General features: G+C 35.7%; 6 protein-coding genes across 6 annotated transcripts; 2 read left to right on the top strand and 4 right to left on the bottom strand.

Moving 5' to 3' along the window:
• Nucleotides 1-7,009: 7,009 nt before the first annotated feature.
• LOC131854329 (ADP-ribosylation factor-like protein 8) lies at nt 7,010-12,961 on the bottom strand. The gene is made up of 5 exons (XM_059205436.1): nt 12,742-12,961; nt 11,646-11,726; nt 10,894-10,967; nt 10,142-10,303; nt 7,010-9,374 (listed from the first exon to the last, which is right to left on the bottom strand). Exons 1-5 carry the CDS (start codon nt 12,862-12,864, stop codon nt 9,251-9,253), a joined length of 564 nt encoding a protein of 187 aa, XP_059061419.1. The 5' UTR covers nt 12,865-12,961; the 3' UTR covers nt 7,010-9,250.
• Nucleotides 12,962-16,524: 3,563 nt separating this feature from the next.
• LOC131854321 (transcription factor cwo) lies at nt 16,525-60,829 on the top strand. Its single transcript, XM_059205421.1, has 9 exons — nt 16,525-16,921; nt 52,593-52,701; nt 54,252-54,435; nt 54,636-54,800; nt 55,104-55,301; nt 56,614-56,807; nt 57,586-57,726; nt 59,369-59,462; nt 60,059-60,829. The coding sequence occupies exons 1-9, from the start codon at nt 16,869-16,871 to the stop codon at nt 60,250-60,252; spliced, it is 1,332 nt and encodes a 443-aa protein (XP_059061404.1). The 5' UTR covers nt 16,525-16,868; the 3' UTR covers nt 60,253-60,829.
• A 5,981-nt stretch (nt 60,830-66,810) lies between these two features.
• On the bottom strand, nt 66,811-82,934 carry LOC131854318 (uncharacterized). Its single transcript, XM_059205415.1, has 12 exons — nt 82,896-82,934; nt 80,292-82,024; nt 77,664-79,962; nt 77,399-77,577; nt 76,691-76,844; nt 75,588-76,038; nt 75,408-75,511; nt 73,990-75,327; nt 72,132-72,166; nt 71,809-72,005; nt 68,162-68,284; nt 66,811-67,532 (listed from the first exon to the last, which is right to left on the bottom strand). The coding sequence occupies exons 1-12, from the start codon at nt 82,932-82,934 to the stop codon at nt 67,501-67,503; spliced, it is 6,684 nt and encodes a 2,227-aa protein (XP_059061398.1). The 3' UTR covers nt 66,811-67,500.
• A 2,713-nt stretch (nt 82,935-85,647) lies between these two features.
• Nucleotides 85,648-88,940, top strand: LOC131854358 (probable rRNA-processing protein EBP2 homolog). Its single transcript, XM_059205464.1, has 5 exons — nt 85,648-85,871; nt 85,948-86,168; nt 86,615-86,773; nt 87,970-88,117; nt 88,550-88,940. Exons 1-5 carry the CDS (start codon nt 85,818-85,820, stop codon nt 88,922-88,924), a joined length of 957 nt encoding a protein of 318 aa, XP_059061447.1. The 5' UTR covers nt 85,648-85,817; the 3' UTR covers nt 88,925-88,940.
• A 1,255-nt stretch (nt 88,941-90,195) lies between these two features.
• Nucleotides 90,196-98,814, bottom strand: LOC131854335 (signal recognition particle subunit SRP72). Its single transcript, XM_059205442.1, has 13 exons — nt 98,707-98,814; nt 98,208-98,442; nt 97,114-97,258; nt 95,819-96,009; nt 95,380-95,517; nt 94,467-94,599; nt 93,748-93,924; nt 92,786-92,944; nt 92,200-92,415; nt 91,813-91,910; nt 91,494-91,595; nt 91,066-91,170; nt 90,196-90,345 (listed from the first exon to the last, which is right to left on the bottom strand). Exons 1-13 carry the CDS (start codon nt 98,807-98,809, stop codon nt 90,201-90,203), a joined length of 1,947 nt encoding a protein of 648 aa, XP_059061425.1. The 5' UTR covers nt 98,810-98,814; the 3' UTR covers nt 90,196-90,200.
• Nucleotides 98,815-130,803: 31,989 nt separating this feature from the next.
• Nucleotides 130,804-135,589, bottom strand: LOC131854289 (odorant receptor Or2-like). Its single transcript, XM_059205387.1, has 5 exons — nt 134,814-135,589; nt 134,299-134,398; nt 133,152-133,256; nt 131,470-131,625; nt 130,804-130,854 (listed from the first exon to the last, which is right to left on the bottom strand). Exons 1-5 carry the CDS (start codon nt 135,587-135,589, stop codon nt 130,804-130,806), a joined length of 1,188 nt encoding a protein of 395 aa, XP_059061370.1.
• Between the last annotated feature and the right edge of the window lie 1,659 nt (nt 135,590-137,248).

Raw genomic sequence — 137,248 nt, 5'->3', positions numbered from 1 at the left:
ATAATAGTTTTTAGGAAGAAATCACTAGGAAATTGTTAATGAAACGGTAAGTAAATTTTCAAAACTTGGAATGAAAAATTGAAATTCATTTTTGATTTACCCCCTGTGGGTCATATAGACCCCACGTTGGGAAAAACTGCTATAAGGAGTCTGGGGTGCAGATATAAAATATTGTATACTGTATGCGCTGTAGCATTGTGCAGGTGACAGTTATTAATTTTAAATTTAACAATTGCTACATTTAAGTTAATAACTGTATTAACTTAAATGTAGCAATTGTTAAAGATTTAATATGTTACGAATGTGGTACAGCTGAAATACTAAGTCATAATTTGTAAATCGCGGCAACTTTAAAGAGTGAAAAACGAAACGTTAATGAAACTGTCACCCGCACCATGCTCCAGCGCACATGGCATAATTAATTTTAATTTATCGTTAATATAATAAGATTGATGCTGCTGTACCCTTGAACAAGTGGTCATAATTTGGACAATAAATAGGTAATAAATTTCCTAAACTTAAAAATGGTGCTGTTGATATTTTTATTAAATATAGGTAGTAAAATGAAACATATTTTGTATGATACGTTTACAATAATGTTGTATCATTATTGTATTTATTGATAAATATATGTTTACATTATTGTTACATTGTTTTATTTATATATATATATATTAAGATATGTTGTTAAACAAGGGATACTTACTACAAGGTATGTACAATAAGTATAGTAAAGTAACTTAATATGTATATGTCTACTTTAATTGATATATATAATCTTCATGATTGTTCTCAGAATTTGTCAATAAAACGAATAATTTTAATTTTTTAGGTAAATGATGAAAGAATGAAGACCCCTTCCCTATTTTTTTTTTATGGATGATAATGGAATGGCGAACCTGCCTGCGCTAACAGTTTACGCTAGCGGGGCACCAATGAAGGATGATATGATGAACGTGAGGTCAGGTCACTTAGCCCATCGACAAATCCACCAGGAATATATCAGGATGGTTGTCAGGGGGAACCACGGGTCAAGCTGACATGGTAGATTGCTAGTAATGGGGCATGACTCCACATCATCTCTATCTCCTAATCGATAGTCGCAATAGGGAAGGGGTAGCCTTCCCTATTGCTACTATCGATTAGAGAGTAGCAAGCTTGTTTTATACTACAACGTCGGCTAAGTATATACGGCCTATCTGATGGTAAAAGTTACCGTAGCCTATGGACGCCTGAAACACCAGGGGTGTCACCTTGTGTATCCTTCTTGTAAAACCATACAACAGATAGCAATCAGGTATACTGTTAGCATGTTTGCTATTCTCATTAAATAAACAAAACAAATCTTCCTTTAGTAATGGTTACCAACCCTGACTTCCGTGAAAACGTCGTGAGTTCGAATAAAGAAAAATATCTCCGTTTAAATTTCTGACTGACTCTCCGGCGATGGAAACACCAATAAAAACACTAAAACACTGTTGCTTCGCCCTCTGCTACGTTGATTGAAATATAGACAGCAAAATGTAAGCATGTGAATTGTTGCATTCCTCACGACGTCTAGGTTTAACAACACTATCCCATATGGAATAAGGGTCATGAAGGTAGATTATTATAAAGGGTCAAATAAGAACTCATGAATGTATAATTTCTTTTAGCTATACTGTTTTATTAGAAAAAGATAATAATTATATTACAGCCAAAAACGCATCATAAAAAAAATCATGGCGGCATCAACAAGTGATCAAATGCCTGATTTACATTCATTAGCTATTTGGTTTCCTATCAGATCTAGGCTATACAGGTGATATTGAACTGTTTCCCCATAAGGTAAAGTTGAAAATTGGATATTTTTTTAAATAACAATACTAACTGGATGCTCACGTGACTAAAAAAAAAGTATCTAAGTATTTATCAGTTACCCACAACAGAAGCTTAGCTTGAGACTTGACGGCGCTGTGTGAATTGTCCTGGATTATTATTATATTTTGTCACAAAATACCAGTTATATAAATGTATTTATTTCTATAACAACATCGTTGTGTGTTATCTACAGGCCTTTGCGGCTGCGCTAAAAAATATCTAAAAAATTAATCAGGTGAGTCTAGAAATACTAAACTTTAGTATCTATTAAACAACAATATTGTTTATATTCATAAATTGAGCTAAATAAGTAGGCAAACTATTTTATTACTTGTTTGTTCATCAACATTTTTATACTAATCAATATTTAGGTGTTTATTGCTAATGTCGTTGCATGGTAATCACTTCTTTTTAACTGGAGTGCATTCTGTAGCATATGCAATATCTTTCATTAGTTGGTGCTACGACTGGTTAAAATAAAAAAACGTAAAATGAAAGATACTCGATGTCTAATCTATTCAAATCTAGTACTTAATTGATATACCTACATATATTTATATAATTAGGTACAAACTTGAAATGAATGTAGCAATATCAATTTCTATTTCTATCCTGTAATTTAGATCCCGAAATGAAGACCATACAATATATTATATTAGGATGGACTATTGTACTTAAAATATCAGATCCCGAAAGGCCGCAAAACAACTCAATAAAAAAAAGATATTGTGTCATGTACACTGGTACGTATTTTGTAAAATTATTTACTACTTAAGTTTGGTGGATTCTTTTGTATAATATAATCGTTGTCAAGCATTTATTTTTTCATATAAAATTACAAACAACTGTAGACATTACATAATTTAATGAATATAACGTAATTAATGTAAATAGTCATGGTTTTAATCGGGACATCGTTTGTGATACCTGCATGTTACAAATCATATCTCCAACTTGACAAACACTATATTGTGTCAGATTTATATATTACTATATATGAATATATAATCTGATTTAACAATCGCAGCTCTATATTGATTATAAATAGTTTGTGATTATTTGCAATATTTTAATAGATATGCCTATCTACTCTGAAGACTAATTCCGATCCAATGACATTAAAAAAAAAACAAAATGGCGCGCGTTTCGCGCCTTTTTATACTTTTGAATTATACAATTAACATATTAATTCTATATTTAGTATGCAATAAAAGAAGTAACCTATTTATTTATTCTTTTTATTGGTTTAGTTTTAATTACTTCTCAAATAACAAAACAAAAATGTATTGGATAGAAATGGATATTTGACTAAACCTCCAGAGCAGATCTGCAATCCAAAATCTAACAACAAAACTAACGTAATTTGGACAATAAAAACACAAGTACAATATAACTAATATATTTCAAATATTATGTAATATATAAAGAAATATATACAACTAGAGTTACATATCAGATATTATATATTTATACCTATCTAAACTATTTCAAACAGAATTGAGAAATCAAGTATTTGTATTAAAAAGATATTTGGCTGTATTGTCAAATTGAGCAAGAGATCTCCTCCTAAGATAAGATCTGCTCCTAAGATGTGAACGGAAAGCATCTTCTATCATCAGAGTATACTCATATGATATATACTTACATATAACTACTTGTATACTCCGTTTATGTGGGGGAGAAGAGGTTGTTAGTAATGAACTGATGACCCCATAGCTAGCAATGCACGATATTAGGTTGACCTCCCCATCCAAACCGTCATGATAAAATCCTAGTGAATGTCACTCTGGGCTAACTGACCTGACCTCATGCTCATCATATAAGCCACGTGTAAGCGTAAACCGTTAGCGCATGCGATACACCAATCCATTCTCATCCATTTTAAAAAATCTGCATTTAAGGGTCATTTATTATGACCCTCATCCCTTACATCCTCCACCATGTATATACGCCACACACGATTTTGATGAATTATAAAATCAGATCTTGTTTGGTAATTTCGTAATGTGGGTATAATTTTACATCTTCCTAGTACTTTCATTGTTAATAAATGGCATATAATGTTAATTGATACTTGGTCAAGTATTAATTGGTCTTAGCTGTTCTTTCTTAGGAGTCGAAATATTGTTTTAAAAATATAAAAGAATTTCATATACTTATATATTAAAATTCAGACAGACTGTAATTTTGCGTGTATTGACAAAATAAGGTTAGTTTTGCTGTTGTTAAACAATTGTTCAATTAGAATATTTTTTCCTATATTATACAATAGAACAAATAATTATTAAACAAAAGTTTATGTAATGTCCATAACATATATTGACACATTTTTATTAAATATTTAAACATAATGTGCAATTGAAGCGCGTTTTATCAATTACGTACACAACTAGTGACTTTTCTATATTTGACAAATGTATATGCGTGAGCCTAATTGCAATTGAAAAAAAATTCATAGAAAAAAAATATTGACAGCAAATAATTTCAGCCAAATGACGTGACCAAAGATTTGATTATGTAGTACCGCTGCAACGGTTTCTTATATAAAATAAATACCCTAAACAATTAACACAGCGCCATCTAGTCCCACGGTAAGACAGGTTGTGTTGTGGATTAGACAACTGATACAAATACTAGATAATTTTCCACTGCTCAAAATAAGAAACCATTACAACAACATTACAAAATCATCATCCAGACCGAACACCACAACTTTCAAATACAATAACAAAACAATAGTTCTGAATTATTATTTCAATATTTGTTACCGCGATATTATTTATCTTTTTAATATACGAAGTTATCAAATACCTATTTTAGTAAAATAAAATGCGTTAGTTCCTAATCAATATATAATAAACAAGAAATTAATGTAATAAATCATCTTGTTGCATACAAAGAATATTTTTAAAATAATTATACAGAAATATCAGAAATTATAGTTTAATTGTTAAAACTTTGGTACAAATGCTGCTCACACTTGAAGCATTTAAGTTTTCGTCATTTATGAATTCACTCAATTACTTGCCGCCAAATGTAATATTAGAGCATTTAATTGATTTCTATATCAATAAAATGTACAAATTATACATAATTAAACAAAATATAATGCTAAATTAGTCTCACGCAATATATAATTAACTTAAATTTAGCTAACAATATGAGATATATTTATATTATCATTTAACGCTAATTTTATTAAGGAATCTAAACACGCTAACGTATTACACACAGTATACAAAAAATAGTGGACACCGAACGAAATATTTTGACTGTTGTGGATTCGGGGGAAAAATCTGATATGTCGTATTTTAGTTCGTTTAATCGCCACTATATTTTGTATATCTGCGTACAATTTGGAGTGTGGCAACATTTTTTCGTACGGCAAGTCATTCTTTATAAGTCGTATCATAATTATCTCTATCTACAAGCTTGTAATCAAATGTAGATTGCAATTATAATAATTATTGAACTTGTATACGTATAATTTCGCGTTGTCTTCTGTTTTAATTTAAATAGAAAGAGACAGTGAACTGTGACGTTATAAAAGTCAAATTTATTGTCTTTTGTTTCTTGGTGTTATACGCATTTGTTTCTAAACTTCTTGATTTCATTTGGTGGCAAGACGAAACGGAAAACGGCATCTTATTATATGACAGATTAATTAATAATATTAAATTATATTATGTCGCCTGCCGATGAACAAACACTGCTTGCGTTTGGTCACCAAATCCGACTCCATCGCTTAGAGAGCATAAGATTTCACGATCAAAATAGCTGCAGCCGTTTTCCTCTCTATAAAAATATAAGTACTTGTATAGACATCGAAATCCAAAATAAACTTATAAGCTTGGCACCGTTACATATTTAGAAAAAAATATACCACACCCATTGCTGTGCATTAACCGAAGCTAAATTTGTTTATAAAGGCAGACATGAGTACCTTGTTCACATAAAATTGTAACAAAGCCATATTATTATTCTTATTCTTTAACACATTACCTTAGGAAAGTTCTTATTTTGACTCCACATCTCAATGGAATTTTACAAGTGTCAAAATATAATATTTATACAAGCCGTTTGACCGTCTATATATCGCCTTTATTTTAAGTAATTATATGTGAACAAGTAACTCCACGCAGGTATAATTCAATTGGAACAACATGACTAAATATCGCGAAGTTAAGCGCACCTCAATTATGCTAAATACCAATAGATATGGCTATATGCGTTACTTCCAATGATAAAACACTATGAGCCATTACGTCGCGTTTCTACCGATACATTATGTGTTTTATTCATATATTATTTATATATATGTGTATATTATTACACAAAATTACATGTAGACTGTTACTTAATTCTATTTGACTTGCAATATATTTAGTCTTTTACAAAGCAGTTTTACATTGTTGCAGTTATTACTTCAGTATTAGTATATAGGTCATCACCTTTTAAAGTTATGGATGTATAGGAATAAAGTTGAAAAGTAATAAAAAAATGATGGTTAAACATTAAACTTTTATTTTGGAATAGTTTCTAAACGTATATAAAGTAACAAAAGTAATAAAAAAAACTTTACGATTTGAATAATTTTATATATATCTTATTGTTAAATAGTCATCAACTAGAATATACAATTTCAGTAATTTTCTAATGTGTATAAATTGACCTATTATTGGATAATATTTTAATTTATTCACAAGGAAATTACAAAGGAATAGTATCATACAGCCTAATAATTTGAACAGATTAGAGTATTTAACAATCACTTTTACTATACATAAATGATTAAACTACAAATTTGTCAGTGTCCAATGTGCCGTATTATCAATAAAAGAGGATTTTCTAACTAAAAAATTGGTTTAAATACTTCAAATTCGGATGATAAATTTCTTGTAGTATGAAGTAAAAAAGTATTGTGGTTTCGGACAGTGCGGTTTCAGAGAAGCTTCCTACCGCCTACACTTGAAATGTGGAATGAACTACCTGCCGAGGTTTTTTCTAAAGACTACAGCATAGGGTTTTTAAAGAAGGATATATTAAGGTTTATTAAGTGTCGGCAACGCGCACGTAATACCCCTATGACGTATATAATGGGCCGTGGGCTCGATATTTTAAAGAAGCACATGTCCGAAATTTCTATACAAATAAAAATTTAAATATTTTTTACTTTAAAATATAAAACAATATAGTGTAAGTAAAGTAAGATATATCCATACTATAAAGTGATAGAATGCACAAGTAAAATAAATAGAAATATCTCAAACTAATCCAAATCACTTCACAATTGGTCCATCCATAACAATGCAACGATCACTTTCACAGACGGCCACACCGTTTCTCCATAATTAATAAAATACAACAAATATATACATACACGTGGTCTCGGTACGTATCGTTTCTAGCATAGCGCGTATAATTTCAATTAACACAACTCTTTTGTACATACAAAAGAGTTAAGATCGCATTGTGAATGATATACATTAAATGTTACTAAAAACATGCTAAAATTCAGTAAAGCCCTATCTGAGATTAGCGTGCACAAACGCATAGATAATAAATCTAGAAACTATATTTTTGACTTTGGTAACATAAATACAACGTGTACATTCTTGCTATGATATAATGTTTAACGGAAACAGCTCGTTTATTTTATTATTTAATTTGTAACTTATTTTGATATAATCGAATGTACGAAAACGGCCCGGCAATTTTATTATATCGTATTAATATTATAAACTCGAAAGTTTGTGAGTATGGATGTTTGTTACTCTTTCACTCAAAAGCTACTGAACGTATTTTAAGCTTACAGCTATAATATAGCTTATGCATCAGAATAACATCTAGGCTATATTTTTTATTCAAATTAAACGCTGGTGAAAACGCGGGCACAGCTAGTGTATTATATAAATAGTAACGCAATAAGTCCATATACAATTGGTATTTATGATTACGCCTCATTCGCCACTTATATGACCACACATCAATCGTTTCAACAATTCCTGTACAAGACTTCAATCTATACATACACTGGTCTTTCAGTTAACAATAAAACATATAGTAACTTTTAATCTTTAGTACATATTATCTTTTTCTTTAGTATACATTGTTAACATTGTTTATCGGGTATTAACACAAATCTGACTAATATTATAAGTCTGTGACGCATGGATGGATGGATGTTTATTACTCTTTAAAGAAAAACAACTCAGTGGATCATAATGAAACTTAATAAGTTATATGCAGAATAACACATAGGCTATATATTTCACGCGTGTGAATCCGCGGGTACAGCTATATATATATATACTTTCACGGCTGTTGGATAGGCAGAAACATTGTTTATTGTTGGCGTAATGGTTAACGTACTCTTCATCCGCTGGATATACACATACTAATAACACGTATGATTTTATATTAAATTAAATATTTACCTCACTCAAAGTATCGAGTAGGTTGCACTAGCCGTGGTCATAAGCTTTGCTCAAATTTCGAGACAAAAAGACCCGAGAAACAATATCAATAATGAAAAATACCCCTTATTCATAAAAATATCGAACGTCTAAGCCTATTTCGCTAACAATTTTGTCTTTTTCATTGAAACTAGTTTCTTCATTTGAAGGAAAGAGACAAGTCATTTCAACAGCTAAAATGCTTTTGTTCTAACTTTTAAGATTAAGGCGATTAGTTATATAAATGTTAAACTTAAAACAATGTGTCAACCTCCCATAAATGTTAATTAAATCAGACACAAGTTACACCTGGAGTTCATTATGTAACACTGTTGCAATGGTTTCTTATTTCATACAGATTGAAAGTTTTTATTGAATGAAGCATCATTTAATAGTTACAGACAGAAACAAGGTCAAATGGCTCTGCAATCAACCTGGTCAAAATTAGAAACAATAGCAACAGTGTTACATAATCAAGCCCAAAGACGTCTATTCTGTTAATATACAGATAAAAGTATACGTATATTAAGAGAATAGACTATATTAAAGATAGAATATGTATTTTTCTTTCTTCGGTACTTGCGCGCGCTCGACCGACGGGACCTCAAGGACCCTAAATTATACGGCGCGACTGAGAAAGAGACGAAAACTTGTACTAGCGTCTACTTGAGCGATAACGAGGCCGAGTGAACGCGCAAGCTAGATTGTACTGTATTGCATTAGAACGAATTGCTTTATATTAAAAGTACTTTAAGGTGTGAATTTTCCGCACTATACTCTATTGTGTTAACTCCAATATTACAAAATTATAGATATACTATTTACAATATACATATATCTATAATTCCAAGTATGAGTATGCAGGACTACTGAAACGACCGACGCGTATACATATGCGGTCGCTGTGTTTACGAGCCAGCCCGTAGCCGGGGCGTTTAGCGTGCGCTGCCGGACTTACTGTGTTGGATAAGCCACTGTAAGGTGATATCTATGTTATCCTTTTCTTTGCACGAGATTGAGTAACAGCAGATCTCACGGTCTTGGATAGCTGATAGATTCCTGGAAACGCAAAATTATAACTATTACAACCCACTAAAGAATATGAGATCTCTTCTTAAGAAGAATAAAAATGGTTGTTATTATTAAATGAAGCCAAAAACTTTTGGCTTCATTTAAACCAAGATAAACTTTGTACAACGTCGTATCTGTTGGGTCTTATCTATTTCAGATAGATTAAAAGTTGCATTTCGATTTTAAGGATAAGATCTGCTAGTGAAAATAGAACTTTACAACACCTTAATACTCTTGAATGGTAACCACATGACATGTGATGTCTGTAGAGTTGTTTATGTACACAGCCAACATTTGCTACTATCTATCATGGCATTTTTGTGCCCTGTGTCACAACACAGGACACAAAACATCTGCAATTTCTTACTCATACAATTTGGGATCCCTATATATATATGTTTTTTCCATTATTCTTTCCCTTTCCTATCTCACTCACACAGACAACTTCATACAAGTAAAGTAAATACAAGTCTGACACTAGTCTGTTTTTTTTAGACTACTCTAATGCTGTTGGCCGCGCAGCTGGCATTTACAGATACACAGAGCGATAGGGGTGAGTGCAGATGGAATTGCAAACCCGCGGAAGGCCTTATAAGAGTGGCTAAAGGCCAATTCCTGGTGACAGATACGACTGTAGTCTGAGGGCACCGCTAAGGCTTTGAATCTCAGCTCAAGTCGTCGTAATTTCAATCCCCATTTGAATTGGACGAGGGATCGATCAGAGGGGGCTCTAATAATGTAATATGAATACTAACATTCTCTCAATGAGGCCGTGCTCGTCGAGTGCGTGCGGCAGGTCTCGCTTGTTGCCAAGCACCAGCACCGGGATCCCAGTCAGCTGCTGCTTCTCCAGAAGGCTGTGCAGCTCGTTGCGAGACGCCTCGATTTTATCCTGATCTGCCGCGTCTACCATGTACCTGGAAATAGAATACAGTTTGTTTCTTAATTTAATTATAAACTTATAAAAGCAACAGTGTAATAATACAAAATAAGAATTATTATATTGTTTAGAGTAAATGTTAATAAACAATATCCTAATCGCAAATTATTGGTCACACTAAGGGTTGACTTTTAGAGAATGCTACTAACAATAGTTCGCGTTATGTACTATATTTTATTTGGTCCATGAAGTTATTTAAAGAGACAAAGAATTTATATTTTTATCACAATGAAAAAATATAACCTAAGAAATGTTTTACAAAAAACAATAAATTCTAATACCTATAAAGCCATATATAAAAATGTTTATATTTTTAGAGATAAAGTAAAGATTTTGATTGTTTAATAAAATATTATTTCAGAACACAAGATACAATAAACTATGTAAGCCTTATCCTTTTAAGTTTACATAAACCTGTATTAGTATGAAACATAGACAGAAGAGTGGTTTGTATGAACGATAAATCAGGAATCAATGAACATAAGAGCAGACCTATTACAAAAAATAATCTGCAAATTAAGCAGACAAAGTTGTGGATAACATCTAGAAGGTAATATATGTACTTACACAATAGCATTGACTCCCCGGCAGTACCTCTCCCACATGGAGCGGAACCTTGGCTGACCACCAATATCCCAAACCTACAATATAAAAGCAGCTTAAATTTCTAGTATCATATTGTAGTTATTCCCACACTACTTATATGTTGATAGTGATAAAATTTACATCTTTAAATAGTATAAAATGAAGTCGCCTCCACTGTCTTTTCGCTTAGATCTTTTAAACTATGCAACGGATTTAAATGTAGTTAGTAGCAATAGATAGAGTGATTTAAGAGGATGGTTTATATGTATAATATATGTACATCTGTGCAAAGCCAGGGAGGTTAGGTAGTAAATTATAAGGAGCAGGGGATCAATTGAAGATTATTAACCCCATTACTAGCTTGGAACTATTCCTCCAATTGAAGATTCAGGGTAACATTCCTGAGCTTCCTGGCACAAGCATCTTTATGCTTAAAAGGAGTCTTCAACAACTGTAGAATGTAATTGTAAAATGGTGTTATCTAAATAAAGAATTTTGAATTTGAATTTTTTGAACATTCATGTGGACTGACTTCTTCCTCCAGCTGTGTGTATTTTACAGTATAGCTTACATCTTAATTTATAGTTGCAATATTATTTTAATTCAGAATCTTAGTCACAGCAATATGTAGCTGGATCTGCTTACTATATATAAAAATATCAGCCATAGTGAATCGGACTGTTTGCCATTTCAGTTACATTTAAAAAAAAAAGAAGTTTTACAATCTTCCTCACCTTGATTGTGACATTTCCCTTAGTTATTTTACGCATGTTGAAGCCAACAGTAGGAATCATATCTTCACTGAATTGACCAGACTGTAACAAACATTTTGTATGTCAATAATAAATACTATTTTTTTCCTACTGCCCAGTATACAGATTCAATTGAGAACTGGCAAGAAACTCAACTGAATTTCTTTTTTTTATATCCAGTTTACAGTTAATATTATACATAGCTATCAGGAAAAAGTTTCTAACAAGTATAGTTTTTGAGAAGTCGGAAATGCTAATATTTTTAAATTTCTTATATATTAATACCTTTATATTGTATATACATTATATTTATAAAGACTGACAAAAATATTGATAATTACAGAATTATAGATAATTAAATATAATTACAAAATGTTAGACAATGAACTCTACATTATCTTACTAATCCTAATATGTATTGTTAATTGTTCAATATAAAAAAGATACTTAACACTATATGACATATAGTATATGTGTCACTATGAGATAAGCACACTTGCAGACTTCAAATATATAAAAACACATAATTTTGTAATATATAACAAGTCTTATTGTACTTAGAAATAAAATAGTAGTTAAATTTGTAAGTGACTACTCAATACAGGATAAGCAGTTACCAATAAAAAGCCAAATATAAAATATAATCACTCAATTCATCATTCATTAACTGAAATCATAACATCATAAAACAATTGTTGAGTCATCATTTTCATCAGTAAGACCACCTACAATATTATTGATTGATACCTACTACTTTCAAATATTTTACATGTGACATAATGTTACTGACTATATGCAAGTAATTATTACTCACGACACTTTCCTATAGATATACAACAAAGTGCGTTATTTTATGTAAATGAAAGTTAAGTAATGCGGGCACAAAAACAAAATGCAGGCACAATACAGTTGTACGTGGTAAGCTCGAATTATTATTGATACATCGACGATATTCTATGACTATTAAATTGGTACGTAGTTCATGTGAACTCATTTCCGTCGGTGTACATCACATAACAATAAAACGCAACCAAACGATGCGGATACAAAGATAAATATTGTTTTTTAGAATACTAACAGCAATGACGTTAACAAAAGTTGTCTTTCCCGAATACTGCAATCCGACCAAAGTGAGTTCCATCTCCTCCTTCCAGAACAAGCTTTTGAACCAATCAAGGATACGATTGATCAAAGCTAACATTTTAATAGATTATTCACAGCAATTTAACACAGAAAATGTAAATTAATGTACGCCTCTCGGAAAAAGTGATGATAATTTGACAATTTATTTTGTTTGACATAATGGCACTAGTTTGGCACTTGCATATTGCGTCTTGTTGTTGCTTTGTATTATGTTCATTCATTCATTTTTATAATACATAATAGAATAATGAAACATTAATTGTGATAACTATAAATATTTTTACCAATTTAAAATTATTATTCAGAATGATTAATAATAGCTGTATTAAAAAAATAAATCATCATTAGTATTCTAAACATGGTGTATCTAAACGTAACTTTTTTTTTTAATTATGGAAGCAAAGATATTTCTGTATAAAGACTTATATCACCGAGTCTTCAATATTCGTCAAGGTTTTATAGTAAACACAAATTCAAATAATATAGGGACTTATAATTGTAAAAATATTCGTGAATTTTAAATATCTGATAAATTAATAAAAATTATGGAAAATATTATTTTACAGTCTTTTATAGCACAGGAACTTATTAGAACGTATCCCCGCGGGGTCTTCGTTATTCTAAGTGGCCGCCACATATTTTTGCCAATGGAATGGTTTGATAGACACGTGTAATTTGTAGCTGTAGCTTATTTCAGTTTGCTCAGTAAAGTTTGATAATTTTGTTCGGGTTCGATATATTACTGTACAATTAAGGACAGCGTATCACCCGAGGGACAACAAACAATTATTAGTAGGGTTTTCATTATTAGTTGGACAACACTAGTTAGTGGAACAATACAAACATAGACACTTAATATTACATTGAAGAGAGTCGGTTGGGAGGTATAATTTCAGGTTATTGTTAAACGGGATCTTACTGTACTGTACAGTTTTGTATTGTTACTATAGGTTCAAGAGAATCAAATATTTTTTCCAACGTACTTTTGCCCTTTTGCTCATAACTTTGTCCAGGCGATGTACGTTTATGTGTAACTTCTATATAGGTTTAAAATGGCTCTTTTGTGGAGGATGATGAAATGAAATATAACATTGGCTGAGCTATTGGCGTATTGAGATGATATGAATGGATAATAATTATATCGGGTCACTTATACTTTGTCTATAGTATGGTGAAGTCACTAGAGAGTAATGGCTATTTGCACTAATATTAAATTTTAGTCTTTGTGTTACACTCATTGTTGCTGGTAGCTTCTACCATTCTTTTTATAAACTTTGTATTTTTGATATCTGTTTTTATATGTCACTTTTGACTGTTGTTATTTGTCGCTGTGAGCTTTTTTGGGAAATATACACATTTATTACTACTATTCTGATTTTCAATAAAATAGTTGCTGTGTTCCCGTTCCAGTCACACTCATGTATATATATATCCATATATATAAAATTCTCATGTCACAATGTTACTATACTCCTCCGAAACGGCTTGACTGATATACAACATACATACACCCTTTTCACCTTTCTACCATTAACCCCTATTTATAGCTATTATATGCTATTTTATATATAAATAAAATAGCTATTATATTTTAATTTATATGGCAAAACAACGTTTGCTTAGTCCGCTAGTATATATATTACTGTAAAGTTGCATCAAAATCCGTTCAGAAGTTTGCGTGAAAGAGTAACAAACATCCATCCACTCACAGATCAATGGACTATATGTTCCTTTTTTCTGTGCATCAATCCATCTATCCATCCATACCCACAAACATTCGCATTTATAATATTAGTAAGATAACTACTGTAGTTAATTCCTGGTATGTACACCATGTTGGCCCAATTGACCTGACCTAATAGTATGAGGCTTATTCGCTGGCGGGGCACCAGTGGAGGATGCTTATCATCCTCCACTGGTGCCCCGCCAGCGTATACCAATGTGTGCTATTGGTACACGCGGGTGCTCTTTTTATACCTCGTAAACAAGCTTATGTTTGTTTGGCTTCTACGTGGTATAAAAAAGCAGTAGTTTTGTCTGGTCTTTCCTTGTCTTGATTTGTGTTTTTCTGATTGCTCTTATATGGTAGGCTTTCTGCGTCATAGAACAATAGATTAATTAAAGGGAACTAGATACAGGTATACTTATGAAAATAAGACATTTTCTTTTATTTTTATACTACGTAGGTGACAAACAAACATACGGCCCATCTGATGGTAAAAGGTTACCGCAGCCTATGAACGCCTGAAACACCAGGGGTGTCACGTGTGCGTTGCCGACCCTTAAGAAACCATAATATACCCTTCTTAAAAAACCCCATGCTGTAGTCTTTCGAGAATACCTCACGGGAGGAAGCTCCTCTGAAACTACATTGTACGAGACCACTTAGGTTCCAGTATAATGGTAATGAATTCAGTGTCGACGGCGAGCGGTGGTCTTTATCATCCATTAAAAAAAGTTAAGAGGTAAGATAAGAAGGTAAGTTAAGAAGTAAGGGGATCAACTGCCTTCCCCTGCCTCCTCTCTGGGTACGCCCATATGCATATCATATATCTAGTGAAAAATAAACGATTGTACACGTGGACTTCCACGTGTATTTTGTATTACGGATATTATAAGTCGTTCTAGTAGTATCGGTTATTCGACATTTCTATTTTGTCATTTCCTTAGATTAAGCCTTACATTTTAAACCTTAGGGATATTTGGCCTTTAAAATAAAGGTTTAAAATTTACGTAATTAATTGTTACGTAATTGGGCTGCAAAAGTGCGGCTGTTTTATTTGTGGAGGCTTTATGTATTGTAAATTTCTTAAAAATATTTCCAGTTCCATTTTTCCTGTACGAGTTTTATAAATATTGAAATACAGGAAAAATGGAAGTAGCATTATTTTTAAGTTTTATTTATTTAAGTGTCTTATCTTGAGTTTCAGAAATGTTGAAGATGAGTAGTACATATGTGTGGCATATTTTAATGTTAAAATAAAAAGTTCATGAATTTACAAACGGACCCCATTATGGTTATATTTACTTCCTTCTTCTGGCTCAGGCACCAAACCCAATACATCAGTAATGTTAGTACTATTTTTGTATTTGGATCACCACTATCTGTATCTTTTAAAAGACCAAGCCACATCAAGCAAATCAACGACAAATTTGGAGTCGTATCGTATCAACATTTAAAGAGCATAATGGAAGGTCGTGAAAAGTGGCAAGATCTCCACCGACTAGAGCGCTGCTCTTAAATTTGGAACGAATGACTGACTACCACAGTAAATTATATAAAAAAATACAATATTTAAATAATTGTATCGCTGAAGGATGGACGGAGGCACAAACTGGCTAATATTTAAATTTAAACAATAATAATTGTTCTATTACAAACAAAAAATCAAATCTTTCCTTTTCATTAGTGGATATTATTAAAATGTTTTCTGTCAATAAGTAACGTAAAGCCACATTACGTACACACGTAACGTGCTAACGAAAACAGTCGAGTATATGTTCGCAGGATAGAGGTGCGCGGGACGACCGTGTGACGTCACCTAAAGACATCACCTCGGTCACGTGCGAGCGAGCGTGGCCCGAGGCCGACTCGCGACCCGTCCGTTCGATTGATCCGATCGTACGTACCAATAATTTGGTACTTATTTATGCAGTCGTTATATCGACGGCCCAATTTGATTTCCATATTTATTTTTAATAGAAATTGATGAAATGTTTTCATATTGCGTAGTCCCGTGCCGTATTTTGACGCCGCCGCGCTGTCAAGTGTCACATGACTCGCCGGCCGGTCGCAGTACTGAGTGGCAGGTTCGTTCAGAACGGCCGCGAACCTCTCGCGCTGATAACGCTGTTGCTGTTAAGCGTTCCGTCCTACATGCAGTTAAACACGATAAGAATTTATAATCGCAGTGTAAAGTTAATAGAAATGGCTTGCCAGGACATAACCTAAGTTTATTGACTAATATCGTGTCCGCTCAAGGAGTGTTGATTAAATTGTGACAGAGTGATTGTGAGAGAGTGGTATACATTTTTTTTTGTTTACATTGACTTAAAGTGAATATGGAAACTAGACATTATTGGGAGGAGAACGGCCAATCCATCAAGTATGATAAGTAAGTCTTGAAACGTGTTTACTCGCTTTAAAATGTAGGCACATTTTACGCATTAACAAAACATACTTTGTAGTTTGCACGAAACATCAAACAAGAATGTTTATTATGAAACTATTGGTATTTACGAGTATACAACTGGATTTTTAATCATTAGTGCATGGTTTAAACGTGTACTAAACTATTGAGAGAAACTTGTGTTTACACATGAGTCAGTATATATAGGTACCTAAATATATGATAAGCAGGGTCATCTTGGATCTAATAGAGGTCCTTGGCTTTAACAAATGGTTCCAATGATATTGGCTGAAACTATTTTATCTTTTTGATTTTATTAATACGCTAAAATGAACAGTTCAGGTCCTATCGATGGTCAATTCTGCTGGATACTAGTGGATACCTCCGTGTCCAATAGACAAGAGCTGAAATTTTAAATAACCTTTTTAATTATTTTTAGTAGGTATCTAGATACCTACTATAATAATTTGTGAAAAACGAGGTACCTACTACATGCCGACTTATTTTATTGATTTATTTCACTAGAGTTTCTTGGAAAATTGGTGGGTACGTTTTATTCCTATCTTTTCCAGGAATACGTGAATTAATCTACCAACAGATGTTGCTACAGAATATAATAATTTCAAATTTTACCACGAAATATTTAAGTAGGTTTTCTCATTTATATTTTACTATTAATTATATGGCTTTGGAATAATACTGATGCTGATATATATTGAACCATTATTTGGAATAATAATGGATGTACTGATTACCTGCCTATCCAGGACTTAACATTCGTCATTATTAAGTTTGTGGTCCTGTCCGACCTCAAAGCAGGCTAGGTTTTTTTTTTTTGAAAAATTAGGCCACAGTTAAACTACAATTTGCAGATTTAATCCCAAAGCAGAAGAGGAACACCATACCCACCATAGCCCACTCATGCATAAGCGAAATATCTCCTTTGAAAAGTATACACTATATCCTAAGAAGATAAAAACCGTCGCTCATAATGAATATCCTTCAATTCTTATCCCTGACGGGTTTAGGTAGCGAACTTTGAAAAAGGGCGAGAGCCTCTATATAAAAGCAGTGCACTGCCGCAATACTTTGCAATAGCCAAAAACCTTTATTTTTGGGACTACACAAATGCTATTGGCCGCACCTAGTCTTTACAGCTTCAACGGACGATAGAGGGCGAGTGCAGGTGTCACTCCAAACCCGCGGAAAGTTTTATGGAGCGGCTGAAGGCCAACTCCCGCTTGACGGATACGACTTCAGTCTGAGGGCACCGCTACGGGTTCGAACCTCGGCTCAAGCCGTTGTAGTTTCGATCTCTGTTTGAATTAGACGGGGGATCGATCGAAGGGGAATCAATTATAAAAAATACGTTAAGTTTGCAAGCCAGTACCATATACAGTGGACCCCCGGTAGTCCGACAATCATTTTGCAGGGCAGTGTCGGACTAACGAATTTGTCGGATTATAGAGTACTGCCAAGACCCCTTATAGTCCGAATTTTTTTACCATGTAATCCGACAAATTATAGATCCAATGATGATTCTTTATATTATATACATACAGTGGACCCCCGGTTATCCGACAAACGTTTTGCAGGGCAGTGTCGGACCATTGTATTTGTCGGATTATAGAGTGCTGCTTAAGGGTCCTCTACTTATAGTAAGATTCTATGTTATATATATATATGTATGGGTGCATATACATACATATATATGTATGTATATGCAGTATATTGTCAAAGTAATATTCAATAACAAATAATAGACAATGTCGGATTACAAGGGGGGCCGGATTAGACAGGGGCCGGATTACCGCGGGTCCACAGTAGTATACTGTGCCCGTTTCCTATGACAGAAGTCATAGATACTAGACTACTTCTACATCAGACGCAGTGTTTGTTTATGTTTTTTTTTTGCTTTTATTTGTACGACGTCAAACGGCAAATAAGTTAAAGACCTCGTAATAGAAAGTGGTACCCACCATTTATAGACATGACCAGCACTAATATCATTACTAGCTACGTTACATCAGCGTTGTAGGACACGTTCTTCATGCATCGCCATTTCAGTAATTTTATTGTTCTGTACATAAAAATATATAACCTAAAAGGCAAACTTGGTGGCAGTAAGAATAGGCTTCACGATACTACCGTAAAAATTTTTTTATCTGTAATTTCCACCTCGTGTTACTATTAAATAGCATTGCCATCTTTTTTAATGGGTAATAGTGGAATGGTATACTCGTCTGCGCTAATGGTTTTGCGCTGGCGGGTCACCAGTGCAGTATAATAAGACGAACGTAAGGTTTTTTTTTTAGTGGATGATAATGGAATGGTGCACCCGCCTACGTTAACGGTTTACGCTGGCGGGGCACCAGTGGAGTAATAAGATGAACACGAGGTCAGGTCAATTAGCCCAACGTGACAAATTCACCAGGAATTTATCGCAATGGTTTCCAGGGGGAACCGCGTGGAGGTCGACCTGACATGATACATTGCTAGCAGTGGGGTCATCAGTCCACATTATTAACAATCCCTTTCCCCTCCCGAATGTTAGTTAGGTTAGTTACCCCATCTTGCAAATTCACCAGAAATGTATCACAAGACCAAATATTTTTCTCTGCATGTCAGAAATTTCGGACTTACAATTAATTGTAAGTCCGAATTCTCTCGAAGAAACTTTAGATTCCACTGATTCCTTTTAGTTTCCCTCCGGTTTCTTTTAGCACTTTTTGTTTACTCTCTCGTTAATTTTAACCAAAATTGGTGATGATTTGTGAAATTCGATTCCCGCTACTCTTGTTATCAAACAGTCATCAACAGGTATCTGAACCCTGAATACAACACTTCTAATGACCTGGTTACAGCAACAGTTTGTAGGTTGAAAGTGCATTAGGCAAGTTTATTGATCATTCTTCTTGGCTGAAATGTTCCGTTTAAGCTGTAGAATAAATATATACTATTCGTAGGTACTTAGATTATTACAATTTATTTTGTTATATAAGTAACTACTATTTATTTACTTATGTAAATTTTGCTATTTGACAGTTCGTATTCACAAAGTGTTAAAAATGTAATCCTCAAGAAGATTTATTTAATAGAGCAACACACACGTTTCCTTCTTTCTTATCTATACAAATACTTATACATACTTATAAATAAAATTGGAGTGTCTGTTTGTAATATTGAAATAACCGTTTTTTACTACATGCCTATGAATATAAATACGGTACATATACCAAAATAACATTTTTTATATTTTTTGTCTGTCTGTCTGTTTGTTCCGGCTGATCTCTGAAATGGCTGGATCGATTTTGACGGGACTTTTTTGGCAGGTAGCTGATGTAATAAGGACTAATTTAGATTACTTTTATTTTTGAAAAGCAAAGTTAAATTCCACGTGGACAAAGTCGCGGGAACAGCTAGTGTTTAAATAAATTCACATCTTGTATCACCTTTTTTCATATATTTTCAATAGTATAGCAATTTCAAAGAGTGTGTGTGTGACGACGATCTAAACCAGTCTGGAGATCTATAGACGATGCTTATAGATAGGAAAATTACAGAATGGCCTTTTGTTTGCCGCTCGGCGGCCGTAGTCTGGCGAATCAACCAGTTGGTATTAGAAATAAATTAAAACTCACCAAATGCAAACTTCAAACGGGAGAGACATTCAGTTCGACTTGTTTGTTTTTATTCTGTTCCTAATGTAAAGTTCTTGTTGCATAACATATAGTTTTGAAATTATTTTTACTAGTCTTCGCCCTGTGGTCGAAATTGGACCATAATTAATCTACAGTAATTATATTATTATTTGTTTGTTTGAACGCGTTAATTTCAGAAACTGCTCGTTCGAATTGAAAAATTCTTTTTGTGTTGGATAGTCCATTTGTCGAGGAAGGCTTTAAGTTATATAACATTACATTACGATCAATAGGAGCGAAGCATCAGTGAAAAATGTTGCAAATACGGGTAAAATTAAAAGATAATCGCGATAGTTTTTTAACCACGAGTACATAGTCGCGGCCAGTCTGTCTAAATATATAAAACAAAGTCGCTGTCGCTGTCTGTCCGTCCCTATGTATGGTTAAATCTTTAAAACTACTCAACGGATTTTGAAGCGGTTTTTAATAGATAGAGTGATTCCAGAGTCATCGAGAGGAAGGTTTATACATATAATACATGTACACCCGTGCGAAACCGGGGCGAGTAGTTAGTTTAAATTATAAGTTTGAACATTAATAAGGTTCTACTGTCATGGACCGAGTGTGTGTGTCCAATAGGTAGTGTATGTAAAGATTTTTTTTATTGATTTAATGTATTTTTATGCATACTTAAAAAAAAAAATTAGCATTCTGCATTCATCTATAACAATATATATGTATTATAAAGCGGAGGAGTTTGTTTGTTTGAACGCGCCAATCTCAGGAACTACTGGTGCAAATTGAAAATTTATTTTTCTGTTGGATAGTCCATTAGTCGAGGAAGGCTTTAAGCTATATAACATTACGCTACGATCAATAGGAGCGGAGCTGCAATGGAAAATATTGAAAAGGTGGGGAATTGAAACGCAGGCGAAGTTGCGTGGGTTAGCTAATCTTATACATATATAAAATTCTCGTGTCACAGTTTTCGTTCCCATACTCCTCCGAAACGGCTTGACCGATTCTCATGAAATTTTGTGAGCGTATTGAGTAGGTCTGAGAATCGGCCAACATCTATTTGTCATCTCCCTAAATGTTAGGGGTAGTCCACCCCTAATTTTTTTTATTTTAAGGGAAATAACGTTTGCCGGGACAGCTAGTAATCTATAATGTGTGCGAAACTTCATACTCCGTCCGCGCAATTTTGGTTAACGCTTGCTTCACGTATTTATATATATATATATGTTATTATTACAATTATATATTATTTTAAAGAAATCGTAATTTTATCAATTTGCACCTTGTCACTCCTATAATCTTATTCAAACAACGCTATCTGGCGTTATTTCAAATAATGTCTAAATATTATTATAAAATATTCCGAGAATAGATGATTTATAAGTGGTCATAATTTGTAAGTATGAAAGTAAACTAAAACAATCATTCATACATAATAACAGTGTGTTTTATTAAAAAGTTTTGAATAAGTAAATAAAATAAAATGCACTCGATTTTAATAAATATTAATTTATAATAATAATAGCCCTGGACACATACACAACGCCATCTAGTTCCAAGCTAAACAGAGCTTGTGTTATTACTAGACAACTGATATAAATAAATGAATATATTTTTTTGTAAAAACATATATAATATTCATAGAAAGCTTCTAGATACAATTACTCATGAATACAAATGTTTGTATTCTTAAATATGATTATTTGTTTGTTGTTTTTTTTTTTCAGGAATCAATTTCACGTGTGACGTTTAAGCACATCTTTGTAGCGACGGAATTGACCATAGACTTGTTTTTATAACCTTTTACAAGTTTAAAAATAATTAACCCTGGTCTACCCGGGTATAGTAATGTTTCTTTATCAATAAAGCTCGTATGATACCAGCATATTATATACTTTAATCTACGTACTCGTTACAGTAAACTATTTTTTTTATTTCAATATTTGTTGACCCTGGTCTACCCGGGTATAGTAATGTTTCTTTATCAATAAAGCTCGTATGATACCTACATATTATATACTTTAATCTACGTACTCGTTACAGTAAACTATATTTTTTATTTCAATAATTATTGACCCTGGTCTACCCGGGTAAAGTAATGTTTCTTTATCAATAAAGCTCGTATGATACCTACATATTATATACTTTAACCTACGTACTCGTTACAGTAAACTACTTTTTTTGTTACAAATATTATTGACCCTTTTTACCCGGGTATAGTAATGTTTCTTTATCAATAAAGCTCGTATGATACCAAGATATTATATACTTTAACCTACGTACTCGTTACACTAAACTACTTTTTTTGTTTCAATAATTATTGACCCTGAATCCCTGATCTACCCGGGTAAAGTAATGTTTCTTTATCAATAAAGTACGTATGATAATAACATATTATATTGCCCGTCTACGTCTACTGGCATCGGTCTCTCCCTTATTATTTACTTCATTAGTTTTTTTGTCCGGTAATTACTGACCCTGGTCTACTCGGGTATAGTAATGTTTCTTTGTATATATGATACCAACATATCATATATTTTAATCTACATATGTACACAATCGTTATAATTAGTCATTCACTTAATTACAGTAAACTATTTTTTTAATTGGGTTAAAAAAATATTGACCCTGGTCTACTCGGGTAAAGTTATGTTTCTTTATTTAGATAATACCAACATATTACATTCCTCAATGTTGCCCGTTTAGGTACTTGATATAATCAGTAATTCTCTTAATTCTAGTATACAATAATTTTTTTGTTTAAAATATTATTGCCCCTTTCTACCCGTGTATAGTAATGTTTTTATAGTAGTAATGTGTTTATTATATTATTTAATCTATGTAAGCACGTATAAGATTATACGGCAACATAATATCCAGCATAAAATGGAGGTTTCAAATATTGACCCTTTCTACCCGGGTATAGTAATGTTTCTTTATCAATAAAGCTCGTACGATACCAACATAGTATATACTTTAATCTACGTACTCGTTATAATCAGTCATTCACTTAATTACAGTGAAACAACGTGTTCTATGTTATGTCGACATTGTGACCATTTTTGTCACTCAATGTTTGCACTTCACCAAGGTTTCCATTTATCAATACCTACACTTTATTTGCTGAATAAATTTCGCATTCAACATTAGTGTAAGTATTTGAGAATATGTATGTAGTTTTATAATTTTTGTCTGTTTGTTCCGGCTAATCTCTGAAATGGCTGGACCGATTTTGACGGGGCTTTTATTGGCAGGTAGCTGATGTAATAAGGAGTAACATGGCTACTTTTATTTTTGAAAAATAAAGTTAAATTCCACGCGGACGAAGTCGCGGGTTCAGCTACTACCCAATAAATGTGTGAAATGGGCTCGATGGTCCAGCAGTTTAGCACACCGCTTTACCTACGCTGGTCGCGGGTTTATTCCTCGCATGAGTATGTTTCTTTGTATCTGGGTGTTTTCTATGTATATTATGTTTGTATTTACAAAAACAAGGTACAAACCTGACTATTTTGGGACTAGATGTGTGTGAGAATTGTGCCTAGCACAATTCTCACTATTATAATAATTCTAATTTTACACATAAATTATATTTATATACATATACAATACATCATATTTATATATATACAAATATGTACATATTCTTATTTATACATTTCTAGTGTATGTACTGTAACATGTTTCTTATTATTGTAAATCGGTTTTTATTTTTTTAACAAAATATATTTCGTTCAGCTTTCTCTGAAAAATATTTTTTTCCATTTTTATTGAAATAAAATGATAACTGATAAGACATAAGTATATTATACATACATTTTATGACATTCTATTGGGATTCTATACCGTGGGAATAGATGGCGCTGTGTTAATTGTACAGGGTTATTAAACTCGTTGAAATAATTAATAATGAAAAGATAACGATTTGTATTAAAAATGAGCAGAATTACGTACTAAATCATACCATAACGATTTCCCATGTATAATTTTAGTATGTATCTATATTTTACACAGTATAAAACATAGTCGTCATCGCTGTCTGTTCGTTTATATCTTTTAAATTACGCAACGGATTTTAATGCAGTTTTCAGCAATAGATAGAGTGATTCAAGAGGAACATTTATTTGCATAATACATGCGTGTACAAGCCGAGAAAATGAAAGATTTGTAATGCATCCGTGTGAAGCTGGGACTAGTGTAGTACTATGCATATCTTTATTTACATATAAAAATTACATGTCACGTTGTTTATCCGCGATGGACTCCTAAAATACTGAACCGATTGCAAATTTGCTTTGAACATTGTGTGCAATTTGATCCAATTTTAAAGATAGGATAGCTTACATCTCAATTTATAATCGTAATATTATTTTATTCAAGAATCTTAGCCACAGCAACGCTTGGCCGGGTCTGTTAGTATATTATATGAGAAAGTGTGTTTATGTCTGAGTGCAACCTTCTATGCGCCTGAACGGATTTTAATGAAATTAGAAGTGAAGATAGATTGTGTGACAAGGACAGACATGTCTCGTGAAGAGCTAATTACCAATAAGTCAATATTATTTGTACGGTTTGAAGCTTCATTGGGATCTACAACTATTATCTTATACCTATATATAAAATTCTCGTGTCACAATGTTAGTTACCATACTCCTCCGAAACGGCTTGACCGATTATTATGAAATTTTTATATGCATAGGTCTGAGAATCGGCTATTATCTATTTTTCATACCCTTTAGTGATAAGAGTAGTGCAACCCTAACTTTTTTATTTTTTGGACAATTTTTTTTATGTATGTTTATTTATAATGTTGCATTATAAATACATACAAGCGTATATTTTCAAACTTCTACCACCAACCCTTAATTTTTAGTTGCGATTTTAATTTATATGGCAAAACAACATTTACGGGGTCTGCTAGTACGTATATAAAAATAACCATTCTTTATTTATTTATTTATTTATAACTCTTTATTGCACCTTAAAAAATACAAAAAAAAAACAATATTCATAGTATACAGAAAGGTAGGCTAGGTACAAAAGGCGGACTTATCGCTAAAGCGATTTCTTCCAGACAACCTTTGGGTAGAGGAGAAAAGACAGAAGGTGGTGGATGGCGCAAGATAGAATGAATAGACATAAATAATAATAGTAATATATCATATATATCCATATATATATACACACATAATATAAATATATATATACGTATGCAATATGAAAGCATTATGAAAGTGGTTATTAAATGAATTAATAAATTGTTTTATTCATGTAATTATGTAAAAATCGTAAAATGAATATATTACCTACTGGGGGAAGAGGATTGTTGATAATGTGTACTAATGACCCCATTGCTAACAATGTGCCATGTCAGGTAGACCTAACACAGTTCCCCCTGGAAACCAGCATGATAAATTTCTGGTGAATTTGTCACGATGTGGTAACTGATCTGACCTCATGTTCATCCTATCATCCTCCACTGGTGCCCCGCCAGCGTAAACAGTTAGCGCAGGCGAGTGCAACATTCCATTATCTATACATCTATACATATAAATAAAATTGGGGTGTCTGTTTGTAATATTGAAATAACCGTTTTTTACTACATGCATATGAATATAAATACGGTACATACACCAAAATAACATTTTTTGTCTATGTTTTGTCTGTCTGTCTGTTTGTTCCGGCTAATCTCTGAAATAGCGGGACCGATTTTGACGGGACTATTTTTGGCAGGTAGCTGATGTAATAAGGAGTAACTTAGACTATTTTTATTTTAGAAAATAAAGTTAAATTCCACGCAGGCGAAGTCGCGAGTACAGCTAGTCATACATAATAAATATACATACAATATTACGTACGTTATGAAAAGCAGGTAGCTACTTATACATTGTGAAGGTCTGTTTACATTGAACACGAAAATTCACTCTCTTATTATTAATACAACGACCAATAAATAAACTGGCGAACTAAAAATGAATTATAAGTACGAAATGATTTGTGGGGAACCGTGGCAAAAATAGCACTTGGGTCAACACGTGATTCGGGCGCGGGAGGGGCGCGGCACGGGCACGGGGGGGTGGGGCGGCTGCACGCGCCGCGTCTCGCTCACCACACGCCGCGGGAAACGTGACCGGCCACGCACACAGCGGCCGCAGTAATCTCTGACTCACGACGCACACATCCATCTTGCCACTCACGTTTCTATCGGCTGACAATTTTGGGCTATACCCGACTGGAGAAATGGCGTGTAAACTTTATTTTATTTATTTATTTATTGATATCAACTCCCTCAAATATGGTTGAGTACAATGATGGCTGGCTCATACGTCATACTCGTGAACGGGTGTGCTTGTGGGGACTAGTCTGTTCAGTGGGCTAATTATGTAACACGATATGAAATTGTTTCTGTTGAAGTTGTGATGCAATATGAAATCATTTCAATTTAAAAAATGCGATTAAGTAAGGTCGAATGACCGCAACATAAATCATTTCTATCGATAAAACACTACTATGAAGTTGCAGCGGAATATTGTTAATCCGACTAATTTAAAAAGTCAGTACATTAGATAGCTTATACCTTTAGAGGGATACATTTTAATTTATTGGGTTGTTACACTAGTTGGTTGATTTGAAACAATTTTTATTGCGTTCAAAAATTACAAAATATACTGCAGCGTTCACTTGTTCTTTTATTGTAATTTTATTAATAGACATTTAATAAAATAAAATAAAGAAAGTCTATTCTATTCTAATGAAAAAATAAGGTTAATAATTTTGAATATAAAAGCATATTTTATACAAACTATTTATAATCATTAATAATATTAATCTAACCTACAAATTAAATTTTCTTTTCTGCTATAGATACCTAGGTAAGTACGTAGGTATCCATATAAATTTAAAATGATATGGGCACATCTTTTTAAATTTGTACATAATTGTAAAAACTTTAAACAAATAAATTTATTTACTTTAAACAAATCACAGAGCATCATAAACGTTGTATTCCGTCACAGAGCACCGTATTCATTGAAATAGTTTTTTAATTATATTAATATCATAATCAACCCTAATTTTATATTAAACATTTACTCTAGTTAATACAACATTCTATGTGATTTGGGACGAAAATAAAATATCGAATTGGCAACACTGATGTCGTGTTGTGAGTCGTGACAATTTTCCCATTTTAATAAATTTAAAACCTTTTCACGACTTTCTACGTAATATTTAATATAATAAAAATATATGTAATACTGAAAATTACCAAAACAAGATAAATAATGCTGCTAATGCTGATATTTTAAAGATTGTAACCAAAAGAAACACCTTCTAAATTGTTTCTCATAATGTAAAAACCGTTTCAATTCCACGCTGTCATTTCGGCAAAATAGCGATTACGTGACGTTGCAACGAGGTTACTAAATCGACATTCGATAGAAATAATTTTTATCGATATGTAAAGTTGCGTTTACGTTGCAATGCTATTTGACAGCGTCAAATGGCGTCTATATGATCGCATTATTGACAGATGACGTCATTTTCACTACGTTACATACGAAAATCGTTGCGAACGAAGTTACATAATTAGCCCACAGGTTGTGAACACTGATTAAATTTTTTGTTCTTTGCGATAGCATATGCTGGTGGTCAATCTATTCTCCCAAATTTGAATTTTAAAAACTATATTTATTATAAACATGTTCCACTATTATTTGAAAAAATACGAGCTGAGTTTCTTGTCAGTTCTTTTCTCGATATCATTCCGAAGTGACGGTAGATTTGACATATCATAAGAGTCTGTAATAGACCTACATGAATAAAGATATTTTGAATTTGAATTGAATTGAACTAAGCGAGCCTTACAGCTTCCCAATATGCTCACTTAGGAAATATTATACAAAAATATGAATTTTTAATCATTACAAAAATATATACATTAAAACAGTAATAACCTACAATTTAATGTATTAATTAGGAAATCTATTGCCATTCTGCTAAAATTCAACAACTCATATGGAAATATGTCCAGGTCAGGAAGTCGATTAACGACACCGTTGAGTAGACTCAGTTCAAGAGTAATAGTCTGCTTGTCCAGCTCTGTTCTTCTCCATGGAACATCAAATAAGTGCCTTCGACGTGCTTGTACATAATTTTATCGGCCTTTATTTTTATTTTATGGATGATAATGAAATGTTACACCCGTCTGCGCTAACGGTTTACGCTGGCGGGGCACCAGTGGAGGATGATAAGATGAGTATGAGGTCAGGTCAGTTGTGACCATCGTGACAACTTCACCAAGTATTTATCACGATGGTTTCCAGGGAGAACCGCGTGGAGGCAAACCTGACATGGTACATTGCTAGCAATAAGATCATAGGTCCACATTACTAACAATCACCATTCCCCCCATTTTATTATTTATATTGGCCGCAGCTGATCTGACGATAGGCAAACCAGCCGAAGGAGTTAAGGAGTGTTTGAAGGCCATCTCGGATACAGCTCTAATCTTAGGGCACCGCTAGGAGTACGAACCTTGGCTCAGGCCGTCATCATTTCTATAGCCGTTTGAATTGGATGGGGGGTCGATAGGAGGGTGGGGAGCAATGTGAAAACTGTCTGGAATGCTGGTTCATGAAGTGGGTTATAAGGATTAGTAATCACTTAAAAGTAGCTACACATATACCCCTCCCCCCCCCCCCCCCCTCTTTGCCTAGCCTCTTCCCATTTGATTTAGGGTCTCTCCTGGTCCTTTGCCAGCCCGATCTGTCCTGCCGAGTCGTTTATTTCAGTTTTCTTTAGGTCATTAATAACAGATTGCCAAGTTAGAAGTGGTCTATCTCATCTCTACCCATATATCTACACTTCATAAAATACAAGTAACTATAGTTTACGGTTTTTTTTTATTGTTTGGTCTATTATCAGGTGCTTAGACCTGTAGCACTGCGACCTACATAAATATATTGTGCTCGCCCTTTTTCAGAGTTCGCTACCCGTCAGGGACAAGAATTGAAGGATATTCTTAGGAGCGATGGTTTTTATTTCCTCTGGATAGAGTGTAATTTTTCCAAAGGAGATGTTACGTTTATGCATTAGGTTACGGTTAGGTGCATGCATGTTATATAACCTAAATATAAGTTTGTACAACGTTTGATCGTGCGCGGTAAAATGGTCACATTTTAATTTAATAGCTAACCTATTTAATGATATTTGCATACAATAATCGACTTAACTGCACTGCAATTGTGGCTAATTTTAAAGTTCCTAGTAAATTGCTTACGATCGATGTTTCATATTATACACGTAAGTCTAGACTTATAGAGCAAAGTTTATGTTCAGTAATTTGTACAGTGTTGCCAGCGAATGCCAGTAAGTCCTCCAGTCGAACTTCCTAAAGCTGTAAAATGTTTACGTAATGAAAACATAACCAAAATATCCATTAAACGAAAATTCTTTATGAAATAATTGAATATTATGCTAAAATATTCAGTCACCACTTAAATTTTCCAATAAGTGATTTTTGGGTAAAATATTTTTAATTTGTAATATTTTTTTTAAGCCACTAAGCTACATCAAGGTAGACTTTCTAAGAAGTCGTCTACGTGATTTGAAGTTTGAGGATGAGGTAATGAAATTACAGGATATGGAAGTATAAAGTATCAGATAAAAACGTGATGTCCATAGTGCTGTTCATGTATATATATGCAACAGTTATAGCCCATTTTGTGAGCAAAATAGTTTCTGCTCACAAAATGGGGTCAAATTCATTAATGTGGCAACATTGGTGTTATACCTTTTATTCTTTCTAGTTTAGTGTACTTTTTTTATAGATGATAATGGAATGGGGAATTCGCCTGCGCTAACGGTTTACGCTGGCGGGGCACCAGTGGAGGATCATAGGATATTAGGTCAGGTCAGTTAGCTAATCGTTACAAAATCACCGGGACTTTATCACTATGGTTGCCAGGCGAACCGCATGGAAGTCAGTGCTAGCAATGGGTTTTTTTTAGTCCAGGATACTAACAATCCCCTTCCCTCAGTTTAGTGTACTTGTTAAAGTTGACCTCAAAAGGACAAGTATCCAGAGCCGTAAAACATATTATAACATTTATTTTACGTTAATCTACGGATAAGATGTAGGGTTATTAATAGCAATTATGCAGACACGTGTGATAAGGCACGTGTACACTACCGCGCAGTAGAGCGGTCACACACCTCGCGGATTTTGTTGTTAATTAATCATTATATAAGTAAACTAGCTGTCCCGACAAACTTTGTTTTGCCATATAAATTAATAACGCTATAAAAAAATAGGGGTTGGTAGATAGAAAGATGAAAATTTACACATAATAAAAAAATATAAATAAAAAAATTGTCCAAAAAATTAAAAAAATATGTATGGGGTACAACCCTTATCACTTAGGGGTATGAAAAATAGATAATAGCCGATTCTCAGACCTACTGAATATGCATATAAAATTCCATTAAAATCGGTCAAGCCGTCTCAGAGGAGTATGGTAACCAACATTGTGACACAAGAATTTTATTTATAAGATAAATTGGCGTGTCACAATTGATTTATTTATATTGTGACTAACACAGCGCTACTTAGTCCCAAACTTAGCAGGGCTTAGCATTGTTAATGGCTGATGATGTAATGTTGCACCCGCCTGCGCTAACCAGTGATGGATAAAAAATTAGGTCAGGTCAGTAAGCCCATCGTGACAAATTTACTAGGAATTAATCACGAAGGTTTCCAGGGGAATCGCATGGAGCACAACTTGACATGGTACGTTGCTAACAATAAGATCATAGGTCTACATTACTAACAATTGTCCCCTGTCCCCCCATTTTTGGACAGATGATTCCATTGCTAGCAATGAGATCATCAGTCCACCTTACTAACAATCCCCTTTTCCCAGACCTTACACGTCTGCATTACACTTACTTGACATTTAATCATTATATTTCGCCCAATTTACATATCTTTTTAAATTATGGCCTATATGTTATTCCGATGTGTATTACTAGAAAGTTTCATCAAAATCCGTTCAGTACTTTTTGCGTGAAAGTGTAACAAACATCCATCCCTACTCACAAACTTACATAATATTAGTAAGATTTGTTTAGTGTAATAATAACCGGGACTCGCAATTATAAAAGGGGACAGTCCCGTTCAAAACGGGACATTTAGTCCCGTTGTTCATACATACGTACTTGTTGATCGATTTCCACGTACCTACATATTTTTTCGAGACATTTACGTCCCGCAAAAAATAGTTTTGTATTATTCCTCTTGCAATAACAATACATTATTCATGTAACCAAAAATATGTACTAATTGATATTCTATATGATATTTTTTATATTTCATTGATTCGGGTGTTATTTTTCTTGAGTCCATTTCATTACTTATTACTTTGACTACTACTACTCACTCTACTGCTTACGAGTGCTTTAAGGAATAAAATATCCTCACTCATCATCTGCTTCTTCCTTATCCCATTTATTTGGGGTCGGCGTAATATGTTTTTCTCTTCCATTCATCTCTGTTCGCAGTCATTCCGTTATTTACTCCTTTTCTCACCATATCATCTTTCACACAGTCCATCCATCTCTTTTTCGGTCTTCCTCTACCCTTATAACCATCCACATTCATATGTAAGACCGTCCTTAGGATATGATCTTCATTCCTACGCATTACATGCCCATACCACGATAGACGATTGGTATGGTATGGTATGGTATGTTAGACTCCATTCTCCGCAATTAGCCTCACATTCGGGCCGTTGTGCGTGTAGAGCCAGACTACTAACGTAGCCAGCCAAGCTCCTCCCAAAAGCGCAGAAGACTCCTGGTGTCTTCGCAGGCTTCACGGAGCGACCTCACCGTTCCGAGGATTTGTTTTCGTTGTTCGGCCACTGCCGTGCACTCCAGGATTACGTGAGCCGCCGTTTCTTCAGCTTCAAAGCAGCCCCGACAGAGGGGGCTGTCTGTAGCATCAATTTTGTATAAGTGTTTGTTTAAGGAACAATGGCCCGTTATTGTCCCTATCATTATTTTTAGGTTTTGTCTATCTAGATTAAGTAGACGTGTTGTTAACCGATGGTTCGTTTTTGGAATTGCCACTTTAGATTGTTTGCAATCAGTGGTTAGGTTCCATCTTTGGTTTTGTATTTCGGTGGATCTCTGGCGAATCCAGGTGCGAAATTGCGAGAATGGTATTGGCATGAGCGGGAGGGGGCCTGCAACCACCATGCCGGATCCTACTCTCGCTAGTTCGTCCGCGGCGTCATTGCCATATGATCCGCTGTGCCCCTTTATCCACTGGATAATTACTCCGTTATGCGTTGCAATTTTTTCCAGGGCGATGTGGCACTCGATTATTAGTTTGTTGTTGGATTTTCTGTTCTGTAGTGCTTTAAGCACGGCTGCACTGTCCGATATGAATTTAATGTTGAAATTGTTGACCCCTAACCTGTATACAGCTTTTGCTGCCTTTTTTTTTTTTTTTTTTAACGTGTGGAAAATCTTCAAAAGACCGTCACCTCGCCGGAGGGATGGCGAGGTGGTGTGTGAGACTTGACTCACTAAAAACCACACGGTGTACCTACGAGCGCCTATGCCGGAGCCAGGGGATTCGCAAGTGCATTCTACCCCAGCTCCGACGGCGACGGCCCGCCCTGTAGATGTTGTAGGGCAGGCCCCATCTCGTTTTGTGGTTAGGGCGACCTATTTCGCCCTACTCCATTGTGGAGGCGTGTGGGTACACGCGCACACCTCCGGGGCCTTTGGATTGGGGGACTGCCTCCCTCAAGGCAGTCACCCCGGCCCCAGTGGGGGATAGAGGGGGGCGGAGTTGGGTACGCCCCCACCTCTAGGCCTGGCTCTTCTGCGGCGGAGGGAAGCGGGACGATCTGACTCCCGCTCCCTTTCCGCCGCCTCCTTCCGCGAGATAACTTCCTCGCAGAAGGAGCTCACCGCCAGCCACGATCTCTCGCTACTGATCATCCTCCGAACTAAATTCGGCAGCGAGAGATCGTCCCCCACTATTCGTGTGAGGACACGGCGCTCACTCTCGAACGCTGGACATTCGTCCAGCGTGTGTTGCGCCGTGTCCTCCACACCTCCGCACTCGTGGCAGCCGGTCGTCGGCTCCTTCCTCGCCACATGACACAGATACCGCCCGAAGCACCCGTGCCCGGACAGTATCTGTGTCATGCGGTACGTCAGTGGCCATCTCCTATTCATCCATCTTTTGAGGATGGGACGGACAGCCTCGACGGTCCTCAGGCCGGCCGATGGACTGGCCAGCCTTTCTCTCCACCTGATCCTGAGGATCCGCCGAAAGTCGGACCTCCGCGCTCCAATCTCATGGCCAGCGGGTGCCTCCCCCCTGGAACGTCGCTCCGCGCGCCAGTGATACACTGACGCGTGGAGCTCCGCTACCAAGTCCCACGGAGGAGACCCCGCCAGCAGACCCGCCGCTTCCCCGGATATGGTGCGGTAGCCTCTTATGGCCCGTATGGCCATGACCCTGTGTGGCCTGTTGAGGCAGGCCACATTTTCCCTACCTAGGGCCCCCACCCAGATGGGGGCCCCGTACAGGGCCATGGACCGCACCACGCCGAGGTATAGGCGGCGGGAACCTTCTCCCGGGCCCCTCACATTTGGCAGCAGCCAGCTAAGAGCGCCGGCGGCTGCCATGAGGCGAGGGACCAGGTTCCGGAAGTGAGCGCGGAAGCTCCAACGACTGTCCAGGTCAAGCCCCAAGTATCGAATACAGGGCTTGACCCCCACCCTCTGGCCACTGACGACCAGCTGGGCATCCGGAGGTGGCGCACGCCGAGGCCCATGAAAACACAGGACCTCGGTCTTCTCCAGCGCCACCTGGAGCCCAAGCCTTCTAATTCGGCCGACGACCAGCGCCACGCTTGCAGTGGCAAAGCGGGTAGCCTCCCGTAGGTCCCGCCCCCGGGCAGTGACCAAGGTGTCATCCGCGTAACACACGAGGTCAGTGCCCGTTAAAAGGGCGCCCCGCAGGTTCCAATCATACCCGATGTTCCACAGGATCGGGCCCAGAACCGACCCCTGTGGAACACCGCGTTGCATGTCCCTCGGCACTACAACGCCGTTCCGCCCCGTGCATAGCACAGACCTGTCCTCGAGGTAGGCCCCGATCACGTCCCGAATATAGGGAGGCGCGCGATGGTATTTCAGCGCCTCCCTAATAGTCGCAAAGGGCAGGGTGTTGAAGGCGTTCTTTATGTCCAACGAGACCGCCAACAACACCCCACCCTGGGACGTCGCCTCTTCCGAGAGGGAGCGCACACGCGAGATCGCGTCGATCGTCGAGCGCCCCTCTCGGAACCCGAACTGCTTCGGGCTGAGATCGGGACCTACCTGGGACAGGTGTTGGACGAGTCGGCCCGCCAAGATTCGCTCGAAGAGCTTGCCGATCTCGTCCAACAGCACTATGGGGCGGAACGCCGAGGGAACCACCGAACCTGCAGGGTGCTCCGCTTTGCGGAGCAGGACCACTCTACCCGCTTTCCACTGATTGGGAAACCGTCCCGACTCCAGACACGCGTTAAACAAGCGCCGGAGTCGGTCCCCTAGGGTGTTTAGGGCCAAGGCCAGGACGCGGCCGTGGATACCATCCGGACCCGGGGCGACATTCTTGCCCCGGAGTTTATCCACGGCCGCGGCGAACTCCTCCTCGGTGATGATAGGAACCGCAGCAGCGCTGACGCCGCTGGCCTCTCCATCACTGCCACGCGGCATCATCGGAGGAGGTGTGAAGGGAGGCTGTCTCGGGAACAGCTCCTCCAACACCCCCTCCAGCTGCTGCGGCTGGAGACCCTCTGCCACGGGGGGCGCCCAGGGGCGTAATTTGCCCCTGACGAACCTATAAGGGCGCCCCCATGGATCCCTGTCCAGGGTCTCCAGGAGTTCTTCCCTGGCTGTCTCCTTGGCCCTGCTGATGGACAGCTGCAGAGCTTTCTTAGCTTTTGCTGCCTCGGTCAGGGCAACACATTCGCACTGAAAGATCGAACTGTGTTTGCCGAGCGGTATAGATATGTTCATGTTGAGGTCAAGGGAGTGTGCCCCAGCTCCTGAACCGTTCTGTGTTTTGGAGCCATCTGTGTAGATGCGTAGTTCATTTACTGCAGATTGGTCCCTTTCCTCCTCCTTCAATTGTATTTGGTATTTCCTGTTAAACGAGTGGTATGCTTGAGTTCTGTCACACGGAGCGGCAATCAAAGGTTCATATTCGATTGCTTGGTTCAGGATGGTTGTGTGAGAGCTGTAATGGTTTTTGCCCCATAGACCAAGATGGTATAATCTTGTGGCAGCTATAGCTGCTTCTTGCTGTATGTATAGGTCAAGGGGTGTAATGTTAAGGGCTATTTCCATTGCCATTGTTGGGGTTGTTTTCATACATCCAGTAACTGAGGAGCATGCAAGTCTTTGGAAAGATCTTAGTTTGTTGACTGTGGTCGTAAGTTTCGACCTTGTCCACCAAACCAAGGCCCCATATACCAGCATTGGTCTTATTACTGATGTGTATAGCCAGAGAGTTATTTTCGGGGAGACACCCCATTTATTACCAAGCATTTTCCTGCATTGATAGAATGCAATTGTGCTTTTGTTAATTTTGTGATCAAGGTGTTTATTCCAGAGAAGTTTGCTGTCTAGTATGACTCCCAAGTACTTGACCTCCTCCTTAAGTTTAAGCTCTGTATTAAAGAGTTTCGGTAAATTGAAAGTACCTGGAGCTCTTTTGTTGGTGAACATGATGAGTTCTGTTTTAGAAGGATTCACGGAGAGTTCATGGTTTTCGCACCATCTCTCTATTGTTCTGAAGGCTTCTCTCATGCGATCGCATAAGGTTCCCTCAAAATTTCCTGATATAAGTACGGCAATGTCGTCTGCGTAACCTACCGTGTAGAGGTCGTTGTCGTTGAGCTCCTCAATGAGTTCATTAACAACTAAGTTCCACAGGAGTGGCGACAGGACCCCTCCTTGTGGACATCCTCTACTTACGATCCCACGTGTGGTAGTGTTTACGGTGAACTGGATTGCACGGTTTTTCAGCATGTTGTTTATCCATTCTATGAGAGTTGTTGGTACTCCATGTATGGTAAGAGCGCGACTGATACTGGTAAAGTTCGTTTTATCAAAGGCCCCTTCGATGTCTATGAAGGCACCTAGGGTAGGCTGCTTTGAGTTTAGCGAGTTACCAATGCGACTTACGACGCTGTGGAGTGCTGATTCCGTTGATTTGCCTTCACTGTAGGCGTGTTGGTTGGTGTGCAGTGGTTTGTTTATACATATCAGGTCTCTGATCTCTTTGTCGCAAAGCCTCTCCATTGTTTTTAGTAAAAACGATGTGAGACTAATTGGTCGAAAGGACTTGGCCTGTGTGTAGTCACCTCTGCCAGGTTTCGGAATGAAAATTACTTTCACTTCACGCCATTTCAAAGGTATGTATCGGTGAGCTAGGCATGCCCGGAAAAGTTGAACCAAGTGTTCAGCTATTATGTCACCGCTCCATTTCAGGAGAGCCGGAAAAATACCGTCTAGTCCTGCAGCTTTGAAAGGTAGAAATGTGTTGATTGCCCATGTAAGTCTTTCTCTGTTTATTACTCTGCTTGCTATCTCCCAGTCCGAGCTGCTGGTTGTCCTACTTTCCTGGGAATTCCATGAGTGGTCATTGTCCGCAAGGAATCCTGGGAAGTGAGTTGACAGTAGTAGTTCGCAGGTTTCTGTGTCATTTGTTGTGTAGCTATTATCCGATTTTTTAAGACAGCCTATTGTGTGTTCTTTCTCTTTGGAAAGGCAGGCCTTCACTTTGACTGCTTGGTTGTTATTGTCTATGTTGGTACAGAATCGCCTCCAACACTCTTGTCGTCTGTGGCGAATTAGTTTTTTATATTGTTTCCTTTTAGTTGTGTATTTGTCCCAGTCACCTTGTGATCTACTGTTCATAGCTGCGTTGAACAGTTTCCTCAGCTTCCGTCGATGTTTCTCTAGTTCGAAACACCACCAGTGTTGCCTACCTTTGTTTTTGGGTGTGGTAAGAGGGCAAGACCGTTCGTAGCTAGAGGTAAGTATGGACGTAATGTTGTTCGCATAGTTGTCTAGTTCCGTTCTGTCAAGGTTGTCAGGGAGGCAGAGTTGTTCCCCTACGTAAGCACTAACTAATCCTATGAATTTGGATTTGTCCGTGTTCCGGGGTATCCGTCTCGGCTGGGGTTTTGGTAGTGATATGTCAATAGTAAAACGGATCCATCTGTGATCGGAGCATGAAAGCTCGCTGGACACATGCCAATCACGAATGGACCCCGAGATGCCTGTTGATGTTAGTGTTAGGTCTATTATGGTTTGTGATCGGGCATTTATGAACGTTGGTTCCGAGCCCTTGTTTTGTAGAGTGAGATTATTACTAAGAATAAAAAGAGCTAATTCCTCACCTCTGTTGTTCGTCTTACTGTTGCCCCACAGCGTGTGGTGCGCGTTGGAGTCAGTGCCGACGACCAGCTCCAGCTTCTCCCTCTCACAGTACTCAGCCAGCTGGCCGAGCTCTGGTGGTGGTATCTCCCCGTCGCTCGGCATGTACGCTGAGGCGAGGACGATGTCGGGGAGGTGTGCTGCACTGGTAATTCTTACTGGTGTTAAATCCCTTGAACAGAATTCGTTGATTAGTGTTGTTTGTACATGGTTGGGTAAGAATACGCATGTTCTTGGTTTACTTACGGAGGTATCCAGTATCACTTTTCCTCCGCTATTTCCGAGACCACAAATTTTGTTCTTCCTGATCCACGGCTCTTGGATCAGGGCTATGGTCTCTGCGTTGTTCTCCAGCACTCTGCGAAGAGAAGCCGTCGCAGTTTGGCTGTGCTGGAGGTTGCACTGCAGGATCTTAGTCTTCCCGTAGGGGGAGGAGTAGAGGACGCTATCGCTAGCTTCGCTCTCTCCCCCTCCGCCGGAAAGCACTCTTCATCCAGGATGAAATCCGGAGAAGGTGGATCCTGCACTTCCATCGCAGTCGGAGTTACTACTCGTTCTGCCGCAGTTACGGGAGCCACTGTCGACGTTGTCGGTTTAGGATCCGTTTGCTGCTCAGCAACTTTCGTAACTTCCGACTGTTTAATATTTGGTTTTGTTTGATGGGAACCATCTTTGTCCATGAAGCGAACGTAGATGTTTCCCATCATGTAGTAAATCCTTCTTTCCTGGGCCCTTAACACGTCGACATCAGTCTCAGGAATACGGAAGAACAGACAAGTCCCTGGTGGGTCTGTCCTGATCCTCTCGTGTGTCAGGGTCCAGGAGTTCATGTTTAGGTTACTGTTCTGTCCCGAAAGAAGTTCCCGCAGTTCTGTGGTGTCCCCGGTTTCCCCTGGAACGAAGAGCAGGCACGGCACCTTCTTCGGGATGGCCGATTGTGGTCGAACGACTAGGCTCGAGTCTTCCACTGGAGAGGCCATGGTTTGGACGGTCTGTTCTAGCCAGGCTCTGGTGAAGTCATCCTCGCACCAGGTTTTGAGGACGCCATCCGCAAAATGAGCCTTGCCTCGGAATTTCAGGTCCTTTCTGGTTTTGGCTGGGAGTGTCAGGTTGGCTCTTATTTGTTGCCTGAGCCTCACCTCAATCTGCTTCCTGAGATCCTCAGCTTGGTCTTGTGTTAGGTCAGAGTAGGGTTCCACCATGACCGCAACACAGAGTTCGTTGGCCAGGTAGGTGGCTGCCGCTTCTGCGTATGTCATAGAACCCCTACCCGTCGCACCAGCGGTTCTGGGTTTTTTACCTTCCCCGGTTGGTGTGACGGTGTCTTCTGGACGTGTACGCTTTTGCGGTCTTGCCTCGTTTTTTGGGTCGTTGGTCCTGGGTTTCTTACGGCCTCGCGGTTTCATGCTGCGCTTTTGTGTGCCAGCAGCCAGAACGGCCCTCGTCCCAGTTGCAGGTGCACTGGGTCCACTCGTTGACGCCTCCCCTTTAGGTTTGGTCGTCGCTGGGCAGGACCCGAGTTGATGCCTCGCAGCATCTACCGCTTCTGCGCGTTGTGCCGCTGCCTTGGCTCTGGCTTTCATGCGCCGCTTCTTGGAGGCCGATTTGGGTTTTATTAAGGTGTTCCCTGGTTGTTTCGGCTTTGATGGTGATTGGATCGCGTCTTTCAGTGACGTCAAGTCCATAGCCTGGTTGTCCGATTCGGTCCCTGATGCCGCTGAAACAGACATCTCCTCCGATTCCACCTTGAACAGTGCCGCCAGGTTCACCTCGGATGGCTCACTCGTTGACGCAGCCTTATTAGGCGCATCGTGGAGTGAACCCTTCTTTGGTTCCCCTGGTGCGGCGACTATCTTCGGCAGAGAAGTTGGAGCTGCCTTTCTTGGCGCATCTTTGGTCGACGCTACTGGTACTTTACGGAACGCAGCCTGGGTTGGCGCATTCCGCTCAGTCACCTTTTTCGGCGTGTCCCCTGACGCTGCCTCTTCCAGCGCATCTTTGGATGATGTGGTTGGTACTCCACGGGACGCAGCCTTGGTTGGCGCATACCGATCGGTAGCCTTCCTCATCATCTCCTGCGACGCAGCCTTGCACGGCGCATCCTTGGATGACGTGGATGGTACGTCACTGGACGCAGCCTGGGGTAGCGCATCCTGTTCGGTACCCTTCCTCGTCGGTTCTTCGGACGCAGCTTTGCTCGGCGCATCACCGGTAGAGTGTCCAGGTGCATCAAATGACGCGACCTTGATTATTGGTCGTTTTGGCGCATCTTGCGACGCAGCCTTCGATGGTCGTTGCTTTGGCGCATTCGTAGACGCAGCCTGTTGCTTCTTGTTTTTTGGTTTTATTGCCTCTAGATCCATGAGTTGGCTTTTTATATACTTCACCTCAGGAGCTCTCCACCCTCCACGGAGCCCTCACTTCGGGGACGTCATTCGTTCCACGAATGATCGCCAGAGCTACTCCCTTGGTATAGGTCCAGCAGGCTGAGAAGTGGACGAGTCCGCACGCAGCGAAGCACAGCGAGGACACCTACCTCACGAGACGATGAGGCAGGCTAGCCCCAAAGCACCGCGCCACGCCGACTGTCACCCCCAGCTCGCCGAGCCTCGCTTGACTGCCCGCTTATGGGGAATCGCAGCCGGTTGATCGTGGTTAGCTACTCCACGACCGCCCGTTTGAGAGGAAATCCAGACCGAAGAGGTGTGTTGTGAGCAGCATACAACTACAGCCGGTACCCTGCTGCACTCAACCGCCAGGACTCCTTCATCCCTCCGTACGGGTCACCGCGCACGGCACAAACACGCGGGAGGTCATTACTATCCACCTTCAGTTTTTTGCTCGATGATGGACACGCAAGGACATGACCTCTTCATCCCTGCATTTGTCGCCCGGTAGTTTCGGTTACGTCTATTTCATAGGGAACTAGACCAATAACAGGGCGGCAACCTCGTGAAGGATATCTACCGAACTTGCCTTAAGGATCTACACGACTTGCGCTCTCCCTTAAGACCGCGCCTCCCTACCGCCTCTGAAGGAGGTGGTAGAGTAGGCCTGCGTCCATATCTCACTTTTTTTAATGAGATATGACTGCAGGCCCGCCCCCAATAGACGATTCGATTCGATAGACGATTACTCTTTAACCTCTCTGACATCGGTGCCACTTTCATACTTCCTCTGATGTATTCATTCTTTATCTTGTCTATCCTCGTCACACCACACATCCATCTCAACATTTGCATTTCAGTTGCATGCAGTGGTCTCTCATCCGTCGCCTTTATGGGCCAGCACTCTGATCCATACAAAATAGCAGGCCGGATCATGGTCTTGTAAATTATCTTCACTGTTGCGTCTTAATATATTTATGAAAATATCATGCATGCCAGGAAGAAGTTTCAAAAGAGTTAATGATTGCACTAATAAAAGCTTACGTAACAATAACAAACTGATTTTACCTAAATGTCGTTTAGCTAAAGTTAGTAATTCGTTTTATGGCAATTGCGTAAGGTTTTAAAACAAAATACCAGAGTCTTATAAATCTGCCAGAATAAAGATTTAAATGTCATATAAAACACTTCCTTTGCAAAAAAGCTTACTATAAAATTGAAGAATTCGTTAACGATAATAATGTTTTTATAGAAAAACTTAATATCCATAGCATTGACAATATTATCTGGTTACACTAATAATGAGTGCGTAGCGATTTCGATTGTGATTATCGCACGCCTCTTACTTGTTATACTGTAATTATTTATATAAAAAAATATCTATTAAAAAGAGCAACATACAAGTTTCTTACTCATTCTTCTTGTGATGAATCTGCATTCCGAATGAGTGGTAGAATCAAAATATGACTATTCAAAAGTGCTTGTAATGAGTTTATTTGAATAAAGATTATTTCTATTTCTTTAATTCTGTCTACTGATGATAAGGGATCATCAGAAGATACAAGTATAAGACCAAAAGTATTTAGTGCGGTGGTCTAACCACCAATTTGTAATAAATAAGTTTATATTGAACTACTGCTAGTTGGTAGTTTGTATTCAAACACTTGCAACTTAAAAATTATTTCAAAGAGCATCACGCAAGTTGCTTGCTCATTCTTCTTCTGATGAGGCAACTTTCCGAATTAAATATTAAATTATTCAAAAGTGCTTCTATGTAAGTTTATTTAATAAATTATTTTCTATTCTATTCTATAATCTATACAAATAAATAAAACTAAAGTGTCTGTAATTTCAAATTAACAGCCTTTCACTAAATGTACACAATACTTTAATACGGTACATAAAAAAATTAATACTCTGAATCGGCCGGATCTATTTTAACGAGACTTTTTCTCGCAGATAGCTAATGTTTTAAGGAGTAACTTAGGCTAAGTTACTCCTTATATCATTAGCTGTGAGTGTTTTTATTTTAGAATTTTTATTTATTTTAATAAAAAGAGTTAAATTCCAGGTATGAGGTAGGTTATAATAAATGTATATATATATATATATATAAAAGTACTATTCTGTTATCTATGGGATAAAGATAATAAAATCCTTCGAAGGCATATTGGACGTGAGAAAGGTTATCTAAAGTTATGTAACACGTATAAAAATATTCAATTTAAATGTCTGAAATACACTTATATTTACTTCGTCTGCGTATATATTCTAATAATAATAATAATAATAATTTATTTATTTGCCTGCTACATGGTAATTTTGATCTTACAATATAATAAGTACACGACATGCAGCACCCCGTAGAGGTATGCAAATATTGGAAATGATATCATAATTACAATTTCTATACATGATCTCCTGACAGAATTTATAAAGTTCTTTGCACTATCTCACTTCATATGGGGTCGGGTCTGTCCTGGGTAGTCGGGTCGTACAATTTTTCCCATGAGATTTTTCTGATGAACCACATCAGGTAGCTCGAGGACGTCCTCTACCTTTTATACGTTCGGGTAGTTGTGTGTGTTTTATGACCGCCTACTCCTCGTCTCTTCGCATTCATGTAATTCATACCATCTGAGACGGCTTTCTGTGACTATTTCTTTTATTGGGGCCACATTAGAACTACCGCGCATATCCTTTCGCACTCTATCTAGTATCATGACTTCATCAGACCGCCACAACAATTTCAGTGGCATGAAGCTTTTGTAAATGTGTCTTCTTTACTGGTACTTCACTGGTAATTCATTGATTTAATCGAGTGACCAAGCTAGACAAGAATAGAAAGCAGCCTATGTCCTTCTACATCAAGACTACGTATGTGCCAAATTTCATCATGATTGGTGAAGCCGATAAGGTGTGAAAGTGTAATATACTCACTTTCGCATTTATAATGTTAGCTGCAAATCGTGACTTCGTCTGTTTCATTTGGAGGCAAAATATATCATACATCTGTCCTGTTAGCCCTTATAGTCGTGAAAAGGTAACAAACGCACAGATACACTTTCCACTTTCATTATTTCATATTTATATTAATTATATCTCTGGGCAATTTACACAGCGCCATCTAAACGGAGCTTGTGTTATGGGTACTGATATAAATACTTAAATATTTTTTTTGTAAATATAAACAATCATATTCATAAATACAAATGTTTGTACCGCGCGAGGAATAGAATCCGCAAACATTGGAAGTAAAACGGTGTCCTAAACTGTCAAATTATAATATTAAATTAGAAGTTACATTGTATTAGTTATGTTAGGTACAAATGATAACATAAATATTACGTTTTATTATGTATTGTAATCTATTTATAAAGTAATTGGTCGATAACAAAATATACATTGCAAGCAGCGGATAACTAGTTAATATGAACTATGAACAGTATTCGTGATAAGATTGCGAAGGGACTTTTCTACACGAGACGGGTTGCACCGTGCGTGACTAATGAAATGAAAATTCCTTATTGATTTTCTCACAGAAAAGAAAACAAACATTTACATACACTATGTTCAAATGTATAAACATACAACAGTGCAAGTGAAAGAGGCAACAATGGGCGGCCCTATCGCTGAAGAGCGATGTCTTCCAGGCAAACTTATGAACATACATAGGCCGAATGTATAACGTTTTTTCGGACTACTCTACTGCTGCTGCCTGGCCTTTATAGCTTCACTGGACGGGGGTATGTGCAGATGGCACTACAAACCCGCGAAAGTACTTATGGAGCAGCTGGAGGCCAACTCCCGCCTGACGGATACGACTCTAGTCTGAGGGCACCGCTAGTGGTTTAAACCTCGGCTTAGACCGTCGTAATTTCGATCCCCGTTTGAATTGGACGTGGTTTGGATCGGGGGGTACCCCTGGTGATGCCTGGTTGTGGTGACGGGTGCCCCGTCGGCGTAAACCATTAGCGTTGGCGGGAGAAATATTCTTTAATTAATGAATGAGAATGTTCTTTAATTAATAACTTTAATAATTAAAAACTAATAACCTGATCTAAATTCATGCCCAATTTCATAAAGATCTGTACACTCGTTTAATCGTCACAAGTAAACAAACAGATAGTTCAATCCCCTAGTCCTTTGGTATAATTCCATTCCGCCGATACTAAAATTATTTGACGCATGTGATTGTTATTTTTTATCGCTATCTATATTGCAGTAGTCATGCTAAAATTATTGCTAGCGGAATATGACGCTTAATCTCATATATTTAACGGTTGTTATTAAAGTGAGCGATGATTACGAGCAGATCCAGTTGCTGACACGTCACACGCAAGCTCCTCGTTGACTGAAACGTGATTGAGTAGAGTGCTCCAAGCCCCAACACGTGTTGCCTCACGCCGTATTTGAAATGTCCATTAATAAACTGGTTTTAATTATAGTTTTTCATATATTTTCTGGCTTCAGGTTAGGTCTTGATGCTATAACTGAATATGTTATTTTGACAGTGAAACATTTGTATAACCAATACATTTTATTGTATTTTTATAAATAGAGAAAAAGATATAATAATAATACCTCAGATATATTCACACTGCGCCATCTAGACCCAAGTTAAGCAGAGCTCATGTTATACTAGAAAACTGATCTAAAAATATAGATAGTTTTTTTAAATACATACATAATATATATAGAAAACACCCAGACCGATAGAAACTATCATGTTTGTACCATGCGACGAATCGAACCCGCGACCATCGGAAGTAAAGTGATGTGCTAAACCGCTAGACCCCTGAGGCCGTCGATATGTTTATTAAATATAGCTCCTGCATGATGTTATATTTTTTATTGGAATGGCAAAGATCCTGACCGACCACCTGGTGGTGTCCTAATGGCAACTGTCGCCTATATACATGAAGAAGGTCACGGATGTCACATCATCATGTGACGCCCCTGATACCTCTTGTACAGGGGGAAAGGGATCGTTAGTAATGTGGACTAATAACCCCATTGCTAACAATGTATGGTACAGTCAGGTTGACCTCTTCGCGGTTCCCCTGAAAACTATCATGGTAAATTGTCATTTGCCAAGATGTAGCCCATCTTGGGAGCCAAGTGACCTGACTTCATGCTCATTTTATCATACTTTACTGGTGCCCTGCATAAACCGTTAGCGCAGGTGGGTGCACCATTCCATTATCATCCTTAACAAAAACATCCTTATACATTCCGAAAGTTAACGGATATCACGTGATGATGTGATAGTCCTGATGCCCCTTAAGTTCTGGCATTAAAGAGGAATAAGAAGCCTCTCAGTAGAAAGGAGCAGCGCAGGACCGATCGTCGTGAAGATTTATAGAGGAGGCCTTTGTTCAGCAGTGGACGTCTTCCGAGCTGATAATGATGATGATGATGAAGAATAAGATACGTGAGATATGTACGCTGCATCATTAAAAGAATCCACTTGATGTTATTGCCATAGGATGAATACAATGCGGAATCTCTATAATCTAAAATTAGTTAATTTAATATTAAATCGCATCTCGACGCACCATAGTGAAAGCTTTGAGGCATAATTCTACGTTTAGATACAGGATTATTGGATTACATTCCAAATTAACAGTACAGATGTACCCTTATGGATATGTGATCCATGTTTCCCTCTGATCGATACCCCGTCCAATTCAAACGACGATCCTCGTTTTCGACTTCTTGAACCGAGATTCCTAAAGGAACCCCTTGCAGTGCCCTCAGACTAAAGTCGTATCCGTCAGGCGGGAGTTAGCCTTCAACCACTCAATAAGTCCTACCGCGGGTTTGTAGTGCCATCTGCACTTGCCTACTATCTTCTGGCGAAGCTGTAAAGGCCTGCTACGGCCAACAGCATAGAGTAGTCCGAAAAAAAATCATATTGCTGTCTGCCTAACAATCTGTCCCTCCGTCAGTCTGTCTGTCAAGACCGTAAATTTAAACTATACATCTATAGTCCCTTCAATAAAACTGTACTATGCAAGAAAATCCAGTAAACTAGTTTATATACCAAAAAAAAAAAAAACGATCGCAAAATATAGCCTGTGTCCAATATGCCGAGTGTGCCCAAGTAATTGCATGTATCTAATTCTAATCCACAAATATATGTAACTAGCTGTCCCGGCAAACGTTGTTTTGCCTTAAAATAAAAAATAAAAATTAGCGGTAGACTACCCCCAACATTTAGGGGGATGAATAGATGTTGGCCGATTCTCAGATCTACTCAATACGCTCACAAAATCGGTCAAGTCGTTTCGGAGGAGTATGGGAGTTCAATAGAATTATGTAGTATCTAAAATGTTTTTATTTAATACTAGCTGTGCCCGCGGTTTCAAGCGTGAAATGTATAACCTATATATTATTCTTATGTATAAGCTATATTACTGCAAAGTTTCAACAAAATCCGTTCATTAGTTTTTGCATGAGAGATTAACAAACATCCATCTATACTCACAAACTTTCGCGTTTATAATATTAGTCAGATTTCTATTGAACTTACCTAAATATAGGCAAAGGTAATACCTACTCAATATATTGAAGCGGTAAATATACTCACACCATATCCCTAAATAAATGTAAGAATAAAAAAAAACTTCAAATATAATTATATATGTACAACCGAAACCATATATTATAACGATGTGACGGCACGTGACCGCAGCCACACGTGTACTGTGACGTCACACATACCTACAACTCATTGCAACATTCCATTAATTATTTCCTAAAGAACACAACAACAACATCTTGGTATTCTAATAGTAGTTCAAAACTTTTATGCATAAAGATCAAATTCGAACGACGAGGATCTGACTGTTTGAACGTTTAGTGTCTCACGAGACCTTAAGTAGACGGATAATGTGTTGACTGCCAAAAATATCTTTGTACGATAAGAGATGAGAAGGGATTTAATAACAATAACATGTTCGAAGATTTCCTCTGATGAGCAATTATGAAGTACGTCGTAGGCACGCCTTCCACTTTCAAGGTAACGAGATCCCTGACCTATTTGTTTTTCACGTGGGCGATACAGTTCCTATATTGATTTTATATGCATGTTAATTTGCTCTTCCAATCGTAGTCTCTGCTGCCTGCCTAACGGGCATCGGTATTACGACAGCCTGAGCGGAGTTTTGAAGCCCTAGTCGGCACATTAAAGACGTATGCATCGGACAAGAAACAGTTGAAGATCATTGCTGCTACTCATAAGTCCTTCCGCGGATTTGAAGTTTGGAGTGCCTTCTGCACTCTGAACGAGCTGTAAAGGTCCACTACAGTAGCTTGATGAGAAAAAAATAAACAGGCATTCTGTTCGGTTCTGTTAAGTCGATCTCCATGCACTCCAACTTGGAAAACGTTGTGATTAAGTGGCGGTGAATTTGCCTTTATTAGTGTCTAAGGGAAGAAAGCAGACCTCACCAGTACCTATGCGAGAAGAAAACACGAAATAAAACCGTATATACACCAAGCCGAATGGCCAATGTAGCAGTAGTCAATCCTTCTATTAAACAATAACCGTGGGTTGGCAATACGTTTTGATATTCTAGTGATAATTTGTTTTTATCATTAAACTAAAATATTTTTTGGCCTATTTATTAATAGTTGTCAGAGAAACAACATTCCCTATGTGTTATGATAATTCTTGGTCCCTGGTAACTTAAACCATATTTGTATATACCAAACCATTTAGCCAGTCTACAAGTATATCCTCCCTTGAATCCTATCCTATCCTCCCCATATGAGGAGAGATATATGCTTAGAATGCTCTCTATGAGGGAAAGGGTATTGTTAGTAATGTGGACTGATTACCCCATTGCTAGGTTGACCTCTACGCAGTTCCCTCTGGAAATCATCAAGATAAATTCGCAGTGAATTTGCCATGAGGACCTAACTGACCTGAGCTGTCTATCTTATCATCTTCCACTGGTGCCCCGTCAGCGTAAACCATTAGCGCAGGCCGGTGCACAATTTCATTATCATCCATTAAAAATACTCTCTATGCTCTTCTATGGAAGAGAACTGCGGTATGAGGGGACATTAATGTGGTATTATTGTATATATCACTGTGGTACAAAAACTTTCCTTTGCACTAACCTGTAGAGTCATCATGAGTAATTTCATTTCGCCTCGACTCGACCGAGAGTGACGTAATTCTTATTATCTTCTACTTATAAGATGTAACAACCAGAGTTTTGGTAATCGACTGTTCGAACTCTTTATATGGCATAGTGCTGTCACGTCCCGGCTTCTCCCGAGTAGATTCTAAGAATTTTGACGGCCTCGACGGTTTAAGGTTTATCACACCGCCTTTCTTCCGACGGTCGCAGGTTCCATTTCTCGCACGGTACAAGCATTTGTATCCATGAGTATGATTATTATTTGTATTGATTTGGATGTTTTCTATGTACATATTTCCAAAAAATAAGTAATTGTATCAGTTGTTTAGTGCCCATAACACAAGCGATACTTAGATTGAGACTGGGTGGCGCTGTGTGATCAGTTCAGTGTTTTTATTATTATAAACTTGAACTGAGTGAAGTTTCATAGTCCTTTCAACCGCTAATCGCCGTCCAATTTTTGTAAAAATAAACAAAGTTATTATTACTTCACGTATTACTGTTATGATACTTATACTATAACTAACTACCCGCCCCAGCTTCCCACAGGAGTTCTCGTATTATACATATATACATATAAACCTTCCTCTTGAATCATTCTATCTATTGTTAAAAACTGCATTAAAATCCGTTGCGTAGTTTAAAAGATCTAAGCAAACAGACAGCGGAATCGACTTCATTTTATACTATAAAGATGGTAGAGTATGTAATTTTCCTTTTGGTTCAGAACCTCAATAATAGTGTCATAATAACAAAAACGTAACACCCAGCAAATAAAAGCTGTGAACGTGACAAAGCGAGCATCGTGCATCAATCATCAAATAAATGACTCATCATTTAATTCTATAATTACTATCGCTACACTACTACATACGAGTAAGTCCTACGAGTCACTATGCGAGTTTCAAGGCGTTTGCAGCCCGGGTTCTCGCATCCTCGACACGTGGCCCATGTTCCGGAAGGCAAGTTCAGGGGGCAGCAAATTCGAAATTGGTAGCTGAATATACAACTCATTTTTTAGTTTTTGCCGCCTCGAAAATATTAAGATCCGGGGCTGGGTTCTCACCAACATGCTGCGAACCTTCATGAAAGAGGACGACTGGTCGACGGTGGTGTATTTGAGCTACCGTGGCAGATTGCCGTCGTCAGTACCGTGACCCGATACGATTTATACTTTTATATATATTTATATTATTATTATGTTAGTTATAAGGTATTATTTATAATATAGGCCATAGTAACCTGAAATAAATAAAAAAATATTTAATAAGTTAATTACGTTCATTCAAAGTATATGTTCATCCGGCGAATTCGTCTCCGTGGCTATTGACTTTTATTCTACAACTCTGTTAGTATAGCATGAATTCCTTGACAGTTATTAGTTAGTAGTTAGTTATTAGTTACAAACCAAGATGCACTCAGTTCGATACCGCAACCGCTACTGTCATCGTATGAATCGTTGGACAATCCAAGATCGAAACAGCTACTGTCAAGCGTTATGATTAAATACTCAATGTGTTTAAATCAGAAACAATTGTAACAGTATTATGTAATTTTAATTATTTAAATGTTAAATGCTTTCTATATATTGATATATATTTTCTATAATTTTATTAAGGTTTAAACAATATTAAGAAAATTCCTGTGTTCCTGTACGCCGTTTTCGAATAAATTTTTGCCACTTACAAATTGACACATTCTTTTTATCGGACAGATTTAAATTGACGACCTCTTGCGTGTAAATCTGGGTAAGTAATCCACTAGGCGTTCTATGACGTTCAATATATAACAATGTTTACATTGTTATTACAAGTAGACATACTCGTGTTTCATAACACTTGCGACTTGCTAAGGAGGTGTCAGACGACCTACCATATTTTATGAGCAAATATAAAACCATACAAGCAAACATCAGGTTTCATATTTTACTGCAAGACTAAATATTCATGTTGACATATTTTCATTCTTCACCTACTTTATTAGAGTTTTTTTCGATGCTATTCCAATGCTGTTGGCCGCAGTCGGCTTTTACAGTTTGACCGAACGATACGTAGGTACATCCACGCGTTCCCAAGATATTTATGGTCTTGACAGATAGACGGACGGTCGGACAGAATGACAAACCAGCTTGCTTATAATTGCAAGTGCTTTGCCCGCCTTTTAAGAAGGAATAAACTCTTTTCTTGTAGGATTCAATATCATATCGGTTCGGAAATACCATTGCTGGAATGGTATGGTGATTCCATAATGTGGTTGTGCGTGGCAAAAAGTTTCTAGAAAAATGAACTGTGGAGGATCACCATTCATCCAGATAATTAGATGATATTTGATATTTTAGTTTGTGGCGGGTAGTATGATAGTAAAATTCAGCAGCTAATATTAATCTGAACAATTCTTCAGAACACAAAGCAATGTATAAAAAGAATAGTTTCGATCGAAAAACTGCAGACTGCAGTATGAATGGGTCGACAAGAACGCACTATAACCATTTTGAGTAGGTAGGTAATTAATTGTGTAATAAAATACGGAAAATTTATGCGAAATATGGATATAAATAGATTTTACAACTTTACACTTTCCGTGTTAATTTTTTGTCGTAACATAAATACATTGACGCTTATTAGAATTCAATTCATATATAGAAACACTAGCGGCCCGTCCCGGCTTTGCACGGGTGGACATTTTTACAACATTTTTATCTGATCTTCTAGCAAACCTCTATCTCAGCAAGCGGCTTTGTAAATTTCTTCTCCATCAATTGTTTTTAAGTCCTGAAACGATGTTTTGTCATGAAAAAGTAGTTGCTAGCAATGTACCATGTCAGGTTGACCTCCACGCGGTCCCTTCTGTGTAAATTCTTGGTCAATTTGACACGATGGGCTAACTATCCTGACCTCATACTCATCATCCTCCACTGGTGCCAGCGTAATCCGTTAGCGCAGGCGGGTGCACCATTATCATCCATTAAAAAAACCCTAATTTAGGTTAATGTTTAAAAAACTAGTCCCTGTAACGTGATCAGTAATCGTTGGGCGACCTTGGGCTACCCCGACACGTTTAACATCCACACGTGCGTCGATAACCTCATGTTTATCATACATAAAAATATATTTTAGAATTTTGCATTTCGGCCGACTGATCTCGTTTACGATTCTACAATATATAACTTACCTACAGCTCCACAGCGATTAAATTATTTATTTACTAGCTGTGCCCGCGTGAAAATAGATTATATATTATTCTGACATATAAGCTATAATACTGTAAAGTCTCATCAAAATCCGTACAGTAGTTATTGCGTGTAAGAGTAACAAACATCCATGCATACTGATGTTTATAATATTAATTAATAATAATAAGATAGATTTATATATTATCTTACTGTTGTCTATGCCTCTCGCTCTGTTTTGTCAATGGTACAAGTCTCTACTATTTTGGAAAAAGCCCTATATATGTAGATAATGCTCTTTGTGCCAAGCCATAAGAAAATAAAAAACTAAAACTGGATTATGATTAATTAAAGTGAATAATATAATATAACATCAAAAGGGTGTAATACTTTTTAGAAACACCCATCATAACAGTACGAAATCAGATTTTTTAGTAATAATAATGTCTCTGAACAATTCAAACAACGTCGTCGAGTTCCAAGCTAAGCAGATTTTGTGTTTTGGATACTAGACAACTGATATAATAATAATAATAACTTCAAGACAATTCACACAGCGCCATTGTTTTTTACGTAAATACATACTTATATGTATGTATTTACGGAAAAATCACCCAGACCGATACAATCATGCTCATGAATACAAATATTTGTGCCGTGCGAGGAATCGAACTCATGAACATCGGGTGTAAGGTGGTGTGCTAAACCGTTCGACCACTGAAGCCGGAAATCATATGAATACATAGATACATTTATGCATTTCGTTTGTTGCAGTTATAATTCAAATGATGGCTATAGTCGCGTTGCAGATCAACTCAACTTCGCCGCCCCTTCGGAAGACGAGGCGGAGTACCCACCAGGCGCCTACTTGAAGAAGGGGAAGGTCTCGAGGGCAAGTCAAACTGAACATGCCCAATTTATATCTCTTTTCATTAACAAGTTGACATTTAATACTTTTGTTCGTCACACACGTGCAACTCTGCTTGTAGTTTAAAGTTTAGTGGTATCATTGCATGTAGACAAAACTGTAAACAGTTCAACAATTTTTTTATTACTTTCACTGTTATTCAGAATTTTACATATTATACAACTGGATATTTACAGTTATTTTCTTTTTTATATAGTTTAAAGTCAACCCTTACGTGGATTCTGTGTTAGAATATCTGAAAACGGCAAGCTATCTTAAAGAAAAGTCTAAAGCTACATATGCTCCGACAATTAAAAATAACAAGAACATATTCTATCTAATTTAAGTTCTTCTATTATTGAATATCAATGTATGCAGAAAAATAATAACTAACTAATAGTATTAATGTTATTTATTTGCTTCAACATTTATTTCTTTACAGTGTAGTGGTCTTATATACCATAACGTACAAATGTATATCTAATTATCGGGAGATTTTTCTTAATGATATAAGTATTTCGTAATAAATAATGAGATAATTTAATGTTATGTCAATTCTTGCAACAGATTAACAGCATTTTTCTACGAGCCATTTGTGTAGTACTATTTTAATAGCATTTCTCTAATTATCTACGGTATTTTATTGAATATTTGTATAATCTTGGTATTTTATGGAAATTCTAAGAAAGGGAATAGATATATTTGTACACTTGTACTAATTGTTTAAGTACACCGTCACATCATCTCCAGTCGATCTGTGACAAGGATGCTTGCAAAATGGTCTAAATATGTGGAATTAACAAAAGATAAATCACAGTAAATATCTCATTATACTATGTGTTATTAAGAGTTTTGTTGAAGTGAAAATTTATTCAGTTGGGGTTCAAATAACGTGAGTTATGACTGACAGTTCCTCAAGTTAAATTTGTACATGTGTCACGGGCATAATATTATAAAATTAAAACTTGCTAGTAACTCCATTTATCTTATTGATTATCAAGAACCTGAACCCTGGACCGATTACTTCTAGTTACTGTTTTAGTCAAAAATAAATACTAGGTAAAATTTTATATACTATAAATTGTTTTACGTATATACCAAACGAATAACTGATGATCTTCAGGAAAATAAATAACTTATATCTAATTTGTTCTGTATTAATTAAGTATTTTAATTCATTTTTAAACTTTCCAGATTGATACACATTTTTTATATTGTTAGACCCGTTTGGGCTTAAAATGTATAATTTAATGGTAAATAAAGGTAATTAGCCGACTGAGGCAGCTCGTGACTACGGCTAGTGCAACTTAGTCTAAACATCGAGTGGGGAAATACCTTTATTTACCATAAAATTATTGGTGCAAGACCCGATTAACAATATAAATGTGTAATAAATATAAATTAATAAATAAAGTAAATATTTATTTATTGCAAAGCTAAATATAATAACCAAAGACCTGGTTGATCTTAATTCGAATAATTTTGACAGTATAAATAATCTTATTTTCTGACTATTCGCACTCCAGCAAGATCCGATGTCGCATCGAATAATCGAAAAACGTCGTCGCGACCGGATGAATAACTGTCTCGCTGATCTGTCTCGGCTCATCCCGCCTGAGTATCTGAAGAAGGGACGTGGCCGGGTTGAGAAAACGGAGATCATAGAGATGGCCATCCGCCATCTTAAGTTCTTACAGGAGCGCGCTAATGGTTTGTACCAATATTTTCATCGGGACGTCACAGAGCCCTTTTTAAACCAATTCTTCCTACTGCCGTTCAAAAGGCCTCTCATATATATAATACAGAAATAATTTCCTTTGTAACATTCTTCGAACAGAAGGCGTCTGTTTGTTGGGAGATCCACACTCGGAGATGTTGCATCAATGTCATGAGCTTAGGTTTTATTGTAGCTGCTGAAAGGCAAGTTGGCGAAGAGAACTTCAAGGCTGGATATCAGGAAGCGGTCGCCGAGGCTGTCAGGTTCCTGGTGGAAATGCAAGGCTACGGTCGCAGCGACGGACTCTGTGCGCAGTTGGCGTCACACCTACAGCGGCACTGCGATGCTGTTACCAGAGGTTGTTATATGTACCTACCGAAAGAACATAATTAAATACCGAAACATTTTTAATATCTTTATAACTTTTATTGTTCTTTAATATTTGTTTCTGCTTATTTTGATAATAATTCTTTAATAAAATGTAAAATTTCAAATAAACGCACAAAGTTTATCATAAATACAGATGAATATGATAATATACAAATGCCATGTACAAATATCATAGATTAAAATCAATGACACAAATTTTATTAAACAACATCCAACATTTTTTGTCGTTTAGAAGTATGGTAACATTTAAATTAAAGAAGATATTTTATAGGTGAAGTTCCCCGTGACAAATCGCGGTCTCACGCCGGCTCTTCTTCGGAGACGACAAGCTCCTCTGGCAGCTCACATGGGTACGCTACGAACCCTGGCGTGATCGCGCAGGCGCCACCACCTGGACCTTCATACCCCACACAGTCCTATGAGTCGGAACGTCCAACTGAGCCACTATACCCTATGGAATGCGATAGAGGTGATTGCAAATTCTGTACACTAATAATAAAAATAGAAATAAACTTTATTCAAATAAACTCAATACAAGCACTTTTGAATAGCCATGTTTTATTCTACCACTCATTCAGAACGCAGATTCATCACAAGAAAAATGAGCAAGAAACTTGTGTGCTCTCTTGAATAGGCTTTTTTATAATATGATTTGACGGCCTCGGTTGTATAGCGGTAAAGGACACCGCTTTTCTTCCGATGGTCGCGGGTTCGATTCCTCGCACGGTACAAACATTTGTATTCATAAGTATGATTGTTTGTATCGGGCTGGGTGTTTTCTATGTATAATATATGTATGTATTTACAAAAAAATCTATGTATTTGTATCAGTTATCTAGTGCCCATAACGTAAGCTTTAGCTAGCTTAACTTGGGTCTAGATAGCGCTGTGTGACTTGTCCACGGTTATTTATAATAATAACCTACAACACAGCGTGTCATCAATCTACCGCCTCAATCATCAATCAATCTACATATAACACAATGCAAAAAGCAGTGTCGTATCATGCATAAATTTTTACGGGAAGAGAAATTAGCATTAAGTTAATCATATTACAATTACTTCGTCGGTTTTATAGTTTAAAGAACTTTAAGCTTTAAACAATAAAACCGAAGAAATTCAAGAATTTGAAATGTATAAATAAAATAAATATTAGTAATCTCAGAATAATTCACACAGCGCCATCTAGACCCAGGTTAAGTTAACTAAAGCTTGTGTTATACCAAAATAACTGATTCAAATACATAGATATTTTTTTACAATACTAGTGAAGTAATTTTGACTGAGGTACTTTATTTATTTTTAAACTTAGTTTAGTAAGCATGATTTATATAGTTAAACTGGTTTTGACATGAACAATTTTATGGTAAATAAAGAAATTTACTGTGTTCACGAGCTGGCTTACTATGAGCTGACTATATTGATAAGGAGGTACACTTTGAACAAAGTCTGCACGGGTACCTCTGTCTCGCTTATGTATATCTCTACGCAGTTTGCTTAGTTAGCTTTTGTCTGCATCGTCTCAGAAGGCAGTGAAATTTCAGGTTAGTTACAATTACATCACAGTTCTTCAGAATTTCAATGTATGTAGAGCACGGACGTTACATGGTAACGTGATGTCCGTAATGCTGTTCATGTATATAAGTGGCGCTTAGCACTTGCCATCAAGAGAAGAGAAAACAAATTTTTCCTACTTTATAATTAGCTTCCAAATAACGGTCCAAATTGCAACGGAACATCACAGATATTAATCAAATTCATTGGAAAGTTTTGCTTCGTAGTGTCCACAAATCAGCACCCAATAGCAACCGAGGGGGATGTACAGAGTGAAACGGAACCGTTACCCCTGGATGGGCGGCGAAAGCGCGAGCCCACACTCCGGACTATAAGGAAACCTGAACACAACGATGATTACTTACAGTCGTACAAGTTTAAGAACTCCATTGAAAGAAGATTTTCGAGGTCACAAGATGAGGTAAGTTGTATTTTATAGATTTTCTCTATTTGTGATCAAATTTGCTAACAATAACTTAACGCTTCCTGTAGCGGTGGTCAGTTTTCCGCACTGCATTCCACAACTTTAGCATATGTGAGATCACGAAAGTCTCAGAGATATAAATCCATTAGATAAGTAATGAAAAATTCATTAAGCGTCAAGACTTTCCCTATTAGTAATCAAATTCCGATAGTTATTATCTCTATTCTCCAAATTGAGCTCCTTATCTGGGTTGTGCGAGCCGAGACTACTAAAGTAGCCAGCCAACCTTCTCCCAGCAGTGCAGAAGCCTCCTAGTGTCTTCATATGTTTCACGAAGCGATCTCACAGCTTCCAAAGTATATCCAAACTCTATTACCTACCTGATGATGTCTTATTTAGACGTGAAACACGACATAATATGGGTGTAGATCCAATAACGATTTACATAGTTTGGAAGCTGAATGTATACTGTTTGGCGACCAGTTTAGAGTCGTAGCGGAAGTATGGTAAACAAAACAATAAAATTCTTTAAGTAAAAGGGGTTGCCACAATTTTATTTATACTGTTGTCTTTGTCATGTAAGATTAGGTTTAAGATTTGTTCCTCGACGTATCTATTACGTTAAGATATCACCTAAGTAATAGTGTAATTATCACACTATCAAATATATACACTGCAGATTAATTGTAATTAATAATTAGACTTGTGATAAGTGTCTGTAATGAATAAAGATATTTTGATTTTGAATATAATTTTATATGTTTGGTTTTTCTAGGCGGCAGACATGGCTGCACGATCAACACATCCTCATGGGAAAGTCTACAGCCATAAGCGACGACGAGCAGCGAAATTAGCACCTTCCACATCCACTTCTAATTCCGGTTCTACGGAAGAAGCCAGAGATACCTCCCCACAGGTAATAATAATAATAATCTCAAGACAATTCACACAGCGCCATATAGTCCCACGTTAAGCTAGCTAAAGCTTGTGTTACGAGTACTAGATAACTGATACAAGTTCATAGATACTTTTTTTTCGTAAATACATACATGTTATACGTAGAAAACACCCAAACCGATACAAACAATCATACTCATGAATACAAATTTTTGTGCTGTGCGAGAAATCGTACCTGCGACCATCTAACGTAAAGCGGTGTGCTAGACCGCTAGACCACCGAGGTCGTCAAAAGTGTATGTAGGTAAAGTGTATAGAAGAATTTAATTTTAAATCCTTTTCTTGAGTTTCTTGCCAGTTCTTCTAAATTGTGGTATCTAATCGAACTGGACGAAAGGGAGAAGGGGATTGTTAACAATGTGGACTGTTGACTCCATTGCTAGCAATGTACCATGTAAGGTTGACTTCTACGCGGTGGACCTGGACACCAGAGTAGAGAGTACCCCGCCAGAGAATATCTTTGTGGTTGGTAGGTCTATTATCATCCATGAAAAAAAAACCGAATTGGATTTAGGGCTAGAGATTAAAGTAGTTGACATGCTCAAGTGCCAAAAATGTTCTGTGAATAAATAAATTTGACTGAGATTTTGTTATTTTAAATATTTTTATATAACTTTGTAAATTATTTTTCATGGTGTGTTCGCCTCTATACTCACGTATAAATATATAAATTTGTTTGAACATACAAATTTTATTTTAAAATGATCTATCCTAAATATCCTAAAAAAATAATAATTCTGGATGAATGGACCGCCATTCATCCAGAATTTTTTTTTTAGGATTTCACCGTTCCACCCGTACTTTTATCCAGAAAATTTTACGCCACGTACTACCACATTTTGCATACTAAAACCTTCAAGAAAAGAGCTTATTCCTTTTTAAAAAGCAACGCATTTGTGCTTGTGCTCATGGGCGGCGGTAATCGTTTACCAATATAGGTGAGATGTAAGATCATTCGTCCCCAATGCTATAAAAACTTCTAAATAAAATAAAGCCCGGTGTTGCGTGAAATTATTTGTCCCCTACACTATAAAATATAGTATTTTATAGGAAGCGAGATAAGTACAAGCGCGAGCGTTCAACTCATCAGAACTTTATTTTCCTTACCCTCACATAATAGATGCTTAATCCAAATATATAAATATAATTTCGAAAAGCACTAGAAGTATTTTAATTATATAAATATAATTTAAATATTTCTTGTAGCTTTTCGAAACAATAAATGTTATTATTATATTACGTTTGTCTAGGCATAGTTTATGTGCGTTTAATTATATTACATATTTTATTGATTTATGTGTTTGGTTAAAATTTTTAAAAATACTTCTTGGCACTCGTCATGAAATTTTATATAGCTACGTATTCGTAACATTACAAACCTATTTAGTAACGAAAAGAATTTATCTACTTTTATTGCAAATAAAATTCCCTACTTTATTTGACACAGTTGGACAGCTAGTATCAATATGAAATAATATTAATTTAATCCATCAAATACTACATAAAAATCCTAAATAACTTTTAAAAAAATTCTGAAAAAATTTCTTACTACCCGTTCGTGCAAGAAAAATTAGCTAAGCAAATAAGTTATTTATTTACAGGACACATCGAGCGAGTCGCCGCATCATCACAATCATTACGAGAAGCAGCAACCACCGACGCAGTATGTGCCTGTCTTCGCTCTCAATACACTCGGTAAGTTTTCTAATCTAGCACCAGAAATATATATTCTGACAGACTATATTGTACCCATAAACAAATATGGCGAAATGAAATGAAAACTCTTTATTATTTGTTCCCCTCATAAATACAGCTACATAAATAAATATGTGCAAATTGATAATAATATACACATACATAATATACATAACACAAGCTCTGCTTAGCTTGAGACTAGATGGCTGTGTGGATCGTCCAAGATTAATGTTATTATAAATAAAGAGAAATATAAAATAATAGTAATATATTAATAGATATATATGTAAAAAATAAATATTTAATATAAAGTAAGACTAATATATACTATAATACCATAACAAAAGATTGGAATCAAAGTTGCCAACAACAGCTTACTATGCCATCCATCGAATTGATTTAGCTTGTTATCGGTATATCCATAATCGGGGAATCAGTCAAAAATATAAAATGATATACAAAGCTTTTTTGTGGCGACCTACATAATTCGAACTGACGATCACAATTGTAGTATTTCTGAGTCGAAATAACAAACCCAAGGTCACGACTGTTTGTATTATACATACGAATAAAGATTATTTCTATTTTATTTTCAGGTAAATACTACGTCCCGCTGAGCATTGATTACGCATGTTTGTCGAGGCACCTTGGCGCTTACGACGCACTAGACGCCCGGGCAGTTCACCTCGCCGCCCCTCTTCATCCTGTCACCATCCACGTCAACTTCCAGCCTTGTCTCAATTATCACGTGAAACGTGAGCCAAACGAGAGAGAATGGCGACCTGTCTGAATTATGGACAATGGAATAAAGATTTTAGTCGGTTGAGAATAAAGTTTATTATAGGAATCAACGTTCTATAAGTCATAGCATTTATATACGTGTTTCCTTTGCCTGTATAGGGCATAAAATATAAGTACATTGTTGTTGGTGCGAAACAGTGCGAACCATACCTAGTTATTACGTTACCATGTACATTCATGAATGTGATTATAGTATATTTTAAAGTAAGTTATAAAGAGTTAAGACTAAAATACAATTTATGCTTAGAATTATATTTTTTGTTTCATATTGCTTCCAATTGTAAGGTTCCCAAAGAAAAACTGAATATTATTAAATAGCTTGTTTTACACGGACTGTCAAGATATATTATGTTGTATCAAAAAATTAAAATTGAATATACAGTTTTGTATAAGATTTTTTATTGTATACAAAAAGAAGTAGCTATAATATAAATTTCTAAAAGTACGGGATGATCAAATTGTGTATTGTATAACTTGTATTCTAAAACTATTATTTATTTGAATAATGGAAAATACATTCTTCCTCAAGATACGTAAGAAATATGAAACCTCATTGTTTCTTTAATCGTAGTGATTTTTATCACAGAGTTATTTACTCTAAAAGACTAAATAAAGGTGTAGTAGTCATGTACAACAACTAAACAAGTTGTTTTTTTTTAAATACACCAATAACAATATAAGTAAAGGTACTCATGCACATAAAGGTTCTTATTTTGCGGGAATTACAATGAGTTGTACTGAATCTATATAAAAATATTGCATGACTGAATTTATTTATCTAGGATAATGTTATTTTGTTGAAAATTCATCCAACAAATTACGTGTTATTTCCATAAATAAGGTTGTTTTTTTAAACAGCGCCATCTAGTCCCAAACTAAGCAGAGTTTGTGTTATGGGTAGTTTGTGTATAGACCATTGGTAGAAATACATTCTTTTTTTTTATAAATATCTACATATATAATGTACGATGAATCGAATATACGAAAACCGGAATTACTTTTAATAGTTTTGGAGCCGTTATCTATACATATCGAATATTTGTTTTAATTTTCTTAGACAGTGAATAACTGACAAATTAGCACAGAGACAAAATGGGGCCAATAAAAGTTATATACGCCATAATTGGATATCCTGTATTTTGAATATAATTTAATCCTCTTATTCATAAAGCTGAAACCTGCTAAAACTCCTTAACTATTCGATCAAATTAATATGACTCAAAAGGATAAAACAGGTTGTTGATTATATAAAGCTGTTGTAATTTTAATTAGAGTTGAAATTGAAAATTTATGAATTGTGACAGTTGCAGTTTGAAACAGTACAACTTTGTTTGTATTCGCCACTGTCAATCGGCTCATATACAATCGGAAAACAGCGTTGCATATGCAAGCCTCAGTTACAAGCTTATTAAAGAGTACGTTTTATGATTAAGGGGGTTAATATTTATGTAAGTACCTAATCTGTGGTAAGCCATTTTTTACTCGTCGACATAGATAGTAAAACTGAACTTTATATATATGAAGTCTTTGATACATTATTTATTGCAGCTGTCTATCTATCTGTATAAGAATGTAATGTTTAATAAATACATTGGAGACGATACTGGCATTGATTCTATTTTTATACATTTAAAAATTAACCCTTAATTCATAAATCCATAATGATAAAGGGTTACGTGACCTTTTTGTTATAATAGGTACTCCTCTAAAAACAAAAAATAACACAAGAACAATATACCTCTATTGTTTTAATGTTATTTTCGAGTTCACAAGCGTGTACTGTTTGTTTTTTTTTCAACATACTTCATAAAAGGACGGACCTATACGACGGCATATTTTTTATGGCTGTTAACACAGAACTGTTTGTACTACGTGAACCTTTTTCCAAGCAAATAATTATTTCATATAAATTTTTGTAGTCATTATAATTGGCGGGAAACAAATTGAATGAAATCATAAAGAAAGCATGCGCAGTAAATTTAATAAAGCGCAGGTCACGTGATATCAAAACGGTGCTCATACAGTAGCTGTTCTACTTCCTCTGGTATACTTACTTTACTCTGGGTTCTATCGTATGACTCCACAAGCATGTAGTTTACAGATGTATCTTATCATTGCTCATTTATTCTGTTGATACTTACTTTTTAATCAGATTAAACGCTAAAAGATAACAGAGTACTTTTTTATATAACACTCCCACGACACATAAAGGGAAATGAGAGCTCATCCCGGAATTATCTGGTCAGGTTGTGATTGATATTTTTTTGAACGTAGGTAAACTTTGTGTGAAAGTTTTCAAGTACCAGTGTCTCCTTTTCAACTGTCAATCAATGCTTTATAAATTATTTCAGTTGAATTTTGAAATAGAGTGGTTGAATATAGCCGCAAAATTACAGGTTACGGAGTTGGAGACTTTCGGCCTTCCGAAATGGATGTTATGGGCTCCACGACGTTGTTTATGTATTTGGGACATCAGCTTGTTTACAATTTCACTTATGTAGAAAAATGTGCTGAGGATAAAAAAGGAAAGGCGTTACATTCAAACGAAGATTTTATGTAATTAATTATCATAACATCTTTTATTCTATATTATTATTTTTAAATTTTACATGCTTAGTTCAAACATTAAGAAGGAAATAATAATATTTAACATCTGAATAATATACAGTTCTATTTTACGATCCTTCTAGTGATAAAAAAATTATATTAATATTGCAAAATATTCCATTGTTACAACGAATACTTTACATTCAATTAAATCAATAGGGTGAAAGAACCGAGGTGGGGTGCGATCGAGAATGTTCGTAATACCCAAACTAAGATCATAATATGGCAAAAGAAGAGTTACAGAGTGTGCGCCACTTGTTCACCATAACAAAATATAGCTTTTTACTTATCCATTACTTATTATTATATACACAGACATCGTTTTCTACTGAATGATATTATTAAGAATTTTATCACAAAGATGTTTTCTAAGTTCTACAGAAACGTGTACAATTAAAGAGCACAGCGCTGCGTTCGGACGCTTGTGTAACAATTATTGTATATTTCAGTACTTAGATAACCTTAAATGAGATTACAATTGCTGCCGATTTATATTTCGCCGCGAGAACAAACTGCTACATACATATGACGATAGGGCGACGCGACGCAGCAAAATGCACTTTAACACAAAGACTTTAAGCAATTAATTCACAATTCTAGATAACAACCAGCAGATCAAAATATTTACATTACCATTTCATATACAGACAAACTACTGACGTAACGCTTGAGACCGGCAAGGGGCTTCATTTCATATCATCCTTGACAGAAAAAAATGTAAAATTTTTTAATACTCTTTTTATAATACAAATATAATTAAATACCGTGTTAATATACGAAAATAAAAACACCACTAAAATATCTTTTGCTATGTTTATAATCTTTTATTTATATATAGCCTTTAGGCGTTTTATTGCAACACGTTGACTAAATCCTATATTTTCTATCATCATTATTATTATTATTATGCATTGAATTAAAATAGATATAAATATAGAATGTGTCTATCAATTTTAAGTAGTATTATCTGTTTGGATCCTTGTCCACATTTTTGTACAATTCACGCATTTCGTTCGCGTCTATCGGGTAGATTAGGTATGTCTGTTGCTAACAATTCTGGATAGAAATAGACTAAAATGTACAATTTGACAGTTTCAGTTCAGTTCACACTAAGTTTAGGTACGAAAACGTATCAACTACTAATATCCCATCAATTACAGCGTCTAAATGCACATATATAAACTGCTCTGTAGAGGTATGCAGAAATATGGTAAAGGGTAAGGGTGACCAACTTTATACTTTGTTTATTATTCCTTAAACAAATATTAACGGTTACAAATGGACGATTAAACATGAAAATTTCTTGACATTACTTAACACATAAGTAAATAATTTCTATTATATCGGCCATGCCGTTTATATTGTATCTAATATATATTTATTACCGGTGAATACTTTACAATAGACTTCCTTACCAAGTCACAAAATCAGTCAGTAATTTTAATGTATCGTACAGTTTATATGGAACAGAATGCCTAATTTGAGCAACTATATTACAGAGCGTTAAACACTGGGTTCTACAAAAAAATGCACGTAGTTTCACTACATAACACTAATACAATCTAACATACATGGCCATTTCCGTTGCTCACTATGACGTCTTAGAAATGAGGCGTGCACGGTAAATACATGTAATGAATAAAATAAATAAATTACTACTGGTATGAATACATTTAAAAATTCATGTACATGTAAAATAAAATAAAAATAAACTTGTAAATTTCGTTTAAATAAATAAATATTAAGCTAAAACGTTATGCAAGCCTCACTTCTAAGATATCTTTTATTTTCTACAAATTTTCCTTGTTTAATTTGGACTCATAATGAGGCATTAATTGAATCTAAAACAACCAGGCGGTCGCCTTCTCTTTCGATTCAGGTGAGCCACTGATGCCATCAGGCAGCAAAAATTAGACGAGAGAAAAAGATACGGGTAGAAACAAAAACCCTAAAAGGTCTAATATCTATAATTTAATCTATAATTTAATTGAAAACAATTGAAAGTCGGCAACATATCAACTCAAGCGAACGTATATTCGAGAAAATATATTTTATCAATAATTTAATATATAAGGCCCCGCTCACATCTCAATATGACAATCATGGCCATGCAGGTAATAACAAAAGGAGAGCCTACGTATATAACGAACAGAATATTTTGCAACGTCTGTGGGTAGATTAATCACTGGGACTATAGTGAGATTACGTACCCTACACAGTTAGCCCGAGGTCTCACAACACCAATTCGTTGTCACTGCCGAGTACTATAATATTTTTTCAGCACGCCACAAATAACATTCAAATTGTATAAACACACTGCGTTATGGCAACTCTGTAATTTCACAATACAAAAAAAAATATTGTCACAAATATATTTTATTATTCAATAAAACTATAGCGCAAACTATAACGATTTATCACAATTATTTTAAGAAATGAGGACGCCAAAATTGTTCATAAAATTGGATATGAATTAAATAAATTTAAAGCCAAACGATTATATACATTTTCTAACATTTGGTTTGTATGTTGTTCCTTGCTTAATTAAGACCCATTAATTATAATTTAATTCATTATTTAATCAAAATATTCAACATTCGTTATTGTTAATTAACTTTAAAAAACAATTGGCGTGGCAGTTGAAGAAGGGATAGAGTGTTTAAAGTTTTTACTGAAATTATTTGATAACGCAATGAATTTCAATGTACATATTTAAACAAATGTATAACAGGTTTTTTTTATAATTGGCATATTTGTACTTTCATCAAAAGTATAATATATAAATTGCAAATAGAGTAAATAAAATGTATTAATCAATTTTATTGCATTATAATTTTATTTGTAAATAGCTAACAGAGATAATAAATATCATACATATGCCAAGTGCAAAAAAAATTGTATCCAATTATATGAGTGTTTTGTTTACAAGTCCTGTTGACTTGTAAACACTCCACGAGTGTACCAGAATGCCATTATAGTAGGAAGAAACGGCGACCTGTCGTAAAGCGGATGTCATCTGCCTCTCACTCCATTACATCATTACCACGACCGTTCTGTCAAGAGCGTATCGAATAAAGATTCAAAAAATTTATTGTAGCATCCCATTTTATATTAGATTAACGCAAAAGTAATAACAATATGAATATTATTTGCAGCATGCCAATATAGACAACTATGAAAAGGGGCGGCGTAAACTATTATAAAATAAAAATTACACAACTAACATTCAGACGAATGCTCGAATCACAGTTCTAAAAACAATTTACGCAAACAAAGACCATCCACAACGGTGTCAAGCGAACATTAATTTACAAATGAAATAGGAATTTGTGAAAACCGTGTAAGACCAAACAACAATACATTCATAACCCAGCTGCCTCAACATACGACCTTGTGATGATAGGTTCAAGACGAAACATCGCCAAGCATGCCTCGCAGGTGCCAAGTTTGGACCTCGCGTCAAGTATTTCATTAACAATCGGCGACCCACACGCAACGTACAAACTTGACACGTGTGACAACGCGCGTTCTTAAATTAGGGGTCATCCGTAATTTACGTCACAACAATTTCATTATTTTTACTGTTCCTCGTTCTTGTCATTGTTAGTCACATTTGTAAGACTTGCCCTTCCAAGTGAGACGTCACATATTTTACATTATATTTAGAAATTTATATTTTAACCTTGACGTGTATATTGAAATAACTTAATTTATAAAAGAAATTAAGGTTCATTTTTGCAAAAAGGAGTGAAATTAAGAATAAGATCACAATATAGATATGACATCTGTTCAGTTGTGTATTTACTGTACAAGTACCTATACAAGTGGAATAAAAATATTTAATCATTTACCGGTATATCACAACACACTGTATGCCTTATGTTGTCCAAATATAACCCTAAACAATTGGCTATTATGAAAATGTTTTTACAACTTGAAAATATGTAGACTTTGAAATGTGACGTCACGACATTTATAACTCCTCCCATCCTTGTCCCACTGTGTCACATTGTTTCGAACACTCACCAATCCGTTAATGTGTGACGTAAGTTATGGATGCCCCTCATAACACAGATTTAACCTATAAAATGGCTAATGCGATTTCGTATCATCTAGTACATGTGAAATCTGTAACACTAACAAGACCTACATCTCTAGGACGAGCCCGCGGGCCCCCTATATACGCTACAAAAGGTAAAACAAATAATAAAAACAACTATAATTTACTTAAACATTAGCGTACAAAAAGTCCCTATCTAACGCATCTAAACGCACTACCGATAGGTCAATTATAATAAATAAATATAGGATACATAAACATTGTACATATATAAAAAATCTTTTATACCATTATACATACATATAATCTGCGTAGTTTACCTAGCTTTACCTTAACTCCTATATACAATATGTACAAAGGGGGAAATAAAAACAATTTGTACTTGCAGAGAAACCGTGAAAATTAAAAACAGAAGAAACGGAAATATACAAACGCGCACTAGCGCACCTTACACGAGTCATATAAAAGTTATATTAATTTTATGATAATACAGGCGACGGGCCGGCGCCGACGTGAGATTTACAAAAATATGTCTTATTTATATGCGCACAGGGGCGACTCCGGCCGCCTCTATCTGTCGCACCGCTTCGAAGCCGCGCCATCTGTTGGACAAAATACAACTTCAAAAATTACATACTTCTACAGGTACACTAAATAATGTCTGATCCTTTGGAGCAATCGTGGTTACCTATACTTCTGGTTACCATTGAATAATAAAAACATATACATATATTGTTTTAAGAAACCAAATCATTTTATACTCTGCTATAAACTACAAATAATTTACAGAAAGTAATATACATATATATGATACACAAGTTTATTCATGAAAGATATGGTAAGCCTACTAAAGTTAGGTTCAGTTCAGTTTTCAAGAGTATTCTGCTCATGAAAACTGAACTAGTCATCAAAAACCAAAATGCAGTTATGAAAAATAATTCACACACTCATTATAAATTTATTACGTGTCGCGCTGTTCGTATAGTATTATTTATATCAATTTTCTTTCATAAAGTCTAATACTTGCTATACTCTCTACAAATAACACTGTATACATAAATATATAATACTAACTAATCACTACATAAAAATATATAAAACACTGATGAGTCACCACGAACCTCCAGGTCCCACTCTTGCAGAATCATGAAGGGTCAATACCCTTACCGCATGTTGTGTTTGTCTGTATGTGTGTGTATGGCCTGATGGGCAATGTGCGCGCAAGTCGTACCGTTGTCCGTGGGCGGGCGGGCCTCTTCGTCGTCCGGAAGCGCCAGCCCGAACTCTCGTCGCAACCGAGAACTCAAGTTCTCCCGCTGTAGTTCCAATGCCGTTGGCTGAGCATCGAACACACCTGCAATTAAGCATATTATATCTATATAAATTTTGCTATGTGGCTAACAACCATAGGTGTACTGATATCACGTTATCATGTGACACCATTCATGTGTAGTCATCAAAGTTCTGTGGCAGTTCAAAAAACTATAGCGCTTACTTTTTTTTAAGTTGGCCTATTCACAAAGTTTTAAGTGTTTGGTAATGATACGATTTTTTGTCATACCCTTAAAAAAAAAACAATACATTGTTGCGTAAACTCATTAACTAGATAGTTAAAAGCTATTTCCAGTGTTATCAAACCGCCTTATCAGTATTATATTTACATTCAAACGCTCAAATAATAATATGATTTAATATTGTTAAACAATTCGATATCGTAACAAAAATAGTTATTGTTTTAGATAAAATACAAATTTATTTATAAAAGAGATTGATGTCTTTTTAACTACTAATACATCTGTAGTCTATTTGAAGAGGTGAATTTTAAGTGTGTGAAGTTTCTATCTGTGCTATCATAACTCACAAACGGATCAACACCGATTTTGATGCGGCTTTTAAATAATTGGAGCACTGGATATATTGTATATATATAAACTCATTTGAAAAGAATAAGAGTTGCTTCTTGTCAGTTCTGCAAGCTCTCAAAAGCACTCCGCTCGGACGGTAGATTTGACATATCATAAGAGTCTCTAATAGACATACATGAATAAAGATATTTGGATTTAGTATATGCCGTTATCATAGGAAGACTATGTATAAAACTACTGGATAACCGAGGCAGTCAATAAAATTATTAATAACAATTTAATGGAATTAAACGCATGTTTGTTCCGCGACCTCATATAAAACGCAATTACCCACTCGCATATATTTAAACATATTCTAAACGCAACTACTAGACATTCCTCTAAAACACGTCGCGATTTGATCCTATATTTATTGTTTTTATTACTGACTCGCTCGCTGGTTTTTTTTTACTTTATCTATGCACCCAAATGTAGTCTGGAAGAGATTGAATTGGCGATTGATTGTGTCTTTTCTATTAGTTAATGTATACTTTGGTTACTTATATATAACATGTATTTATTTAAAAAAAATGTATTCATGTATTTAAATATTGTCTACCACTTATAACATAAGCTCTGCTTAGCTTGCGATTAGATGGCGTGGTGTGAATTGTCTTAAGATATTAAATTATATATATACTTAGTTTTTTTCTGTATTTGTTGGAATGCAGAGTATAAATAAATGATAAAATGCGAATAAATCGCGGTCAAGCCACTCACGAGTAGCATTATACTGTATCGCCCACTCGCTATACACAATCAAAATGTAATGGAGATAAAATATACATGCACGTTCATCTGGCAAACTGCCATATTTCGAGGCGTGCTATGTCTCACAATAACAGTCGGTACTTGGTGCAGTGATTACCTCACTCTTTAGTTATTTGTATGGCTTGTACGTATAAAAACAGGCATACTGTATGAATAATTAAGTTTTATATTTGTTACAACGCAATTCTGTTCTTAACTTCAAGGTCGCGGCCCTGACTTTTACTGGAGACTTTATGGTAGTAAATAATTGTTTTATTTGCTTATAATCCATAGTAATAATAACAATGTAACTTCACGGCTCAAGTCCTAGATGTGGTAGCCAGAGGGAGGATAGTGGCTTGAGGCAAAAAGTGGTGACTAGAGGGCAGAATAAAAAGTGTAACAGTTTACAAACAAATTTTTTCGATTGTAGAGTAAGATTAAGTAGTGAAATTACAGGATAAGTGGTATGACACCTTAGTACTCTAGAATGACAGTCATTCTAGACGACTAAGGACACATTGAGTGGTATCAGGGATGTCATGATACCCTGATGTCCATGGTGCTATTTATGTATACAGGCGACGGTTGCCATTTACCATTGGGTGCACCGTCAGCTTGTTTACCATTACGTAAGCAAATAATAATAAAACAAATATTCGCATGGCTGCTTGACAGCTGAAATAAATCAAATAAAGGTATCCCACGCAGACTCCCTTTCCAAAACGTAGTAGCTAAAAAATATTACATTAATATATAAAATTTGACGTCACAAGCGACTAAAATGTATAAACGGTTTTTCATTTGATTTTATCTAGCCCTGTAAAATTTAATTTCATTACGTTAGAATCGACCGATCAGTTGCATTGTGGTTGTGCAAGAGTACACGGTGGCTGCATGCATCCTTTCGCTCACATTCAATATTGCAACATCAACCAAACTATCTGGCATATTTGATAAAAATTGTTCGTGTATATGCACTAGGCAATAAGAAACTATATTTTTACTAATTGATCGTTGTTTTGTCATATAAATTAAAATTACTATTAAAAAATATGTGTTCATGGTAGAAGGGTGAAAATATAGTGTTTTATGTATTTATTAATGTCACATGTTATACAATAATAAATAAAAATGTTAGGGGTGGATAAATCTTATCACTGAGGGGTATAAAAATAGATAGTAGCCGATTCTTAGACTTACTTGGTTTTTGTTTATTACTACTATGTTTATTTACATACTACGTTTTGGTGTTCGTTTGTTTGCCATTATATTTCAATAACATATTAAAAAACATAACCAAATTTGTATACAACACCAGAGATACAATAAAATTAATTTCATGATGCAAAGAGCATTATATGTATTACATATATATGTTTAAAGTGCAATCTATTACATTAACGGTACTATTAGAAAGTGCATTCTGCGAATCTATGTCGGGTGCATGACCACAAATCGACAATGACGAGTGGTAGGGCGAATAGCATTTGCGCAGTTCAATTAGTCGAGCTTGTAGACCGTGAATGATAATTTATTCTAATTGGATAGCTGCATTCATGTTTACAAGACAATTTTTATGCAAAACTCGATCTATTGAAATCTTCGTCACAACCTATACAATAGTGAATGACGTATTACATTCACATTTTTACAATCATTATATTGACCCCGGTGGTCTAGCGGTTTAGACATCGCATTGCTTCCGATAGTCGCGGGTGCTATTCCTCGCACGATACAAACATTTGTATTCTTACCCCTCCCATACCATTATTATAGACTATATTTATATACTATTATTATATTTATATAGACTAGCTTTGCCCGCGGTTTCACCCGCGTGAAATTATAGCCTATATGTTATTCATATGTATAAACTATTAGCTTTTACCCGCGGCTTCGCTCGCATTTAATAACTAAGTATCGGAGATCATTACAATTGATTTATAATTCATTACTGGCTGCTAGATGGCGCTAGGCGTAGCAGAATGTTGATATTTTATTTTTTGTTTCTTATAAAACTAACTAGTTGTTAAGTTTTTTTATAAAAAGGATCGGAATGTTCAGTCTAATACCACCAAGAACATGTGTATAAAATTCCATGATCGATCATCATGAAATTTTGTACAGTGTGTTCAGTAGGGTTTGCGTGAAAGAGTAATAAACATCCATACAAACTGTTGCGTTTACAAAATTGAGATCAAAGACTACAAAAACTGTTTACCTTTCAAGGTGTGCGACGAGGCGAGTTCCCTGTGCAGGCGTTGCTCGAGCTCGTCGGCGGCCTGCGCGGCGACCACGTCCAGCCGCTGCGGCGACAGCGACGCGGCCGCCGACGACTCCGACGACCACTCGGGGCCCGCGTCCGCCTCGCCGCCGCCGCCGCCGCCGCCGCCGCCGGCCGGCTCGGCCCCGGGCGCCGGCGGCTCGCCGTCGGGCGCGTCGTGGTCGCCGTCGGCGCCGCACGCGCCCTCGCCGCTCTCCGAGCTCTCCGCGCCCTCCGCGCCCTCCACGCTCCCCTCCGAGCCGCCCGCGCCCGGGCCCGGTCCCTTGAGCCGCTTGCGGTACTCACTGATAGAGAGCTATTGACAATTTCGTATTATTAATTGTTACAGCCGAGTACAGCGGTATTGTTATACTATTAATTAGTGGGGGGGAAAGGGAATTGTTAGTGAAGTGGATTGATGATCTTATTGCTAATATCAGGTTGACCTCCACGCGGTTTCGCCTTGAAACCATCGTTATAAATTCTTGGTGAATTTGTCACGATAGGCTAACTGATCTAACTTCACGCTCATCTTATCCTCCTCCACTGGTGCCCCACATGAGTTAACCATTAGCGCGGACGAATGCATCATTCCATGTATTTTTTATTTAGCTGGTACTTCCTTGTCTGCAATGGGACTTGATAGACATAACACGGCAGATTTCCAGTAAAATCACAGACACAATGGAACAAGCATTTGGGTGTACACACTTGTGACATATTCACATACAAAACTCGCGTTCTATATATGTTTCAAAAATTCGTAGGAACAGTATACGTTTTATACAACACGATTTTTACCCCCATATAAGAATTTTCTTTTCTGATATCTTTATTTTTTAAATGTTTTATTTATATTTTACACAGCAGAAATCATCAGCAGAATCAGCAGAAATCACCGCCGCGGTCTGTATCTTCGCCTATATCTTTTAAATAATGCAACATATTTCAATGGAATTTACAGCAATATATAGAGTAATTCTAGAGGAAGATTTATATGTATAATACATGCGTATTATAGTATAGAACAAGCCGACAAATTGAAAGACTTGGTAATGCATCCATATGCAAAGCGGGGACGGGCGCTAGCATAATTTAATTAAAACATTTGTATTGTGTGCATACATTAATGTACTGCTGTTAAAGATTTCTAAAAATAAACACATAAAAACTGTTTTCCAAATCATGGTTCTGATTCGTCCCACAGTGGTTACGACTCTAAAAAGATTTTTAATCTGTCAGATTTGACATCTTCGAACACCTATTGAACGTTTATAGCCGTCTTAAAGTGCTTTGAATCACTTCGTAGTCTAGAAAATTGCGAGATGAGCGAGTGTTTTAGTTTTGAGGATATGTTATATATTTGAACAAAAGCGTTTTACATTTAAATTACGTTCAGGCTGTGAAACATGAATTGTGTTCAAATGTTAGTAGATATGTTTTGAACCATAACTATCGTAATGTTAGGTCAACTACACTACTGATATGCGTCTTGACGCTATCTTGTCGAGATGAGGTGACAGACCATTGTTACTGCATCGGAACGTCATTTCATAATATATATGTACTGTCAGTAGTACATTCTGAAAAGCTTATAAATAACATTGAAGACTATACAGTAATTTGACTCTTGACTATTTGCATTGCAATATGTTTTTATTTTCATTTATCTGCTATCATATTTTTAGAATAATAAAGAAACTTGCAAACTAAATGATGGCTTGATGTAATAAAATATTCAATATAAAATACACCTAAAAACAGCTTCTTTTTCTGTTATTAATTATTAATACAATTACTTTATTACTACTAGAAATTATTACAGCAGTGTTAATAAAATATCTATTTGATTATCATTGCTTCATTAGCAGTACATTGTTCGATGGATGCACTAATAGAACATGATCACATCCTATAAAAAAATGTTGAGAAATCAACAATTCAATATAAAAATATTTCTTTCTATAACTTCTATACAAGAAATTAAATTTTGAGATATAACATGCATTTATAATTGTATACATAAAATTATCTGTGTCAATGATTATTTTTTATCTTATCATGAACCCATTTAGATATTTATTGATAGTGTAATGTAACATATAGTTCGTATTATGTCATTGGATACAATTTACATACCTTCCTTCTGACCGGTTTCGGTTTCTCAGCAGGCGGCGGGTTGAGCCGAGGGTCGTTGTTCCTCGGACAGTAGGGCTTGCTGCTCGTCTTCGGAGTGGGCGACAACAGGTCCGACTTGTTCGAGCTCTTCAACACCCCCGATAATATCACACTGTTATTAGAGTCCATATTGTTCACACGGTTCAATATTTCATGAACATTTTTAAATTCGTCCACTAGCGTGTCTTTTTCCACTATACTATTATCTAAACTTGTAGTTTTATCTATTGCACTCTTTATTATAGACGGCACATTTTCATTAACGGGGTTGTCTTTATTGAAACTTTGGTACATATTGCTGAAAATTCCAGAAAATAGTCCTGTTGAACTGAAACGCGAAGAGAATTGTAACGTCGTGTTATCCAGTGTCGACGATTTGTCGCTGTCACTAGAATGCTTCTCGTCGGCTTTTTCAATGGGCGAAGCCGCTCTGATGGGTTTCGTTGGCGTCATTGGCTCTTCTGGCAGTGGGATAGCCTCTGGTGGAGGTATCAATGACAACGGACTGGGATCTTCTGGCAAAGGTATATTTTTCGGCGAAGGCAATGGTATAGATTCTACAGATGGCAATGGGATATTCTCAGGTGACACGTTGCTGAAATCTTCATGGATATCGCCATTAATCGCCGTGTCGTTTTCTGTACGCAGCTGAATACTGATTTGGTCATCCACCATGTTGAGATCAAAGTTCAAATTCACCTTCTTCCGTTTCTCTTTAGGCTTTTTATTTCTACTTTTTAGTATTTGTATGTTCTCTGTATGGAACGAATGAATTTTTTTCTGTATATCATCCATTTCGTCGCGTTGTGGAGACGAGTTGCCACTAGTGTCCGCTGATTGACAACTGTTTATTTTGTCATTTGGACTATCTATACCTTTAATATCACTGTTGCTATTCTCATTAGATTCCAGTTTAGGCTGAGCTGACACCGTCGTGTCTATGTCCATAGGTACGACTTTGTTGTAATTGGTGTCTTCAACATCAACATTGTTATTATTGGTTTTGATATCTTCTGGTTTCGTTATCGCAGGTAGCAACCGGTACTCTTCAGTGGTAGGCGGCACACCAATTATCCTTCTTATATTTTCAGTGTCATGTGGAACTATATTTAAATTCAAAACATCGTTATCCATATTGCACTGATCGTCTGAACCTTGGCCGCTGTCAGACCTTGTCCGGTCCCTACCATAAATATTATCCATTATGTTTCGTACTGCGTATTGCCGAGTAACAGTTTGCGGATCATCCTTTACTGGAGAGTCCTCTGACGTTAAAACAGGCGAGACTTCACCAATGCACTGTACAAATAAAATTAATTAGTAATCAGACTACATAATTGCCTAGATATATGTTACATTTACTTATAAGGGACACTTACAGGCACAATTGGATTCTGGTCGCAAGACAATGATTCTCTCGCTAACCTCCTCTTCTTTAATGGGGTTATCATTTCATTAGGCGGGGATTCTGAAACAAATACATCTATATTTAAACATAGTATGGGCTGTTCATTTACAAGTATTTATTTACTATTATTTTTATTTAGAGGTTTTCTTACCTGCAGAAGGTGAGTCACTCTCTTCACTAATAGCCTGTCGCAACCATCTCTTCTTGGCACTGTGCTGCGGTATTATTATTGGGGCCACTTCAGTTACTTCTGTTGGAGGTGTGTTTCTGGTAATCCTTCTAGCTTTTTTCGGAGGTTTATTTCTGTCTCTAAGAGGCGTTCTAGGCGGTGAGGAATGAGCGTTATCTCCCTCGTGATCTATGTCTTGGGATCCACTCAAATCACCAATCATAGTGGACGCAACTTGGACGAGGCTTTCCAACGAAGTTGCCGCTACTAAAGAAGGTTGGTACGGAGAACGATAAGGGGATGGCGTCCGTTCAGGGGACCGTCCTATCCATTCTGTTGCGATAGTCTTTTTCGTTTTGGGCAGTTTGAAAGTCGACTCTACCGACCCAACTGCCGCCTCTACTAATAAACAAGCCGAGCTAAGTCCCAGATCCTGAAAAAATATATTCTTAAGTATATATACTAATGGATCGTAACTAAAAGAATTCAAAGACAGAACACATTTGAAAAAACAATACAGGTGGTGGTATAGATATGATCGCGAATGCAACAGAGCAACTTGTGTTGTAAGGGTATATTTATAATATGCGTAGTATATGGATTCACTTGTTGCGTCCATATTTTCTAAAATAAAGAATTAACAATATTTTATAACATCAAAAACCACTAGTCATATAGAAAATGTTATTTGATTTGTCAACATGATGACGAGAATTCGTTGTCACAGGACATAAAAATTTGTTTTGTTGATGATAAGAAAACATACATATTACATCAATTAATAATTATTATTTCTGGGCAATGTAGTTATCTAGCCCCAAACTAAGCAGATCTCGTGTTAAGATACTAAACAATTTATGCAATACACCCAGACAAATACAAACAATCATACTCATGAATACCAATATTTTCGTGAGGCATCGATGCCGCGGCCACTGGTAATATAGATACTAGACATTTTTTAAAAGGAGATCTATGATACACCCAGATCGAAACAAACGATCATACTCATGAAAACAAATATTAATTGCGAGCCATCGAAACCGCGACCGTCACACGGGCGGGGCTGTAATCGGTAGCTGTACCTGTGTGTGCGGCGGCAGCAGGTGTCGCGGCGCGGGCGCGGGCGGCGGGGAGGGCGAGTGGTGCGCCTCGTCGGGCGACGTGACCAGCTCGCTGTCGCCCGAGTCCAGCCGCCGCCGGGTGCACTGCGACGTCGTCCGCGCGCGACCCTTGCGTCTGCACAACCAACGTACCACGTGTACCCTCACATTTAATGTACCCACAGCGAGTCCTAGAAAGTGTGGATGACGGATACGACGGACCGCCGCCGACATATCAAACAGTAAAGCCAATTCTGACAATATTATAACACCGGGCCTTTACAGCTACGTCGGACGATAGGGGGTGACTACGAACCCGCGGAAGGACTTCTAGAACGGCTGAAGGCCGACATCGAACCTTAGCTCATCGTCGTAATTTCGATCCTCGTTTGAATTGGACGGGAAATCGATCGGAGGGGTGGACGGAGGATCGATCGGATCGGAAGATAGACGAGGCCTACAAGAGAACTATAAGTTGTCATCTTTTTAAATTAAATGAGCAGTATGCAATATGAGCATAACGTAGTATATTTAATTTATATAATAAGAACTAGGTCCCGATTAGATGAGGCGTTACTTCATCCAATCGAGGCCTTTAACCATTCAATCTATTTTATATTACTTTTAATTAATTAAGTAGTTAATTTAACTATTTTACATAAATAGCCATACTTTCATTTAACTACTTACTTTCTACGTCTCTTGGAAGAATTATGTACATCTTCGTCGTCTTCTTTCTCTGTTGCATTAGGATGAGGATCGGACTCTCTCCTCTTCTGCCTCTCTTTTACTTCTTGTTTACGCTGTTCTGCTTTTTCCATTCTTTCGAATGCCTTCATTATCGCTTCCATTTTTCTTTCCTCGCGTGTCTGAAATATTAAAGTGAGTTTTAAGTAAAAATCAAATTAACAACACTAAAAGAATAATTCACAATATAAATATATATTAATCTTACCATTTTTCTTTTATCTTTCTCTTTATTAACCGTCTGTATTTTATCTTGAGAGTCATCAGTTTTGTCATCTAAAGAATCCTGATTGACACAGGTTGTTCTACTAGATCTTGAAGACCTGTCGTGACAAGCCGACTTTGCGGTAAACTCTCGAGTCGCTGGCCTGTCGTCTTCTTGTTTAATCTCTTGTTTCACCTCATCTTTAGGTTCATCTTCTTTTATAGTAAATTTCTCTTCTACCTTCTCAATTTTTTCTTCATCAGAAAACAAATTATCATTTTCAGGTAGAACTTCGTTTTCCACTTTCGTAGGTTTTATGTCCTCAATAATTGGCTCTGGATCAGGCTCAGGTTTAATTGGCGATGGAGCCTCAAGCTTTGGCTTTTCTTCTGGTATTGGCGCATAGTCAGGTTCATCTATTTCTGGTTGTAATTCCTCTTTTGAAAGCAAGTCTATTTCAGGTTTTATGTCCTGCAATGTCAGGTGATCATAATTGTAGGGTGTAATATTTTCCTTTATTGGTGACATTGGTGAACATTCCTGTTTGATAGGTGACTTCTTTTCAACTTTGACAGGCAAACTCGGAGTACTCGGAGTAAATTCTTTGATTGGAGTAGTCGGTTGCGGTGGCTCTGGTGGCGGTGATAGTGGAGATGATGAGCTGAAACATCGATTTCTACTTCTTTTCTCCCTAGGATAGTCAACACTTTTTCTTGATACCATAGAATTTAGACCATTCACCTTACAATGTTTGGGGTTGCCACAAGCGCATGGCTGTTTACTACCATCTGTGTCATGTCCCACAGTAATTTCTGTGTTAGACTGTATAACTCCAATAGTAACCAAATAAACATGTAATGCTCCTTTGACAATGCAATGCTGAAGTTCAGCATTAGGCTTACAAGATCTGCGTACGAATCTCGCTTCGTTTCCATATGTTCTTGTGTCAATACATATTTGGGTGTTATCTTTGGGTAATCTATAGAAGAAGACAAATGGACCAGGCTTCTGACTTCCTGCCCTGGCGGAATTTTGTAATTGCGGCCGATGTTGATTTGACAGCATATATTTTCCCCTCAATTCAATTATAGGAGTATTCTCCTTCAACTCTTTAGTTGAAATAAGGATTTTTCCACCGGCATGAGGTACAGTGGTACACAAATGAGCAGTTATTGCAGATGCCATGTTTGGTGTGTTACCCAATTTACTACTGTATTTAACAATTTTAGCACGCAATTCAGGGCTATAATGATTAGTCATAGCAAGTTCATATGAATCTTGCCAATGTGACTGATTTGATAAGTTCGTATTATATTTATTTCTACTCATCATAATTTCTTTCTTACGTTTAACCCTCTTTTCTGATAGTTTTCGTTTGGTTCCCTTCCTCACAACTTCTGCTTTCTTGGGTCTTTTAGGGCCACGCTTTGGTAATGGTACTGATGGCTGCGGTAGCGGTGGCAATACTGGTATGTTTGAATTGTACGTGGTTACAAATGAACCACTGGTATTTGTGTAAGTAGTAACAGTTAACAAACGCTTTCTTCTTTGTCCAGGGTGGCGGCTACTTTCGGATGAGTCAGAGTCCGAAGCCCCCATAGCACTTAGTTCTTCTCGTTTTCTTAATTGTATAGCTCGTGCGTGACGGCGATCAATAAGCCGTGGCAAGCACAACTCACACATATACGCGTCTGGTATGTTTTGCCGATCAATACCCATGCAGTCGACGTGTTGCCACTCGCCACATCGATCACAACATATCATGTAGCCATCGTCATGGGTGAAGTCACAAATACATCTCGTCTTGCCTTCTTCTTCACCCTCAGGTGCAGTCTCCGTATCACTACCTCCTCTTGGTGCTTGCGCCCTATCGCCATCCAGAGATGATATTACTGAGGCTGCATCATCATCTTGTGCCGGCTGTGGCTGTGGCTTGTATGTTATAGCTCCCATCTGTACATTACTTATGGTGGTCACAGGTGTTGGAGGAGCTATTACGCTGGTTGGCACTGTTACTGGTAACTCCAATGTTGATGTGGACATTATAACTGGAGAACTTCTCTTCATGGGACTAATTGGTGAAGTGGTTTGAGTTGGAGAAGCAATAGTAGTTGTTGCAGTAGATACTGTAGTAATTGGAGTAGTGGTCGAAGGTTGTTTCTGTGCTGGAAGAGCATAGGTATGATCCAGCATAATGAATGCCAATGTTTGGAATGAATACCGTCTCAATTCTTCAGATAAATTTGGTCTCTCCTCCATACCTATTATATCATCTGCGGTCAGTAAAGTCGATTTGTCGCCACTGTAAAGAAATAACAACAAAATTAGACACAATTAATAAAACAAAGAAATTATAGTAAATTATACATTTTCATTAAAATGGATCAGACCTGAGTATACCAAGCCTGTGTTTCATTTGTCTCTTCCACAGCTTTTACCTGGAAGGTGTGAATAATCATACTCATAAGGAGAAACAATCTATGGTAGAGACAAGTAAAACAGATTACCAAGGTCAATTTCTAAAGGAATATTGGTTGAATTCATTGCTAATTTGTTCTTTCAGGTTTATTATCAATGTAGCTTGGTATACTCTTGACAGCCAACCTGTACGAAATAACTAATGTTACTTACAAGACAATTCTCTTTTGATTGGTTGGTTTTATTGATATAATTTCTTCCATATTTATCGTGGGTGTAGTGAGAACAGTAGTCACAACTGGGCTGGGAGCTGACTGCAACATTAACTTAGGCTGCGACAATGACTGCAATATTTGAGCTGTAAGCTGTTGATTAGCTGAAATTTGTGATACAGCGGAGATCTGATTGTCTGTGGGACCATAGGTTTGGACGTAACGTAAATTTGGTGTAGATCCTGATTGGACATAATGGGGCCCTTTGGGTAAACTTGTACTTATTGGAGCAGTCGAGATCAACACTGGCCCAACAGGTGACTGGAGCACTAAGCGCTCTCCCTTCGAAGGAAGTTTTTGAACAGACAAAGGCTGCTGTTGAACATTTGGCTTGTCAGTTGGACTTCCAACTTTCTGTATTATTTTTGAATCAGTACTACTAAATCCTGATTGTTGAGTTGATTGGTTTTTGTAAGTAACATTAGAAGGTTTAGTTTCTGATTTATGAGCTGCACCAGTTTGCTGTATTATTTTGATAGCTCTGGATTGGTTCTTTTGTCCTGACACTTGATTCGAGTTTTTTGATCCTTTCATTGCGTTCACAGACTTTCTTCCTGAATGAACGGACAGTTTGTTAGGACCAGAAACAACTCTTGATAGAATATGGCACTGTGTGTTGCCAGAAGATGCAGCAACAATAGCATTTAAGTTAGCACCATTGTTAACCTTATTTAATGCTTTATTTAAATTTGTGCCCTTAGTAAAAGTATGACTGTAAGAAACATTTTTAATTGGGCTGTTGTTTATAACATTAGGGGCCAGGGATGAACATCCAATTAGTGATTGATTTAATGTTTGATTTTTTGGCGGTTTTGTACATAGCACTGAATTATTCAAATGTTTCTGAGAAACTACATTTGTGCTCCATTTGTAGAAATGAGATGGTGCTATTTCTTTACCCTGAGTGATGTATTGTGGAGAATAAGTAGGGTTTTTAGGAATAGATATATTACTTAATATCTGAACTTTGGATGCTTTTGGACGATTCACATAATTTGTCTCTGTGACAATATTAGCTCTTCTACCTACTTGATTGGTATCATTAACATAACTTTCACTGGTAATTATTATCTGAGACACCCCATTTTGTGACTGGTCATCATCACTTTTACTATCTGTAGGGGCACTGGTTGCAAGGATTGTGGTGGGCAGCCATAAAGTTTGATTGCCTGAAACATCTTGGGATACATTTTGTATAGCTGTGATGTTTCCCGCTGCTGTGTCCACATTTATTGTGAAATTCTGTGGCAATTTAGTAACATTTTGAACAATTGCTGTATTTAATGGGGCTTGGATGAGAGTTGCAGAATTCTCTACATAGCTACCATCATTGGAGTCATCCGTTTCTTGTATTATTGGGTAGGTAATGTGTCCTACATTATCTAGAGTAGTCTCCTCAATTCTAACAATTCCAGAAAGGGTATCAACAGACATATCTGTATCACATCTCTTCTCTGCAATGTGATATTCTACTTCTTTATCTATTTTATTCTGTACAGCCTGAATAATGCTCTCAGGGTTAGTAGAGTCGGGTTCGGGATCACCCTCCGTAGGAGAAATGGGCACAGCCCGTAACACAGGAGTCCTTACACTTGATACATTCATATTATCTGCTAATTTGTGATCCAATAAATGTTCATACACATTTTCACTGGAGGTGGCCGGCCCGTAATCCTATAAAATAAAAACATAAATGGTTAAATTTGTAAATGGCAATTTAAAATTTTAATTAGGCAAATGTACATTTAAAATTTGTGCAATTACATAACATACACAATTCGCTTAAAACAAGGTCACATATTATACATATATTATAAACATAATTTTGTTACGGTGTTACTTGCATACTGTCACTTCAAAAGCAATCTTCCGTTTTACATGTTTAAACAGTATACACTTGGTTAGTTGGCTCCCTCTCTCCCATACATTTGTATTATCATACAATCAACATATATTGTAAATACAACTTGAATAATGTAGTGACAATCATATGAAATGCCCTCATTCAGTAGTCCTGATAATGACCAGAACAATAAATAGGAAATAAAAAAAAGTATTCAACTCACCCTACAGGTAAAATTGCAAAGCTTTAAATAATTGGAAACTAAAGAGGTTTGTAATGAATACACTTTCAGTAAAAAATCTTTATTAGCCACAATATTCACATACAATTGATGATTGACTTAATTAGTTCATATGACATATCAATGTACTTTTAATAATAATAGCATATATAAACAACACACAAGTGAATATAATGTACAACAGGAGAGCTTTTTATTAGCATTTGAAACTAGCAGAAACAAAGAAGAATCCTATTGACTATATCTAGAAGAAAATTAAGTAAAGGATTCTATATATTTCAGCATAATTTTATGAGGATGAGGACCACAATAATAAACATTATATTTGAAATATTATTGTACCATAAAATAATAATTAATAATAATAAGAAAGCTCTGACAATGGTACTGCAAAGCCTATTGATTATGTATTATAATAATGACCAAGTCTATATTAGAGTAGAAAATTGTGTTTTACTCACTTGCCGGGCCGTAGGTTCATATTCTGATGTGGCTGACATACCGTAAATACTATCATCTTGGGTCAAGCCCGAGATGACGCCTTGGAGAGCACTTCGGCCTCCAAATTTATTTCATGTGACTGCAATTGAAAATTGACTTTTTACCCATATATCTTCGAAATCTTCTAGAATACGGACGTTGTGCACCATGATTTCGGATAAAAATATTTTTAGTCCGACACTATTACACTACTACAGATACGAATCTCGAGGTCATTGTTCCAGAATCAAGAGGCAAGTCACTTTAAATTGTATCCTACGGCAAAATTATAATAATAAAACCATATTTTTACACTGACACTACAGCCACAGCAGAATAAAAGCAATAAATATGTGAATAGGTTAATCCACTGCCGCCATTATTGTCGCACGGAAACAGAAATGTCTAGGCAATAAACATCAAGAAAAGTAAACACAAACTTAAAAGACAATATTTAACTAAAACCAATTAATAATATTCTTAAATTAAGTATATATAAACGTGTAACATAATCACCGATCTCGCATAGTAACAAAGGGCTTCGAAATGTATGCATATACAAAAATGAGGTTCGTATGATTATATCAAGTGAAAAACATATTAATGAATTAAAATAGAAATTACAACAACCAGTAGGGGATAATTAATTGAAATTACTATATATTTACCCAATATGACAGCATCACAATAGTTACGAACTATGAAATCCAGATGTAAACACTTTTTAATAAAATACTGTAAGAAATCTGTACTAACCTTTGCGCGAAATATTTATTAACACCTACGATGTAGCGAAACTGTTTCCATCATAAAATCGCATAGTACACATGAAATAGGCCTCAAAGTTCGAAACTACGATCAAAACATTCACAAGAGTCGAAGATGGCGGCCATTGCATTTTCTTGATACAAAACAACGGGGTTTCACGAAACATGTCGGAGGACTAGTACTTCCGGTCAAATAGAATTCTAAGATTCTTCATTTGTGAAGTAATTAAAAACTTTTAGTTAAATAAAACGATTTGCTAGAAAAGTATAATAGAAAATTATAGTATACAATTAGTTTTACATAAATATAAGATTTGTGCGTCTTTTTAATTAATAGTACATTGAGAAAGTGCACAATATTATTATTTTGGTAATATGCCTTCAGTGGGATTTCCGCTTACTTAATCCATAGAGAATCTCAAAGATTTCCATAGACAATGGCGATTTTCCATAGAGAATAATTGGGAATAGACAATAGAAATATATTTTGTAGTTTTTTTTAGGAGATGAGGCTAAAGAAAGCAAATTCAAAATTTTGATGACCATTTATTAACATTAAAATAAAACAATTCTTACTAGGAAAGAATAAGATGTCATGCCTTTAGCTGTTTAATTCCAATGTCTTACTTCACGGAGAACAGAATCACACCTTACAAAGTAAGCAGCTTATAGACTGAAATAGGTGAGACTAAGGTTCCCATGTAGATGTCTTTTTACAAAGTCTATTTCAGCCATAACTCTTATTATCACGTTTTAAGGCTAAATTAAAACTAGTGGTTTACTACCCGACTTAGAGTTAAAGGTTCTGAGTTCGAATCATTCTGCTATCTATCTATCGTTGTTTGTAAATTACAACTTTTCGGTGCATCATCGAAGTGTTAGTCAGAAATATAAATTAAAAACATAATTAATCTGAGCGATGGCGTTATTCTTCTGGAATAATACCGCTATGATACACAAAATTCAAGACAAAAAATTTACCGAAAATTCAATATCCCGAGATTTTTTTTTCAATTCGCAATTTCGCACAGCAGCTTGTACTCCCATCTCACTGTCCCAAGCCAAGCAGAGCGTGTTTTTATGGGTACTAGACAAGTGATACAAATACGGTTTATTTGTAAATACATACATACATACATTTTCACATAGTATAAAATGAAGTAGCTTCCGCTGTCTGTTCGCTTAGATCTTATAAAATACACAACGGCTTGTAATGTAGTTTTTAGCAATAGACAAAGAGATTCAAGATAAAGATATATATATATATATATACACCCATGCGGAACAAGAGCGGGTAGCTAGTAATATATAGAAAACCGATACAAACAATCGTATTCGTGAATACAAATGTTGCTAAGCATAGAACCCGCGGGTTGCGACTATCGGAGGTAGAGCGGTGTACAACACCAAAACTGTATTTTTTTATATATGTACTATATACGTATACTACGCAAACTTTCATTTTCCATTTCACCTCCTCCCAATTTTTTTTTTAATTACATGGTACAACTAATGTTATTTTGTCAAATAAGTTATTAATTTTTTTGCATATAAACTACACAGTAAACTTTGTAAAAAGCTTTAAGAAATATATATGTTTTACGAATGAACACCAAACACGACAATGAAAATATATGTTATACCTATTCATTGTCTATTATTTTTTATTATACCCGTCATTACCAGTGAATCTGTGCGAATAGGACAAAATTCCCTTTTATCTTTAATAGATAAAGGCATAAGGTTCAAAATATTTTTGTATTACTTGCCAAGTTTGCATTTTATGTTTCTTGTTTCTATTGAGAAAATTTTAGTTTCATATGCAATGTAAACTTTTAGAAGAAAACTTCTTTCATTCGTTTAATTTCCATTAGTATAAAAAAAGTACTCTGTGACTGTGAGTTCTGTGATTGACTTATATGGAATATATCACAGTCCTCTTTAGAGTATTGTTCCTTGTCACAGTCTATACTTTTTATGGTCAGCAGTGACAGTGATTATTATCTGTGATAGTAACAGTGTATTGTGTATGTAGGTTTATCTTCGTGCATTTTATCCATGCTTTGAGGTTATGAAACTTAGAATAAAAACTTTATTTTTATCAGAAGTTTGAATATTATTTAGTACTTAGGTAAAATGACTGATTTCGTATTGAACGATAGTGATACAGAAGTAGATTCCGATGAAGAGGTACTGTTCTGTAATATTTTTTTGGTTATGTTTAAGTTTAGGTTATAATATAAATTAACACATTATTTTTCTGCAGTTACAAGAAGCATTTGCAAAAGGATTACTCAAGCCTGGACTTAATGAAGAAATAGAAAAAATAGAGAAAAAATACGTTAACAATGTACTTGAGTTAAAATCAAAATTAAAGGAGTTTAAATTAAATTTACCCTGGATTGAAACATTGGATCTTGTTACCACTGTAGCACCACTGGCTCCAGACGTTGCCTTACAAATACAGGAGACAGCGCAAAGACGAAAGTAAGTACCTGCTCTTGTAGATATAAATATATTTTCATATATTTGTCTAAACATACTTGATTCATATAAATTTATCATAAATTATGATAATATTGTATGTTTAATATTGTTATCACAGATGGATTAATTAGAAGCGTTGTCAATTGGTACTGTCATGCACACTTGAAATGCCTGTTTCATTGGCTATATGGAATTCAATATGACAGAGAATAAGCTTAACATTGTCTTAAAATTGTTTGGATTTATTTTTTTGATACCAACCAGATTTGATCCCACACCTTTTCAGCCCACTAATTCATGACTCTCTAACTATCAATATAATATATTTTTGTTGGTATATTTTTATTTTCTATAAGCACCATTTTGTTTGTGGTTGGTCACCTTTGTATAATACTTGGAATTACAGTAAATAATTACTTATATATTATTAATGTCATATTATTCAGGAATATAAAAGAAAATTCTAGGGGTCACAAAGACTATGACCCTACACAAGATCCAGTGCTTAATGAGTTCAAACGGGAGAATCTCATCCATCGGCAGGCACAATCAGCTGTTCTGGAGGGAATAAAGAAACTTAAGGAACTTGGTGTGCCTACCAGAAGGTATGGAGAGAAAATAAATACTTAAATATATCTAAAAACTTATTATACTATCCATTAACTAAATATTTCTTATTTAATTTGTAATAAACAATTAGAAATGAAACAAAAAGTATTTACTTAGTGCAAAGTAGACTTTTTCCATTAAATAATAGTCATGTTATTGCTGACATGCAATATGATATATCTGAATAATGTGTTGTACTAACAATCCCTGTTTTCCATTACTAACAATCCTCTATTGTTATTATTTATTTGCTTACAACATAATTACAGTATAATATGCACATTTATTTTGCCAGGTATATCTGGCATGCAATTTATAATATACAGTGGTATCTCATATACAAGTGCAAGTATTTGAGATGAGATAACCATTGGTCCAAAGAAGATGATGTCTATTGAATCATAGAAAAACATGAGTAAGGTGTGTGAGTAATTGACCTACAGTAAGTAGCACTCAATGACAAACAGAAGAAGTTGATAAAGAGTATAATGCCAGCTCCAAACTGAGTAGCATCAGAAAAAACAGCTGAGGGGGTGTTTTGGGAGTTGGAACGGCATTTCCATTAATTTCAATGGGGAAAATTGCTTTAAGATAGGAGCAAGGTTACAGGACTTAAACTTATATTATGTTTTTCAAGAAGGATTTTCAAGGAAGAAGTATGTTAAGGTTTCTTAAGGGACGGTAACGCGCATGTGACAAAAAATGTTGAGATACTACTGTATATATAATAGAACTAGATTTATGTAACAATAATTTTAATTATTATTGAATTATATCATAATTTATATTTTAGATTATTATTAATTGTAGCTTTAGTCATATTTGTCTGAATTTGGAATGTCCTTAACTACTAACCTATGTGGATTTCTGTTTATTTTAATAGTCATGACCTTTTTCATAAATAGTCTTACGTATTTATGTAAAATTCACTGTTTAAAGTATTCATTCAGAATGACAAGCTTATCTATTATGTTAATATATTCATAACAGATAAAGTTACGAGCACCTGGGTTGGTTACTATTTTATAATACTACTAAAGTGAACATGAATTAAAATATGAAAGTAATAAAATTTAAATAATTTTCTCTTGAGATGAACTTCTTCTGTTATGAACCACAGACATAATAACGGAAGAAATTCATGTAAATATAAATATTGATATTCAAATTGTATTTTTTTAAATATCTACAGACCTGATGAATATTTCGCGGAAATGGCAAAGACGGATGAACACATGCAGAAAGTGCGTAAGAACCTATTAGCGAAGCAGGCGGCGCAGGCTCGACTTGAAAAAGTACGGCAGCTACGAGACCAGAAAAAGATTGCTAAACGTGTACAGGTACATATAACGGTTTTTTTATTTGAAATAATTGGGAGTGGCAAAAAATTTAAGAACCACCTGAATAATACATTAAGGTCAGAATTATTTATGATTGCTATAGAACACTTTTAGCCAGATATACAAGTCATCATATATAGCTGAAAGTGTCCTCTAGCTGTATGTGTATTTCATTATTCTATTTTCATAATTTGTTATCACTATCCCTAGTAACCAGTTCGGTCAGCTATATCCGATGAGAGGAACTGGCAAGAGTAGTTTTGACCGCAGTGTTCATGGGATGTTATAGCCACTCTGATAGTCTAATAACTGGCTGTTTCTTTTTTGATGTAAATGCCTATATCCTTATAATATCTATCTTGAAATCTAAATATATTTCCATCTGCCATTTTGTTGCGGAAATATAACATTCACAAACTAAATTATTTACAGATTGATGCTAAACTAAAACAAGCTGCTGACAAGAAACATATGCTAGAACAGTTGAAACGGGTAAGAAAAGGCAAATCAGCTGATTTGGACTTCTTAGAGGATAACAAAGGGAAAAATTTAAAAGGAAAAGGTAAAGATAAAGGTCCTCAAAATAAAGCGGCTAAAAGACGCGCTTTGAAAGATAAGAAATTTGGATTTGGCGGTAAAAAGAAAGGTTCTAAATTAAATACAAGGGAATCCTCGAATCAAATGGATGGTTTCAACAGTTCAGCTAAGAAGAGGCCATTTAATATAAAAAATAAGTCATTCAAACCTAACAGTAAGAAGAAGAATCAACGCCCGGGTAAATCAAAGAGAAAAAATGCAAAGCGATAACTATTCATTGTAAGAAATTTAGGTTAATAAATTCTTTGATCTAAATGACTTTTATTCTTTGAACCTAAACTGATGCATTGAATGTAGTTTATTGTAACGAAAATGTACAATATATCAAACTATCATCACTTTAAAACGAATTACCGAAAATTCTCGAAATCTCAACCATAAGTACACCTCATGTGCTAGCATAAACATTGTTCACGGAAGAAAAGGAAATATTTTGCTTGTATCACTTCCCCTTCGGAAACTCGCATGATTTTTGTTTGCGTGCAACGCAGCCATGTCACTCGCTGCTAACATATTCTATGTATGCGTTTGCGTTGCGATGTGAGTGCACCTAATAACAGATGTGACGGAAACATGAATAAAAATTATATATATGTATGTCGCCACTCATAATATTTGGCATCCCGCCAGTCCTGTCTACGAAACTGGGTCAGAAATTCAGATTAAAGCAATAAGTCGATTAGTCGTCACGTTATATTACGATTACATAACGACAAATCGACTATATCCGACTCCGATCTGATTGGCGCATTGATTGCTACGCCCCGCCCTTTTAAATATGGCAGCAGTCAGCAGTCTAAATCGGGATATTATATGCTACACACGGCTCTAAAATCAGTGGCAATATCCGAACATTGATATGGAAGTGCTTGGCTTTTAAATTGCCTCGTGTGTTGTGAAATAGTGGCCGATTTCACGTAATGTGCCCACCATTCAGATATTTTTGCAGATTTTAGTGCCGTGTTTAAGGCGTTTTAATTAAACCTAACCTATAAATGGGTTAAGGCAAATGATGAGTTGCCTTAACCCATTTATTTATGGTCGACGTAATGTTTTTATCTTCCATTCGCTGATCGCAATCGTCTCGTTATTCACTCCCTTGCTTGCCATAACATTTTTTACATAGTCGTTCTTACTCATTCCATGATAGACGTTTATTCTTCAACTACTCCGACATCAGCGCTACATTCATACTTCTTTTGATGTATACATTATTTATCATGTCCATTCTTATCAGACCACACATCCATCTCAACATTCACATTTCAGTTGTATGCAGTTGTTTTTCTTCCGTCGCCTTTACGGGTCAGTACTCTGATCCAACGAGACACCAGTCCGGATCATGGTCTTGTAAGTGTTTTCCCTTTTAGATTAAGGGGGTTTTCTAGTTTAAGGGGAACACGTAAGTCACTCGTAGCCGGTAAACCTTAGAGACTCAATATCGATGAATAAAACAAAGTAGTATAGATATAAAATGTGTATTTCTCTACCACTTGCGACCCTTGCCCTTCTTCTTCTGCTGTTGCTTGCGTTGCCAGGCGTTGTCCGCCTGCTTGGTTTCCACACGAGGGCTCTTCGCTGCCGTGGCCGCCGCTGCTGCTGCCGACGCTGCTTGTTGTTTGCTCATATCGCTGTAATTTTAATGTAATATTTATATACAACCGTCCAAGACGTAGAGAGCGGGTCCACTCACATATAGTTGACATACCTGCTGCTCATTTTACTATTACTTGCCATCCAAAATATTTCAAACATGTGAATAGAAAAAACTAAATAACCAAAGCTTGTAATACTGATATATATTCGACGACTGCAATTATTTTAAAATATCTAAATACGAAAGAAAACACTCCATCGAATACAAATGGTCAGGTCATCTATCTATTAATATATGAAGCAAAAACTTTGTTGTTTTACGAAAACTGTGCGGCCGGAGGAGTGTGAAATTTATAGTTTATATAGAGACTTCTATATAAAACTAATAAACGGGTTTTTTAATAAGGTATAATAAATACATTAAATCAATAATAAAAAAAATATATTACCATGTATTTGACACACACTCGCATATATACTCTTTTGTTTATTTCCTGTGCCTATTATTATAGAACTATAGACTATACAATAAACTAAACTTTAAACATTAATATTGTTCAAACATATAATTGAAATAAATTATGGTCGAATTTCGACCAGTAGGCGATTGCTAGTACTCATAAATACAAAACTCCGTACTTTTCGGAGTCCGCGCCCGCGATCTCCAAAAAGTGAGGGGGTGTGTTAAACCATAAATATTATCAACAATGGTTAGGCCTTTTCAATTATAATAAGATAATGAATGGTTAACTTACTACTGGTCGGTGGCGGTGGTACTCATGCCCTGGCTTCCCTTGATGACGTCACGCCGCACACCGCGCCGCTTCCTGTACGCAGTGCGTTCGTACTTCGGCAGCCATCTGACAAACGCATTTGAATATGCATTAGAGGAAAATGTATATATATACATGTAATATAATTATACTAACAAACAAGTATATAGTCCACGTGATAACACGTCACGTGTTTCATTTCTGAATCAGAAGATATTAGGCTCGAATATTGACAATATCATCATGTAAGGATGGGCTTTAGGAAGACAAATTACTATTTCTTCCAGTCTTCACGAATACATATTAATAAAATGTGACACAAAAATTGATTAGCATGAGGACGAATAATTTGTTGTGCAAAAAATAGCAAATAAAGTCGCGGGTAATAGTTAGTTATTAATATTTTTTACCTTTCTGGATCCGGAGGTTTTGACAAGTCCGCGTTGGGTGGAAGTTTAGTCTTGCGTTTACGTTTGGCCTTCGTTTTCTGGCCCAACTCTGATCCAGGCGTCCTACAAAATTATATTATGTAGACCGGATGGAATATCTGATTATGATGAACATTCATAACATATCAAATTAGCGGTAGAGCTGTGTGCTACAAATTACTGAGGACGTTAAATTTTTAGTGCTACGTTTACCATAACGAGGGATCAAGAGTCCTGTTTGTAATGTGTTTTCAATATTCTTGTATGGTGCAATCTTATGAAATGAATGTACGTCACTCACCCAGGCGATTGCTCTTGTTTGCTCTGCACAGTTTTCTTGACAACTTTCGCTCCCATCATCCATTTAGACGATTCCAGTGCATCAATATCGACTTTAGTCTGAAAGTTCAATAAATTATTTGTCGATGTAGTCTCCGAAAAATTCTACATTATGCGTAATAGAAATTATTTTCAAATAAACTTAATACATTTATAATAATACACACTTATATTACTTTCCGGCTTTTATTTATGATTATTGTTACACATAGAATAGATAGCGGAATAATATTTTTTTTTTATAATGATCAAATATTTCTTGCATTATTAAATATACTTAAATTTGTTGGCTTTAGTACACAATATACACGCCAATATAGCTGTAGATTTCTTAATGAACAATAGTTACCTCTAGGCGGTCGAGCCGCGGCAGTTCCTTAGCCAGTTGCCTCGCGCGGTCGGGCTCGTGCGCGGCCAGCAGCTTGACGAGCCGCGCGAGACTGCGTGCGTCTTCCGGCGCGGCTGCACGCAGCGCTGCCAGCGCTGCAGCGCCCGCACGCGTCTCGCCGGCACGCGCATGCGCCGCTGCAGCGCCGCGCCACACTGCGCGCAGCGATGCGAACCGCTGCACACACACATTATTTAATTCCTATTATTTTAAAGACCGTGGCCGCAGCGCTGCCGGTGCTGCAGCGACGCGAACCGCTGTATATAACGTTTTCATTCCAACTATTCTAATGATGCGTAACCGTGTCGTGTAAACCTTTACAGCACAAGTTCTTTCCTACGCAATAAGAAGCGCTCGCGATTCAGCGTGTGAAACCAATCGTAATTTTTTACTATTATTATTATTCATTTAATTATTTTTGGCGTGACTCTTTCGCACGTGAATAGGCTTAAGTCATGTCATTTGACTTTCTTTTAAAATTTAATTTTTTAATCACTATATTAAACTAGTAGTCAGCAATTTATAGTAGTATAGTTAGTGTACCAACCTCATCGTTCTTATAATGTTCGTAAACATCGGTGAACATCTCTGAAACCCTCTTGTACTCGCCGTCCGCACTGAGCAGCGTACACAGCACTCCGATGACGCCTGGCCGGTATTTGTATTCACTTTCGTCCAGCAGTTTCACGGCCGCTTTACGATCACCCTATTAGAGTAATGTATTATTAGGCACTGTATATTTTGATTTATAGCTTTATTTTAGGACTCAAATGAATATTTTAATTACTTTTTACATAATACTGATATAATGAATGACGCACACACGTGCAAATGCACGGCGTCTAGGACGGCAGCAGGCAGGCGCTAGCGCGAGCTGCCCGTACCTGCGCGAGCGCGAGCTGCACGTACCTGCGCGAGCGCGAGCTGCACGTACCTGCGCGAGCGAGAGCTGCACGTACCTGCGCGAGCGCGAGCTGCACGTACCTGCGCGAGCGCGAGCTGCACGTACCTGCGCGAGCGAGAGCTGCACGTACCTGCGCGAGCGAGAGCTGCACGTACCTGCGCGAGCGCGAGCTGCACGTACCTGCGCGAGCGCGAGCTGCACGTACCTGCGCGAGCGCGAGCTGCACGTACCTGCGCGAGCGAGAGCTGCACGTACCTGCGCGAGCGCGAGCTGCACGTACCTGCGCGAGCGAGAGCTGCACGTACCTGCGCGAGCGCGAGCTGCACGTACCTGCGCGAGCGCGAGCTGCACGTACCTGCGCGAGCGAGAGCTGCACGTACCTGCGCGAGCGCGAGCTGCACGTACCTGCGCGAGCGCGAGCTGCACGTACCTGCGCGAGCGAGAGCTGCACGTACCTGCGCGAGCGCGAGCTGCACGTACCTGCGCGAGCGCGAGCTGCACGTACCTGCGCGAGCGCGAGCTGCACGTACCTGCGCGAGCGCGAGCTGCACGTACCTGCGCGAGCGCGAGCTGCACGTACCTGCGCGAGCGCGAGCTGCCCGTACCTGCGCGAGCGCGAGCTGCACGGCGGCGAGGGCGAGGCCGCCGACGCGCAGTAAACAAGCGGTGGCGGCGGCGGCCCGGCCGTCCCTGGCCAGCGAGGCTGCCTCCACCAGCGCCGCTCGCTCCTCCAGTCCGAACGACCGCGCCAGCTTCACGCAGCACTGTTTGCAGAACTCCGGCTGAAAAATAAACCGATATATATATATATAATGTGTCAGTGATAGTTGTCATGCTTCTTCAAAAGGTTTTAACCGATTTTGGTGAAATTTTATAACATACTCGGTAGGTATGAGAATAGGTTGTTATTTATTTTTGGTACCCCAACTGATAACAATGATTCATCTAAAAATATGTTTAATTTTATGGACAACTTTTAATTTTCACCCCTTTACCATCCATTGTGGTGATGGTCAAAATTTGGAGTTGTATTATATAATGGCGATATTAATTTATATGGCAAGACAACGTTTGCCGGCTGAGCTAGTAATATATATACAATTTTATTAGTTTTAATCAGTCAGTACAACCTATTTTATATTATTTTATAAAAAGTTGCCATGTAGAAAAAACATGTCCTCTAGTTCCAATATACCCAAGAACAAACAAAAAACACATATATATAGAGTTTATGCTATATCACTCCTTGTCAAGCTCAATAACTTATTACAATCTTATCCTTTTGTTGTAGTGAGTAAATAAAATTAAAATACGTTTGATATACCTGGTTGGAGTAAATTGCGAGTATCGCCTGATTGTACGTGATAGCAGCCCGTTGACGAGAATTAAGTTTGTGTTCAAGCCCGTCTTGTGTCGCCGCTTTCATACGCTTACGAGAATCGAACACATTGGTGTCTCTGAATACAAACAAAAACATAGTTGGAAAATATATGACATATTCATTCATTCATAATTTAAGAGCTACGCTCTTGTCGGTGGAGCTCTTGCCACTTTCCGCGATCTTCCATCATGCTCTTTAATTCTTGATACGACACGACTCCCATTTTGTCCTCAATTTGTTTGATGTAGCTATTCCTTGGTCTTCCCCTCCCCCTCTTTCCTTCTATTTTTCCTTCAATAATAATTTTCATGAAATCATCGTGCCGTATCAAGTGCCGTGTCCTAACATTTTTCCTCGTCTATTTTCTATTGTGTTCAATATCTGCCTTTTTTCTTTTTTACATGACATATAAACAACATATATTTATTATTAGCACACAAAACAAATTACAATAAGTACAAGAATTTGAGCTACGCTATGACAAATTCATGGTAAATTTATCATGTTGTGTTAATCGAACCTCACGCTCATCTTATCATCCTCCAGCGTAAATGGTTAGCGTAAGCAGGTGCACCATTCCATTATCATCCATAAGAAAAAAAAACTGACACAATCGCCAAAGACCAATACGATTATTTACAATTAAACAATGATAGTGTTTTACATATTTTATTGCATATATTAGTTTCCATGTTAAAAAGTATGTATCTAATTTTAAAGTCACAGACAGCACTCTGCATTGAGAGCGCCATAGAGTGATAACTTAGACAGTGTTGCCAATCATATCATAATTCTATATTGGATGTAGAATATTTAAAACGATAACGATAAAAAATAGTCTGGCTTATATGCTTACCTGTTGATGACAACGAGATTATTACTAGCAATAGCGACCAGTGCTTGGTCAGACGGTTTGTCTTTCAAAACATTCTGGTAGATAGATGCAGCTTCCTTTTCCTTGCCCATTTGCTGGAGGCAATATGCTTGTTGAACTCTGCAAATGGAGATTCATTTTGTCCATTAATCTAATACAATTACAAGTAAATAGATTTTAATATCTAATGATATTAAAATCTATTTACTACTATTTACTATTTAATGATTAATTCATATTAATATACCCCTCAGATCGGTCCTTCGCCTAATTCAAATGGGGATCAAAATTGTATATATAAACATGTATGTATTTAAGAAATAATCCTGCCGTTTCGAGTGTCATCCCATTAGTATCGTCAGTCTCTTGAAGGGCATTCTATTGGGATTCCTTGTAATTAAATATTAATAAATTTGCTAACCTAATTATTCCAGCTTCCTCTTTAGCCTCCTCCTCGGTGCCACCATCATCAATAACACTCTCCGAGCATGCCTGCTCGGCTTTCTTCAGCACAGGTAATGCTTCATTGTACTTTCCTTTCATGGCCAGTATGCTGCCAGTGTTGTATGTTTGCTCATATGTGTTGGCATTGAATTGGGGCAGGTCTGCTGACTATAATATAAAAAAGCATTTTTATTTAATTTATTCATTTATATACACAACTATTACTACAGGCATAAGCCCAATAATTGGAATGTTAAACAAGCTAAGTGCCCAAATGATGGTAAGTGGTAACCATCTACATAGGGGGGAAAGGGGATTGTTCGTAATGTGGACTGATGATCTTATTGCTACCAATGCACCATGTCAGGTTGACCTCCATGCGGTTCCCCCTGGAAACCATCTTGATAAATCTTCGTGAATTTATCACGATGGGCTAACTAACCTGACCTCATCCTCATCTTATCATCCTCCACTGGTAGCCCGCCAGCGAAAACCGTTATCGCAGGCGGGTGCACCATTCCATTTATTCCATAAAAAAAAACCATTTACACAACAGTATATATGTGGAAAAAAAAATTGTAGACTATCAGGACCGTAGTTACTGCTGTAAATTTGTAATGTAATGTTAACAGTAAATAAAGGCTTTTATTATTATTATTATTATTATATATATGAATAGGATCATATTATCATATGACACCCTTGATTAACAATGTTGCTATTCCTTATATGTTATGGTATGACATAGTAGTTGAGATAAAAATAAATGCATAACAATAGACAAATTATAAAAAGTCATATGTAACAACTGCTGAAGTGTATTAAAATTGAGCAGACTTTTAAATACAATTAATGCAAAATGAGAAAGTATAATCCATGATATACTATATATCATGTTTTATTTTCTTATGTTATAAATATATTCTATCAACTTCATACTTTTATTCTGTCATTTCTCCAAATAAATATGTGTACACTAAATAAAGAATTTATATAGCTATATTACTGGTCTTCCTCTCATTAGTCAGGGGCCATATATAAATTACATCAAACAATTTATTTACTCCTCACCCATGTTTGTCAAACTTGGTCACTTTTATGAGACCGAGTCTCTGGTGTGAATTCTTGTGTGGAGTAACACATTTTGAAAATTAAACATATAGCATGCATACACCCTAATTATTCACTTTCTTTTTAAATTTGCAGCTTGTCTCCAAATAACATAAATAGATAATATAAAAGAATTATAATTAATTATATTAGAATATTTACTGGATTAAGTGCAGCCATATTGGCCACAACAGCAGCCATATTGGTTTTCCTTTCATCTTCATATTCATCAGTAGTGTTTTTAACTACTTCTCGGTACAAGTTGTAGCAGTCTTGATACTGCTCAAGGCGGTATAAAATTTGAGCCCTGGAAATTGAAGATGTAGAATATTATAGGTATATATGATAAAATCATTATATGTGCTGTCTACAACAGACTTGTCCCTTGAATGCTTCACCATGATCAGTCCAATACAGTTATTTTTCTAATCTAAACGGCTAAATTTTTTTTATTTGTTAAAATCTTCAAGTAACATATATGGCTAAAAACTTATGTACTCCTAATATATTTAAACAAGCATAAAATCAATTTTTTTCTGCTTTGAGATATCTAAAATCCAGGCTTTATGCCCATAAAAGCTTATGATTCTTGTGATATGAAGTTTAAAAGTGTAAAAAAATTAAAAATGGATTGAAACCCAAATTCCACATTTCAAAGTCCCTTATTACTTAGAAATTAATGAGAATAATACTATATTTATTCCTATTATGGATTAAAACACATTTATATTTTAGAATCATGTTTTTTAATATGAATGCTTGTATTGAGGCTTACATAGAATGATTATTTTTAAGTACCCTACATATTTAGACTTTTTTGATAAAAAGTTATATTGAGGGTGACAATAAAAGACACACACAATTATTGTTATACAACAATTCCAATAGGGATTTCCATTAAACAAAATAATAAGGCCAATTCTGAATATGTTTCGTATTATCTAGTAATTTAATTAGGTTATCCTAATAGGCATTTAATTAAATTTAAAACATGTAAGTAAATAAAATCATCAGTTTATTTATACATACTAATATTATGAATGCAAAAGTCTGCTTGTCTGTATGATACCTCAGTCAGTAACATACATGAATTGTGTGAAATTTGTTATTTACAACACACACACACATTACAACTCTATATCAGAATAGATAATAACGAAATTTAACAAATAATAAGAACATAGACATAAGTTATCTAATATAAATAATAATAAAGGTACTAAATCACAGTGAACAGTTAATGTGAGTATAAATACCTCAGTTCTTTCAATGGTGGAGTCAATTCAGGAGCATTGTCTACAGTCTGCAGTGCATCATTAGGTGTATTGAGGCGATACTGAGTGTATGCCTTTTCAAAATGCAAATCAGCAGCAAGTGCAGCATTTTTTTGGTTATTTAGAATAGCTAAGGCTTCCTTAAAATTGAGGAGTTGAATAAGGCATACCACTTTGCAATGAAATGCTTTTTGTTCATTTGGAGCTATTTGTAAGACTGAAAAAAACAAGGGTATATAAATTATTATATGTATAGCCTAAGTCGTCGCTTAGTCATTAAATATCAAATTTAATAATTTTACATATATCCACTTAAACATAAAAAATTTATTAAGATGACAGTCACTATTAATATATCTATTAAAAAGTTAGAAAATTAGAATTGCAGATTGGTGTACAGAAAGTTTGAAGGTTATATTTCGAAAACATTACTATCAGTACGTTTAAACGGGAATATATGAAAATATAATATATAACTTACTCTTCCCAGTTGCTTTTAAAGCTCTATCATAGTCGCCACTTTGACAAAATTTATTTAATTCAATATAAGATTGAACTAAGCTACTCTCCCTGTTGGCTGACATTTTTTGACAACTTGGCAATTTTTATATGCGACGTCAATTTTTTTTTTTTTTTGTTTTATTTATCCGTAATGGAAAGGCAAAGAGTCTAAGCCCATACAGCCGTTGTCTTTGGTATAATTTCTGTATTTTAATTTCTTTTTTCTTTCTTCAGATATCTTCTACTGTGGAGACAATATATTCATAAATTGGTTTGTATGTTTCTTGATTTTTAAGTAAAGTCTGAATAGTGCGCGGGATATTCAGATCCTTGTAAATGGACATTAATTTGTCAATTAGAGCTAAACGTTGTATATTGAATTGTTGACAATCGAAGAGTAGATGATCCAGAGTCTGTACTTCTCCGCTTGAACAATAATTACACACTGGACTAGATATCATTTTCATTCTACACAAGTGTTCATTAAATCGTCCGTGTCCAAGTCTTAAGCGACTTAATGTCGTATAAAATCTTCTAATTTTAATTTTTCCTTTAGTAAACCATGGGGATTTAATATCCTGTTGAATTTCTTTTAACCATTTTCCTTTAATTTTAGTAGATTCATCCCAAAGTTTTATCCACTGATTTTTAATCCTTTGCTTTATTTCTATAATAACGTCTCTGTCCGGAATTTTTATTCTCTTCTCTATTTGATTGACAGGACAGTTAGTTATTAAACGAGCTAATTCATCTGCTTTCTCATTACCAATTACTCCAATATGGGAAGGAACCCAAATTAGAATAATATCTTTATGTAATTTATGTTTCAGGTCATGCATCTTACTGCGAATACTTTGAATTACAGAGGAAGCGGTTAATTTATTATGAGAATCGTTCGAAAGAGCCATCAAAACACTCATACTATCTGTTATGATTAACCATTTGTCACAGTCAAAAGTCTCTTTAATGTAGTCTAAAGCCTTAATAATCGCATAAGCTTCTGCCGTAAATATACTTGCATTTTTCGAAATTTTGGTACCACTTGCCATTTGTTCTGTGCCATCATATATAGCAATGGAAACACATTCTTTATTTTTTGCTCCGTCGGTGTATATTTGCCTATATGTGTTCCACCGCGACAGGTATTCATATACGTCATATTTATCTTTTAATGTTTTATTAATATTTATAGAAATTTGAGAATAGAGGGCATCATATGAGTATCCATAATAACTCGGGGATGGTTTAATATAGATATTAAAATTACGGACCCAATCAATAAATTCACTAACCTTTTCAGAAAGAAAAGTTTTTGGAAATGAAGAATCTAGTAGTTTAATTAGCAAGGTATTTTTATTTACAGAAAGTAATTTCAACAGAAAGGTAAGTTTTAAAAATTCAAATCGTAATCTTAATGGTGATAAGTAACACTCTACTTGCATAGAATTTATAGGTGAGGTATTCATAGCACCCAAAATTAATCTAAGATTTATATTTTGAATTTTTTCAAGTTTTTCTACATAAACATTGTATTCACAAAAGCAAAAGAAAGCATATTCAAAATGTGTTCTAACTAACGATTTATATAACATCAATAGAGTTTTAGGATCTGCTCCCCAACGAGTGCCTACTAATGATCTAAGAATATTAGTTGACATCATGGCTCGATCTGCTAAGCAATCTACATACTTTTTCCAACACATTTTGTTTTGGAATAAAACGCCCAAAAATTTTACTTCCGATTCTATTGGTATAGTGTATCCATTGTATGTAACAGATAAATTTGAAAGATCTAAATTAAGATTATTATTCTCAAATAAAATCATTTTACTTTTCGAAGGACTAATTTCTAAATCAAGATATGAAAAATATACAGATAGATTACGTAGAGCATTGTTTATTTTGTAACTAATGTCTGTTAAATTATTTCCATAGCAATATATTGCTAAATCATCAGCAAATTGAAGATTATGTACTTCTCTACCCAATACTTCATTTAATCTATGGACGTACAATATGTACAAAAGAGGACTTAATATACCGCCTTGACACACTCCGATATGCGATAACCGAGGTCCAAGACATGTATTATTAGTGAGCTTCACATATACTTCACGACCATTCATGAAATTAAATATCCAGCGTACTAATTTATTTGATATTCCAAGTGAAGCTAGAATGTCAGACATAACATTATGATTGATATTGTTAAAAGCACCGATAATATCCAAAAAAACACCAGCAAAATGTTGCCTATTTTTTTTAGTTCTATTTATGTCCATATATAAATGACACAAACTTTCGCGAGCCGAAAATCCACGTCTAAAGCCAAACTGATTCGGCGGTAATATATTTTGAGATTCGATAAAAAATTCGAGACGTTGTTTTATAAGTTGTTCAAAAATTTTTCCAAAACAGGATGTTAAAGTTATAGGTCGATATGAATCAGCTTGTGAAGGATTCTTATTTGATTTTAATACTGGTATTAAACAATCAGTTTTCCATTCATTAGGAATAATAGAATTAAGCCAAAGTAAATTTAGGATATTAAGAAACATTTCTAAATTGTTTTCATTTAATTTTTTTAGCATTTTATATGACATATTATCTAATCCTACAGCTGTATCCTTCCTACTTTTTACTGCTGTTTGAAGTTCTACTAATTTAAAGGGCTGATTAAAAAACCTATCAGTATGTTTAAAAGTGTCACCTATATATAGAGGTCTTGAGACAAAATCAGGAGTATATTTGTGCAAAAAATCGTCAATCCATGGCATTAGATTGTTGTTATTACCTATATAAGTTTTATTTGAATATTTTTTATTAAATTTTCTTAGATTTTGCCAAATGGTTGAAATTGGTGTTAATCTATTTAAATTTGAGCAGAAATTTTGCCAGCTTTGTATACGTACATTTCTGATTGTTAATTTTTTTAGTGCTTGCAGTCTTTTAAATGTAATATAATTGTCTATGGTAGGATCTCGTTTAAAATTGACATAAGCATTTTTACTATTTTGAACAGCTGATGCGCATTCTTCATTCCACCAGGGAAGAGGACAATGTTTATATTTTTTAATACTGTCACCTTGTGAATGCGACAATTTTTTCTGTATTGTTGACTTTCTGCCTAATACTATATCAACGGTGTCTTGTATAATTTTACAGAAGCGCTGATAAGTGATAATGGGATCATTCTCATTAATAGAAAAATCCTGTAATTTTGTATTAACTAAAATACTATATGTATCCCAGTTTATTAGACGCAAATTACTGTGATGAATTGAAACAGTACCATTAATTTGTGCTAAATTATGACATGGAGAATAATCATTTCCTACGGTTAGTTCGGTCACTGTAGGGAGATGATAACTACCTATGGGGTCATCGTGTACATACCATTCACACATAAGTGCTATGGTCGGACTAACTATTGTTAAATCTAAACCATTAGGTTTCCATATATGAGTTCCTACAGTTGTAGCTTGAGTATCATTAAGTAAAACCAAGTTGCATTCGTCTAGTGATTCTAAAATATCTCTACCTCTAGGTTTAATGGTATCACATCCCCAAATAGTGTGATGTGCATTGAAATCTCCAGCAATAATGAATGGTTTAGGTATATTATTTACAAAATTTATGAACTTAGATTTAGAGAATGGTGTGGTACAATTTGTTGGGCAATAAACAGTAGCAAAAGATATTTTCTTATTATTAACAATAATCTGTACAACCAGATTTTGTAATCCATCATCAGACATTACATCAATTTTATTATATGTTATACTATTATGCAGTATAATAGCAACACCATTATGATGGTTACCTGAGTCATTTCTTACTATATTATATCCTTTGATTTTATATTTATGGTGTGGTCTTAACCATGTTTCACAAATTAATGCAATATGAATATTTTTACTATATAAAAATTGTGAAAATAAATGTCGATTGCTCAACAGACTTTGAGCATTCCACTGTACTATGTTTAATTTGTTTAATGTGAATTTTGAATACTATTTATTTTAGTACTGAAATTTTCAGTAAGCAGTTCTAGTACATTTTTAGAGCAAATTGATGTGTTTTGGGTCTTATTTAATGTTATTAATTTAACAATGGTCTCTACAAGGAGGCCTAGTGATTTGTCATCATTTTTTAAAATTGAAATAATGTCATTATTCTGTTTATTTAGTCTGTGTCCAAGAGTGGGAAAAGATTTGAAAGTGTCTGCATATGAAGGTCTTTGTGCTTTATTTCTATTCTCAATTATTTTTTTTTGTTTTACAGGGCACTGTGATGAGACACTTATATGGTTCCCATCGCAATGGAAACACTTGGCATTATCAATTGGTGTAGTACATGTTTTAAAATTATGGTTTCCTTTACAAATGGAACATATCTCAGCATTCTTGCAAAACTTTGCAAAATGACCATACCTTAAACACCGGAAACATTGTTTAACAGGAGGAATGTAAGGTGAAATATCATGTCTCCAACCTTCCAGGTCCACATAGTCGGGCAGAACTGATGCAGCAAAAGTAATGGCTACTGTCTGTGTTGGCTGTAGATAAAAAGTAACATCATTTTTAACTTTTCTTAAAAAACGTCGAATACAAATAATTTTCTTATAGCTTGATAACATTGTGTAAATCTTCATATTGGATAAATTTATAGGGACATTTCTGATGACTCCTGTGACTTCGGTTGAACCTGCTGGAATGCTAGCTTTAAACTGGTATTCTTTCAAAAATGTTAAATTGTTTAAGAATGCATTTGCAAGACCTGGCTTCTCAAAGTAAACACCGATTTTATATTTATTTAGGCTTCTAAGGTATTTTACCCCTTTATTGAATCTTTTTAAGCAGGATGATAAGGATAAAAGATCTCTGGCGCCTATGGCGGTATTAGAATCAGTAGACTCAACGAAGACAACAAATTCAGTTGCACCGGAGTCTTCTGGGTATCGTCGATTATAATCAGTAACAAAATAAGGTTTGTATAATACTTTAGGATCTGAATCTGCTTCTTCGTAATCAGACGTGGTTGTTGATTTACAATCGCTATCAGGATCGTCTGGAGATGCAGTTTTTTTCCGCTTCCTTCTATTCTTCCCCATGACGAGGGTGCAATACACTATTTAAATAGCAAACTATACAGAAATAATTAATATATAATGGAAAATGAAAATATAAAATCAAAAGAGCGCGCTTCCTTTCAAGCGTTCCCGCGACTTTTTTTCTATGCGACGTCAATAAATCTGAAAGCTGTCAAACTGACATCACACGTCACCTGATGCGTTTCATTTCATCATAATATTGTAGTTTAATGTTTTTATAAAGATTAGATATTTTTCGTCGTATATTTTGAGATGATTCTTTTTATTTGATTCTCATTACTTTTATATTGATTTAATAATATATTTTTTTTATAAATCAGAGGGTAGTCAGTGCTTTTTTTTTTAAATAGTAGAAGTGCATTTATTTTTCATACACATTATGATTTGCTGGATACATGGATGTCGTGGACGAAGGTTCAAGGTCCGGGAAAGCAGTTACACAGAATCAGTGGATTTATGATGAATATAGATGAATGACACTTTGCAAATCAAATCTACTAGTTCTATATATTAATAGAATACTATTTAATAGAGAAATAAATTATTTTTGTAATTAAATATAAAAATGTAATATCACATTTTATAATAATCTGACGAATAGACGAACATTAAAAATATTATAATATATTAGGGTTTAAAAATAATAAGTTCAAACAAACAGGTTATTTTTTCTCTTCTTTTGGCTAAACAAATATGTTTCTGAAAAATGCTCTACATAATATATCTTATTTTATTCGATTGCAAACTATATACCTTTTGTCTTGACTGTAGTCCACAGATTATGACCTAACACTGAATAATAGTGATGTGAGCAAATGAGTAGTTTCGAACTGACTATAAAAATTTACTATTGATTTGAGTATACCTATATATTTTCTGTATTATATTTTTAATAAAAAGCGTATATTTAATATTTAGATACTCCCTTGTATTAATATTATCCGGACTTCATAACAGGTTTTTAGTCGACTGTTTTTTTACGGAGGTACGTTATTTTATGTAGATAATATCTTTAGCAGATTCTATTTAGAATGATGGATTTTTTTTGCGTAATAAATAAATATATTCTCATCGTCTGATTTTTCAGGCTTCCATAGATTACGGTAACCGTTTACTATCAGACGGGTCGTGTCCTTGTTACCATAGCCAGGGCTATCAGCATGATAAAAAAACACAGAACTTTATAGCAATAAAATCTTAAGTGGTAACTTATTTGGCTACGTACACTAGGCTCTATTGTACATAGTGATACCTATTAAGTGCAATACTTTAGTCATAAATATATTTATACATAGATTTCTACACGTACATATTAATATTATTAGAAAATATTGACGAAAACACGAACATGTAGACCCACATAAAGTTGATATCTAACTACTCCTATGACAAAACAACAAGAAAAGGGTCCAGCAAAATAAAACGATGACAAAGTAAATCCGTGTAAAGTTTTGTTCAAAAGAAGAAACTACCATTGTGCAGTTGGTGAGCGCTTTCGGTCGTCGTGTGTCGAACTCATCAAAGTTCGACCGTTCGATGGTTCAAAGTTTTGGAACGTCAAGGATATTGTAAAATTTTGAGCGGGAAACATGTGCGGTTGTCATTTTGTTTGGTTATGGTTATTAGCGAAACAAGTTACTAAGTCAATAATTCGTGGTTGAAGTCTATACATTAGATAAGTATAATACTAACTCATCTAAATGTAGATAGGTGCCAGAAGTTTTTTTTTTCTTCAACCGTCACTAGATTGTTCATCGAAAGTTCGCGACACACAGTGCTCACGGTATCCGTATACTTATTGACTTTGCTTGAATTTATTTATGACTAGCTGTTCCCCGCGATTTCGTCCGTGTGGAATTTAACTATCATTTTCTAAAATAAAAGTAGTCTAAATTACTCCTTATTACATTAGCTACCTGCCAACAAGTCCTGTCAAAATCGGTCCAGCCATTTCAGAGATTAGCCGGAACAAACAGACAAACAGACAAAAATTGTAAAAAGTGTTGTTTTGGTGTATGTACCATATTTATATTCAAATGCATGTACTAAAAAACGGCTATTTTAATATTACAAATAGTCAATCCAATTTTATTTATATGTATAGATTGGATTCCACGCAGATGATAAATTTGAAACAAAATCGTTGTTACTCTTTCAATACTTTTGACTTATACGACCAGCAGTACAGTAGGTATATAACAATGGTATACAGTAATAGGCATTAACTCCATTGCTGGAAATGTCTTCTATCATATCGATCTTCAAACAATTCACACTTCAGGAATAGTTATAATGGAAGACAATCCATACAGTACCATCTAGTCCCTAGCTAAGCAGAACTTGTGTTTAATATTTTTTGTAAATTCATAAATCTAAATATATATAACTCAAAGGTGACTGACATAGTGATCTATCAACGCACAGCCCAAACCACTGGACGGATCGAGCTGAAATTTGGCATGCAGGTAGATGTTATGACGTAGGCATTCGACTGATTTAAATTTAGGGACCTTTGTACCTAAAAGTCCTTAATTAAAAAAAAAAAATTTACATTACATTTTAATTTATTACATGTCCGTTGAAGCTGTAAAGGCCAGTTGCGGCCAACAGCATTAGAGTAGTTAAAAAAAAAAAAAAATTTATGCATTGAAAACAAAATTACACTCTTATAGCATCAAAATAAAATTCATTATCGAGGAAAACTTTAACGACAACATCACGGCCGCCGCGTCAGGAGCATAGTTCGAACACTGGGCAAACAATGTTAAAGTAACATCTATTGTATGCGGAGGCGGCTTGGGCAACTCCACTTTTAATAGCATTACAGGTCCCGGACTTGGCAACGACTTCGGCAAAACTTGCTACCAACAGTCAGCTTTTCAAAGTGACAAGCAGAGAGTATTTTCTATTTAACATGTTTATTCTTTGTTGATGGGCTACATCGATAATGAAGAACAATTTCGAGAATAACTTATCTACCTAGTGACATTATCAATTAGGATCTGTATCACGATATCGTGATGATTTTATATGTACAATATGTACATAGAGAGATGGTGTCGCATTATTAAAAGCCCATATATAGGTACTCAATGAGCCACTTTTAGTCGTAGGTACTAGTAGACCCGGTTTCGTTCAGTTGCTCAAAATTATGTGGTTATTGTATTTTAAAATAAAGTATAACTGGTATAGAATATGTTACTCTGATACAATATAACTCGGACAGTGACATAATTTGTCAAACCGTTATAACTTTCATCATTTATAAAAAAAATATTTACGATATCATATCATCAGATTTTTCTCTTTCTGATATTAGTATAGATTATGTATGTTACACAATGGTTTACTAAGTTCACACTTATAAATAGTGGTATAATCAACCAGCCAGTGAATGTCACTTCTAAAAACTGTGTTGCAAAACACCATCAGAAATATAATAAAATCATAACATTATGTTATACACAGCTTACAGCGGAACAGCATTTTAATGGGCTATCCAATTTAAATTTAAACAAAAATCCAATAATATAGGAAATTGTATCAGGACTAGTCCTAAATAAGTAAAGTCCCAAATCTAAAATAAAGAAAGTTATTAATTATTTACAATATTCGGAAATAACATTAGTCACCAAACAATGCCAGGCCTGTACCTATCTACGCAATAAATATTAAAAAGTTTTACCACTGGAGTTGCGCCTAATGAAAGTTTCTTCCGACCTTTTCTGATTGTAGGTCAAAGTCACATTCCAGATGCCCTGAAAAGATATCACGGACTGAATGTATTCCATTTGAAAATAGCACTAAATCTCCGAAACGTCATTAAATAAATAACAGTGTACACCCGCGCCCCTCGCTTGGATTAAATTGTTGGAGGGGGCACCGTATTTTATCAGGGACGCCTGATAAATTGCGCGAAATTCAATTTAAAAGGGTAATGTTTGTGTTCCTATTACGACGTCACTCGACGCCCGCCTATAAACTGTGTCGGTCCACTGAACAATTGAAATATCGAGCCTTCACATACTTTCTCCCATAAAAATATTAGCCTGTTTGCTACTAAGCGTTTTCGACGGGGATTCCGGTTAAGCTTATGCTACGATTTAGTTTACAGGTAGCTTAATAAATTTTTCCTTTATTTTTTAGAATTAGGTATTATTTTGCTGAAGTTAATTTCATTAATTAATAGGCTTGTATTAGTTTGATTCACCCACTACTATTAGCATGAGTGAGACCACAAAAAAGGTGGTGTGGTGTATCGGCGCTACCGGAAGATTGCTGCCATCAGTGCCGTGACCACACAGACAATTTATATTTATACCTTATATTAATTAAATGTCATTCATATATACGTTAGTCTATAAGGTATATATAATATGGACAATTAGTAGCCTGAATTAAATAAATTAAAAACATTCAGTGCGGAAATTTGATCACCGATACCGAAAGCGTTACGACCTTCCTATAGTGATCAAAGTCCGACTGTTATTGGATCTACACTCATATTGCGTCACGTCACTGTTCGGCGAACAGAATAGTTTGGAAAGTATGAAACTGAAACAACCAATGGTAGTTCTTTTTTAGTAAGTGGTTTCTTATAATATCGTAAAGTATTCGATTAGGTTGTGATTCTCGATACCTTTATGGAGTAAGACGAAGGCGAGATCGAGTTTATGAAATATGTCGCCTCCCCTAAAGAAGCCTCGAGAAAGTTATGGGTTACGTTTAGGGTGTATTTTATTTATTTTATGCGTCGTAAACGGGGGAATAGGCGATGATATAAACGCGTAGGACGCTGGTAATAAGTATGGGGGTTCTTTCCAAGGTTTAGAGGTCAAAAGTGTACCTAATGTTGGGTATTGTTTGGAACTCTTTTGTTTAATTTTTTATTTAAATGGAATTGCTTTAAATTTGAATTAGAAAAATGTAACCACAAATATCATAATAAATATTTTTATTATGATATTTAGATATGTGTGTGTGTATGTGAGGGCGAGAGAGAGAGTGTAGCCTTAACGTAGTACTTTATTTACTAGAATTAGACCGAAAGGTCGCATTCAAATCTGGATGACATAAAAAACTTTGTGTATTAATTTATATTTCTGTCTACCTCTCTGCTGATAGAGACAATTGTAGAGTCTCGCTATCACGTCGGCTTCAAATACAGCGAGATTATCAAGTGTTGCTTTCAGCATGCCGGGACATAGATAGTTGAGAATACTGTTTATTCCAACTAGGATAAATGGGGCTAGGATAAATAAGAAAAATAGGGTTCAATCAAAAAGCTATGTTTAAGTGTGTGTTATTAAAAAATACATTATCATATTGAGTGGAAGGTATTGTTAGTAATGGAATCATTGCTAGCACTATACTCATCGAATCGACCTCCAAGTGGTTTCCCGGAAGCCATCATGATAAACGGACGAATTCTTCACGATGAACAAATTGACCTGACTACATTCTCATCGTACAATTCGTCTGTGTATACCATTAGCCCTGGCGGGTGAACAATTCCATTATCATCCATTAAAAATATAGGTATAGGTTTTACCTAGTTACTATATAAAAAGGTAGAGCAATACATTACAGGTGGGTCACATTTTTCTTGACAAATCGCTGGTAAGCAATTTAAGGCCAAAAATCAATTCACTTTGCATATTATTAAGCACTAGCGGCTCGTCCCGGTTTTGCACGGTTGAAAATAATTTTTACACTTTCGGTTACAATACTGAAGTTTTAGTAGCGATGCCTAATTTTTCAAGTAACAAGTATACCTTACGATACTTGGGGAAATAGAAATAGAAATAATCTTTATTCAAATAAACTCATTACAAGCACTTTTGAATAGTCATATTTTGATTCTACCAGTCATTCGGAATGCAGATTCATCACAAGAAGAATGAGCAAGAAACTTGTGTGTTGCTCTTTTTAATAGATTTTTTTTTTTTATATAAATAATTACAGTGTAACAAGTAAGAGGCATGCGACAATCAACATAGAAATCGCTACGCACTCATTATTAGTGTAATCAGATAATATTGTCAGTGCTATGTATTTAAAATTTTTCTACAAAAACATTATTATCGTTAACGAATTCTTCAATTTTATAGTAAGCTTTTTTGCAAAGGAAGTGTTTTATTTGATATTTAAATCTTTTTTTCTGGCAGATTTATAACAGACTCTGGTATTTTATTGTAAAACCTTACGCAATTGCCATTACTAACTTTAGCCAAACGACATTTAGGTAAAATCAATTTGTTATTGTTACGTAAGCTTTTATTAGTGCAATCACTAACTCTTTTGAAACTGTCTATATTCTTCCTGGCATACATGATATTTTCATAAATATATTGAGAAGCAACGGTGAGGATATTTGATTCCTTAATGTAGTATTCTATTGGTGAAAGTATTTTCGGAATTGCTCTAGTAGTTTTTGAGTTTATTAATTACTAGCTACCCGCGTGACTTCGTTTGATTACACTTACTTGACATTTATCATTATGATTCGCCCAATTTACATAATATTTTTTTAAATTATAGCCTATGTGTGATGCTGATGTATATAAGCTATATTACTGAAAAATCTCATTAAAATACGTTCAGTAGTTTTTGCATGAAAGAGTAACAAACATCCATCCATACTCACAAACTTTCGCGTTTATAATATAAGCATGTTATCTGTGATATTAGTAAGATGAACATACAACATTATTGGAGAAATGGGGGGTAGCGGGTAAGGTAAGTGGACTGTATGGAATTGAAATAAAGGGGGATGCACAGTACGTACCTGCGACTGTAGAGCGGGTGTATTCTTGCACAGCTGCTGCACTCGATGAATACTAAGTTTAACACAGGCACGCACACAAAGTTACTTATTGTTAATGTCAATATTATATTAATTAATTTAAAGCGGAGCGGTTGGGACGAGATGTCACCATTCACGTTAGTAGACGAGGTCGTCGGGCGACCTCAGTTGACATACTGTGCGCGGGAAAGGGATTAGGATATGGGGAATAATACCATACCACTTGATATGTTTATAAATGGCGCGAACATCCTCCCCCGCCTTGAGAAACTAAGGGTTTCTCAAAGAAAATACAAAGAAAAGCAATATATGAAGCGGATGTACATTATAGTATATATTCCTAACATACTTATAATTAGTTATAGAGCGTAGTATAATAAGAAAAACTTAATAGAATACACCTAGCGGTAAATAATAATTAAATGCGGTTTATAAGAAAAATAGAGTTTATTGAGAAGGTAATGGGCTTAATTTAACGATTGGTCGCTTGAGCAAACCATTTTGAGTTTTAACAGATGCTACGCGAGCAATACCATCTGAGTCTGGATATATTTTCACAATGATACCCATTGGCCACCGCAGTGGTGAGACGTTATCATCATGTATAAGCACTACAGTACCAACCTTAACATTGTCTGTATTCTTAAACCACCTTTGGTGAATTAAAGAACGAAGAAGAATGGCACCTGTGTGACAGTTAACGCGGTGAAAATGATCTATTATTAAGTAAGTAATATGGTCGCGCTTAGGCAATAAAACGGGATGTTTTGCCTGGAAAGGTAAGTTAGCATTTGATAATCTACCTCCGATCCTAATTATACCATCGTCATCAATAAAAAGATCTAATTTACGCAGAGTTCCAGTAGGTAAATTACCCTTTTTAAGATCTCTAATAACATGAGAAAAATGAGCGACCTGAATTGCTGTAAGTATATATTTTTCAGCGATATTTAAATGAGCGGTTTCAATATATTTAGAGCGGGGCAATACGCGTATAAATCGCAGTATATAAATAGTAATTCGTAATAATTTGTTCCAGGATGAAACTTTAGATGCAAGATCACAAAGCGGTGAGACTACAGTATTGGAAGCAGCTGTAACGAACGTCTTAGTATTATATTCAGGTAAGTTTTCATATTTTTCAGGTGTAAATGACTCTACCGGCCAAGAGCAGACGGGGCTACTCAGCCACGCGGGACCGTTCCACCACAACTCATGGGTAAGTAATTGTTTAGGCAGTAAACCTCTTGAAAGACAGTCGCTTGGATTATTGAATCCAGCCACGTGATAGAAATGTTTTGATTGTAAATTTTCCTGACATTTAGCCACACGATTGCTAACGAAGATATTCCACCGATGTGGTGAAGAATGAATCCATGAGAGTGCAATTTTCGAGTCAGGAAATGCATAGACGTTCTGTACAGACGTGCGTGAAGAGTAAGCATCGTAAACTAGTTTAGTTAGTTTAGACATTAAAACGGCGGCGCAAAGTTCTAGTCGCGGAAGTGAGACTACCTTAACGGGTGCGACTTTTGATTTCGCACAGACTAATCTCACGTATATATTGCCTGCGGGATCTGTCACATGTAAGTAAATAACGCAGCCGTAAGCTTTTAAACTAGCATCCGAAAACGCAACGATATTTATTATACAGTCTTGCGTGACAGATAAATGACGCGGTATTTTTAAATTAGCAAGAAGCGGTAATTGTTGTTTAAATGTAGTAAAAATAGCGGTTATATTTGTCGGAGGTACATCATCCCAACCGACTTTCTGCAGCCAAAGATCTTTAATAAGTAGTTTAGCGGTAAGTACGACAGGCGCAGCAAAACCTAATACGTCCCATAATCGGGCAATTAGGGAAAGTATGGTACGTTTTGTACACAAGCGGTCATCACAATTGATTTTAAAAACGAAAATATCATCTTGCGGGTTCCATTCGAGCCCTAATATCTTAAGGGACTCACGTCTATCAAACTCAACTTGCTGTGCAAGTTTCAGCGGTGTAGGAATGCTCTCTAGTAGGTTCTTTGAATTACTAGACCATTTAACTAATTGAAAGCCACCTGACTTGAACATATTAATTAATTGAGCGGTAGCCTCGACAGCATCAACCTCATTTAGTATAGACGTAGCTAAATCGTCCATATACAGTTCCCTTTCAGCTATAGAAGCAGCCAGCGGGAAGTTATCGCGTTCATCATCACAAAGCTGACGAATTGTACGCATGGCAAGGTAAGGACTTGACTTAAGACCAAATGCAACTCTATTAAATTGAAAGGTACGTATGGGTTCAGACGTATTAAAGCGGTACAGTATTTTTTGATATTTACGATACTCGTCGGTTACTAAAATTTGTAGGTACATTTGTTTTATATCCGCGGTTATAGCGATTGGAAATAAATGAAAATTTAATAAAAGTAAAAATAAATCAGCTTGGAGATTAGGACCCGTATGTAAAATATCATTTAGAGAAATGCCGTTATGACATTTAGCACTTGCATCAAGGACTATTCTGACCTTGGTGGTGTCTTTATCCTGCCTAATGACAGGGTGATGCGGTATGACGTAACCGTCATCCATATTATCGGATGTATTTAAAACTTCAGATAAATATTGGTTGTCTATATAGTCTTTTATGATGGCATTATAATCAACGCGCAAACCTGTACTTTCTAGTTTGCGTTCTAGCGATAGCAAGCGACGAAAAGCGGTGATACGGGAATTACCTAACTCGCTAGGATCCTTATAAAACGGTAAAACAGTACAATAACGACCTGACGAGTCGCGGGACACGGTAGAAGAGTACATTTGCTCGCATTCCTTTTTTGCGGGACTTAAATATTTATTTATAGGAACCTCCTCTAATTCCCAGAATTTAGAGAGAGAATCATTAAGATTATTTTCAATACATGTTAAGAAAGCAGAGGAAGATGAGTCTTGTTGAGGCGCGGTATGATCACGATCAGATGTGGTCGCATTATTACAGGGAACGTCACCAATAAAAACATAACCAAACATAGTTTCTATGGCTGGCGGTGCGGGTGGACTTATTATTTTTCCACTTAAAAGAATATAAGGGAACAAATTTGCTCCTAATACAAGTTCGATCTCACCTGGCATATGCCAGTGAGGATCTGCAAGCGGTAAGTCGACTAAATGACTTATAACAGACGTATCTATATATTCAATAGGTAGCCGATCGGTAATACAATCGACAACCAACGCGGTTATAGTGAAGCTTTGTTCGTTATGTTTATCGGAAATCATTAATTTAACATAGCCCTTTATAGGCCTCGTTGTTAATCCGACACCTTTTAAAAATGAATTCGTAAGCGGAATAATGTTTAAGTTTAATTGTTTACAACAATCAATCGTAATAAGGTTATGTTGCGAAGCATTGTCTAAAAGGCAACGAACAGTACGTATTATATTTTTGTTATAGTTACGAACAATAACAGACGCTGTAGACAGAAGTACCTCTGTACGCACTTTACCCGTTGGACATACAACACCAGGCATGGCTGCTGTAGTGGTAGGTACTCGAGTGCACAACGACAAAGGTGCGGGCATCGCGATTTCAATGGGCGCTTTTGAGTCCCCGTCAGGAGTCAAATTACATTGCGTTGCATTACGACAGGGGACTGGCGGGAGTGCGGGAGCGGCGATCGTAGATCGATCACTCATCACATTAGATCGATGAGTGCAGAGCGGTGTATTATTATTTTGTGCCTTATCTAAATGTAATAAGGAATGATGTCGCTTATTACAAGTTCTACATTTGTATTTAGAATTACAAGTGGACACAGAATGCGTTATACTAAGGCAATTTACACAACCTCGTTTAGATTTAATAAAATCTAATCGATTTTTCGGCGGCATTGATTTAAATGTGGAACAGGTATATAACTGATAATGTTCCGAAGTATTACACATAGAACAAGGAGCTCGGTGACCAGAAGTGTCACTTCGTGTAACAAACGAATGTACATTTTGCGGGCGGTTATTTTTAATATTAGTTAATGTATTGCGGCTTACTGAATTAATATTATTATTCGTGCGGTCTAATATTTTCACCTGACTTTTTATAAATTCTACAAAATCCATATAACTCGGAATATCTTTATTTCTAGCGGTCATTTCGAAAGCCTGTGTAGTACTTAAATCCACCTTTCGTAAGGCTAAGTTCAATAAAATAAAATCTTGCATATCATCAATCTTTAATTGACGCATAGCAGCAACAGCGGCATCGAAAGTTTCGATGAAATTATTTAATGAGGCGGAATTATTTGTGGCCGATTTAATGTTAAATAATGTAGAAATATAATATGAACCTAAGGCCCTTTTATCCTGATATTTCTTTACTAAACTTTCCCATATGGAAGTATAATTATCACCAGACGGAATTATACCGGCCATTATTTTTTGAGCGCTTCCAGTTAATTTACTAAGTAAATACTGAATTCTTTGTGAATCGGTTAAATCGGTGTTACAATGAATATTACTCCTAAAGGATTCATAAAAGCTAGACCACGTGGACATATTCCCGTCAAAACAAGGAATACAGAGAGGTTCTAGTTTGATACTAGATTTATTATGCGGTACCGATTGTGAAGACGAAGGCTTATTCGCTTCGCTTAATATTAAACGACATCTTTTTATTCGACTAAAAATATCTTCAAACGTTAAAAGTGCCTGGTAATCAGGTTCAAATTTAGGATTCAACTGCATTTGTAACTCGTTTATAGAATCTAAATTTTGTATATATTCATGGCGCAGTGTATCAATGGTTTCACTGTCCGCCATGAATGCCTCTGCGGAGCGTAAGTCGATTGACGACGGTGACAGATTTTTACAAGTATCACGTAATCTTGTAATACGTTGAAATATAGCTTTGTTTTTAGCTTCTAGCATTTTTAAATTCGACTCCATTATCGTTACGATTATTGGCGTTGAAAAATACAAATTAATGTAGGTAGGTATGTACGCTTACTGCGTAATATGTATTATACAAATAATAAAGTATTATTATTAATTAAGCGGTAATTATTAGAAAATATACCCAAGACTAGGCTTATAGGTATGGCGTACTAATATATTAAGTACAGAAAATGCGTATGCGCGGGTGAATATACGAATAGGTACAAAGAAGCGGGATGGCTTATAGCGGGCGGTATAATATAATGAAATTATGTACCTATCTATGCGGGGATGTAAATCTCGTCCTAATTATAGTATTTAAGCGGTAGGTATCCGGCTCGAAGGACCATGGAGAAATGGGGGGTAGCGGGTAAGGTAAGTGGACTGTATGGAATTGAAATAAAGGGGGATGCACAGTACGTACCTGCGACTGTAGAGCGGGTGTATTCTTGCACAGCTGCTGCACTCGATGAATACTAAGTTTAACACAGGCACGCACACAAAGTTACTTATTGTTAATGTCAATATTATATTAATTAATTTAAAGCGGAGCGGTTGGGACGAGATGTCACCATTCACGTTAGTAGACGAGGTCGTCGGGCGACCTCAGTTGACATACTGTGCGCGGGAAAGGGATTAGGATATGGGGAATAATACCATACCACTTGATATGTTTATAAATGGCGCGAACAATTATAAACCTTTATTCTTTATAATACCTATTAGTAGAGATTACGACATCCTATTTTTTTAGAATTAAATAAAATTGATTTACAGTATGTTAAAAACGGTGGATCCGTTTTATTAACTGCAATTTCGGGAATATATAAGTTTAAATGCTACATTGTTTTTTTAACATGATCTTACTGTCTGCAGTTAGTTTCCTTACGGGGTAGGCAGAGAGTAGTCATTTGATTCTAAAATTTAATTACATAAAACATTAAATAAATTATAATTACGCATTTCATGAAAACTATTTTATTCATAATTTACCTCTCTCTGTCTATTTTCATAACATTTTTCGTGAAAATAAAGATATCATACAACTCCATTTAACAGATTTTGTATTATGGATAAAGGTGCCTATCATAAAGATACATCCTCGATAAGCAATGTACATATAAATAAGTATTATTTATTTTTAAATATATATATATATATATATTAAAAATAGAAAACACATAGTTAGTTATTACAGAATTCATCAATAGAAATGTATGTACTATGCGGGAATCGAACGCACGACCATCTGAACGTGAGTTCTACGAGACTACCGAAGTTAATATGATTTATGCTGTTTATATACATATACTTTTCCTATATAAAGAAAAAGGTAAATTTTGGCCCGGATTCGTTTATGTTATGATGTTGCCATCGTTTGTTAATGTATTTGAACAGATTTTTAAAGTTTTGCTAAACAATTAATAGGTACGGTCGGGATTTTTGCAACTGGGCTATAAGTATTTACACCAGTCAAATGTTTAATAAATATCTAGAAATTAGAAAACTATCCATTTCAATATGTATAAATTTTGATTTGAGATGTCTTTTGAGACATTCACTACATACAGCTTTCGATGTTGCTGAAGCTCGCAGTTACGCGAGCAAAGTCGAAGGTAAAACTAGTCTCATATAAAAAGTTTATTCACATAAAAAACTGTTGCTTCATGTAGAAATCAAAGTGAATTTACGAACGAGCTCACTTCTAAACACGATTTATTTAATTCCATTTCGGAAGCCAGGGATCATCACGAATTAGGAGGCTTCGAATGTATCTCGATGAGCGTTTGACGCAAATTGGACAGGTATATATAGGTAGCACACCTTGTGGCATGAGAAAATACTAGGGTACTCACCTGTCCTGGAATTTTAGGAGTCTTCTGGAATTGAAACCAATAAATGAAAATACTCTTCAATCGATTCTCCGTCTAATTCAAAAGGTATCGAAATTACGATGATCTAAGCTGAGCGGTGCTCTCAGAATAAAGTCGAATCCATCAGATAGGAGTGGGCCTTCAGTTACTCCAAAGAGTTTGGAGTGCTCTCTGCAATCGTCCCCTATTGTTTGGTGAAGCTGTAAAGACCTGCAGCGATAATATAATAGATTGAAAAAACATGATTCCCGGAGAAAAATAATATTAAAAAAGTCCAAACGCAATTTTGTCGAATAAAGATATGTTAAAAATAGTTTGTTTCGTTTTATTTTTATTACTAAACGCAAATTAAAAATAAAATGTAGTGTTTTTTATATCTGTCTATACTGATCAAATATTATAAATTAGAATTAGAACGTTCAAATGAAAAATATGATTTCAAAATAAAAGTTGCAAAAATGATTTAATTTCCTCGAATTCAAACATCTACGAGGTGGCAACCCTACTCCAGACGTTTTCGAGATTCGTCTCGTCGTATACTAGACTTAACGAGTTTGGTTCTTGGTAAATGATAGGGCTGCCAGTAATTTCACCCGGTTGTCAAAAGAATGAGGTTCCCAATTTGGCGGATTTTTTTACTGTTACATTACGCGATATATTCGTCATAAGTACATTGATTTTTAACATTTGAAGACAGATACCTAATAAAGTTATTAGTTTAGTATAAAAATAAAGTTATCAGGGTCCATTTTTATAGAAGAACATTTAGGCAGAGAAACACATTAGCGGATAGGTATTATTAGAATGCACATCGTTGCAATTTTTATAGAGGTTCTTATTTACTTAGTCCATGTCACTCGTTCATGGATTTCTATAGGTGAAAGAGTTCTTAAAAAAAAGTTTCACTATTGCATGTAATATTATATTACCTGTGCTATAACTAACATTACATTAAATCATACTTCTTTATATAATTAATTTAAACTGCAGAGCACAACAGAAATGCATGTTCAGCCCTACATATTAGAGTTATTAAACCAGAATTACTGCCAAAATACACATCGTAAATCATGTATTGGTTACATATATTTTGTTGGAAACACTTATAAGATTCAGATAAAATGAAATACAGAGAAAGAAGACACGTCCTCCGGAAATGCAACGCTTGATGGTGTAATGGTACTAGTACTGCTCATGAATATAGGGGACGGTTGTCACGTATGATTAGAAGACTCGTCAGCTTGCTTGGTAGATAAAAATATGAATGCATGCATCAACTGAGTGATTTCGTAGCAAGATTTAGTAGTATAATCCGTCAAGGGTTTGTATTTTTATATAACTAAAAATATATAATACTAGCCGACCCGGCCAAAAGTTGTTGTGGCTAAGGTTCTTCTTGTTAATAAAATAATATTGCGACTATAAATTGAGATGTAAGCTATCCTATGTTTCAAGTTGAATCAAATTGCGCACAATGTGCAAATCAAATTTGCAATTGGTTCAGTAGTTTAGGAGTCCATCGCGCACAAACAACGTGACACGTAACTTTTATATATAAAGAATATAAAAAAATTAAAGTGTAACAAATTTGTAAGCATGTTAAAACAAATGCTATGATAATTAAAGCATACTACGCCGTTGATGAATATTTGCAAGATGCTAATGAGTAATTATAACGTCCGCGTCTCTTCCACGTTGCAATACTTAATATGGTGCATGTTAAATGTGTGAGAATTTACCAGTATTTGTGTGTCAATACATGATAATTGTGCAATGAAATATCAATAAATATATTAGTATTTCTTGTATAAATTGTCTAATATTTTTCCTATTAACAAATATCAGCCCTTACTGGGATGTCAGCCAACAACCTCTAGAGTCGACATGTTATCGCCCGCCATAGCTTAATAAAGCCTCTCCACATGAGACTTCAATTTGGGAGCCACCGAGCTTCAATTCACAGTGGGTACTCGGGTATTTTCTGGCCTAATTTAAAACCTGTCAATTTGCAGATGACGATTAAATAAAATTACAGGTTATCAAATCAATCAAATCGAAATAAATTTATTCATGTAGGTCTCTTATAGACTCTCGTGGTATGCCATCTACCGACGTCGGATGAAAGTGCTTCCGAGCTAAAAAGAATTGAAAATAAACTCAGCTCTTATTCTTTTCAAATGAGTTTTTTTCATATATCTTTGACGCACAGACATCAATTAGTTACATTTTTATTATATGTACCAACACCGTACTTGTGTGGTTGGTATTCCATACAATTACATAAAAATGAACTGTCTGTTTGTAATTTCAAATTAATAGCTTTGCATTAAATAAATATACACACATATAAAGGTATATACGGTACTTAGATAAAAAAATATTTCATCTGTCTGTCTGTTTGTTCTTGCAAATCTTTGAAACGGCTGGGTCGATTCTGACTGGACTTTCACAATTTGTTGACAATTTTGAGAGTGGGGGACTGTTAATAATGAGGACTACCCTCTTATGGCTAACAATGTCAGGTCTACCTTGGAAATGATCATGGTTAATTCCAGGTGGATTTCAAGGATAAGTTCAATGGACTTTATCATTATTAAATCGTCCTCCTCCTCATTATCATCCAAAAAACAATCATATTTACTCAGTTTAGCACTCGAAAAACCTCTGACGTTATTCTTAACTTTTGAGAGGCGTCTTTCTCGTCACTATCCATAGGTACAGAATTTAGTACCGTACTGTAAAAATAATATCAATGTAGGTCTTACATTTTGCTGGGGTGTTAGTTGGCATAACCTTAATAACTCAACGTCAATAGGCATGTAATACATCAAAATGTACAGCCAACGTTACGCCAAGTTCTCGGTTCTAATCAGCGACAGATAATGAACCCTCCAGCAGCATTCGCGACTCCCGACGTAGAGAAATTTATGATTAGTATACCTACATACTGGTGACCCTATAGATGCAATACCTATATACGTACTAATAAAAATAAATTCGAGTCAATAAATGACAAAAAAACATTCTAGGTAAATATAATAAGAACATCCTTTTACCATAATTAGATTTCAATTCGAATTGATTGAAAGTTTGAAACCATTTTTGTAAGACTTTATTTTTGCTTATTTGACGTAAAAATAATTTATTTCCTATTACCTCTACGTTTTTTTATTGCAAATCATTTCAGCTAGCCAATTGAGTTTACAAGATGGATGTGTTATGTATGTTTTTATTTTTTACAGATATAAGATTTCTTCCTTGGTGTTGGGTGCAGTATTCACTTACTTCTCTTATAAAAAAATAAAGTGATTTTTGAAAATAGAACAATCACAAATTCCACAAATCTCAAAGTTTTCACATATATCGAAAAGAAACTCAATAACGCCGAAGTAGGTTTCGTGAAAGCAGACCCCAATACTCATTGGAATCGAGCCTAACAGTTCAATTATAGTGGCTCAGTACTAGGCTCCAACTGCCTACATCTAGATTTGATTCGTTCTAAGTACGACATCACAATCCGTTTACCGCACGCGACTATTGAAAAAAGAAGTCCACAATGGATCCAAATTTATTCTAATATTTTCTTGATAAAATAAGTGTTGGAATATATCATTGTTATGACAAGACGGTCCATTTTATAGGATCAGTGGTGATATGATCACCGCAGTCTTTGAATAGCATGAGCATTATAAAATGTGCCCGTGGTTTTACCCGCATGAAGTTTATTCTGTTCTTCTTATTTTATTCTTCGTTATTCTGTTCTGTTCTACATTATTGTAAACTCTCATTAAAATGCACTCAGTAGCTTTTGCGTGAAAAAGTAACAAACATCCATCCATACACACTCACAAATTTCGCGTTTATGATATTAGTGAGATAGTTGATAAGATGGAGATATACATTCGTATCCATTCCGTTCTGCTGTTCCTGGTAATTTTACTGTCACATATTATCTTGAAAACCGGGAAACAGCTTGCAACAGAGTTGTTTATTAATAAGTATTTCATACTAGCATCTTTTTTCATTAAAGCATCATTGTTCTTGATGAAGCTTAAATAATTAACTGAATGTCCAAATGGTCAGGACTGATGAACTACGAATGGGGTTTTACGGAAGAATAAAATTTTATAGACCCTTTTTTGTTATTGGATAGTTACTCTGTCTAATAAAAAAACTTCTAGTTTTTTTATTAGACAGAGTTAGACTTTTAGAGAGTATCGCTAGATAATTAATTGAACTGCTTTGCTTTAACAATGTTTTATTTTTAAACTTTTAGCTTACCTTATTTTTCGTACAATTAAACAAAAAATTTATTGCAAAAGCAAGTCTATAAAATTGTAAAAATGTAATATCTATTTTATTACTTGTAAATCAATTCTGTTGTAATTTATCTGATATAGAGCATAGAAAAATATCTGTGTCTTATTATGTGTTTTTATCTTTTTAGTACATACATAATTCTTAATGTACATCTCTTTTTTTTCAGACTACTCTAATATTGTTGGCCGTAACTGGCCTTTACAGCTTCACCTGACGATAGGAGACGAGTGCAGATGGCACTCCAAACCCGCGGAAGAACTTATAGAGCGCCTGAAGGTCAACTCCCGCCTGATGTAAAGAACTTAATTTTTTGTGAGAATACCCATATAGAATTTAATTTAATTAACATTTTTAAAGCATTATGATGTACGTCGCGTTGTGACCATTGTGGAAGTGTCGCGATAGTTAATTCGTCCGATATCGCTCTTATGTTGGCTGCCGATGCGCGCTCGCACGGAAAATTGGTCTCCTTCTCTATTCGATTACGTATCAAGATCCCTCGCGAGCTCCCAAGACTTACTCAAAGACCAACTATGCAGTACGATTGGTTTATAGATAAAAAAAATTAATAACATTATACCTTATTGTTTCTGAAAGTACGAAGTTTCAAATAACGAAGTATTTTTTTGTAGTTTGATTTATTAGAGTTCCCGGGTAATGTATTGCTATAGGTATAAACTAATATTATAAATATGAAAGCTTTGAAAAAATATTGATATGAAGATAGTTGCTATTGGATTCATATCAAATACCTAGACGGATATAGGTTACCTTTTATCTGAAAAAAAAAAGCAGACGAAGTCTTGGTTTACAGTTAATACCGTTTAATAGTGTCAAACATCTAATACGATATAGTAGCGCGTAACCATGTGCATTATTTTTTTTAAGACGTATAATATTCTACAGGTACTGTAAAGTCCTGGAGAGAGAGAAGATCTGTAGTACAGGTTTCGATTTGTTCAGACTCCGCTAGGAGTCTAACAAGGAATAGCTATTGATTTACTTAATTGAAAGTGCAAATGTAAATTATATTGTAATGATCCTTGTGATGTGAATAATTTCTTCGTTTCAAAATGGTTAGGCGACCTGTGACGACTTTGTTTGTGTTTTATTAATCCAAAGAACGTTCAGTTCAAAACTAACCGATACAATTAAAACTTTATGCATTTTTTCTAACATTTCGATGGTGCAAAACAGTGAATTAATTTGAGAGATGACCCAGTTTGCTCAACATTGAAATATGTTCAGCGAATTGAGTACAGTCAAGTTATACATTCTCTAATACCTAGAACTTTTATTTGCGTTAATAGGCACACACATAAAGCACAGATAATATAATATAAAAAAAAATAATACACTATTACATTGGTCAGTCAACAAAATACAATATAGGTACATCAAACGTAGTGTGTGTGCATCTCTCATACGCAAAAAATGCAGCACTTTTATTATACTGTTTGCTCGATCAGCAAACCACTGATTTTTAGGTATTGCCACGGGACATACGCCCTGCAACGGCGACAGTCTACAATACCTCTTACCATCCATCTGAAATGGATACTCGTGACTATTTTTTTTATTTTATTTAGAAGCTTTCTAGAAAACCATTCTATGCAGCCACTGGTGAAACAGTCATTATTAAATGAAACAAAGTTACTGGGCGTCGTTTCCGAGTTGTATTATATGCGAGAGATTCCGCTCGCTCGCAAACAAACTCTCATCTCCTGTTTGTAACAAGTGTACCCCTACCAACTGAATTAGTTAATATTTTACACACATTCCATGTTTTTCTTTGAGATATTTTCTATAGTGGTTGCAGGACAAACAGTTTGTTATCTGTACATGCCTGTTGCTGTAAAATATTATCTAAGGTCTTTTGGATTATGTGTTGCGTTGGATTTAAAATTTAAATTCCTAAAACACGTAAAGACTAATGAATTCATCTTCATAAAATTTAATATTCAATACTGCAGGATACTGGTACTGGGGGCCTCGATACTTTCCTCTAATCATGTTGGGCCACAGCTGTTGTCTATGGTAGTGGCGTTGATATTTTGCCTATCATTGCAATGCATTGTCTTTTGCGAGTTTGTCGGTACGTACGTACACAAACTACAGAGAGACTATACACGAGTTGTGAACTATATTTGCATAGTAAAACTTTTGGTTTCCCGACTTATAAGTTATATACATTTTTATGACTTTTTCTTAAAATTACAGGACATTTCTATTTTCTATCTTGAAGCTTCGTCGTTACCAAACTACAGTATCTCATAGTATGACACCTCGTTGGTCTATCAATTTAGCACACCACTTTAATTCTGATGAGTAAAATTGTTTGTGTTGGTCTTTTATCTTAAGTATGTACCAAAAAATATATCTTAGTACAACAGTATCAGTTGTCTGCTTCTAACATAAGTTCTGTTTAGCTTGCGTCTAGATGGCGTTTTGTTAATTAACAAACCTTTTATGATGTCCCTACACAATTGTGCAAATAATACGGTGATGGTAACTGGTAAGAGATTTTATCTATTTTTATGATTAGTGTGAGCGAAGGGACTGTAAGTATTTATAATAAGCTGGTAAATGTATTAGGTTTTAGGAAAAAAATATATATGATATGTAACTGAAAATTTTCCTAAAACGTAACGGTATGTAAAGCAGAATAAATAAGAATAAGAATTACAATAATATATAAAATAGACTATATAAAATAATAGACAATAAGCAACATAAAGAATAAATAAAAAGATGCGTCGTGCACAATAAGTATAATTTACTCTATATTATATTTATAAGGCCTCGGTTATAACGGAACCCTAAGATTCCTTTAATCCTCTACTTTATTCCTGATCGCGATGTGTCAATAAATTTAGTCGGAACTTATTGCGATTACTATAAGAATAGTAAACACGTAAGCCGCCATGATGGATGACGACAAAGCGTCTCGCGGGCTTACGGAAAAAAGTACGGACCTTCGTCAGCTGTCACTGGGCCTGAACTCGCGTTCGAAATTTAATTTGCCGCCGTGTTACTTCGAGTATGGCGCGTAATTTAATAAGTGTTGTTGTAGTGATGGGCAAACAAAAAACTTTGTTCCACAAAAAGTAATCGACTCTAATCGGAATGAAAGTAGGAGACGCAGACCCGTGCCACTTGGAGCAAAATAATGTTTATATCAAAGTATGTAATGAACAACTTATTTTTATAATAACATTTAGAATAGAATAGAATATAATTTTATTGACTCGTTTTGACACAACAATAATTATTTAAGAAATATAAACAACAATTTACACACATTACAAAATAGAGTTAATGTGGCCCACCACTCAACATAATGCTGGAAACACAATTTCCATCTTTGATTTTCAGTAGAAAACGCTTAATGTATATAGTACTTACTATTGCGATAATTATCAACATTATACAATTTATCAATTTAAAAGTATAATTTTAAGTACCGATATTTTAAAGTAATACTTAAAAGCATTTATTGGTAAATATGTTAATGTTCAATAGTGGTGTAAAATCTTTCAAACATTTGCAACAATCCATTCTAAACATTGTTTGTTTAGAATGGATTACTCTAGCGCCTAATTTACAAACCGGTAGTCCGGATTCAATTTGGGTAACTCTAGCTCAAAACACTGACACCAGTTCCCTCTAATGTTCTGTGGTTCAATTTAGAAGCTTTTTGTCATATCAATCTGGTATATTTGAATTAAAACAATTTTATTAAAAAAATATATTTTCCATATTATTATAATTCTTGGGACTGTCTCAACATTCTGCAGTACATATTTCATGTTGTTTATAACTAGCGACTGGTCCTGGCTTCGTACGAGTGTAGGTAATTAGGAATGTGTTGGATAATTATATAGGCGAGGCACACGCCTGGTGTAAAATATTATGTATGTATCTAGAAAAAGTTAGTAATTTAGATTTTTAAATATCGTAAATTGGATTTTTGTAAAATGTAAAATAAAGTATTAAAAGAATTAATTTTATTTATTTCATATATATCAAGATAATTTATTAACTCTCAAAATCAACAATAACCATACAAAAAAGCAAACATACCCACCTGCAATAAAAAGTACAAAAAAACTAATATGATAAAAATCAATAGGACTTACCTAAATGTTGAGATAAGACAGTGAAATTCCTCCTCCAGTCCTCAGTAACACATGAGTAGTATCTTAACGTGATATCGTGGTACTGTTGTATATAGGCGACGGTTACCATCAGGTGCATCATCGTATCCTATACCATTTCAGTCAAAAAGTATAGGATGCTGGAATCCTAATAATAATAATAATTTTTATTTGTCTCAAACAAAACTATTCACACCATACAACTGTTGCCCATACAATAATATAATTTAAAACTAATGAATGAGACAAAACGGTCTATAACTCAGTGAGGGCAGTGAGTCCACCCTGTCTGCTATTCTGTTATAGCCTTTATCAGTAAAATAATACAATATGAGATCGACGACGACGATAGTATATTAAGTTAAGTTCTAAACTACAACTAACAAAGTAAACATCAAAATTGACAATAACAAACTTAAATATATATAATCCAAACATTATTCAGGATTAGTTACAACATTAAATAAAAACGAAGAATTATTCAGGATTATTTTATCATATATACCATCAGACGCAGACTTGCGCGTACACACACATATCAACACAACCTAGTAGATTACAATACTACGAAACGAGGGATTGTTCTTGCAGTAACCATTTGCTACATTTGCGCCTAAATATTGGTAAGGACAGTAAGGATAAAATCAGTGATGAACGAACTGGCGGGGGCAAGTCGTTACAAATTTTTGCTGCAGCATACTTAAAACAACCCCTAGTTTTTGTGAGCTTGATGAAAGGTTTAAAAAACTGATGACATGAAATATTCGATACAAAGTAATATTATCTTATCTGTGGTTCAATTAAGAAAATAATCGACCAATATCTTTTATTTGCACCACAATGAAAAGTAAATTGTGGGATAAATTTCTGAATCTAGAACTGGTGTCGACTAAAAACGATTAAGCCGGTGGTTGTAGAAACTGTAATACATTTTATATGAATGAAAGTTGCTTCGGATCGCTGCTGATAGCACTTTTGGGGATTAAATCTATCTTACCTAAGTGCAATACCAAGTAATTCGTGAGTGACCTCGTTGGGCAAATTTCGTGACCAATCTACAGACATCTAGTTCTAGATCTAATCTATGCTTGCAGGGTTTAACTTTAAAATTTATACTTTGATTATATTTTAGAACTATAGTGTAATTCTGTGGAGTTTTTGTGTTGCCTTACCGGCAACACAAAAACTCTCCTATATCTAAACGCCATTCTATAAAGAAATTGTTATTTATAGGATGAATATCTGACCACATGCTCATCTTATCATCGGGAGATGACCAGTAGGAACTGGTCTCAGCCAGCGTATATAAGAAATACATTCATGTTTATGCTCACAAGCTTCTTCATCTTCTTGTGATGGAACATCTTACCGTATATACGGTAGATATAATTTTTTTTTTTTTTTTTAATTTTAATTTTTTTTTTATTTTATTTTTTCTCAGGACAATTCACACACCGCCATCTAGACCCACGTTAAGCTACCTAAAGCTTGTGTTATGGGTACTAGATAACTGATACAAGTACATAGATATTTTTTTTTTCGTAAATACATACATATTATACATGGAAAACACCCAGACCGATACAAACAATCATACTCATGAATACAAATGTTTGTGCCGTGCGAGGAATCGAACCCGCGACCATCGGACGTAAAGCGGTGTGCTAGACCGCTATACCACCGAGGTCGTCAAATAATTAGGTACTGATCAAAAGTTTATGTTTATTTAAATATAAATAATTTTCTATTCTTTTCATGGATACCTATCACTGCTATATTGACACCCCTCCGGTCGATCCCCCGTCCAATTCAAACGGGGATCGAAATTACGACGGCCTGAGCCGAGGTTCGAACCCCTAGTGGTGCCCTCAGACTAAAGTCGTATCCGTCGGGCAGGAGTTGGCCTTCAGCCGCTCCATAAGTCCTTCCGCGGGTTTGGAGTGCCATCTGCACTCGTCCCATAACGTCCGGTGAAGCTGTAAAGGCCAGCTACGGCCAACAGCATTAGAGTAGTCCGAAAAAAAAAAAAAAAGCTATATTGACTTTCGGCTTGGTATGCTTACATACCTTTTACGACACACAATCATTACAGAGTATAAAACAAAGTCGCCGTCGCTGTCTGTCTGTCCCTATGGATGCTTAAATCTTTAAAACTACGCAACGTATTTTTAAGCGGTTTTTCTTAATCGATAGAGTAGTTCTAGAGGAACTTTTATAAGTATAATATATTTACCCCCGGGCTAAGCGGGGGCGAGTTCTCTTATAAAATTACGATTATTAAATTACGATTCGATTAAGTTTGAACATTATTAAGGCTCTATTGTCAAAGACTACACTTCTATGCGTGTTTGTCAAATATGTGTAGTTTTTTATTTATGTATTTTTTATTGCATAATTAAAAAAAAATAGTATTCTCCACTACTTTATATAAACTATACGTGTGCGTTTCACATTCCTCACAGTCCACGCAATTTTCGTAGAAAGCAGTACAAAGTTTTTGCTTCACGTATTAATATTATGATTATAATAATCTCTTGATGTAGAAAATAATTCGGTTGGTGTGCACCGTTCCTACTTCATAATTACGTGGAGTCCATTGTACGACGCCTTATGATCACGCCACGTCTAATCTGACTACCAGATCACGTCTTAACTAGTTAATCTACTCGGATTTGTCTAACCGTACAATCAGGAATTCCACAACAAATCTTGAGTTTTAGCAATTAGCATGTAAATTTGAGAAGTTCGCGAAATAATTTAAAGCGGTGAATTCAAAACAATTTATATGTTAATCCAGTAGGTATGAACTGCACAGAGGATTAGGTACTCTTGACATCACCAGAACCATAGCGCGGCGCAGCGCCAACGAGTAATCGTACGTAATAAACTACCTATATTTGTAGGTACCACGTATTTGTAGTTATGTTCTTCTCGGTGGATATGATTATGATATGATATATTTACTTTACTCTTTGAGTTACATGTTGTCAACACACTTGCTCGTAAAGAGGACCTAATTTCGATATATAAGCAAATAGTGAAGTTATATACAATATCCGGCGCTATTTGTTATTTTTCAAATTTCGAACTGTCCGACACGACGCGCGGCACCAGTCAGTAGGCAGCGCGCTGATTTAAAAAAATAGAACGGCGGAAAAGCAACAGTGTGCATCACAGTTTTATGGTTGAGTTTATTTAAAATTAAGGGTGTTGAAAAACGAAGCACCATATACGTGCGAATTTAACACACTCGGCTCTCCACTTGCCTTCAGTTAGGGCTAAATTCCTACTTCGTGCATTATAACCATTATAACGCACTTATATCATAGTGTACTATTATGTAATTGCAATTTGTATGTAACTGCAGGCACACCTAGAGATATATGCAACAGCACCGTATATATGCAACCGCGTTACCTACATCATAAGGAGGCATGAAGAATGCCCGGCGTCACCATGCCGCAATCGTAGTAACCTCACGCGTTGCTATTTTAAAGGAATTATGTTATGCCTCCGTACCTTGTAATTTCTCTGTCATCTAAACCTCTGACCGAAACACTACTTACAAATATTATTGATTAGCGGTTACGGTTATATTTACATATATCAGTTGTCTAGTACATATAACACAAGCTCTGCTTATCTTTGGACTAGATGGCGCTGTGTGAATTGGTATTTGGTCCTGAGATATTATTATTATGTACGTACGAAGCTAGTCAATGCACAATCACTTGAACATTAACTTGTGCGAAGTTTACAATCTTGTTCACTAAGATTCCACAGTGAATCAATTGTGGAGCTTTGAATCTCGTTAATCGGTTCTGATTCAGTGTCCTCCATTGTGGATTCAAATGAACTATATTTTAAGCGCATTATTAGTGTGTTACTTATTGTTTAATACTCTTCTGTAACTGTAGATATTATTACAGGCAGTATTTGCGTCGAACAATCTAGAACTTCTGTTGTACTTGTATAGTTACGCATTTTATGTCTGCATACATATAAAATATCGCCTTCGTTGGTACATCTACTTTCTTTTCTCTTTTTTTGGAATTTTTTGTACACAAAATGTGGCGATGAGAAGTTCATCGTACCTATACTAAATAACTAAAAAAAGAAAATCAACTTAAATTAATGTGCTATCGGTCAGAACAATAACTTGACTGCATCTTCGTTGAATCTATATTGCGGTTAATTGTCAATTGATTTACCTTTTCGTGGAAAAGATAAAATGAATAATCTAATTAATTTTATCTAAAGTTACACGTTAGTAATGAGTAATAGGGGCTGCCGAAAACCAGCGCTGTGTAGGTGCCCTCATTGAGGTTGTGATATCAGCAACAGCTGAGCCAATTCTCAATTCTCCTATTGCCAACTTTGTATGTTTTTTCTTTTTATTTTGTGTATTATTTGTAATTTGTTTATTGTTGTCAATAAATGTTTAATCTATAAAAAAACCTTTTAATAATTAGTGTTATCTATACATCTATATGTACATATAAATAAAATTGGAGTGCCTGTTTGTAATATTGAAATATATTCAATACGGCACACCAAAATAACATTTTTTACAATTTTTGTCTGTCTGTCTGTTTGTTTGTTCCAGCTAATCTCTAAAATGGTTGGAACGAATTTGACGGGACTTTTTTTGGCAGGTAGCTGATGTAATAAAGAGTAACTTAGACTACTTTTATTTTCGAAAAATAAAGTTTAATTCCACGCAGAAGTGGCGCGTACAGCTAGTTAGTAATAAAAATATATCGGTACTTCATCTAATTTCTTTTTTGTTAATCTTTATGTTACATCCGTTGCACTAAGTGTGATAGTTTCCTCCGGGACTAGTGTACACACATTTATATATTTTAGACAATTCTTATAATCGAATGTTCTAATTAGTTTCGCTCAATAATGTGAAGAAGCTGTAACTTCCTCGCAGAATCTGTAAAAATCAAACATAGTTTCTTAAAATACTTAGAAATAGTCAACTGAGATATAGCATCATCATACACATAACACAAGGTCTGCTTAGCTCTCTTAGCTTTAGATGGCGGTCAGTCATTGTTAAGGGCTGTTATTATTATTATTATTATTCTCATTGTTGTGTTATTTTCTTAGCTTTTGCTGGTTTTTTTACGGTTAGTGGCGTATACTACACTTACGGGCAGAAACCAAGTAGGTGCTGTAGTGTGTGTGAATGTGCGTACTTATTCACTTACGGGCCGAAACAAAGTAAGTGGAGTTTGTGTGTGTGTGTGTGTGTGAGAGAGTGAATGTGTGTGTACTTATTGTGAGCCTTTTCATTTATGTGACTTTTGTTATGTCATTTTCATCTAATTTCAGGAATTCTCGGACTACATGTATTAAAATTGGCAGTCTTTTGAAGGGTGATGTAGATTGTTTTTTGGAAATTTAATTGTTTCAGACTATGTAGGTGATTAGATATATTACCTGTGGATGAGAGGACTATCAGTATTATATAATTTTTTCCTGTTTTGTTACTATCATTACATTTGATACACAATTGATCTACGTTTTGAATGTTATATCTACTCACCGAGATGAAAGTTGCGAGCGACATCACATTGAATGGTCCAGCTTTGAAAACGAATATCTTTGTAGTTGTTAGACCAAGTAAGGCTACTTCTTTTTGCAATTTCTTGTCAGAATCCACCCAATCACTCTCGAAAGTTCCATAGCTTACTAATTTACTCTAAAAACGTAAGTAGATGCAATAAGACAATTATTTACGGAAGAAACCGCTTTAACTATCACTATAACTAATTATATATGGCTTCGGTGGCCTATCGGTTTAGCTCACCGCTTTACTTCCGATGGTCGCGGGTTCGATTCCTCGCACGGTGCAAACGTTTGTATTCATGAGTATGATTGTTTGTATCAGTCTGGTTATTTTGTATGTATATTACGTATGTATTTACAGAACACAATATCTAAGTATTCATATCAACTGTTTAGTACCCTAAACACAAGCTCTGCTTACCGTGGGTCTAGATGGCGCTGTGACAGAAGCTTGTTTGTAATAAGTATTTCTATTGAAAGATGATATATTGCTGTAAAATTTTATTATTCGAAGGCAATTGTTTTATCATTAGCTTGCTTTGTAAGATCTATTTATATTGAAGGTTAATATTGCTTAATAATTACTGGATAAGTAGGCATAAAGTTAGTTCTCCGGGATGGCAATGCACGAATGGTACTTCGGGGGTTACAAGATAACGTGCGCTGTTCATGTATGTAGACGATTGATACTCCAGCACCAAGTGGTTCCTCAACTTGTTTGTCATTCCGAGCACTCACTTCACATACTTTGTGTATTCATCAGGGTGGTTACCTTCTCAAAGGCCGGCAACGCACTTGTCTTTTATGTTACGGGTGCTCTTGGGCGGCGGTAATCACTTACTATCAGGTGAGCCGCTATTCGCTATAAATATGCTATAAAAAAGCTATTGCTTTAGCCGTAGTTGGTTTATACCTCATTAGATAAGAATTTTAGATAGATAAGAATTTTATTTCTTTTTTAGTACACATATGGGTTCAATGACAAACAGTGTACATTTAAACCAATACGATCAAATATGGGTAAAACTGCAAGTGTGTGCCACAGCAAAAAAATTAGCACATAGATGAGTGTGGAGAATCACTTAAAAAGCCAAACGCTGATGTTCAGTATGACGGAGAGGTCACCCTCTCTTTCCATTACCTCTTCTACTATTAAAAAAAAAATCTGAATTATAACTTGAAATTATAGCGACCAATGAAACCTGAGGTGCCAGAATTTTATAATTATTCAGAATACTACACTGTAATTAGATATGTATATGTATAAATAGGTATGAAAATTAATAAAAAAAATACTAGTATAACGTATAAAAAATTAATTATTTGGAATGACACATCCTTATGAACGGCAACACGTAAGGTACTCGTTGCTACTTTTCATCGGATCGGTCGACAGATGGCTTGCCTGTATAGAAACTGCAACTTAGCGAGTATTAAGAAACATCATATTTAACTAGCTGTGCCTCCGGTTTCATCCGAGTGAAACCTATATCTTTATATTACTCGCTAAGTCTGTTGTATAAGCTAAAGTATTGTAAAGTCTCATTAAAATCTATTCAGTAGTTTTAGCGTGAAAGACTAACAAAGATTCATCCATACTCCCTGCGCGTTTGCAATATTAATAAGATATCAACAAGATTTTATTATAACAGATTTAACCTCTTCCGTGACTTCATTGGCATGCCAGTAGAACAGAAGCAGCTGTATCAAACAGGCAAGAACGAACTCGCAACTGGATATCAGTGTCCCCAAGTCATCTTCTATCTGCAATTAATATATTTATTATTCAGTACCGGCCCGCTCCGGCTTTGCACGAGTAATTAACAAAACGTACAAAAATTATTAATTTTAAACACACACACACATATCAACCCTTCGGTATTGATGTTGATGTCTTTTATAAAACTGTAGTACAACACTTTGCTCTATTGTCACTAATTTTCGCAACGTACGCGATATAACGATTTGTTCCACACTTTAGTTTTCATTATCGAAGTTTTCATGCAGATCCCTAATGTTTTTGAAAACATTCTATCGCTATATTCATTAGTGATAATGTAGGAGTCTAATGGTAAAAGAATTTCAAATCGGTCCCGTTTGTATATTATTGTAAAGTTTATTTAAAATCCACACAAGAGGTTTTGCGTGAAAGAGTAACAAACGTCCATTCATAAATTCATTCATAGTCATAAAGTTGTTCCTCGTTTATAATATTAGTAAGATTTGCATACCACCAGGCAGTATATAGAACATAAAAAAAACCTATTTTCTCGTGTAATTTCAACATATCGTCAACAGTTTTTTTTCTAGTAGTACTTCTTATTTGCTTATGGATTTTTTTATTCTGTTATGTTTGCTTCTCAAATTTTTAACGGAAGTTTTTCACCTTATTTCGTTTCTAAAATACGCATACGCGGAATAAGCGAAAACAGAAATTACTTCTATGAGACTTTTTCCGATCAGATTTTTTCAAATTGATAAATGCATTGGAATAAATGGTTGAAAATATAAAACTTTGAAGTCGTTATTCCAAAATATTAAACAGATTCGTTTATCTCAAAATTTGTATGTTTTTACTTAATAGAGTGCATATAATCAAGTACCAAAATACTTGAATTAGGTAACTTAATATTTCTTGGGTTTGAGAGGATTTTTGTTAGATGCTACAATTATACTTTTTTATGATTAACGCCTAATGGGTAATGGTGCCTTGAGGACGATGGATCTAGGGTTTAGTACGTGATGCGGCGTCATCTTCATTTTTTAAGGAAGTCGTTACAATTTTAAGATTAAGTGCTTAATTTACCTTAGCGATTTGAATGATGCAGACTCCTAGATTTACTGAGATGACGACCAAATATATAAACATGGATGCTGATATTAAAGAGTTGAACTTCTTCTGATATCTAGAATTTTAAAAATGATTAAAATCTATATTATGTTAAATATAATTTATTATACATACATATAGACATATAGGTTTTTGCTTTGAAGGCATTATAGGAAAATTAGAGTTACGAATAAATGAAATACCAATAAAAATATTATGAAAATAATATTCATGGCACCCAGCAAGGTGTGGTAGATCATCGAATACAACATGCTCGAAGACTAAGTAGCAAGAGTCACCTAAAATACGTTTAGTAACAAGCCACGCCATTCCAAAGGACTACGATGTCTGTAGTTTCAGCGACATCTCAAACAATCTCAAAGCAAGTTGCTTGGCGGCTGAATTCGGTGAGCCAGAGATACCCTTGCCTATGATTTTCTACAACGGCTTCTTTTATACCATTCTTATGATTATCATATTTTTACACTTACTTTATTAAATCTTTGTAAAAAATATGGCATTTTACAATATTTTCATGACTTTTAGATCTACTAGAGAGATCTATAGTCTGTACACATTTTAGACGAGTGATCTTCAGTTGTCCAGCAAAAAATATCATCATGGTGACTACTAATGTATCCCATGTGATGACATATGCGCTCACTGTAAGACCCAATACGGTCTCAATGGCCATCGAAGCATAATATCCTGGAGGTTCCCAACTGAACGGAGTGTAGCCATCAAATATATGCTGGTAAATGCTAGTTCCATTTTCGACAATCTGATTGTACTGGTAAGGTTCACTAAATATGCTGAAATTAGAGAAAAAAGCCAGGCCCCAGAAGAAGTAGGTAACGCGGCGACTTCTTTTTATATACTCTTTTAGTATGACTTCATATTCTTCATCCTTCTTGGCCAGCTGTTTGCGTTCTATGGATGACATGAAGTCGATAAATTTCTCCCATTCTTTGCAATCCTTTCGAAAGTAGCAGCTCTTCGCTATTCCCAAATGGAAAGGAGCATATTTGAGGATCAGCATAACAGAATCGCTATTCATGCTGATTAAACATTTAACATACTGACTACAGAAAAACAGAATTGTCACATAAAAATGAAATTGTTTGAACCTCTTGAAATTTGAATTTTTTGGACGCCATAAACCTATCAATCCTAAAAAACGCAGGTGTGGGCCTACTGAAGGATATCTAGGATCTTCAAGGAATTTTAGGAGACCTGTGGTACAATCGGGCCTATTGCTCGAAACCATTTTCATAACTGGTGCTTCTTCGAATATTTCTAGTAATATTGCCGTGGTATGTGTCTGAGCGCATATATATAGATACAAATTAATTGGTGTGGGAGTGACTAAGTGGATATTCAGTTCTTATGAATATTTTGTGAATAATAATAGACTGCAGTGATTGTAGCAATTAATAGGGCCGTAATTTAGCAGGTATCTATTGTAATACTAGTAATCTAGGAACGTAATTATTTAGAATAAAAGTGTTTCTATGCTATAATACGTGTTTCAGAAAAATATAGCGGGTATTTCGTTTGTTACCAAATTACATACTTGACAAATTAAAAGAATTTTATTTATTTATAGGTCACTAGCTGTGTCCGCAAGTTCACCCACGTTAAATTTTCAATATAAAATATATTCTGATGCATATATTACTGTAAGGTTTCATTAAAATCCGTTCAGTAGTTTTTGTGTGAAAGAGTTAACAAACATCCTTCGGAGAGTTTAACCAGAGATAAGATAACATTATATAGTTTAATATTCAAACATCTACGTCCCATTCAAATCTGTTCAGTCGTTTCTTCGTGAAAAGCAGACAAACAAACTGTCAGACAGACTGACTTTCACAGTTGTAACGATAATTTCAATACTATTGATGAGAGACCAAATACAGAAAATAATATCCAATATACATTACATTTTATCTATAGGTAAAATAATACCTACGGATCCCAAGTGATACGTGGTTGTACGTTGGTACGTTGGTAACGTATATAATAGCCAATGACGGCATTTTGCATTTATCTTTTATTTATTGCGAAATTACTAGAATAGAATACAGTAGAATTCATAAGTATTTCGGACTCAATTAGAATCATATCATCTTATTGTCATCATAATATGTTTTAAAAAATATATATTTACATAACATTTTTTGAATATATATGTATTAATGAAATGATTCTCACGCCTGCACAAACGGTATATGCTAGTAAGGCACCAGTAGAGAATGACGAGGTTGAGGTCCGGTCAGGACATTGCGACAAATTTATTTTATAGCCCAAAGCTTTAAGAACGTTATATTTAGTACCTAAAAAAGTCAGAGATAGCCTATGCGAATAAGAATAATACGGACAATAGGGTGGGTCTGGGATTAGACTGGATGAAAATAGAAACTGAGTTGTTTTATTTTTCTACAGCAAAAAAAAAATACAATAGGTATAACAAGTTTTATTTATCTATCTATATTACGTTATTTGGCCTATTGTCAGGTGCCACTGCGACCTGGACAGATCTATTGTGCTCGCCCTTTTTCAAAGTTCGGTATCTACTCTACTCTCTACTCGTGAGAGACAAGAATTGAAGAATATTCTTAGAGAGGTTTTTATCTCCTCAGGATAGAGTGTATACTATCCAAAGGAGATGTTACGTTTATGTATGACTAGTAACCACATAGGATAGGATAGGATACCACATAGGATCATACATACGATGTGTTTCTACTTCTGCTTGGCAAAATCTGCAGATTGTTGTTAAGCTAAGACCTAATTTCATCAAGTGTTTATTTAATATCCCCTACGGGGTAGGGAAAGAAAACCGTGTGCTGAAATATTTTATTATTAACATAAAATTAACATTTGTTTATAGGTAGGTTCTTTAGTGTTGCGCAGATGGCGGATGTAG

The sequence above is a fragment of the Achroia grisella genome, unplaced genomic scaffold, assembly GCF_030625045.1.
Source record: "Achroia grisella isolate CSIRO2021 unplaced genomic scaffold, CSIRO_AGI_Agris_v1 utg976, whole genome shotgun sequence".
Lineage (NCBI taxonomy): Eukaryota > Metazoa > Arthropoda > Insecta > Lepidoptera > Pyralidae > Achroia > Achroia grisella.
Note: the sequence above shows the minus strand (reverse complement) of the source record. Positions and strands in the feature narration are given on the sequence as shown.

Bases quoted from the DNA above. Each gene is read 5' to 3' on its own strand.
- LOC131854358 (XM_059205464.1), top strand. From the start codon at position 85,818: ATGACTGATTTCGTATTGAACGATAGTGATACAGAAGTAGATTCCGAT. The intron at 85,872-85,947 runs GTACTGTTCTGT...ATTTTTCTGCAG, and splicing joins AAGTAGATTCCGATGAAGAG to TTACAAGAAGCATTTGCAAA. The intron at 86,169-86,614 runs GTAAGTACCTGC...CATATTATTCAG, and splicing joins GAGACAGCGCAAAGACGAAA to GAATATAAAAGAAAATTCTA.
- LOC131854329 (XM_059205436.1), bottom strand. From the start codon at position 12,864: ATGTTAGCTTTGATCAATCGTATCCTTGATTGGTTCAAAAGCTTGTTC. The intron at 11,727-12,741 runs GTTAGTATTCTA...TGTTTGTTACAG, and splicing joins CTTTTGTTAACGTCATTGCT to TCTGGTCAATTCAGTGAAGA. The intron at 10,968-11,645 runs GTGAGGAAGATT...TTTATATTGTAG, and splicing joins AGGGAAATGTCACAATCAAG to GTTTGGGATATTGGTGGTCA.
- LOC131854321 (XM_059205421.1), top strand. From the start codon at position 16,869: ATGGAAACTAGACATTATTGGGAGGAGAACGGCCAATCCATCAAGTAT. The intron at 16,922-52,592 runs GTAAGTCTTGAA...CGTTTGTTGCAG, and splicing joins CAATCCATCAAGTATGATAA to TTATAATTCAAATGATGGCT. The intron at 57,727-59,368 runs GTAATAATAATA...ATTTATTTACAG, and splicing joins CCAGAGATACCTCCCCACAG to GACACATCGAGCGAGTCGCC.
- LOC131854318 (XM_059205415.1), bottom strand. From the start codon at position 82,934: ATGTCAGCCACATCAGAATATGAACCTACGGCCCGGCAA. The intron at 72,167-73,989 runs GTATGTAAATTG...AATTGTCAATAG, and splicing joins CGAAACCGGTCAGAAGGAAG to CTCTCTATCAGTGAGTACCG. The intron at 72,006-72,131 runs ACCGGGCCCGGG...CGGCGAGCCGCC, and splicing joins TACCGCAAGCGGCTCAAGGG to GGCGCCCGGGGCCGAGCCGG.
- LOC131854289 (XM_059205387.1), bottom strand. From the start codon at position 135,589: ATGGTTTCGAGCAATAGGCCCGATTGTACCACAGGTCTCCTAAAATTC. The intron at 131,626-133,151 runs GTTAAATCTGTT...TTACGTTTTTAG, and splicing joins CCAATGAAGTCACGGAAGAG to AGTAAATTAGTAAGCTATGG. The intron at 130,855-131,469 runs GTGAGTAGATAT...TGATTTTTACAG, and splicing joins CGCTCGCAACTTTCATCTCG to ATTCTGCGAGGAAGTTACAG.
- LOC131854335 (XM_059205442.1), bottom strand. From the start codon at position 98,809: ATGTCAGCCAACAGGGAGAGTAGCTTAGTTCAATCTTATATTGAATTA. The intron at 96,010-97,113 runs GTAAATATTCTA...TTTATATTATAG, and splicing joins ATATGGCTGCACTTAATCCA to TCAGCAGACCTGCCCCAATT. The intron at 90,346-91,065 runs GTAAGTTAACCA...TTAAAATTACAG, and splicing joins ACCACCGCCACCGACCAGTA to CGATATGAGCAAACAACAAG.